The following is a 130,171-nucleotide window of genomic DNA, read 5'->3' on the forward strand; positions in this document are numbered from 1 at the left end:
CAATAAGCAAGAAAATCAGAAGCTTCTTTAGACGTCGGGGAGCAAACCACATTACAGCTGATTACCCCCCAGGCATGCATAATAGAGCATCTCATTCTGGGCGATGTCGCCCCACGGTTGCATATGAATAATAGACAAGAGGCTGTTACTATGGTGGTGATTGTCGAGATCGCCTTACGTTACATTGGCTACGAGCCCAGAGCACACAACGAGTAAGAAATTCTGGAGCAGAGAGGGGAGAAAAAAGAGAGCAGAGATCAATTAATAATCCCATTATACAGAAGCCTCTGTTGTCTCATGGGCACGTGACTTATCCACGTGCCACAGCAAACAGCCTCTGCGTTAAAACCTTTCCGACAGAGCATTTACCCGCCAAATCAAAACGCGCCGTTTGCTTTTCTTTCCACGCATGCGCGCGCGCGCGTGTGTGTGTATACAGCTTTGCTTAGTCTCCTTCGTTCCCGGCATTCTTTTCGCGCTGCTACATTCTCCGTTCGTAGCTCGCGTTCTGTTTCCTTAACCCCTCGCGCGCCGCTCCCTGCTTCGACCTTCCATTTTTATTTTCCCCCACTATTCCTTGCGCGCTCGTACTTTCTCCGTTCCGCCCCGCCCCCTTCCTTTACTGAGGAAGGCGAGAGTTGGGGGGCGGTTGGACCGCCATTTTGTTCCTCGGGCGAGTGGAAGCCGCACGCAGCGTCCATTAGTTCACTTAGGAGCTGCCCGGGGGATTTTGCGAGGGAAGAGAACGGGGGAGGTAAGCGGGTGGGTAGGAGGGTTAAGAAATAGGCATATCTACATATCGGACCCTGCTTCTTTGCTCCCCCCGCTACTTCCGGGGACCGTTTTAACACGCCATGTCTGGAGAAGCTCCCGCCGGCGACCAGGTGAGCGACCACAGGGCCTTCCGAGTTCCATGAAGCAATTGGCGGGGAATGCCTTCTCGAGAAGGGGTGTGACTGGGCTCGGCTGACAGGCGTCTGAGGCTTTGGGAAGTGAAAATGGCGGTTTCTAGAATAATGAGGAATAGGCCTTATTAACGTGCGCGTCTTTGTGTTGGGGGAGTCTGTACCTCTTTCTTCCGTTTTCGCCCCCGCTCATCTCAGTTTATAAATGGTGTGTGGATCTGCTATATGCGCTTTACTTTCTGTTCCACGATCCTAGTTGCTTTAAGTATTTCCAGTCGGCATATTCTCCAATGAATTACATAGACACCACCCCGCTGACTTTTTCTCTCCTGCAAGTTGTTCTTGAGTAACTCGATGGTCACTTCGATTTAATTCAAGGAAGTTTACCATAAATACCTATAGAACATGCACGCTTAGTGACTTGGTTTAATCAGAGGCTGAAGTAAAATGTCTCTTTTTAAATATTATAAGAAATTAGGGAAACAGATGTGTGCTAAACTCAAAAAATAAAGCAACCTAGAGGTTATACATTATGTTTTCGTAAAAATATAGTAAGAGATTTGAAAAATGTTTCAAAATGTAAATTCTGAGCCTTGTGTACTAAGTTTTGTTTAATAAAATTGAGGTGGATATTTTTAGAAATTGATGTTACAGCGTTGCTAATAAATGCATTAATGTTACATAAATGTGTCCTTTTTTAAAGTATGTTCTGTATAGGGATGTACATATAAGGAAATTATACGTAAAAGCTATTAGGGTTCAAACTCATTGGACTCCTGATGACAATTAGTTTTTATATACATCCCTCAGTTGCTTTCAAAGCTACCTATTAAAAATGTAGCTTCTGTTTTTGAAATATTTTTTACTTAATTGTAGGCAGATTAGATGTGCAAATTTAAATATCACTCTTTTAAAATCAACATTTTATGTTACCACTACCAAAGCAACAACCCAATTTCCCACAAGAGAAGCTGTGTAAGGACTTTATTTAAACATACCACAGCAAACCAGAAAAGAAAATGGAGCACTTATACAACACATTCCAACAAAATAGATACACACAAAACTTTATCAAAAAGTCTGACCGCCAATCCAATACATAAACTCTAAAAAGAATTAAACTGCCATATATCAAGAATATCTCAGAAATTAACAGACTACTACAACCATATGGAATCAGGGTATCACACAAGCCAACTAAAGTCGTACAAAACATCCTACGCAAACCAAAAGATCCAGCAACCCCAGAAGAAAAACGAGTCATCTACAATATAGATTGTAAGAACTGCAACAACCACTATGTAGGACAAATGGGGAGAAGACTGGCAGAACACATCCATGAATACCAACCAACTGGCTGTCAGATGATGAACATTTTATAATTTTGCAACATATAGGCAGATTTAACCATAGTTTCAGTTGGGAAAATGTGACAAACATAGACCAGACCAAGTCCAAAAATGCCAGGTAATTTCTAGAAGCCTGGCACTCTTGACAAATCAGCCATCAAATAGACATAGACATTAACAACATCTATAGGCTATGCAAAAGACACAATCAATCAGCCCAAGAGAACAAAAAACCTCCAGCACCTCTCCATCAGTAGTCAGCATCCAGATCAGCATAGGTTAACTTCTAGGTTAACTTCAGCCCAACAATAAGTAAATCAGACCCCAGTCAAGAAATAGCCAAAGAGCCATCAGTACACAGCCAAATCAAAGAATCTCTTAAGACCATCCCTACAGATAGGCAAGTCACCAGAATATAAACTGACAGCAAACAGCACTCCTTTACTAGCACTGATGATGTTATCTAGTTAGGGTAATGAAAAGTCTGCAAGAAAACAAGCAAGCTCAGAGGACCAGGTGCTTCTCATTTCAATCCTGACCTACAGATATTTTCCTTTATTCAAACATTTTACAGTTTCTGTGGAAACAATGTTAGGGATGGCCACCTCTATCCGGATGCTTTGTATAATTAGTTTTGAAAGACTTACATATTTAAAAAGACATTGTAAAAGCATATTTGCTTTCTCAGATTTCTGGGAGATGGATGGATAGATAGATAGCTTTTTGTTTTGTTTGTTTTAGGAAAAAGATATAGAGTGGGGGAGGGCATACTCTACCATACATAGCAAACAATATACAACCTGATTTCTGATTTTTTTTCTGTTTGAAGTTAGATTCTTTGATCTATATGCAAAAAAAAAACCCAGAGTACTAGATAGATATAGCATGTTTTATTTCAGTTTTAGGGGTAGATCCTCTGGGTGGCAGACTTGCACTGTATTCTAAAAGGAATGGTCATGTTGTTCTAGTCCAACTTCTTGTTTTCCACTGGAGCCAGTTAGATGTCTTCAGAAGTTCACAGCAGAGCCTAATGTTCTAGCAACTGATATTTACTGATATTCTTCCCTCACTTTTACTAGTTACTAAAACATCAGCATTCAGAATAATTTAGGAAATTATTTTTAGGGTACTATTTTTGCATCTAGTTTGAAACTATTAAAGCCAATATCTGCTGCCCTTCTTGCTGCGGAATATTATGTGTAAGTTTGGCCTGATTCTTCCAGCAACACAATAATTTGAGATGTCATGTTATGCAGACAGTTTTAAGCTGCAGTTGCTTCATTCATTGCATATTGAAGAAGATCTAGGCATCTAAGGAACAAAGGACTCAACAATTGGGTCAAATAATGCTTTGAATATTTTCCTAACAGAAGTACATACAGTTGGATATACAGAAACAGATTACTTAGCCTTATGCTTATTTCAGTTTAGAGATGATATTACCAAAACCAGGAGATTTTTTAAAATATTGTGAAAATAATCCATTTTATAATCCATTCGAGTTCTTTTCTCCTGAGAGAGGTTCTTAGCTTCTCTCCATTATACATATGTGTGTGCATCCATTTGTAGGATGGGCAGAAAACATAGTGAAAGGTAAAAAGCTAAAGTAGTGTTTCTCAATGTTGGCCACTTTAAGATGCTAGCTGGGGAATTCTGTGAATTGTCCATGCTTCTGCTATGATTGAGCTATTTTAGAGTAAATTATAATGGATAAAAAGGGAGTTTTAATAGGAATTTCTTTTGTATCCATGAATATGGAAACAACATTACAGACATCATCTTCATATTTAATTCTGTAGTCCAGTCATTTTTTAAAGAAAGTCATTTAATGTATTTAAATGTATTTTGAACAAAACAGCAATTTATTAACTACATCTATCTACTGCTGGAGAAGTATTAGTATTGTATTCCTGGCTTCACATAATATGTGATTGAATGAACAACTGAGAAACGTGGAAATTATATATCTACTTAATTAGCTTAATTGTTTAATGACTAAACTTTCTTAATATGTATTTGTTTATCACTTACCATGGTAAGTTTAATAATGGCTAATTTTTTACATAGTATTTATAAAAAGTTAAATGTGTCATTGAAATAGTCACAATTTCTGGTTAGTATAAACCAAAACACTTAAAATCAAGCAGAAATTATTGTTGCTTCAGATTTTTAAGAGATACATTGCTCCATGATACAGTTCTTTAAACTAGTCAGAATGGTTTAGTACAATGATGGCTAACCTTTTTGTCGTCATGTGCCAAAAGTGTGTGCGTGACAGTGCACATGTGCACCTGCACCCATAACACACACACACACGTGTGCCCCCTCCCTGAGCATGTGTATGCGACCCCCCGCAGTGGCCATTTTGGGCCTAGTAGACCTGCAGCCTCCTGGGAGCAAAAACGGGCTGTGGAGGTGTGTGAGGCGTGCCCCATGTGCAACCCTGCAGACGTGCAACAAATCCCATACATGTGCACACATTTTTCGTATGTGCTCTGCGTATGCACGGCAGAGACCCAAAAATCAGCTGGCTGGCGGGAGGCTCATGCGCAGTGGAGCTGAGTTTGGCAACAGCTTGCATGCCTGCAGAGAGGGCTACGTATGCCACTTGTGTGTGTGCCATAGGTTCGCTATCACAGGTTTAGTGCACAGTTTCTTAAACTATTCTTACTCTTAAGAATAGTATAGAAAATATTGGAATTGGTTCAAAGATCCAAGAGAAAATTTTAAATATTTTTTTGGTTCTATTCTATTGCAAAAGAAATGGGAATTTTTGTAGCTCTGGGTTGAAATGAGGAGTCCTTGGGGTTTTCTGTGTTTAGTTGTCTTCTTGTAAACATTCCATTACCCAAACTAGGTAACATCATCAGTGCTAGTAAGAAATACTACTCTCAATTTATATTCTAGTGGCTTGCCTGTCAAAATTGATGGGAGTGGTCTTGAAGGTTCTTTTGTTGGCCTGTTTCCTGTTAGTTGTTTGGCATTCCTTGATTGGGGATTAGCAGTGATGGCAAACTAGAAACACATGTGTACCGAAAAACCACCCATACCAATCAAGTGCTCCACAACCAAAACAACCCAATCTCCTACAAGAGAAGCTGTGCAAGAATATTATTTAGAAGAGTACGAACACACTGCAGTAACCCTGAAAAGCAGAAAAAGGAAACAGCATCTATACAATATCTTTCAACAAAATGGATACCCACACTTCATCAAAAAGTTTCTGACCCAATATACTACAGCCAGCACAAGCTATAAAAAGAATAACACTGCCATCCATCAAAAATATCTCAGAAACCACTGAATATTACAACTACACAGAATCAGCATAAAACACAAGTCAACTTAACACCCTAAGTAAACTAAAAAATCCAGCAACTCCAGAAGAAAAAAAACAAGTCTTCTACAACACACAATGTAATGACTGCAATAGTCACGATGTAGGACAAACAGAAGACCGGCCAAATGCATCCATGAGCACCAACTAGCCATCAGAAGACATGATGAAAGCTCTTTACTTTCACAGAATATAGATAGATTTAACCACAATTTCAATTGGAAACTCTGACCATGCTAGACCAAGCCAAGTCCAAAAATGCATTTCAAAATGCAAGTCCAAAAAGGTATTTCTAGAAGACTGGCACTCTGACAAATTAGCCATCAATGACACACACACACAAACTACATAAAAGTAGTCCTTGACTTGCAACCACAATTGAGCCCAGAATTAATGTTACTAAGTGAGATTTGCCCCATTTTATGACTTTTCTTGTCACATTTGTTAAGTGAATCACTGCAGTTGTTAACACACTTGTTAAATGAATCTGGCTTTCCCATTCACTTTGCTTGTCAGAAGGTCGCAAAAGGCGATCACATGACCTAACCATCATAAATATGAGTCAGTTTCCAAGTGTCTGAATTATGATTTCATGATAGTGGCAACAATCATAAGTGTGAAAATTGTCATAACTCACTTTTTTCAGTGTTGCTGTAACTTCAAACAGTACCTAAAACCGTGATTGTGAATCTATGGCACGCGTGCCACAGGTGGCACGCAGAACCATTTGTCAGGGCATGTGACTTGATTCCTTGTCAGCTGGCCAGCTCACTTCGACCTTCTTTTGAGGCCGTTTTTCACCTCCGGAGGTGAATGGACTTCCGGTTTGCTTCTAGGGTCGGTTTTTGCCCTCCAGAGCCTTCAGGGAAGCCTCCTGAAGGCTCCGGAGCTCAAAAATTGGCCCTATGGGGAACCCAGTTTGGGAATGGTGAGTTCCGGTTTGTGCATAGGTCTGTTTTTCCCCCTCCAGAGACTTCAGAAAAGCCTCCTGAAGGCTTGGGAGGTTGAAAATTGGTCCTACAGACAAACCAGAACTCATCATTCCTGAATTTCCAGGTTCCCTGTAGGTCCGTTTTGTGCCCTCCTGAAGCTTCAGGGAAGCACCTGAGGCCTCTGGAGGGCGTGCGGGACTGGGAGGCTGTTTTTGCCCTCCCCAGGCTCCTAGAAAGCCCCTCGAGCCTGGGGAAGGCGAAAAAAACGTGGCAAAAGGGAGGGGTCAGTGATCCCGCGCATGCACTCACACTGGGGGGGGCAGCGCATATCATGGGTGTGGCACACCTGTGCTCCCCCCCCGCTTTTGGCCGTGACCCGTCAAAACCGCGGAGGACAAAATCGCGCTCGACTAAAGCGCACATTTGACGTCATCAGAGCACGACGAAAAAAATTAAAAATTGAAATAAAATTAAAATTAAAGCAAGCCGATTCACATAAAGTTAAGGGTTAGGTTAAGGGTTGGGGTTAGGTTTAGAGCGTTAGGGTTACGTTTAGCGTTAGGGTTACGTTTAGCGTTAGGGTTAGCGTTAGGTTAAGGGTTACGTTTAGGGTTAGATTTAGGGTTAGGTTAAGGGTTAGGTTTGGGGGGGTTAGGGTAAGGTTTTCGCTTTATTTTTACATTTTTCGATCACAGCGCGATATTTTCATCGCGCTGCGATGACGTCAAATGCGCGCTTTCGTCGAGCGCGATTTTGTCCTCTGCAGTTTTGTGGTGGAACCGCTTTTGGCATGGCAGGAACTGCCAAACAAGCTAACAGCCAACCAAAGACTCTCCAAGACCACTTCCACCAACACTGATAGGGCAATCCATTAGAATATAAACTGAGAGCAAACCCCACTCCTTACTAGCACTGATCTGTTACCTAGTTTGAGTAATGAATCCTTGCAAACAAACAAGCCCAGAGCACCAAGGACCCCTCAAGAAACCTTTCTTTCATGAATGAAAAGGAATGGCAGATTTGTCCTCAGGTATCAAATTGAAACAACTAGGGAAATAATTTTAGATGAAATTCATAGAAAATGTAAGATTTTTAACATATTTTTGTGAAAATGTAATTCAGTATAATAAGACCATATATTAAATTAGATCAAACACTGACTAAGATTTTCAGGGACTCCAGACCAGAAAAAGGATGAAATTATCATTTATAAGTTTTGTACATTTCATTAAGGTTTCTAATAATATATCAAAAGAATTGTTTATTTTTTGACTCCTTTTGTAGTTTTTATTAAAATATGGGGCTTAATATGTAAACAAATATTACATATTGTAACCTAGTTGATACTGAATTGAAAATACACATTCCAAAAGACAGTTTATATAGGCATCCAAACTGTTCAGTGACCTTTCTTGTATTGCCCATATTTTTTCATGGACATATATGTTTCAGTTCTGTACCAATTAAAATATCTATTTGCATACAGTACAGTAACATGTTATTTGAGAATTAGATGCTTTTACAGTTTTAATTATATATGCTCATAAATCTTGTCAGTCCCAAGCCCAAATAAGACCGTGAAATCCATTTGAGTCCAATCCTTTATTTGCTTAGAACTAATAGAATCTAGCCAAGTTCAAGCTAGATGTAATCTGAAAGATTCTGTTTGCCCCTTCCCCATCCACTTTGGACTACACCGTCTCTTAATCTGGACCTCTCAAAATAATGTTCTGTGTCGCCAAAGCTCCCTCCTCACATTGTTCCTCCAAATGCGCATTGGAGGATTGACTTGAAGCATATTAAAGAGGAACTGAAGTCTTCTTGACTGTATGTTCTTTCAGCCATCTTGCAGTTTTTGTTGTCCTAATTCTGTTTTGTTGACCTACAGAATATGATTTCTCCAATTTTTCAGGTAATATACTGTTGGAGGAGAAGCACATCATTCACCAACCAATATTGTTCCATAATTTGATAGACACAATATAATTAATCTAAAGCTTCAATTTATGCTTGACTTGAAATAAATCATGTTGAAATTATAATTCTGAGTAAATTTGTATGAAATTATTGCATCCTGTTATAGCAATCAAAGCTGGAATTCTAATCTACAAGAGTTTTAGAACTGTAGTTTGTCTAGAAGAAATGTTCAAAAGCCTAGCTATTCCTGAGTTTTACTAGGATTAGGCTTTGCTATATCACAAACCTTGTAATCAGTGCTATTCTTAGACTGTAATGTTGAAATAAATCAAGCTTGACTATAATCAGAATCTGTTTTATGATGCTTTTTAGGAGATATCTTTAAAAGATGATTGATTTACTGAAATCAAATACTATGCTTAATAGCTAAAATAGACTAACGTGAAAATTACTTTAATATTCAAATGAAATATAAAATATTACTATAAAATTTAATATATAACTTTGTCAGAATAGTTATTTTAGTTCAGGATATTGTTTTGATTTTCAAATGCAGAATTTTTTTAAATAATAACATGATTATACTTTGTTAGCTCATATCAAGTGAGTTACTTGGTAGATTAGATTTTAGTAGTTATCATTGCTGGAAAAAATAGTCAATGTCTATAATTGCCTATCAGCACTTCTAGCTTTCTGAAAGGGGAGGAAGATGGAAATGCTGTATAACAAGAGAGGAAAATCTATGCACATGGATTAATAATATGGTACACGGTGGATGATAGACTGTACTCTAAAAAAAATTGGTAGAGTGGTGTTCTTTCAGGTCTGTCAGCAGCTTTTTGATTCTATCAACCATGGTAACCTTCTAGACTCTAATAGTTTCAGTGCATCCTGTTGTCCATCCTCCAAAGAGTGGTAGTATTGTACTTACAGTTTCTGGAGTCTAGACCAGTGGTAGTCAACCTAGTCCCTACCGCCCACTAGTGGGCGTTCTAACTTTCATGGTGAGGGGTAGGGGTTTGCTGTAACTCTGCTTTATAAATTTTATAAAATAAAGTTACTTCCCTACTTTATAAATCACCATTACTGTGGAACCGGTGGGCGGTTGGAAAATTTGTACTACTAACAGAGATACAAAGGTGGGCGGTAGGTATAAAAAGGTTGACTACCCCTGGTCGAGACCATTGACAAAAGGATTCCCACAGAATTCCATTCTTTATTCCATTGAACATTGGCATAAAACTTTTTAGGGAAGATATGCTAATGATACTCAGGAAGCAATTGATATTGAAACTTCTTAATTTGGGTTAAATGGGAAAGAGAAGTTAAAAGTTAAATCAAAACAAAATAGAAAATTAGATTTAGTGATGGATATTCTATATTAATTGATTTAAACCCCTGAAACAGTTTTGCAGCCTAATATATTCCTTGGTCTTCAGTTGTCACTAATTTTATAAAACACATTTCTATGATTGTGGCTAACCTTTAGAAATGTTTGGTATTTTCAATTAGTGCAAAACAAAGCAACTAACTTTGTTTTAACTGCTATCTCTCTCCTCCTCTTTCTCTCCTTTCCATCCCAGGCAAGGACTGGAATTTTGTTCATGTAACTGGGGCTGGAATTTTGGACACAAGTCATAAGTTATTTAATTCAGCACTGTTGTAATTTCAAACTGTTACTGATTAAATGGCTATAAGTGGAGGACTACCAGTATCGTCAATTTCATAATTGGTTCATGTACTTCCAGTTACCATTTCAAGTGCAAAATAATCTCTACCATCTTGGTTACATTTTTTGTAGGCTATATGTGGTTATTAGCAGCAGGCTTGGCGTGAAGAATTAGCCTATGAATAAGAGACATTCTTCTAGATCAATGATGGTGAACCTTTTTCTCCTTGGGTGCCAAAGGCACACGCGTGTATGCGTGTCCACCTGATAATTTAATCCCCCGCGCACCTACATGCACATGCACATGTGACACACACCCTTGCTGCCCCGTGCATGCACACATGGCTTTCTTGGAGCCTGGGGAGGGCGAAACAGCTTCCCCCACCCCCCGAGGCTGGAAATGGCTTGTTTTCTGACTTTTGGTGGGCCCAGTAGGTCCGTTTTCTGGCCCTCCCCAGGTTCCAGAGCCTTTCTAGGAGCCTGGGGAAGGCAAAAAACTGCCCAACACACAAACCGGAAGTTCGGGAACAGACTTCTGGGTTGGCCATTAGGCCATTTTCTCCCTCCGGAGGCTTCAGGAAGCTTCCCTAAAGCCTCCGAAGGACGAAAAACAGCCCAAAGCGCAAACCAGAAGTCCATTCCCAAACTTCTGGTTTGCGTGTTGGATGGTTTTTCATGAGAAAAAAGGCTTCCGGATAGTGAAAAACGGCCTCAAATCAGCTGGCCAATGCCCGTGCCATATATTTGCCATCATGGTTCTAGATGAAGATTTTGATAGAAGTCTCCCCTTTGCTTTGCCACATACTTTTTCCCCGTTTGGCACACTATTTGCCCTTATGTACCATGTTTTATATTTATACTTGATATGAATGGGTCTTTAGCAGGAGGTCTCAAACCAGGCATTCCACATATGCTTTGTATTCAGATTCCTTTGTGCCTGTGAGAAGCATTTAGATACATTCCCTCAACTTTGCCAAACTAGAATGAATATTCTAAATTGATAGCTCTCCATTGTTTTCTTTTGTTTTTCATAATGAACATTTTCCAAATTAAAAACCCAGTTAACCTTTCCTATCTAGCATTAGCTTGCAGAGTTTACAGACAGCCCATTATTGCATATTCACAGTTCATTAGTTCCTTAAAGATCATCTCCTAATTGCTCACATGTATACAAATTCATGTATACACACTTTATTATTGTGTGGACCTACAGATTTTCTAATTCTTTCTCCTTGGTTCCTGTATTTCTTATCAAGTTAGTTTCCCTGTAGTTTCTTTTTTCATTCTCGATCATTCTGACTCCTAACTCCTATTTTTTCTTTTATGCTAGGTAACTTTTAGGTCCCCATGACTTTTGAGAAGTTTAATGTACTTAAATAAAATTAATTGCATTTATCTTAAGTTGGTTCAACTGTTAGAGACTACACAGATAAGTTTTCCTCAGGTGAATCTATACTCTGCCTGATCCTTAAGCTATCTTACATTTTCAAGTCTTTCTTTTCTCAAAATTGCATTTTCTTTCTGCTCTTCATTAATGGCCAAAAGGCAAGAGACCTATTTTAATTTGACATCTTAATAGCTGTATAGGTAGTCCTCAACTTATGACTGGTTTGCTTAGCAACCAGTGAAAGTTATGATGGACCTACCCGGGGACTACTTGTCATCTGGTTTCAAAGTCACAACTGTTGAGGGGGCTCTGATCATGTGACCAAACCTCAGGTGTTTGGAACCAGTCTGCATTTACTAATGTTTGCAGTGTTTCGTGGTCAAGTGACCATGCTTTACAATGGTTTTACAGTTTTACAATGGTTTTCAATAAAACTGCACCTGTAGCAAAACATTTATTACTACCTGGTTTGCTTAATGACTGGATAAAAAATATTAAAATTGGGTCGGACATATGACCAACCTATTTATGATAGTCATGACTTAAGATGGTAATGGGAAAACTTCATTATCGTAAATTGAAGAATACCTCTACGTTTTCTTGCTTTTTAAGTAACTAGATAAGATAATCAGTATGATACAAATTACATATTCTACCATATTTGATATAGCAAATTCTAAGTTTATAGGAATTTTAAATTTCTTTCTGCTGTTTCAAGAAATGGAGAAGACCTATACATAATTGAATGAAATGTTTGTATCAGCATGAAGAGCAGGCTACTTAAAATTCCTTGAAATGGAATTGCACCCTTCCTTCCTTCTTTGTTTTGCCTTTAATTTGAAGCTCACCCTAACATACTTACTCATTCTATTAAGAAGTGGGCTTCACATAATTTTACCACTGGTTCACCACACACTGAAAATGCTTTGCTTGCGTGCGCAACTTGCCCACATGCGTGCAGCTTAGAAAACATTGCTAAATAGGATGGCGTAGCGCCAGGTTGCCATTACTGGTTCACCCGAACTAGCTGAATACCACCACTGATTCCATTGGATGGAAGGTTGGGGAAAGGGAGAGGCAGAGACAGTATCCTTTTCAGTAGAAGAACAGGGCAGAGAAAATAACACTTTTATAAAGGAAACTGATGGTAAATTCTGTAAAGTATTGAGGAGATCCATCCCAAACAGAACAACATCCACTTGCATTCACATTAGCTTTAAGTCCTGCGCTTAACAGCTAAAACTGGCTTCTTGTTGTTACTTAACATTGAATCACCTTGGATTATGGTTATGTTGGTTAGAATAGTTATAATGATTTATGTAGAACATGATAACATTTCTGTTCTGTGGCCTTTTATATTTCATGTGCAAAGAAACTTCAGCTAAGTGTGAACTATACTGTGGTATAGTAGAAAATTGGTATTCAACTATTTTCTTCTAGATTCAGCAAATATGATGAAAAACATAGTTGTTAGGCCTATAAAATTATGCTTGGGTATATTATCTGAAGTATTGCATTTTTCAGGGTTTTTTTCAATTTCTGAAATACAGTATTTTTCAGACTATAAGACACACCTTTTTGTCTCTCAAACGTGGGTAAAAATGTCTATGCATCTTATAGACCAAATATTGCCAAAGGCCTGCCCACCTGCTAGCCATTTTTTGCCTCTGCACACCCCATTTTCAGGCCTTTTTTCGGCTTGTTTTCGGGGCTTTTTTGCCCCGTTTTTGAGGCCTTTTTTGGCCTGTTTTTAAATCTTTTTTGACCTTTTTTTAAATGGTCCAAAAACAGCCTCTAAAACGGCCTGAAAAATGCCTAGGAAAGGCCAAAAAAGTCTTGAAAATGGGCTGAAAAAAGCCTTGAAAATGGGCTGAAAAAGCCTCTATAATGGGTAGAAAAAAGGGCGGAAAATGCAGCGCGCAGAGGCCAAAACCCTTTTTTTTTTACTCTTCTAAATTTAGGTGTGTCTTATAGTCAGGTGCGTTTATACCACTAGTTAATATACCACTAGTTAATTATAACTAGGATTATATAAATATGAAAGTTACAGATTGTGGGTAGCATTGGATTTATCATGTTATTTGTTGGCTCTTAACTTTCTGCTCTATGTTTTCTAGGCTGCTGAATATGTCCCAGAAAAAGTAAAGAAAGCTGAAAAGAAACTAGAAGAGAATCCATATGACCTTGACGCTTGGAGCATTCTCATTCGAGAGGCACAGGTTTAGTGAAATAGGATTACATTTCCTTATCAGTGGGTCCACTCACAATGCTTGGTTCTCAAGTAAATGTGAATACATTTTACATCATAAATATTGTAAATATTATTGGTTTTTAATTTTTAGAATCAACCTATAGACAAAGCACGGAAGACCTATGAACGCCTTGTTGCCCAGTTCCCCAGTTCTGGCAGATTCTGGAAACTGTACATTGAAGCTGAGGTTAATATTTTCATATTTTTTTCTTAATCATATAAGAATTTAAGTAGGGTTGAAAAATGATTTCTTAGGTGCATACACAAATTCAGGTAAAAGAGGAGCTGAACATTTCATAATTTATGTAAAATAGGAGAAAAGGGTAATTAAAGTGAATCCAAATATTTGGGTCTATATGATCTGGTGATTGTTGCATTGTGGACTTGCAACAACATTAAAACAGTTTCAATGGTATTGGAGTGCTTTAGCCTTTTATTTACTTGTCGTGTCAATTTATTGCCTCCTGTGTCATTTATTTAGAGCTCCTTTTTGTGCATGTAAGTTAACAAATGGTTTTATGACCTTTTGGGCTCTAATAGTATTTCCGAACCTGATTTTAATAGCTGAAAATATTTTTTCTGGGGTGGGGGGATGGATATGCAGGCAATTTTTATTTGACAAACAATGACATATGTGCAGATTTATCCAGAACCAAGTGTACATACATCAAGAAATTCCATAATCAGAGCAGGCAAGCATTTTATCCTGTTTTGTTAAAAGCCTAGAAAGACTTAAGTTTTCTGGGAAAAAAAATTTTTTTTTAATTCTTTCTTTGGATTTTTAGGCCTTTCACTCGTGTGCAAAGATTACATTTATAAAACAGGTTTCTAAAAATTGTAGATAATAGCTTTTCTGTAGAATAACATTACATAACTTTATGTAGTCAGGATTGAAGATCTTCTGCATTATGTCATATATGGCATAAAATGAATAGGTTACTATAAGATTTTTTTAAAAAAATGAGCAGAATATAGAGTACAGGATATACATTTATGTTAAATGCCTTTCAGAGATTACATAAAAAACTATGGTTGACATTGTTGGAATAAGTATATAACTTACATTCAAATATAGAAATACTCTCTTACATGTTATGCTTTGAAGGGATACATACCCCCACCCACTCAGCAACATATATGTCATTCCAATTAAGGCAATACTTTGTGATTAACATGCACTGATGTTAAAATGTCTTTTTAGGACAGTTTTATATTTATGATAAGCTGTCCATCCAGGAATATTTAACCTAAATGCATATAATTGTGGTATCCAGCATTTTTGTTCATTTTTGTTGGATACTATCCTATATTTTTTTTCATTTGTGCATATACATATGTATGTTTATCACAAGTTTAGATAAAAAAACATGCTGTCAGACTGACACACGCTAGTTCTTCTGTTTGTTTTTAGGAGACCTGAAGAGCTGCTTACTTTTTGGTGGAGGTCTCAATGGAGCATGATGTAGTACAGGGGTGTCAAACTCACGTCGTCATGTGACATATCGTGACTTTTCCCCTTTGCTAAACCGGGCATGGGGATGGCTAGTGTGTGATGCATCTGGCCTGGCGGACATGAGTTTGACAGCCCTGATGTAGTAGATTTAAATCTTGATTACAATAGTACATTTGTCTTCTTAATATTGTTTTTTTTCCTTAGTGGAAATATTGGGACATCTGTACAAGTAAGCAGCTAAACTAAATCAACATTATATGCCTTTCTTTTTCCCATTAATAACATTAATACATTCTTGGGAATTTTATATAATAAGCAGGCTTATTATGATAGCCTACTCCAGTGCCTTGAAATTAATTTGGTATTAGAAATTAAGATAAAGATTTTTGCCTGAGCATTTTTCCTCTATGCTAAGAAAAAGTTGATTTGCTTTTAATGTAAATTAGATTTTTTTAAAAAAGAATCAGATATTGATAACTTTAATTAAAGTTATGAGTAAATGATGAATAGGTTGTAATAAAAATAGAACCTTTTAGTAGTTTATCTTCATCCTAATACAGCATTTGAGCAAAGTCCAGAATCCAAATACTGTCTATCATGGTCATCATACTGCCAGCTCTCCTGATCGTATTCTGTGATGCAAAAAATATATCCCAACTCATTACAAAGCAGCACTTACAACATATGAAGGGGAAGTTGGGTTTTCTCCCTCCTATTTCCATGCTTATAAGCAAATTCTTTGTACACAAACATGTCTGTACATCTCAGGTTCTCAGCCAGTTAGGATACATATAGGGCAAATTACCAATCCATAATTGAGTTTATATTTTATATCTTCCTTGCCTAATTTAAGGCTTGCCAGATTTGTGGAACTGAAACTAAAAATTATTGACCAACTAAAAGTTGTCTATGCTGGCTAGAAATTTTTTGAGCTATAGTCCTGCACATTTTGAATGAGAGGATATGTATTTCTTTCTACAATTGGAAATAGAATTAATACAAACTGTAAAGTCTTTATGTATAATCTAGATTTTTGTCTTTATAATTATTATATGTCACCAAGTAGTTTATTGAGTTTGCTGAACTCTTAAGCATAGCAGAAACATTTTTTTCCTTTGCTGCAGATTTCTTGAATTTTACACATAGTAACTTAAAAACCTCATTTGACACATTGAAATCTTTGTTGCTTTTAATAAATGCTTTAAACAATTATTATTTGGAAACGGTTTTGAGTTATCAGGACTCTTAAAAATGGGGGAGGGGGACCAATGCAGCAGATTGCAAGAAATAATATTTCAAAGTGATATTTAAGGAAGAATAATTTTGCAAATAAGACCTGAATTCCAATTGTAGACCAGTTCTTGTAACATAATGATAATAATAACAATAACAATAATAATAATAATAATAATAATAATAATTCTTTATTGTCAGTGCACAACATATGTACAATGAGATTGGTTCTAGTTTTAAACTGCTTCCATGATACGTGTGAAATATTTTTGCACACCAATCCTTAATAATTACTATACCTTTCCACTTATAAAAAGACAGATGATGTCAGTTGGAACAAAACTTCTGTAAATGATAGAAAAAGTGATGCCGTCACTATTTTTGTTACACTGGGCAGAACATCAATTCTTCCTTAACAGCTATTATACCTTTATTGCAATATTGCATTCAGTGATCAGATGCTGTACTTGAAAAGTTCATTTCCTTCATGCTGAATACCATATTCTTAGTAATTTTTCCTTTATTTGTGCAATTAAAAAAACTAGATTATGTGTTATAAGTTCCCTAATGTTCATTGGCATCTTGTCAAGGAAGGAATGGAATTATGACATTTTTGTTTGTTTCTTCTTTTCCACCCATACCTATAATACCAAATGTGTGTGGATATGTTGAAAGAGAAAGACTTGCTTCACTGAAAGAAAATGAATGAAATAATGTTCTTGGAATTCTCTTCTGTTCTGTACAACTCATTTCCAGGAGTTTCTTACTTGTATATAATCTTAAAATATTCTAGACATTAAGTTTTGAAGAGATAACTCTTACATTTATAAGCTGTATCATTTAACTCCATCCCTAACAGCTTAATTCTATCCCTAGCTTTAAACAAAGTTATTACTTGGTGAGATTTGAGGACATGAACAAGAATAGCTTGTGAGTACTTTGGATAAAGTTTTGTATTAAGAGACTAAACCTTGTTGGGAATGTCAGTAAGAGAAATGCATGTGTAAGTTACTAATATTGGTAAAGGTTATTTATGTGAATAAGAAACAACAGTGTTATATTTTGCTTGAATATCTTTTTGCCCAAGTGAATACAATCCAAATAGAAGCAACAATAATTGAAGTAATAATGACAGAGGTCATAATTACAGCCAATGGGGAAGTTTATTATACAGTGTTACCTTGGTACTTGTTGGTAATTTGATCTGGAAGAATACTAAAACTGATGGGTACTGAGAAAACTGTGTGGCTCGCTATTTTCGCCAGAAGAAATAGCAAATCATGAGGCAGCTGACATCAGCAAGTTCTTCCTTGCACGTTGACTATTGGGAAACAGACAAGTGCCAGGACACGATTTCTGCTTCAAAATACGTTGAATACCGAAATCGATGAGTTTTGAAGCAGTCAAAAGTAGAGGTATGACTGTATTAAGTATTTCTAATAGAAAATGGAAAACCCCTTTTTTCTCTATATTATATAAAATTGCATTTTGATTAGGATATATCATGAACACCATGAGCCCTCCATGCCAATATACACCCATTATAAATAAGAAATTTCTGAGCATGTCTAAAATAATCTGCACTGTACAAGCAACTGTTTGTACCAAATCACACAGTCCAGTACTTTAAATACTCTCTGGTAGTAAGCCTTGGGTTTAAGACAGAGGCTTTTCTACCCTTACTTGGAGATACCAAAAATTGAATCATACATGTTTTGCATATGAAGGAGATTCTTGCCTATATGATAGCATGTGGTAATAAAATAGGTGATAGATAGGTGATATAATAAGAGAGATTATTTTAGCTCTTGCTAAACAATGTTAATCATAAAAAGAATAGGGATTAAAATATCTTGTCTTTCAGAATATCACTTCTTCGGTTTTAGTTTATGCTGTCTTCAAAAATATTTTGCATTGTATCCATAGAGATTGATATTTTTAAGTTTCTTATATTTGTCTGTCCAAAAATACTATCTTGACTCGTTTTAAATTATAGTTGTTCAAGGAACAAATTAATATCATTGCAAAATCAGTCTATCTTCCTCTCTTTTTCATCTTCTTAATCATCTATGCTGGCTAGGAAGACTGCATGGTGAGCTAATTCTCATTCATATTACGGAAAAGCAGTAGACCCAAAAGCAGTAGACTCTTTCCAGCACAAGGGGGAGAATCACTTACTGATATATTTTTATTTGTTTGTAGAAATGAATAAAGCAATACAGATTATAATGGGAATAAACACACACATTATCAACACGTTTTTGTGAACTAGGCTAAATCATTTTATTGCCTGCTCTGAAGAAAGGAATAAATGGGGGGGGGTCAGGTGTGGGAAGACCGCTTGCTATTTTGCGTTTTTGGGTTGGTAATCCATATGTTGTCTAAAATAAGTGTGCCTTTTGTTTTGGAGATGCTGACTATATTAGAAGTGACAGATTACATTTGGAGTTCCTGAATAAAGCTTTGTTGAATCAGGCTCTTACTTGGCTTAGGGAAATTAAAGAAACTGGTATTTTCTTTTTTCTTTAACATCTGTGAACACAACTTCATAAAGCAATCAAATATTCTTCGATAAATTTCAAAATCTTCAACATTCTTTGCTCCATTTTTTTTGCATTGGTTTATTTTTTTATGCAAACTGCATACACTCGGCTGTTGCCCATGTGATTGGCATTTGGAATAGATTGAAGAATTTATCCCACCTATAAAGGGTTTTAAATGGTAAATTCTGTTCATTTTTATAATTTTTGCAGAACATGAGAAAGGATCTAATTATATAAACCTATTTTTAGAGACCAACAAGCATTTATATATATTCTGATCTAAAACTTAAGCTTTAAACTAAGAAAATGTAGGGGGGGTTGTACTTAGTAATTATTAGAGCAGCAATAGGGAAATCTAACTAAATTATAAGAATGTGCAAATAATTTTCAGTTTCAGATTAATTTTAGTTGCACTATTTTTATATCTGAAAATGAGAATTTTTGATAAATTGAACAGACCTATTAACAAATAGTAACATAATTTTATTTAAGTGTAATAACTAAAAATGAACTCTTAAAAAGTGCTGCTTACACATTATACACAAATCACAATACTTTCAGCTTAAAGGAATATACTGAGCATTTCGTGTATCTCCTTGGGACACATGGATGGATGGACTTTCTTTTACTTTCTCTTGTCATATTGTTTCACTTGTGGTAAGTTTAATTGAAATTACTCAACCAGAAGATTTGTTCTGGAAGATTTCTTACCTACCTCACAGGGTTGTTGTGAGGCTTAGTTAAATGTTTCAGCTACTTTATTAATTATAATTTTTTTCATTTATTTGTGGGATGTATTTCCTAAGGGCAATAATATGCTAAATTGCAAATGCTATTTGTTTGGCTTAATTTTTTAGAATGGATAGTTGAATGATTATGGTGAAATGCTAAACATACATGCTAAACATATTAGGTAAAATTACTTATATTTGGCAAACAAGTTTCAGTAAATATTCCAGGTTTTTTTTTCCCTTCTCCCCCCCCTCCCCAGTCTAGGAAGAAATTGGTTAAATCTGAAACCTATGTTTTATTTACTAAATTGAGTTTGATATTATATAACATTTTGGTTAAACCTTTACAGCTGAACATGTTATCTTCTGAACTTTGTAGATTTGTGAAAATGAAAGACTTTTTGATTCATTCACAAAACAAAATTATGATTTCATAAACACACACACACACAAATACACACACACAAAATCAGTCAAAAGTATGTAATGGCAATAAAATGAATCAAATTACTTAGATGAATATTTAGTTAAAATCTTGACATTCTCTCATAACTCGTACAATTATATTTAAGTTGAAATAAACTTTCAGTTTTTCATTCCACATTTGTTAAATATAATCTGCCTTCTATAAGTATCAACTTTTGTTGAAGAAAATGATTTTATACTCTAGAGATTTAAATCTGATTACCTATCAGTTTCAAACTAGTAATTCAGATTTTAATACCATTTACACTTGAGAATATCAGTAACCAACATTTAGATTAAATTGAATATCGGCATATATTGGCAGATAATTTCACAGTGAAGGGTAGGCACTAGTCCTAAAATTTAGGACTTTGAAGTTATTTTTATTTTTTCTTATTTTTCCTTAATCTCTTTTCATATGAAAATATTAAGAAAAAGTGTGAAAAATACATGATTTAGATTTGTTGTAAAATATTTTCCCACTGCTACAAGTCCTATGAACTTGTAGCATTAATATGCTCTGTAAATTATATTTGCCTTTTTTAAATTGTATGGATTCTCTGTACAAAGTAATTTACTTTTCTCAGATCTTTGAAGTATTCCTTCCCTAAAAATTATCTTTTAAAAATTGCACTTGTCCATTTTTTCTCTATTTGTTAATAAACATTACATTTTGTCTGTTGTAGTTTTGCATCAGAAATCAAATCTGATTTGGTTTGTAATTGGCCCAGGTTTTTAAATTGCTTATTTGCTTTATGACAACATGCAGATTTTTTTACTTCTAAAACCTACATTACAAATTAATTTGTCATATGATTTAGGATTATTTAATGTAATCTAATATTTGAGGTAATATTTTCTTCATAAAAATGAAAAATATAGAAGTAGAAATAATTACATTTTTTTTAAAAAATCAGTTTTATATCATGAAAATGTGATCACAATATTTTTTAATATGTCATTTTTTTAAATTAACAATAAATTAACAAATTTGTTTCTAAAAAGCAGTCATACCATTGACCTTGAAAAAAATGAATTCTGAATTACAGAACTGTTAGATTATCTGGGTCTTCGTTTTCACATATTATCCTGATTCTGTTTTGGGATTGTTGGCTCCTCTGTAGCAACTCTTATTTAAATTATTCAAATATTTAGTTTGTCTATCTAAAGGAGACTATTACATCTAAATATATTTCAGATTTCTAAAGTAGGTATTAGAATATTTTAATTGCTAAATGTAAAATAACCCATCATAAAGTAATAATGCCATCGTGTATATATTTCTTTATTGTTTGCAAAAGAATTCCTATTGCATAAAACAGTTTTATGTAAGAAAGTTCAGAGCAATATGCAAGTTGGAGCCACATGTTCAGTGATAGAAAATGGATATTAAATTATTTCTTTTATATTCTCAGAACTATACAACCCACTTCACAGCCTAAATTATTTATATGTAGTAAATTTGCCAAATACATAATTTTTAAAATATTTTAATTTAGCAGTTCTGGTATATAGTCTGCTTATGTAATTTATCATTTTCTGTATATACTCTGCTTCAAGGAACTGCAAATGTTTAAGTCCTTGCCAATGGTTAGCTTTGTCTTCTGAATATTTATTCAGCATTTACACATTACAAAAATAGAATGTTCAAAAATGGACAGATTAAAGAATCAGAATGATAAATGTAGTGATGTTAGAAAGTTCTGTAATGTTCAAGTATAGATTAGTAATCCTAGAAAATATACTGTAATAGCATTTCATTATCATAAAAAACAATTTTTAAGAAATGAAGCTTTTCAAATCCTGTGATGGAATTGTGCTACTTTTAAAAAGAATCAGTTTGTACATTTCAGTTTCAGTTTTACTTTTAAGAATTGGAGTTGCCAACAATATTTTTTTTAAAAATGACAACCAACAGATTTAATTACTGAAATGTGAAGTCCTTAAAACAGGAAAGCTTCAACTGTTTTGAATATGAAAATATTTTTTAAAAATGCCTTTTATATGTATTCTTAGTGCATGAAATTAAGATAAAATAAAGCAATGATTGAGTGATTTCTAAAAATTGACTACCTTTACTAATGCTTAAATTACAGAATAATATCAGAAGATTCTCTCTCTTTCATTTACAAAGCAAATTTTAAGCTTTGTGAAATCTTCACGCTCTAGATTTTACCTGTTCAGATCAAATCTGGTCTTACTGTAGAATAAAGAATAAATAAATAATAAAGGCTAAAGAAAAAATAAAGAATTATTGCAGAATAATAAATTATATTTTGGAAATCAATGGTGGAAGAACATTTATATTGAATTAAATATAAACTGATGAGTTGGATACTTGAGGTTTTAACGGTGCAAATTGAAAAGGCATTTTGAGTCATGGTCAAAAATACAAAATGGCCAAGGCATAGAAAAATTATTTCCTGCATAGCAGCTGATAGCTGCCCTTATTTATGTAATGCAGATTGTCTCCATTTAAAGAGTTAATTTTGTCCCTTGGTTTCAGTATATTGTAATCCTCAATATATATTGCAGTTTTGATACTATTAATTACCTATAACTATGATATGCTAAAAGGCTCATCATAGTTGTATGAATTTCATAGCATCTAGTTTTCCATCAACGGAAACAAAATGCTGATCAAAATCATTCTGATTTAGCAAGAAAGTTATTGCACTTTACATTCAATATGTAGACTCGACCATTGTGTATGATTAATAATACATTCTGTTTCCTGTCCTGTTTTTGGCAATATACATATTTTATCCCAAAATTTTCATCTCGGCAATTTGTTTTAGTGTTACAGAAATTATGGTTCCTTTAAATAAGCCTTATTTAATTGTATTAATTATACATAGTGTTATGAATGTGATTGTTTTTCCCCTCAAAGAATAAAGAGACATTAAAAAGAGTACTTATTCTTTTGTATCTACTGTACCTAAATTATTTTACGGTAGTTTGATCATCTCAGCATGAAATAGGTCTCAGTAATATGAAATCCTGCATTTTCACAAATACCTTCCATTTGTTAATGCATATTCCGCCATTTGTTAGTTAAGCTTTCTTAGAAAACCCCTACAATTAATATTCTACATACATAAATACACACGTATGTATGTATGTAGAATATTAATTCTATGTATAGCTTATGGGTTCAAAGAAACAGAAGAAAAATTTATGCAGGGCCGTAAAGGTAGTCCTCGACTTATGACTACAACTGATCCCAAATTTATGTTGTTTAAGTGAGACGGTTGTTGAGTGATTTTTGCCCCATTTAACTTTCTTGCCACAGTTAAGTGAATCACTAATTACTAATTAAATTAGTAACAGAGTGACTCTGGTTTTCTATTAGGTTTGCTTGTCAGAAGGCCGCAAAAGGTGATTATATGACACTAGGACACTGCAACTGTCATAAATATGAACCCGTTGCCAAGTGTCTGAATTTTGATTGCATAACCAGGGGGATCCTGCAGTGATCATAAGTGTGAAAAACAGTCAGAAGTCAGTTTTTCCAGTACCATTGTAACTGCAACCGGTCAGTAAACAAATAATTGTAAATTGAGGATTATCTTTAGTACACTGAACGTATGCAATATATTTTCACTGAAGGTGGAAAGTTTTTGCAAATATGAGACATCTAGTCCAATGGAGTAATATCTGCCTAGTTAAAAGAACAAGGTCATTGGTATTCTCACCTGTACAGTTAAAAAAAGTTATTGGAATATGAGAACATTTCCTTTACAGGAAGGCAGTGTATTGTGTATTTCAGGTAGTTTTCTAGGGAAGAATTGTGTGTGTGTGTGTGTGTGTGTGAATATTTTCCTGATAACTTGGATTTTTTATACATCTGCAAGTGAACATTCTATTCAAGACAAATGACAACACCTTCAGCCTGATTATATACATTTTGTACTTTTAATATAAACTGTTCTCAATCTGGTCTCTATTCTTATCCCTAAATACCATTTTACATTTGTGATCACATGATCCTTTCCAGAAAGGAACATGAAATTTCACAATGATCTACGATCTAATGTTCTATCTTTACAACACAGTACTTGACAGGTTGATTTCTTCAGTATAGCATTGGAATGTTATAAAGTACCTTTATGATATATGTTTGAAATATGGCTATAATTAGGAATACTTTATTTCTTGAAATGTGTGAATAGAATCTTGCAAATTCTTCATAAATTATGCCTAAACATTTGCTATTCATATTCTTCTGCCTACTCAAGTTTTTATTTTATATAGTTTTAGGTAGTGATGTGCAACTTGAGGTTTTGAAGTAAAGTCAAAACAGTATAGGTTTTCTGCATAGATTTGTTTCTTAGCAGACTTGAAGCAGAATGTTAGAATCAAGCAGAGCAAAACAACTTTTATATACTACACTCAACCCCAAATAAAAGTATTTCTAAGTAGAATAGAGGGTGATAATTACTAGAAAATAAAATGGTTCTTAGTTCCTTTCTGTAACAGTGGAATCCAGTGGAAAGAGGTTGAATCTCAATGTGATTTTCCTTCATGCTTCATGCCTTTCCCCATGCCCTTTGAAAGTTGTGACTGTATTCCAGTTTCTTTTTTACCCAACATTCCTTTACACTTTCAATTTTAAACTTGCACCAAGTGTTTGCCTCTTTTAGATTCTTAAATTACTGTCTGGACTCAACTATGACCAATATCCTATGTGTCAGGAATTTATCTTGTTCCTATTTAGGTATTTAAAATTACTTCAACTTGCATGCATGTAGACTTGTATTGCTAGGAAGGCCCAATTATGTAATCTATTCACCTAGGCTTTAACAAGATCATTTTGTTTAAAGCTGGTGGGTACAGGATTATCCAAATTATATGGGCCATTATATCTAGCATCACTATAGCATTTTGCCTACAGTGTTTTCAAACTAAGCTTCCAGGCTTAAAATACTGTTGCAGTTCTGAACAGAAACATAAGAATGTATACATCTACTATTTCAAATAAGTTATGCCAAGGTTGTTGTTCCATTTTATCCCCATCTCTTCATTTTTGTCAGGTGTTTCTCAATATATTACCGATCCCCAGTTTTGTAATCAACATTGTGAAACTATTCTGTTTAGGGGGCATGGATAAACATTCTACTTGCTTCATCCTTGTAAAATACAACAGATCAGATTTTCCTCTTTACTATGTGTTAACATTCTGTTCTTAAAAGTTGGATAGTAGCAGTGTCAATGGGATTGAAAGGACCAACTAAACCTCTTCACTTCCTGAGGCTCAAAGGAGACCATTCTAATTCTGTTAATGTTCCTGGAAGGAGCTTGGATGAATTAAAGATGGAAGTAAAAGGAAAAGTGCTATAATTGCATCCATTAAACCCTCCTCCCCGAAATGTATAAAACTGCCAGAGAGTGACTACAAATAGCCATTTTGCTTCCATATAATGGAGGAGTGGATAGTTTGTTGTGTGGGCAAATATTAATATAGAATATCTTTGAATGTTAAATTTGGTAAATATGCTGTACATTTATTACATACATTTTCCAATAAATGAGAATGAAAAGCATTTTTGTTAAAAGATTTATAATTAAAACCAGAGTTTCTCAAGGTTTGAAAGCATACACTTTATATATCAAACAATATGATGCTGTTCTTTTAATATTCATTAAATAGTTAAATATGATAGGATTTGCTGTATGGTAGAAAATGTATTAATGAAATCTGGAGTAAATTCAAGGTTTTGGAGAAACCATATTCAATGCCAGCGATTCTTCCGAGTTTCTTGAAAAAGAGATGATTAGTTATTTAAATGCCTTTAATACTCTATATATTAGTAAGTTGTTCATTAGTTATTTATTTCAATTTGATTTTCAGTGTTAATATATGAGTATTTTATTTGTATGAACATGTCTAAATAATTTATATGAAAATGCAGACTAGATATTAGATACAGTTTTTACAACAGTAATTTTACAGTGTTATTTATAAGTTAACTATAGTGTTTTTGAAGCAGTTAATATAACTAATCTTTTCCTGATTAAATTAATTGATAAAGACAACCAAATAGAATTGGATTTTTGTTTTGACTTCTGCCACCTGCATTGGTGTTATATGGAATAATATGGCAAAGCTTTAACTATCCCATATTATTTCTACATTGTAGATATAATAGTATTTTACTTTTTGAAATCTTACTATAGGCATTTATTTGCTAAATAGAAACATGAACAAAGATGACATATACGAAATCATATAGATTTAAAGCATCAAGCCCCAATATGTAAAGAATTTTTATACACCACTTCTGTTTTATATTGCACTAATAAATAAGATTATTTTTTCTAGCACATAGATGCAATGATGCATAGCCAGATTTCATAGCATGCACTTGTAATATTTTATATACTGTATTTTTTGGAGTATAAGATGCATCGGAGTATAAGACGCACCAAGGTTTTGAAGAGGCAATTTTTTTTAAAAAAAAAAAAGTAGGTAGGGAGATAGAGAGAGAGAAATACAATAGGTAACTAGAGAGAGAGAGAGATTAGGTAAGTAGGGAGAGAGAGAGAGAGAGAGAGAGAGAGAGAAATACAGTAGGGAGGGAGGGAGTAGGTAGGTAGGTAGAGAGAGAGAGAGAGAGAAATGCAGGAGGGAGAGAGTAGGTAGGTAGGTAGATGTTTCCAGGTGTATTTATCCATGTGCTGGAGAAGGAAATCGCTGACAACCTACAGCACCTGTTTCTGCTGGCACAGCACTTGATCAATGTAATTCACTCAATCACTAACTAAGGAGCTTTCCGAAAGGGGGAAAAAGTTTTTGCACTCTGCAAACCTCCCCAAAACGGCCTGTTTTTTTTTTCAAATAAAAGGCATGAATAGCCTTGGTGGGGGGGGCTTGCAGAGTGTTCCTAAGGGATGGGGTGGGAGGCAAAAAAGAGCAAAAAACAGCCCGTTTTTCACAAAATGGGCCTGTTTTTTGTCAAAGAAATTGCATCCATAGCCTTATGGAGGCTTATAGAGTGTTGCTGGGGGGGGGCACACTTTTTGCTCATTTCTGCCCTCCCCAGCCCCCAGGAGTTCTCTGAAAACCTCCAAAAGGCTAGGCATGGCCATTTTGGTGAAGAGGGCGGCGCTTCGGGAGGCAAAAAAAATGCTGTATTTGATATATAAGACACACCCAGATTTTCCGCCTCTTTTTTGAGGAAAAAAGGTGCGTCTTATACTCCGCAAAATATGGTATTTTCTGAAAATCAAATGGACTGGCTCAGATTACCCCCAAAAGTTTTATAAGCATGCACACAAGCTGTCACACTCCTGATGTGACTTTTAGTGTTATTTTACTACCTCTACTTTGACATAATAATTTTTGTTCAAATCCTAGTCTTATGACGTGTCAAACTCAATTTCATAAAGGGCTGCAACAGGGTTGTGTTTGATCTGAGGGGAGTAGGGTGGATGTAGTCAGGGTGGGCGTGGCCAGCTCGACATAACTCATGTCAGCTCCTGTGATTTCCTGAGCACTCTGCCAGCAAAAACAGCATTTCCGAGCTCCATTTTCACTAGCAGGAGCACCGCAGGCCGGTCCTTTGCTATTTCCAGGTCAGTGCTCACAGGCCAGATGCAAGGACTCTGCGGGCCTTGAGTTTGACACCGCTGCCTTTGGATATTTATCCATGTTTATGTAAATGTCCTAAAAGTTTTCCGGTATGACTAAAGGTGGTGGTAGTACTGAATTTGGGGGTGCTGGGAAGAAAGTGTGAAGTAATAGGCCTTTCACATGGAAAAGAAATATTCTGCCAGGATATTCTATAAGAGAATAAGATACTATGTACTGTAATCCCTTTATCTCATCTCCATATATAGTAACCGATACACTTCACATTAAAAAAGGTAAATAATACCAAGCTGATAAACATGAATTAGAGTCAAGAGGTAATGTAAATCCATACACAAGTGAGCTAAAGCCAACTTACAAACTTACTTTTTTTTCCAGAAATGGTCTTGAGGTTTCAGACAATTTCCTTGCCATCAAGTTTAGACTATTGTTATGCTATCTATTCCAAATACCAGTATAAAACTTTTCTGCTCAAAAAATGTTTAGTTTTACTTTCATTCTGTTTATAATAAAATTATATTGTATCCAATGGCATGTGTGAAAGTAATAACATTTCAATCTCATATTCTGCAATGCACAATATTTGAATTTCACATGAATATGAAAAAAGATAGTATATGTTGTAAATGTAACAATTTTGTCCATTTTTTTACAAAATTTCAATCTTAATTTTCTTTAGTTATTTTAATATGCAGAATTAGTTTTGTGAAAATGTGTAGAACATAAATTATTTCATTCTTTGTGGCTTTATCTTTGAATTAATATTTTAATCAGCCCAAATATCATTTGATTAACATTTTCTATATTAAATTTCAGCTTATATTTTTGTCTATTAAACATTTCCAAACAGATTTTTTTTAGCTAATATATTCTGTGTAACTACTGTAGCAATAAGGCTTTTCCATACTTTTGGGAGATACATACATTACTGTACCTTCAACATCTGTGGTTACAGCATACATGTAAGTCTTGTTATTTTCTGAAAAGCAAGTCTCCATTTCAAATTAAAGACTGGTTTGAAAATCACAGTTGAAAATTATCTGTCATGCAACAAGCAAGCTGCTGTTCAAGAAGCACAAGTTTTTATTTTACTTCATTACATTTCTGCAGTTCCATTCAGGATATATTGCTTTCCTGAACAAATACTACTCTGACTGCAAAGGATGATTGTGTGTGGGAGAAAAACATGTTTTTTTTAAAAAAAATGAGCTTCTACTCTAGTCATGTAAGAAAAATAATTGGTTTTTATTCATATGTAAATTGAATTTGAATTACATTTATTGCTGTGTGAAAATAATAAAGGCTAAAGGAAACAGAAAAAAAATATTCTACCAAATAATACATAAATTACTTGTTGAAATTAATTTTGAAAAATGATACAAATTATTTTAAGGAGAGGAATATTTTGGTAAATTTACAGTGTCCTCAGTTTACAAATAAGACAAGATTAGATTTAATCATTTTATACTGTGACAGTTTAGGATTGGAGTAAATAAATAATAATAAATGATGTTAAATTAGTCTGTCTAGAGCAGGGGTAGTCAACCTTTTTATACCTACCGCCCACTTTTGTATCTCTGTTAGTAGTAAAATTTTCTAACCGCCCACCGGTTCCATATTAATGGTGATTTATAAAGTAGGGAAGTAACTTTACTTTATAAAATTTATAAAGCAGAGTTATAGCAAATCCCCCACCGCCCACCATGAAAGCTGGAACGCCCACTAGTGGGCAGTAGGGACCAGGTTGATTACCATTGGTCTAGAGGGTCATACCAATTGAATTGTGGATTAACAGTCACACTAATTTAGTATATTCTTGGCTATTTTTATGTCAAGATAACATGAGCATCTTATATATGAAAAGAGTTTTCTAAGCCTTATGTAGCCTAAAACACTTAAAACAGTGAAATGTGAGTAGTTTTTTACTTGGTATGTAAGTCCCACAAAAAGTAGAGAGGTAGGAACACTTAAAAATAGTGCTATAGATTGTGTATGTTATTTTCCTGCAACATTCCCTCATTTTGATTCAGTACTTAATGAACTATACTGAAATATATTATGTCTATTATGCCTTTTAGTATATTTATTTTGTTAGTATTAAAATGTAAATAATTTAAGTGCAAGTCTTTCCTGCACTGTTCATACAAGTCTATCTTATACATTTATAATATTCAAGGTAAATTTTTTTCGTATTACTATACACATATGCAGTCATAATTGTAAAATGCATTTTAAAATAGAAATGTAGCTGCTATGAAAAAAAAAACCCATTAATGTTTTTCAATTTAATATGAGCAGCAATTTTTACTGTGTCAAGACTTGGACTGATATCCCAAAAGTGCTTTTTCAGGAGAGTCGTTGAGGCCACCTGTAGGTTTATATATGCAGTATTTATTATTGCATATAAACCTCCACATGGCCTCAACAACTCTAAAATAATGCAAATGACCAGCTGTCTGCAAGGAGTATACATCCTTCCATTCCCCTCCTTCCAGTAAGAGCTGAAGAAGCTTGGATGAGAAGCGAAACTTCTAAGAAAAACAAGAAAATCCAGTTGCCTCTTGAAAATGCACTTTTGGGACAACTATGAGTTGGATGACTGAGAATCACCATAGACATTTAGCCTAATATGTAGTGTAAATATCATGCTGTTATACTAAAGATTTTAAATAAAATATTTAATTTGAATATGAGACTTATCCTCTTGGACATTGATTTTCAAAAGCCCCAGAGCCTTAAAATTCATAAATCCATAGTAGTCAGTTTAAAATCCCAGAAACACGGTTCATCATCAACATAAGTACAGACTAGAACATTAAAGAGAATGCTGTTGAAACATTTCATTTACACACATAAATACCATAAAATTATACCTTGTTTTCAAGAGTGAATAGTAGGCCAAACAAAATTCTGGAACAGATACAGATATTCAGAATCAATAAATGTTTTGTCTAATATATCTAAAATTATTATCTCTTTCTCTCCTTTGCTGCGTCTTCTATCATTCTAGATTAAGGATTTTTTTCATACTGTTTTTATACATCTTCATTTAAGTTGTTAGAAATGGGGACAATTTTCTTATTACTGTACATGAGTACTCTTGATTTACATACATTGGGCTCCTTGCATTTCATGAACTGTAACATATTGTCAAATCAAATTTAAATATTTGTGTGATAAATCTAAAATTTTTAAGTTCTCTCTCAATATTTTTTTAAAATTTGGGCACAATTTATGTATCAATATATCAAATTCCATCAATTTGATGGAAACACTTGAGTATAAGTTCTATTTTGCAAACTAAAATAAAAGAACAAACGTGTGAATAAAAGCTCCATAGCTTTTATATATACCTAATTCTATGTAATTCTACATTATAGAATTAACCAAACTTCAATGCTGTAAATAATTATTTGTTTTTAAATTTTTGATAATAAACATAATTCTCTCCCATATTTTAGTGTTTCTCAAAATTTGTTTGCAGCAATATTTGTGCTTTGGTGCCACACTAATTTAAATGTAGGAAATACAAAAGTAGTTATGACAAATTGTGACATGAGCATTGATTCTTCACATTTCAATCATTTAAAAAATATGGATGGTTCTTCCCATTTCAACTTCAATAGTAATTTTGCTCATGCAAAAGTATGACTTGTAATAAATGTGTTGTGTTGATGAATGGCAGTAGAATCATTTGCATATTACATTGATTTCAGGTATAGTATTTTCACTAACCTCTTTCATTTGCCATACACATTTGGCATTACTTGGGCAATTTAATAAGGGATCTCTCTGTTTATCATCCATATCCATTGTGAATATTTATCTTGTTTAGGCCAAGATTATTGTTCTAATTATAGTTCTTCTAAATTCTTTTTAAATTATCAGCTATTATCAATTATGTTCATAATTGTTTTTTTCTTTTGCTATACAAGATTAAGTGCTTTTTCTGCATTTATAGAAGAGGGATTGACAGGTTGTTTTTGATACAGTTTTTTTTAACACTGGGAGCAATTCAGCAGTAGAACTAACTAGGGAGGTGGTAAGCTTCCCTTCAGAAAGGACATTATGTCAGTATGAAAAAAATATTTTTAATTTAGATTCTTGAATTGAGTAGAAAGTTGGTCTTGGCCTAAATAACCCCTTCCTACTCTGTATTGTAGATAAAAATAAACCAACTATTGGAAACATATTTAGTGTTCTATTCCACTTCCTCTGTTCATTAGTCCTAATTCTTAAAAAAAAATATTACAGAACACTAGTTGGGAACCATAACTTTTTAAAATAATTTTTCATATCTGTTGTATGAGAGAAAGGTAAGAAGTTCATACGACAAAAAAGATAATATATAATATTTAATTCCCTTTCACAGCGTCATTGGAAGGAGAAAAGCCACCTTCTCCATTTCAGATTATTTTCTACTGCTAGTTTCAAAGAGAGCCTCCAAAGCTGAGCAGGTTCACCAAGAGTCAGGAGAGAGCATTTTCCCATTTCTCTTGAGAAACGTGCTGCAGACTATTGAATTGCTATTGCCTGACATCACCAATGGATAGCAACATTAGGCAGATGACCACTATTTCCACATATTGTAAAAATGTAGACTGTAGAACAGTACAAATTGGAAAGTGCATATTGGCAGTTACGTTGTAAAAGTAAAATACGATTATAATGAAACTTTATAGTGGCAGGATAACGAGTTTATACACAAACCTGATACCTTCCGTACATGCTACACAACTCAAGAAGCTTCAGTTATTTTTATTCTTCCTAACTAACAAAGTCCAGCGAACCTTTAGAGTATTGTTCAAGATACATATGATAATTGAGATACATGAATAGAGCACATCAAGTGTACTTTATACTTCTTTAGCAAGTCTGAACAAAGATGGAATAGTCATTTTCTATTAGTGGCTTGGAATAAATATTGAAAAAAATGTGGAAGATACTTCCCATTAAAGGAATTGGTCACTCTCTTTGACTATAGAAATGATCAAGTGCTGAGTAAGTTTTCTTCTGCAAGTTAGACTAACTTACTCTGCTACTTCTGAGTAAGTTTTCTTTTGGAGAGTAACTTCTGCAAATTCAATGTTTTTGAAAACAAAAATCTTTAAAACGCAGCTCTGAATTTTATTTATAGCCAATGTTAGAATGTTTGAAAATAGTATAATGAACTTTTCATGTAAAATGGTCTGATGTCAAAGATAATGACCATCACTTTCGGATAGTATCAGGGATAAATTTCCTATATTCAACCATTTATCCTAATTCTTACGAATAAACTTATTGCTGAGGATGGTCATTTCCTTGTTAACATTTCTGTCTTTCAAAATATAATTGTTATTTAGGTCTTTATTGCTCACTGAAATTCTACTTTTAAATGTATTTATAGATCAATTGTCCATGCAATATAGTTTATGACTTCACAGATAGTTTATAAAGTACTACTTCATTGTATTAGGTTAGAATTTATAGCAAGCAGATGGTTATATTTGAAAATGTATCTTGGAAAAAAGGTTGCGATGTTCAACATTGCAAAATAAAGAAAAGACAAAGAATATTAAAATGGTCTGCCTCAATAACATCTGTCAAAAATGAAAACCGTTAGGATAATTTAATTTTTGTTACAGCTACCTTCACTCTGCCCCTTCTTTCCAGAATCTCAAACTGTAGCAATGAGTATATTTTGTAACTATTCTGCTATAAAATAAATAACCCAAGAGAAAAACTCAAAAAATGTAGAAAGGAAACCTAACAACAGAAGGAGTAATGTATATTGTGTTTATAGTAATCTGGAGTACTATGCTATAACTGGAGAGATAACAGAAGTATGTTCTAAATAGATAAAAGAAGGAAAATAATTAAAAATAACCTGGGCAGGAGAGCATAGTCAAGCTTGTGAGTGGGTTAGGTCTAAATAATGCTAATATCTAACTGGGATCTACTTCTATAACATTTTAGTAATATGAAAAAACCAAAATGATGTGGAAGCTTTGAACATCCAGTTGCCCTTGTGTCATGCTAATTAAACTTGCCTCATGTTACTTGACTGTTTATAGTAATAATATATAATCACCTAGACGACTAGCTGTATTTTCCATATATTTTTCTAGTCCTGTTTCAAAATCATCCCAAATATACATACAATGGCTACAAACCCCATATTTTTACTCATATTGAAAATTCAGCATTTTAGTTCTATTGTAGGAATGGAAGAAAATATATTTCATATGATAGATTACTTACGATTATAACTGCTGAGTATCTTTCTGGTTTCTAGAAATCAACTTTACATCAGATAAGAATAGTTACAGAACAATAGTCTTACTGCCCCTCCAGATTTCCTAGGCTATAACAAATCATTATCTTTAATGTGCTCAAGTAGAAATCTGGTTTAGATATTAGACTCTTCTATAACATGCTACTGATTATTTCCTTTTAAGTCAGAAAGCAGGTAATGATATATGATTCTTGCTAATAGGTTACAAATCTATTAGAAGAGACTTACGTTGTGTTATAACTATCACTAAAATTAAACTATAAGAACTATTGCGGAATAAGGAAGAAAACTTGCTACTAAATTTACTAGTAATTCAATCTGAGTATTCAGGAATAGCACCCAAGTCTTTGGGTTAGAGCATCGTGGTTCCCATCCATAATAAGTGCTTAAATTCTCTTAGGTCAGGGGTGTCAAACTTCTGGGCCGGATGTGTCATACACTGGCCACGCCCACCCCTATTTTAATAAAGGGAAAAAGTCACAATACGTCACATAATGTGATGATGCAACGGTTTGTGTCCTAGTTTGTAAGAATTGTTTAGTATTTCAGTTCAATTACTTTAAACATAGTTGTTTACAGATACAAGCAGCATGCTCTTTCCATACATAAGCAACTTTAAGTTTTATCTGTATGCAGTTCCAAAATCATAAATACTGAAGAGGTTATAGACCTCATAGGAAGTATGTTCCTCGAATAACAAATAGTTGCAACTTGCTTGATTCTTCTTAAAGGAAATCTGTCAAAGCTTATTATCTTGTAATCAACACCCAAATTCGATCAATTCATGGTGATTAGAAAAAACTGATACATGGTGAAATAGAGTGTAGCCAAGAATCTATATGCAGAAAATGATAGATAACTATACATCATTTTCAACAAAAGGATTAATCTCCCATAATTGACTTCCATTATGGTTCAGAGCTTGATTTTGTACTGTCAAGCATAAGAACGACCATTTTATTCGTGATAAAAGAATAAAGATGCCAGCCATTAGATTAGTGTTGCTATTAAAGCATTCTCATTCCCATGTCTTTGTCATATATTAAAATAGATGGTTGTTTAACTGCAAAGAAGGCTTCAGATTTATTATTGTTACAAGAGGTTAAAATAATCTCATAGAATTGTCATAGTTTCATTAGTCTATTCATCACTCCAAACAACTAAGTTCATTGTACAGATGCAGTAACAATTAGTATTTAGTAACCATGCTTATAATAAGTTCTTTAAAGCATGTAGAACTTTGTAATCTTTGGTGTGATTTATTAAGAATAATCTTTTCTTAGTTAAAATTCAGCTTATTTTTATGGCTATAATTAGTTAATGGTGTGGAAGAGGCAGCAACTGTGATAATTGTCTTAAGACAATCTTATTTCATTAGTCCAGCAGACTCTTAGCTGAAGTTGGTTCATACCTCTCCAGTTTCTTTGTAATCTTATTTAGCTTCATGAGTGTCCAGAGACTGAATCCTAATAACATAAGAATCTTTTAATTAAATTCGTTAAACGTTATTTCAGGTGTAAGGTTTTCTTAGGTAGTAGCCAATAAGCAGGTGGGCAATCTAGAACATGTGTGAAGTAGTGGAAAAGCAGTGAGACATAGGATACAGTGGGTAAATTAATGATGGGGAAACTATGGGATGGGCCAATTAACTAATCATTAATAATCACAGCTTCCTTTCAGAATCCCCAAGTTATCTTTGTACATCAGGGAACAAGTTACCTAAGGGTATAGGTGTCTAGATTCCCTTTAGATCTGACTGGACAATGGCTTTGAATCCCCAGGACAATTATAGACACTTAGATTCTTTTATTTTGAAAGAGATAGAAATATCTTACTTATTGTTGGAAAATGCCCAGCAAGTAGGGAGACTTGAATTGTTGTGCAGCCATACGAGATCCAGGATTGATACCTCCCTCCCCCGATTCCATGGAATCTTTATCTGTTCTCAAGGCAAGGAGATTCCTGTATTATAGGTATCATAAGTATTGCAATAAAGTAATCAACTTTTAATGTGTTGATCTATTGCCTGGACCTTAGACCTGGTTCCAAGTAACAGCCACAATAAATCAGTAGTAAAGAATAATTTTGTATGTTTTACTATACAGGCTATTCTTGACTTAAGACCACAGCTGGGACACATTAGCCACTGTGGTCATTAAGTTAGGTATCATGTGGCCACACCGATTCAACAATCTTTTTTGCTACTGTCATTTCATTAAGCAAATCACCTGTGGCTGTGTGTTGAGACATCATAGAATAATGATTTGTAGCATGCTACTGGCTTTGCTTGAAGAAGTTGCATGTGGCAAGCTATAACATTACAGGACACTAACTTGTGAACTGGTTGCTAAGCAACTGGCTTACAATTACATGACCTTGGGTACAAATGCAAGGATTGGCCACATGCCAAGTTTTTTCAGTAGTGTCATAATTTCAAATAGTCACTAAATGATTGGCCATTAAGCAGAGAGTGTCTGTAGTCACTAGGCAAAATGTACCAAACTCTGAACTTATTGTTTAATTATTATATAATTAACAGTATATAGTTCTGGAAACTCAATATTTCTATTTAAGGTACTGACCAGGAAAGACTGAATTCCAGCCCTGTCATAGGCATGAAAAACTGTCTGGGTTACTTTGGGCCAGTCATACACACTCAGCCCAACTCACATCACAGAAAGAGAAAGAAGTATTATGTATAGTTGCTGCTTTATAAAAAAAATAATAAAGGGGAGATAAAACTAATAAAAATTATTTTCCAATTTGATTCTATTCAAAAATTCAATTTTGATCCAGATTTTCTGGATTAAGCATCTGATAAATATTTTAGCATATTTCTTAGAATAAGTGAGATACCATTCCCATAATATTAATGTTGCAAACATAGGTTTCCAGTAAAATTTAGTACTTTCTAAAGTAGAATAGAATAGCAATAGCCTTTAGACTTATATACCGCTTCACAGTGCTTTACATCCATCTCTAAGCAGTTTACAGAGTCAGCATATTGCCCCCAACAATCTAGGTCCTCATTTTACCCACCTCGGAAGACTGGAAGGCTGAGTCAATCTTGAGCCCGGTGAGATTCAAACTGTAAAATTGCAGCAGAGCTAACTTGCAGTACTGCATTCTAACCACTGCGCCACCATTGCTCCTTAGGAATAGGAGTTGGAAGGGAACTTGGTGGTCTTCCCGTTCAAACCCCCTGCTCAGGATTAAACAAATGATTGTCCACTTCCTCTCAGTGTTGGAGCATTCACATCTTCTGGAGGCAGGTTGTTCCACTGATTATGTGTTCTAACTGTTAGGAAATTTCTGCTTAGTTCTAGATTGCTTCTCTCATTGATTAATTTCCAGCCATTGCTTCTTGTCCTTCCCTCAGATGCTTTGGAGAATAGCTTGACTCCCTCTTCTTTTGTGGCAATCCCTTAGCTATTGGAACACTGCTATGTCACCCCTATTTCTGCTTTTCATTAAACTAGACATACCCAATTCCAATAACCATTCTTCATGTGTTTAGTATCTAGTCCCCTAATATCCTTGTTGCTCTTCTCTATACTCTTTCTAGAGTCTCAGCATCTTTTTAAATTGTGAACCAAAACTGGATGTAGTATTCCAAGTGTGGCCTTACCAAGGCATTATAAGGCACTTTATGTGTTCTTGATTCTATCCCTCTGTTAATGCAGCCTTAGAACTGTGTTGGCTTTTTTGGCACCCTACTTGAATACCTGTTTATACAAATGCCTATTACTTTATCTCAACTCAGTTATTTTGTTACAATTAACAAATATTGACCTGGAATCTCCTCCCCCAAAATATATACATACATACATACATACATACATACATACATATACACATACACATATATACATACATATACATATACATATACATATATATACATATATATATATATATATATATATATATATATATATATATATATATATATATATATATATATATATATATATATATAGGTCTCTAGTTGTTCGGGTTTTCTCCCGCGTAGAATTGGAGATGTCTTGGCGACGTTTCGACGAAGTCACATTCGTCATCTTCAGGCTGCTGCTGACTACTTCAGGTTTGGTGTTTCCAGGAGTAGTGTGGGATCTTGGCTGTTTTGTTCCTTATAACTGCTGGTAGGGGATTAAATTTTAACTGCCAGTAGGGGATTAAGTTTTAACTGCCAGTAGGGGATTAGAACTGATTGAATGGGGGCTTGGGCGTGTCTTGATTAGGTGGAAGTGTGTCATTATTTGGTGGAGGGGTGTTCTGTTCTGATTGTTTGGAGGGTTGTGTTTCCTGTGAGGGTAGGAGGGGTTTTGAAGAGGCTGATTGTGCTTTAGCAGTCTGGCTTCTGGTTCTGGGTCGTGCCTCCTCATCAGTTTGTGTTTTTGGTTGTTTTCTTTGTGGATGTTTTTTGGTAGTATTCTGTGTGGCTATTGTGAGTGTGGGCCTGGTCTCATTCTTCATGTTTGGGATTCGTTTGTTGATGAGGGCGGGTTTCCAAAGGGCTGGCAGGCGGGAGGTGTCGTCTCGCCTGTTCATGCTATGTGGGTGTTTTTCTATTTCGATTGCTTCCCTGATTATACGGTTGTTGAAGTGTTCGGCTTTGGCGATGGTTCTTGTCTTATTGAAGTCAATTTTATGTCCTGTGGCTTTGAGGTGTTGGATCAGGGAAGAAGTTGGTTCTTCTTTTTTGATTGCATTTTTGTGTTCTTCAATGCGTGCACTTATTCTTCTGTTGGTCTGTCCGATGTATGTGGCGGGGCAAGTAGTGCATGGGATTTCATATACTCCTTGGTTTTCTAATTCAATTTTGTCTTTGGGGTTTCTTAGGATGGTGGATATTTTCCGGTCTGTGCAGAATGCTGTCTTGATGTTGTGTTTGCGGAGGATTTTGCTGATTTTGTCTGTGGTGCCTTTTATGTATGGGAGGAGGGCTTTTCCATTTTCTTGTTCTCTGTCCTGGACTTTAGTGGGGGTTTCTTTTTGGATTAGGTTGGTGATCTTATTTCTTTGGAATCCATTGGATGTCAGTACGTTGGTGAGAGTGTGTAGTTCAGTTTTTAGGTGTTGTTCATCAGCTAGGCGTTTTGTTCTGGAGATGAGTGTCTTGGCTACGGAATTGATCTGGGCTGGGTGGTGGTGTGAGAGTGCGTGCAGATAGCGGTTAGTGTGTGTTTTCTTCTGGTAGATGGTGTGTCCTAGGCTCCCTAGGACACCAACCTAATCCAAAAAGAAACCCCCACTAAAGTCAAAACCCCTCCTACCCTCTTCAAAACCCCTCCTACCCTCACAGGAAACACAACCCTCCAAACAATCAGAACAGAACACCCCTCCACCAAATAATGACACACTTCCACCTAATCAAGACACGCCCAAGCCCCCATTCAATCAGTTCTAATCCCCTACTGGCAGTTAAAACTTAATCCCCTACTGGCAGTTAAAATTTAATCCCCTACCAGCAGTTATAAGGAACAAAACAGCCAAGATCCCACACTACTCCTGGAAACACCAAACCTGAAGTAGTCAGCAGCAGCCTGAAGATGACGAATGTGACTTCGTCGAAACGTCGCCAAGACATCTCCAATTCTACGCGGGAGAAAACCCGAACAACTAGAGACCTACATACTAACACCCGCGAAAACCTCAGAAAAATATATATATATATATTATATATATATATATATATATATATATATATATATATATATATATATATATATATATATATATATATATATATATATATATATATATATATGAGAAAGCTCAGTGATTGTTGAGGGATGGGGACGGGGGAGGCTGGCTATGTTTTCTCACTATCTGTAACAGAAAATAGAATTGTTTGCATGATGACAACAACAATTACTTGGGAGTGAAAAGGTTTTCCACTGGTACACAAATTGTGGACAATAAAGTTCCAGTAAAGGCATATAAAAATAGGTCTAGCAATTTATAACTTTTGACTTTAACTGGAGGGGGGGAGTTCAATACATGTAGTCCTTGCTTGAGAATTTGCTTTATGGCTGCTCAAAGTCACAATGGCCATAGAACAAGTGCTTTATAGGCTGTAAAACACCCCCAGCTATTATATATATGGTTGTGTCTCTACCTACTCCCTGATCGTCATATGACTTTATGTTGGGAGGTCAGTTTTATAATTTCTGGCAGCATTCCTCATCATATGCCATGATTCTTGATGGGGTTTTTTGCTGGTTTCTGGGCAGGAAGATTGCAAGTTTTATTTCCCCATTCTTTCATTTTTTTGCTGTGTTCAGATGAGCTCTTTGAGTATAAAACTACATGCTCTTCTGGCACATAGCAAGAAAAATAACAGAATATCCAGTGTTCAGATTTAAGCCCTATTTAGCAAATGGTAGAAAGCAAATAGTACTTGGCTAGTAGCCTATAGAAATGAATAATGGGATGCTAATAATGGGGTAACAACCTGCAGTTACTATTCTTAGTTAGCTGTTGTCTAGATACATGATATTAAGGAACAGCTTAATTACAAATACACATCTTACTACCCTTTTACTTCAGTAAATATGAATGCAGACACAGAATAATTTTAATATGAGTCACTAGTTAACAAAATAAAAACAAACATTTGATTTTCAAGATTAAAATAAAATAGAAATGATAAAGTGGTAAGGCCCTCAGAATCTTGTAATCAAAAGAACTTTGTTTTTAATAGTAATTTTATCAAAGATTATAATATCAATACTAAAAGTTAATACAAATTGAAAAAAGCAATAGAAAGAGTACAAAGTGCAAAAGTGGACAATGGAAGGAGAAATAGAAAAGAAAAGTAAAAAGTGACTTTCCATGTTCATCGCAATAAAATAGACAATTTTAGCAACTTATTACCTTTTCTTAAAACAAATGATATTCCCATATCCTGTCTTTTATCTATAAACAAAACCATTTCAATCCTGTTTTCCACAAAAGTCCACTGAGGGTTACCAAAGATAATACTATTTTAACTGATGAAATAAAATCAACTTCATATTCCTTCCTTTTACTTCTAAGATTCTTGATCTTTAGTTCTTTCTAGTAATGTCCTAGAATTTGACCCTCCCCCCATTTTTTCCCTTACCCTTGTCACTAAATTCTCCAAAGCTTCACAAAACTTATATCAATAAAGACATCAGCCAGTTTCTTTGATATGTTCAAAGTAACATCTTTTTCAATATCATTCTAGTAGAAATCCATTTTCAATTCACTTTCTTGTTCCTCATGCTTGTTCCTCTTCCATAGCATCTTTTAGACAGACTATATAAAAACAGACCATTTTAAAATCAGCTTCTTCATCCATTGTTCAGATATCCTTCAATATGTTAAATGTTGAAATATTTTGCTTCATTCTGTAATTATAAATCAAGTTTAAGTGTTCTTTTAATTGTACTCTTTAGTTCCCTCTAATGTCCAGTTTTAAAATTTTTATCTTACTGTTTCAAAACAAGCCATTTTCCCACATGAAGAATTCTTTTTAATTAATTCCAGAATCTTATTTCAAATATGATTAAATGGTTTCATCTGTAACATTCTAAAATCAAAATTTTAATAATCCTTTGTTATTTATTTTGAAACAATCTTGAACTTATTGTTAAAATGTATTTGCTTCACTATTCAAGGAAACTCACCCAATGCTGTCAAATGTGTAGATTTAAAAGTTCAAAAACTAGGAAGCTTTTAACCATAATTTCCCATTTTACTACTACTAATTTTCAAAAAATTCAATTATAATTTAAGATCCCTATTTTATTGTACTAAGGGAGTAATGAATTTTGACTGAACTGAATAGATTTTTTGAGGGGGGGGAGTAAGAATTTCTCAGTTGCTAATTCACAGGCATAATACATCCTTGTTTGAAATCATAGGAAAATGAAAGTAGAAAACAATCCATACTTCAAAAAAAAAAAAAACCCAACAAGCCTTATTTCCAATTTCTGAATACATTCATTGACATTCTAGATCAGGGGTCTCCAACCTCCAGGCTGTGGCCCACTACCAAGCCATGGCCTATTGGGAACCGAGCCACACGAGAGGCAGGCCAGCATGCTTGCGCATAAGCAGTTCAACTTGCACAAGCGGCAAGTCTGTGTGCATGTGCATGGAGTTAAACTTGTAGTCCGTCTGTCCCCCCCCCCCCCAAGTCAGGCCACCAATCTGCAAAGATTGGGGACAACTGTTTTAGATGATATAGGACATGTTGTCATGTGTTTTAATTACTATTTTACAAATCTGGGATGCAAAAATAGAGATGATAATTAGATGGTAGCAAAGAGATACAAAAAACCTAAGCTCTTTGGTGCCAACTAGTCAGATTCCAGTTTCTTTATCCTAAATGCCACTGAGATACTATTGGTTTCAATTTACATACCAAGCCATTATTTTCAATTTAAAAGGAACTGTGTGTATGTAAAAACCTGTTACTTTTATTGAATTATAAATTAATAACAATAAGACAACTAGTACTAGTAATATCAGGATTAAATATAATACATTTAATTTCATTTAAAATATCACTAACCTTTATCATTTACAAATTTTAGAATACAAATTAAAAAATCAAGAAGGAAAAAAAAATGACACAGGTAAAATTATGAAAAGAAATTTCTGATATCAAGGCATTATGCTTACACAATGAATTAAAAAACAATCAGTTTGGATCTATGTTTAAGGGAATTGTGCATTCTTCAATTAGTAAAAGCTTACAGATTACAAAACAATAGTATAATAAAAAAGGAAATATTCTATTAGAGTTCTTCACTTCTCTTGAAAGAATATTGATATACTTTAACACAATTAGCATTCAGTCAATGCCAGTCAATGCAAACAAAATATTCTTTGAGATGTTCTATCCATACATCATTTTTTACATGCAAACATTTTGAATTCAGAGCATTTTTATAATTTGATACCTAAAGATCTATTGGATTACAGTTCCCATAATTTCCCTGAAAACAGTGTGGCTTTCCAACATATTATGAGGGTAACCAATTGAGAAATTGCTGCTCAGATAATTTAGAGCAGGGCTGTCAAATTCATGGGCCAGATGTGTCATGTGCTGGCCACGCCCAACTTAGCAAAGGGGAAAAAAGTGATGACAACATGACAACACAAGTTTGACACCCCTGATTTAGAGCATGGGAGTCCAACCTTTTTGGCTTGCCTGGGCTGTGTTGAGTAAAGAAGAATTGTCCTGGGCCACATATAGAATATAATGTTAATATTTATATAAATCACATGATAATGTTAAACATTTACAACCTTGTGCAGCATCATTAGCTGCCCAGAGCAGCATACAGCCCATAGGCCATGGGTTGAGCATGTCTGATTTAGATAAGCAGGTAGTGTTTGCAGAGGAATGGAATTTCTTGATATTAAGTATTTTTTATATTTCTTTACATTGATGGATGAATGAATCTGTTCACCCTGGTGCATTTTCAGCTTTATAAACTTTTAAGTTTAAACATGTTTTATTTTTAAATGCCTGCAGATGATGTGGAGTAGTCTGCTGGTTTAAATGCTTATAGCAGATAATTATTTACCTTGTCATTGAAGCCTCAGCTGTAGAACATGAGGTTTGCATGCAGAAGGTCCCAGATATTCCAGCAGCTCCTTGCAACACTAAGAAATCCCTCTGCAATCCCAGAGAGTGATTGCAGGTAGTGCTTGGCTGAAAGAATCAGCAGTCTGCCTTGCCTTCCTACACTCTGAACCTTCCCCAGTGGCAGCATAATTATGGTTATTCCGTCACAGAGACTCCTTTCATTTCATTAGCTTCTGCTGTTTCACTTGTCTTTTTAGACATTTAATATTCACTCCTGTGAAGCCCAATATAGTTTAAAGATACTGGAAGTGGTGCTACTTTTAAGTTTCTTCCTCATGGCTTAGTCTTTAATGATAACAATGCTGCCTAGGGGAAAAATGCACAAATACCTAGGTTTTCACATTCATTTGCAATGATGCAACCTCCTGAAGTATTTGCATTAATTTCTTCACTACTTGGTTCATACTAGAACTAATATTGCAAAACTCCAAGATGTATCATTCATAGGGCATCCTACTATTAAATTCCAGTGATTTCCAAAACCCTGTTACTTTCAGTTTGAACTGAAACCTCCCCCCCTCCCACTTCCCAAGGCCTCTATTTTTAATCTTAATTTTAACTTTGAAATCAAATACTGTATGGAGAGTTATCAGCTATATTTTATCAATACATTGAAACAAGTTACTGAAGTTTATATTCCCAAAAATATTTAAGCCTTTTAAGTATTACATGGCAGAGACATATCCAATATTTATTTCATTTGTGTGTTAGATTAATGTTGTAACTCAGCAGCTTTTGGGGGGGCAGGGAGGGGAATAGCTGTTTCGATATCCTGAAACACTGAAGGGATCTCAGTTTCATGAAGTTTTATATGATAATTATTATTAATGAACATCAAAAGCTGCTTTGGCATCTGTAGTATCAGCTATAATGAACATCTTAATCAACTATTAGAAAGTCACTAAATAGTTATAAAACAACATATATTTGTTCTTAAATCTGTGTTAGAATTTAAACTAATAAAGGATTACTGTCTTCTATGCTAGGTATCTGAATATAAACTGTTACCGACTGTGAAACGAGTTCTAAATTGCCTTCCATATTAATATGTTTAATCAATAATATTAATTATTAAGTAACATTAATATTACTTACGCTTGATTATCAGGAGGATAACACATTCTTGAGCAAATCTTAATGTGACTGAAATATATCACAGTATATATTTTCTCACAATATATCCTCATCTACTGAAAATAATAGTACTTTTTTCAAAACCCTTCATTAACTTGTCAATTATTTTGCAATTTAATTTTTTTTTAAAAAGCAAAGTCTATTCCAACTAATAAATAGTTTTTTCATATTTGATGAAAGGCTGACCTAATTATTTGAGGGTTTTGTTTTGTTTTTCAGATAAAAGCAAAAAATTATGACAAAGTAGAAAAGGTAAGCTTCTATATATGCATTAATTTTAAAAAAATCAGACTAGTAAAAAATTAGAATATGTATTTTCTCTAGTGTGATAATGAGTTATGTGCCTACCTTGAGCTAAGAAGTCTTAACTTTTGAGGGATCATGAATGAAATATTCCATGTGGCTGTTGGTTAAGCAAAATGATTATAAGTGTTTAAGATATTCATAGGTATTTAGCATTGTGATATGGTATAGATATAATGAGACCCTCAGAAATGAGTGGGTTGTCATTAAATGTGTTGGTCCTTGTATGTATTAGAATCAGTTCTTCTACACGTTATATATGATTTCCATACATAATGCAAACAAAACATGCTTGTTTGACCAAAGATTATGTAAATCATTCCAACTACATACATGTTCCTGTTCTCACAAATGATCCTTCTGTATCAAAGTTGTTATCTTTGAAGCTCACATTCTAGTATGAACCACAGCTATACTTTTTGCCTTATGGGACTTCTGGAACAACCTACTAAATAATCAAGATAATTATGAAAACATTTTTCACCATGTGTTATTAACATGAAGAGCCCAATGGATTGGGAAGAAGAAATGATGGTTGATACATAAAAGCAGTAGACAATAGAGCTTAGAGTGGCCTCTACAGTTGCTTATATCAATTTGTGTAGAATAGTAACTGTTAGAAAGAGTTTGATGAACTGATTAAGGTCTCAGACCAGGGTGACTTTGGATCAATTACTGTCTCTCAGCCCTGGTGGCAGTAACGAAGTATTTCCAAAATCTGGCCAAGAAAATTAAAGAGACTTGTCCAGGTAGTTGGCTGGATCAACACTGGCTCAAATGTTTTTTTTTTTTTAAGTAACTGCTACAGCCATGCTGACAACTATCATGTGAGAGTACAATAGAAGAAGCTTTTCCCCTCAAACATCAAAACAACCATCAGGTGCTTGGGGCTGCTTCAAAATATGCATGTTCACTCACTTGGCTTCATGTATTTTCTATGCATGTTGAAAGCAGTTGCCCAAGTTGGAAAAATGTCTGTCTTAACAATTCATAAAAATATGCTTTATATATGTTTTCTAGTTAACATGCAAGCAAAACAAGATTGGACATAGTTTATAGTATTTTAACATCAGATAATGCCAAGGAAATAGGCTACACTGGAAAGTTTAAAAAAGAAATCACAAAAGAGGGCAGTGGCAAATAGCTTTTTTGTTGTTCACAGGAAAACTACAATGTGCTTAGTCTATTATGTTCATTGCTCATAATAAATATAAAGATTAACATAAATACAACATGCTTTAAAATATTAAACCTGTTACCTATATAAAGTTAAAATACCATGAGATGTGCATCAAACCTTACCTGGCAGAGAAATAAAATCAGATAGGCTCCAGTTAGAGTGGGCTTATCATGCATTCGACTTATCAGTCTTTCTGCAAATATCTGTTTTTCATCAGTTTTTAAAATTTAATTGGACAAGTGAAAGTGTACATTTAAATATAAGAGGGTGTATAGCAGTGATGGCGAACATTTTTCAACTTGGATGCCAAAAGCTTGTGTGTGTGTGTGCTATAGTGCACACACGCATGCCCACACCCATAATGTAATGCCCCCCATGCCATGCCCCCTGAGCATGCATGCATGACCCGCCCTGTGCATGTGCACATGGCTTTCTTGGAGCCTGGAGGGGTGAAAATGGCCTTCCATGCCTCCCCCCCCCCCCCCGGTAAGACAGAAATGGCCTGTTTTCCGACTCCCGGTAGGGCCAGTAGGTCCATTTTTCGCCCTCCCAGGCTCCAATGACTTTCTTGGATTGTTCCTGAACTTCTGGTTTGGGTGTTGGGCGGTTTTTGAGGGAAGCCTCAGGAGAGCAAAAAATGGTCAAAATTAGCTGGCCAGCATGCGCATGCACGCTGGAGCTGACAGGGCAATGCCTCATGTGCCCTCAGAAATGGTTTCGTGTGCCACCTGTGGTACACATGCCATAGGTTCGCCGTCACGGATATATAGCATTGAAAAGGCCCTACATATCTACTTCATCTAAAATCTTACAATTTAGAGGGGAATATGAATTAGGCTTGCAAAGACAGAAGAATTTTGAATTGAGCCTAGAAAATGATTGGGAATAGTGAACCTGATAAAATATTTGTTTTGACCTTCATATTACCCAAGACTTGCTGGACAAGACAAGAATCTTTATTGTGGGTAATGATCTCTCCATAAAACACATTGCACACTTATAGATAATACTGATTAGCCAATTAGCAAAATTGATAAAACAGAAGTTACTCATCTTACTTAAATAGACTCATTTGAAAAAGTTAAAAAAGGAAATGTTTTAAATATAATTGACCAATTTAACCAGAATATTTAATTAGGTTAACAGCTTGTGAGTTTTGGCATAAAATGGACAATGTCATAAAACATGGTGGTTTCAATGCCTCTTTCACTACAAAGTTTGGAATTCAATGTGATGCCTTTGTATCTCTCCTCAAAAACTACTTAAGAGCCTTAAACTATGCCACAATTGATTTGGGGACAGTACTTTGGTTTAGACACCTTGTTGATGAGACATACATGGATCACTTAGAAAAATGTCTTCAATAAATATGCAGCTGTGCTCTAAATTAATATCAAGTTCCTGGCCCTCCTTCAAAGATATCCTTATATTCCACCACAGTCATCTGAGTAACAAAGTATGTATGTTCTGTGAAGTCCCACTGATGCTTTAAGGTGCATAAAGTGCCAGTCAAATTTCCATTAAGAAAATCAGAACATATAAAGCTCCAGTATTGAATACTGTCAATCTTTTCTTTCAAATTGCTGCAGTTTACAGCTGTATTATTTTAACACTGGTTAAAAATAACCGAGACCGAATGTAATTCATGAAACTTTGCCCAAGAAATGTAGAGGATAATCATTGTATTTTGTTCAAAATTGAGGAAGTTTGTTCAAATTTGCAAAACAAAAATCTACTGTGACCTGCTGATGGACCCCCATTTCTTTTTTCTCTCAATATAATATAGTTGTTTCAACGATGCCTTATGAAAGTCTTACACATTGACTTGTGGAAGTGCTACCTTTCATATGTGCGAGAAACAAAAGGGAAGCTACCCAGTTATAAGTAAGTTGATATGGTATATTGGCTACTTCTTATAGGCCTAAGATTTAAAGGAAGAAATAGATAACTCTGCCAAGGTCAATTCTTCACATGGACATACCAGGGCACAAATTGCTGACTCAGCGCTGTAGGAGGATTGCTTAGAGTGTATTGGTGTTACACTGCTGATCCAGGACTGGTACTTCCCTCTTCCATCTGTTTCTCACCTCCTGCTTTTACTTTTTAGTTTATGTAGAAGCAGCAATAATTTTGGAACTACTACCCTATTGCTCAGTGGTGTCTCTGGTATAAGGATACAACAAAGTTAATTTTCTTGATCAGTAGTTTAAACTGCGGCATCATTATGTCTGTGAGCATCTAGGCTCACTCCAAACTACTCTGAATTTTTTTCAAGCTTTCTGCTCCTTGGAGAATCAAATGTCCAGACAGCCATCAGTTTAAAGCAGTTTGGAATTAACCTGAAAGTTGTTTGAAGTGTAATCATTCTCATTGTTACTTTTAAAATCTTATTTCACCTTACTTTGCAGAACAGATAGTCTGTTGGTTACTGCTTTGTTTAATACTGTTCACAGTTAAATCAATGATGAAAAAAATAGCTTTGTAATCAGTTCTTACTTTTATGACCTTCCTAGATCTGTAAAGCAAAGAAAAGGTGAAATAAGATCGGAAGCATAGTCACAAATTCACTTAGCAATTGTTTGCTTAATAACTGAGTTGTCTGTCTCAATTGTAGTCCCTGAACAAGGACTACCAGTATTTTCAATTATATGATTGTACAGTAATGTAATCCCAGAGTAAGGATGCCAATAAAGAGCAAAATGTCTTAATATTATTAAAGCTGCTTTATTTCAGCTCTTTCTAAACCCTATGTTATTTCTCAAATCTCAATCTGCTTTTTAAAAATCCTTTTAAAATGCAACAAGTAGGTTCCTTGATCAGGGAATTCTCTCCAAAATGTAGATCCTCTTGAAGCATGTCAGACTGTGCCCTATGAAAAATTTGGCATAGTATTTTTATGTATGATAACCTGCTTGTTTAAAGTAATAAAACATAATAATTTGTTTTCATGCAAATTTAATTCCATATTTTCTTTGTATTTTTTACAGAGAAAAAATGGCTCAAGCATATGATTTTGCTCTAGATAAAATTGGCATGGAAATAATGTCATATCAGGTAGGTTTCTATATATATTTTTGGAAATATTTTTTGTTAAATACTGAACGGTTATGACAAACTAAACTTTGATTGCTTTTTATATAGATCTGGGTAGATTACATCAATTTTTTGAAAGGCGTGTAAGTACAATATTTTTTCTTTTATGTTAATTAATGCAATGTTGATATTCATACAGGTTGCAAAGTGTATTTGCTGACATATTACTGTCTCGCCTCACTATTTAGTGAAGCAGTAGGGTCCTACGCAGAAAACCAGAGGATAACAGCTGTCCGCAGGGTTTATCAGCGAGGCTGTGTGAACCCTATGATCAACATTGAACAACTGTGGCGAGATTATAACAAGTATGAAGAGGTAAATGAAAAGATGCTAGCATTCCAATTTGAGTGACTCTAACACAACTATTTTCTTCCTCTGCAGTGGGAGCTTTTTCTGATAAGGCAAGGTGAATAGACTATTGCCTCATACTGTTCAAAATTAAAATCAGTCTTTTGCATTTAAGACCAGCCATTTATATTCCTTTCCCCCTTTGTTGCTTTGCTTATCATCTCAAATCATAAACAGTCTATAGAATTTGAAAACTAACACATTATTTGGTAAAGCTTGAGTTAACTTCAGAAAGAAAGAAAATAATTTGTAAGAAAGTCAGTCCTAACACATTGAAATCTCAGGGATCCTTGTTTGACTATGGATTTTTGTACCTGATCTCAATGATGCAGAATTTACATATGGAGAACATTGGTTTGCAGATACAGTTTTGATCCTTTTGGCCACAAGGTATATATTCTGTGATAATCCTAGCTCAAGAATAGCTAATGAATCTTTTGGGGAACAACCTTTTTCACAACATAAACAGGTAGATTTAAATTTTTTTATAACATTCAAATCTGAATTTGATTGACTTCTAATGCTTCTTCAAAGTTTATTGAACTTAAGCATTTATTATTTGTCTGCCTTAATCACAGTGAATTCAGAATTACTTCTGAAATTAGTTTTCTGAGTCCTTATAAGAATTAACTTATAAGAATTAACTGATGTTCCCAAGCCTTTATTATCTTTATTAAAAGTTGAAAGAAGTTGATGGAGTTAACATGAATTGTTTATGTACCAGTTATAACAATATGAATACCTTATCTTGACAATCAGTGGCTGGTTATTTAAAAAACTGTGAAGCTATTTTTTTTTCATCTAAAAAAAAGAAACCTCCCTTCCTCTCTCTCCCTTCCTTCCTTTTACAAGAAACCTGGTCTAGTCAAATTTTTTGAAAATTTTCTTTAATTATGTATATTTCTGGTCATGCTTCTTTTAAATTCTCATAGTTATGCTGTATATGCTATACATCATGGTGGACTAGTGATGAAGACACTTTCCTCCCACTTGGAAGCTTGAGCATTCAGTCTTAGGTAGCAGCAGATATTTCTCCCCCAGGTGCAAAGAAAAAATATTTGCTGTGAAGTAAACGCTCAGCTCCATCCATTTGCCCTGACACTACCCAAAATTAAGGGATTAGAAGGTCGTAAAAAGGGAGCTGTGTGTATACCATGTATATCTTGTTTAGTAAAATACATAAGAGGACGTCTCAGTGAATCTCAGTGAATAAATACAGGTTTTCAGAGTTTAACAGCTTTTTCTCTTTTTCCAGGGAATCAATATCCACTTAGCCAAAAAAATGATTGAAGATCGTAGTAGAGATTATATGAATGCTAGACGTGTTGCTAAGGTACAGATGATGGTGGATTTTTGTTTTCCTTTTTATGAATTTCCTTTTATGATGAAAAACTGAACTGCAATATGTGTCCAATAGAACAATATTCAAATATTAAAAACAAAACATATTATTGAATTATTTGCCTTGTTTTAACTATTGTAATAACTACCTCTCTTTTAGGAGTACGAGACTGTGATGAAAGGTCTGGACCGTAATGCTCCCTCTGTCCCACCACAAAATACTCCACAAGAAGCACAGCAGGTAGACATGTGGAAAAAATACATTCAGTGGGAAAAGAGTAACCCTCTGCGTACGGAAGACCAAACTCTCATTACAAAGAGAGGTAGCTTCATTTATTTATTTATTTTGCTTTTCAGATACTTTGATAGAGTCTAGATTCTAAATCTAGAGTGCTGTGTTGTGTGCTAAATCTTGTTTTACTGCCCAGATCACTTCAATGATGGGATTGCAAAGCATTGCAAACAGAATCTGATAATTTTTGAATAGAAAAATAAATCTACCTATGCTTAGATTATAGGATACAAGAATGATTCCTTTGTGTGATAAATATCTGATGTTTATATGAAGCTTGGGTCACCAACAGTTTTAAATGTTAAAAAAAAACTACTGAAAATACGAAACAAGTACGTTTGTGAGAATGCCCTCAAATTTACAGACTTATTGGGGAACAATAAGATGTAATTTTTCAATCAAACAATGCCAAATTGGTTAGTGAGGAGCTTGAAGAAACATTATGATTTAAATAAGTAATGATTTGTTTTGCAAAATGCCAAATAAATATTGTCTCTCTGTTTTCTCCTAGTGATGTTTGCATATGAACAATGCCTCTTAGTATTGGGTCATCATCCTGATATCTGGTACGAAGCTGCACAATATCTTGAACAATCCAGCAAGCTGCTAGCTGAGAAAGGAGTAAGAAAAAATGTTGAAATATCTGCATGTGCACTACTGACATAGATAACACATTGTTTCGTGTTATCTGTGTGTTTTATTACACATTGTTATTTAGTATTAACACTGTTAATTATTTTAAAATTGATTTGCTGTTCTTATACAAAGACCAATTTGACTTAATATGTTAATCCAGGCTTAAATAATTGAAGAATTGTATGGAAACAAAAGTAACCAATATTGTGAATTTATTATAGATAGTCCTCTGATTACAATGGCAATTGAAAGACCCATCACTAAATGATGCGGTCCTAAAGGGTGATGTCACATGACCACATCACTTAGTAAGACTGCAATCTCGGCAGTCTCAGTTGCTATTGTAATCCCAGACCCATGCAAGTTGTTAAGCGAGAGCAGGCAGGAATCCCAGGAAAGAGGGCCAGTGGGTACTCTAGTGCTGCAGGGTAGGTCCACGGGGGGGGGGGGGGGGGGGGGCAGAGAGTTCTACAGGTAAATGCTCCAATGCTTTGGTGGGAGACTGTAGATCATGGGCAGGTACTTGAATACCATGTGGGGATGTCATGGGCAATAATTCCAGAGCATGGGTGAACAAAAACACAGTGGGAGTAATTTTCAACTACCTTCTGGCTTTGCTATTAACTTTGCTTGAAATTATTACCATATGACTGTGGCTGTCACATTGTTGTAATCATGAGCTGGCCACTGCACATCTGAATTTTAATCACGTGATTGCAGGAGTGTTGCAGTGGCCAGAACTTGAAAAACCAGTTGTAAGTTTGTTCAGCACCATCGTAACTTTAAACAGATGCTAAACAAATGGTTGTAGCCTAAGGACTACTTGTAGGCCATAAAAGTTTGCAGTCAATATATATATAAAATGAACTCCATATCCAATTAGAAACTAATCAAGTTTGCTTGTTTTTGATATGCAATCCAATTAAGTTTACAATGCCAGTATAATTTTTTCAGTGAGCATGGTTTAAATGGCTGAAAATTGTTTTCTGACTATATTTTGTAATTATTGTGCCTGACAAATTCTTTTCATTATTTTATTTTAGGATATGAACAATGCTAAACTTTTCAGTGATGAAGCAGCAAATATTTATGAAAGAGCAATCAGCACTTTATTAAAAAAGAATATGCTTCTTTATTTTGCCTATGCAGATTATGAAGAGGTGAATCAAAACATTTCTTTATTCTCTCAAACTTTAATGAAGTCCTCCCCTATGTTTAGAGATTGTAATCTCCATAAAAATACAGTCAAACTATTATGCTAATAGTTTGATCCCACTTTGGACCTAAATTAATGAAATATTTTTTTTAATTTGTGCAGAGTCGTATGAAATATGAGAAAGTACACAGCATATATAATAGACTCTTGGCTATTGAAGACATTGATCCCACTTTGGTATGTTTGATCTCTAGTACTTAAATTTTCAAATAATTGCAGTTTGACCAACTTTGATTCTCTTAGCTTAGCTCTCTCAGTGGCATTTTTTAAAACCGTTTTTTTGCTTATTTTGTATCCCCAAATTTATATAAATCATATGTTACTTCAGGTTTTTTGTCATTGTGGTAAAGATTATATTCCTGTGCTTAAAATTATGGAAATATGAAAAATATTACACATTGTTTCAACATGTGTTTAAAGAGTGTAGCAAGTGAAATCGCTGTTAACAATAATTTCGTATGCATTAACAGTGTTAGGGTCATCAAGAATGCTAGAATATCCTAGCAAAAAAAGCCAAAAAACAAAATAAATGTTTCATAATATCTAGATCTTCTTTTATCTTTTATTGATTTTATTTTATCTCTGATGTGAGCCGCCCAGAGTTGTTGAAAATCAACTAACATCCAAGTTTAATTTGTTATTGTTGTTATTTAACTTGTGATGATACATACATAGGTATCAAAGTAAGGTGAAAAACCATATTCAAAAATAAGTTCTAGTATTACAAACTTTTTCAGCTGTTTAAGGATTTGTTTATTTATTGAAACAATTTTATCTGGCTGTTTAATTCATTAAATATGAAGCCGAGCAACCAAAATAGGATTAAAAAGTAAAACAAGATAACTAATAAGTATAAAACTATCACAACATGATATAAGACATTGTAATTGATAACTAGTATCTTAATTTGCACTCAGAAGCCAATAGAAGGCCAGTGTAGTTCATAAAGCAGTGATATTACATGGATGCATTAAGGTATACCCATAACTATTCATACCACTGCATTCTGTAGAAATTATAGTATTTGGATGGTCTTGATGGGAAGTCCCTTGTACAGCTAAAGTCAGCAACTCAAGTAACAGGTAACTATGGCATGAGTGACAGTGACTCCAGATCCAGGAATGAGTGCAACTAATGCACAAGATGGGGTTGTTCAAAGGCTCTTTTACCCACAGTTGCAACCTGCTCTTCAAGCGGGAGCTGCAAGTCCAATGTGGGCCTCCAAATTCTGCACTGAATATCAGAATAGCAGGGTTGGAAGGGAATTTGGAGGTGTTCTAATCCAACCCCCTGGACAAGCAGGAAACCCTATATCATTTCAGACAAATGGTTGTCCAACCGCTCCTTAAAAACCTCCAGTATTGGAGCAACCACAATGTTTGGAGTTGTGAGACAACTAATTTTGTCTGGAAGAATGCAACCTCGCCTATAACTAAACATGGAAAGTCTATAGATGTAGGGGCAGGGGTGGAGGCATTAAAATCTACTGCCACTCTATCATGCTTAAATTGAGCTGAAGTTTGTTATTTTCCCATCCAGACCCTTTCCCCAGTCTACAGATACTTTGAAAGAACCTTGTTTGCATAATTTGATTGACCAATGATAGAATGGTAAAACTGTATATCACCAAAATACTGATGATACTTATACCCTTACTAACAGATGGCTTCATGCACTGGTTTCATGTTAAATAGAAGCAGAAAGAGGGTAGAGCTCTAAAGCAACCTGAAAAACAGAAATCTAGGGCTACATTTCTCTCCATCAAAACCAACTTATTTGGAGGAACAGAACCACACAGCACTGTGCCCTCACACCCAATCCCCTAAACCCATGATGGAGAACCTATGGCACATGTGCCAGAGGTGGCACACAGCGCCCTCTCTGTGGGCATGTGTGCTGTCGCGAGCTGCTTTTCTGGTTTCCGGTGCGTCAGTCTTTGCATGTACCAGAGCTCCGGAAACCTGGGTTTCTGGCACTCCGGCATGCACGAAGACCAGCTGGCCAGCATTCATGCATGTGCCAGAAACCCAAAGACCAGCTGGACAGCACACATATGTGCACCGCCCAGCTGGTCTTCTGGTTTCCAGTGTTCTGATGTGCATTCCGGTTTGGGCACTTGGTGCCAAAAAGGTTCACCATCACTGCCCTAAACCAATTCAGAAGGATACCATGATTGATGGTATTGAGGGCTAATGAAAGATCAGATATTGTAAGGGTGGAGGCATCACCCCCATCTTAATTCTGTTGTAGGTCAAGTACAATTAATGCTGTATCAGTGCTATAGCCCAGTCTGAAACGTGACAGAAAAGGGTCCAGATAATCTATTTCCTCCAGGTTCCTCTGGACCTGCAAGCCTACCACCTTCTCAAGGTTGGAGACAGGGTGAAAATCTTCCAGAGCTGTTGGATCCAAGGATAGTTTCTTGAGGATGGGGTGGACCACCACCACTTTAAGGGCGGCAGAACATCTCCTCCCTCAAGGATGACTTCACCTCTGCCTGGATCCAACCACAGGTTGTCTCCCAAGAGGCCTTAACCAGCCAGAAGGGACACGGATGTAAGTTACAGGAGGCCATAGATTCCTTGTCCACATCCTTGAGACCAACTGGCTTAAACCTTTCTCATATAACCATACATGACTGTGCGTCAAGCAATTTTAAAGTACCTGCATAACTGGAATCCAATTCAGAATGGATTTTAGTGATTTTATCTGCCTCAGGTATCTTTGTAGTTGTCCCTGCAGATATTTCTCAGGCCCATCCCTACCCTAGGAGAGACTGGATCACCTTGAAGAGGACCTCTAGATGGCTACCTTCATCTAGAGACACAATAAGGGAAGAAAAATAATCACATTCCTGATTGGATTCATTCTTAATTTTGTTCCAGAGATATTCTAGATATTTCTGGTGCTGTTTTATTTCCAGAGCCTTCTGAAAACCAGGGACATTTTCTGGGATCCATAAGCAGAAAAAGTTTACATAGATACAGCCCAATCTAGAGGTGTTGTTTGACCCCTTCATTCAAGGTAGCAACTATGGCTTCACAGTGACCATGAAGTTCCAACCTGCTTCTGATCCCATACCCAGGAGAGGGAGGTTGAAGTCTTTCAATATAAGTCTGGGAAACTCTACTGCCAATCCAGTTATGACACTGAGCAGCTCAGAAAGTTAAAGGGGTCCAGTAGCAGCAATTCCAATTGACCACCAGAGTCCAATTTGATCAGTAAGGTCTCTTGAGAGCTGTCAGGATCTTTCAAGTGACAATAGCAACCCTGCTGCCCTGTCTTAGAATCATGGCTGGTGCTACAATTGAAACCCAGATGGGCACATTTTTGAGAGGGGAATTCCCCTTTCAACCAGGCTTTGGTAATAGATACCGGATTTCAGTAAATCATGCATGCTATCATTATTATTAAATCTGATCAGAATTATGAGATTATACATTATCTATTATGAAAAGACAGATGGTTGATTTATTCCACCTCATTTTCCACATCTAAGCAAACCTAAACAATTCATTGGCAAAATTCACAGCCCTAAAAGTTGCTGGCAATTTGGATAGCAGCTGGAGAAGCAGAAAAGCAAAGTGGCTTATAATTTCAACTCTAGGGCCAGTCACTTGAGCAATATGGTAGTGGAGATTTTTGATCAATGAATTGTATATCAGTTATTTGCTATGTGGGGCTCGGTTTGACCCCCAAAGAATTTGAGAAGCAATATGAGTTTAGACAATTACGTGTTGTTATGTTTTCAATGTTTAAGAACTAAAACATATTAAATATATATGCTACCTTGAATTTCAAAATATAAAGAGGTTTAAATGTGCAACAAAGCCACATTCGTAATAAAGTATAGATCTCTTTATACTGCACTGCAGCTAAAAGATTATCCATTCCTCAGGTTTATATTCAGTACATGAAATTTGCAAGGCGAGCAGAAGGTATAAAATCAGGCCGAATGATATTTAAGAAAGCACGAGAAGATGCCCGCACCCGCCACCATGTTTATGTTACAGCTGCTCTGATGGAATATTATTGCAGCAAGGTAATTCTTCATAGTGAGTGAAATTATTATATCAGTTTTTTAGATGGTTCATTTTTTACTTTACTAATAATGTTTTTAAATTCACAGGACAAGTCAGTGGCTTTTAAGATTTTTGAACTAGGCTTGAAGAAATATGGGGACATTCCAGAATATGTCTTGGCATATATTGATTATCTTTCTCATTTGAATGGTAAGTTCCAGGAATTCAGAGAAGTCATTAAATTGGAGATTATAATTCCCTGTGTCTTTCCCATTAGTATATTAATATTCATTTATTCTATTTCTTTAACCGCCCTAAATGCCATGAAAATTTTAAGAGAGCATTTTTGTATTAACAAAATGAACGTTTTCCCCAAAATTGAGCACCTAACTTGTAAATATTGGGGAATTGATAATTGTGCAGGCATTCTCGCATAATTAATTGGTAAAAAAAACCTGGACTTTTCAATTTCAGGGTTTCTTTGTTTTTCAAAAAGTTGATTTCATCAGGATGTGGGCCCAGAAGGGTTATTATACACAATCTGATTTGAAGAGAGTGTAGACAAAGGCTAGGACGTTGTAACGTATTTTCGTAATATGCGTGCAGATCCAAGCAGTGCGGCTTTTTGCATTTGACTGATGGTGATTTTGTCAATTTTTAACTGTTTTAAATGTAATTCCAGTGCTTTTGGAATAGCACCCAGTGTGCCAATTACCACTGGAATTACCACTGCTGGTTTGTGCCATAGTCGTTGAATTTCAATTTTTAAGTCTGGTATTTTGCGATTTTTTCATGTTCCTTCTCGGCGACCCTGCTATCACCTGGTATTGCGATGTCTATGATTGTGACCTTATTTTTCTCAACCAGTGTGATGTCTGGTATATTATGCGCCAGTATTTTGTCTGTTTGTATACGGAAATCCCACAAGATCTTGACCATCTGATTTTCGGTGACTTTTTCAGGCTGATGTTCCCACCAGTTTGTTGCTGTTTTAATATTATAATTTTTGCACTAGTCGGTTTGCACTAGTGCTTTGTTCTGCCAACTCTCCATTCTTGATTTTATCACTTCTTTTCTATATTCTTGTTTCGTCTGTTGGGCCTTCAGTAGATTTTTGTTCTTTACTTCGATTAATAGATGTTCTTGACTTTCTTTTAAATAATCAGCCAGTGCATGTTTTTCTTCTTCAACTGTTTGCTTCACTTGTAATAATCCTCTGCCACCTGATTTTCGGGGCAGATATAGTATTATTATTATTATTATTATTATTATTATTATACAATTGTATCACAGCGGCCAGTTGTTTCGCCGGATTTGGCATTGGTTACTAGTCGGGCCCCACCCAGGGGCCTAGGACGTCGTAACGTATTTTCGCAATATGCGTGCAGATCCAAGCAGTGCGGCTTTTTGCATTTGACTGATGGTGATTTTTGTCAATTTTTAACTGTTTTAAATGTAATTCCAGTGCTTTTGGAATAGCACCCAGTGTGCCAATTACCACTGGAATTACCACTGCTGGTTTGTGCCATAGTCGTTGAATTTCGATTTTTAAGTCCTGGTATCTTGTGATTTTTTCATGTTCCTTCTCGGCGACCCTGCTATCACCTGGTATTGCGATGTCTATGATTGTGACCTTATTTTTCTCAACCAGTGTGATGTCTGGTGTATTATGCGCCAGTATTTTGTCGGTTTGTATACGGAAATCCCACAAGATCTTCACCATCTGATTTTCGGTGACTTTTTCAGGCTGATGTTCCCACCAGTTTGTTGCTGTTTTAATATTATAATTTTTGCACAAATTCCAATGGATCATTTGTGCTACTGAATTGTGCCGCAATTTATAATCAGTCTGCGTGATTTTTTTACAGCAGCTGAGTATGTGATCAACAGTTTCGTCAGCTTCTTTGCAAAGTCTGCATTTGGCATCATCAGAGGATTTTTCGATTTTGGCCTTAATGGCATTTGTGCGGATAGCTTGTTCTTGCGCAGCCAGGATTAGTGACTCTGTTTCTTTCTTTAATGTACCTGTTTTTAACCATAACCAAGTTTGTTCACTGTCCACTTTATCTTTTATTTTTTCCAGAAATTGACCATGCAGTGCTTTGTTCTGCCAACTCTCCATTCTTGATTTTATCACATCTTTTCTGTATTCTTGTTTTGTCTGTTGGGCCTTCAGTAGATTTTTGTTCTTTACTTCGATTAATAGATGTTCTTGAGTGTCTTTTAAATAATCAGCCAGTGCATGTTTTTCTTCTTCAACTGTTTGCTTCACTTGTAATAATCCTCTGCCACCTGATTTTCGGGGCAGATATAGTCTATCAGTATCACCACGTGGATGTAAACTGTAGTGTATTGTCATTAGTTTCCTGGTTTTTCGGTCCAAAAGGTCCAAATCAGTTTGTGTCCAGTTAACTATGCCAGCTGTGTATCTTATAACTGGTATTGCCCAGGTATTTATGGCCTTGATTGTATTTCCACCATTCAATTTAGATTTTAAAATTTTCCTAACTCTGTTGGTGTACTCTCGCCTGACAATAGTTTTTACTTCTCCATGCTTGATGTTATCCAACTGCAGAATGCCTAAGTATTTGTAGGCTTCATTTTCTTTGCATTTAATTAGTTGGCCATTGGGCATTTCAATTCCCTCAGATGCAGTGATTTTGCCCCTTTTTATGGATACAGTGGCGCATTTTTCCATGCCAAACTGCATTGAAATATCGGTGCTGAATACTCGGACTGTATTTGTCAATGATTGGATTTCTATTTCTGACTTTCCATAGAGTTTCAAATCATCCATATATAGTAAATGCGAATTTTTTTCAGCTTTTTTGGCTGTTTGGTAGCCTAATTTCATTTTTTTTAAGATTACTGATAGTGGGATCATTGCGATGATGAAGAGAAGAGGTGAAAGTGAATCACCCTGGAAAATTCCTCGCTTGATATTAACCATTCCGTAGCTCTCATTCCCTACTGCCAACTCAGTTCTCCATTGTTTCATTGCCTTTTCAGTAAAGGATGTAATATTTTTGCTAATGCCAGTTGTTTCTAAGCATTTTATGATCCAACTATGTGGCAGTGAGTCAAATGCCTTTTTGTAATCAATCCAGACCATATTCAAGTTCGTTTTTATGTTCTTACAATTTTCTAATATCATTTTATCAATTAGAAGCTGATCTTTTGTGCCCCTGCTCCTTCTTTTGTTGCCTTTTTGCTCTACTGGCAAGATGTTGTTTGTTTCCAAATAATCCATCATGTTATCTGCAATAATGCCTGTGAGTAATTTGAAGGTTGTTGGTAAGCATGTTATTGGTCTATAGTTTTCAGGTGTTGTTCCTTTAGTTGGATCTTTCTGAATCAAGTATGTTTTTCCAGTTGTCAACCATTCATCAATTTGGCCCTTTTGTAAAATTTCATTCAGTTGCCTGGCCAATATTGCATGTAAACTGGTCAGATATTTGAGCCAGAAACCATGTAATTGGTCCTTTCCAGGTGATGTCCAATTCTTTACCTTTTTAACTCAATTTTTGATCATCTCAGTTGTTATTTCTAATACTTGCATTTGTTTGTTGCCAATGCTTTTCTCAAAGTCATGTATCCACTTTGCTTCCTTGTTGTAGTCCTTTGCATTTTCCCACAATTCTTTCCAGAATTCAACTGTGGCCTGCTTTTCTGGTTTTTCACTTTTGGTGTCACCATTCACATTAAGACTTTGATAAAAACGCCGTTGGTCTGATCGAAATTGCTGATTTTGTTTATATTGGATGATTCGTGCCTCATATCTTTCAATTTTTCTAGCTGTTGCTGTTATCTGCTGTTTTACAATCTCTACAGCTTCATTGATGTTTCTTGTATCCAATCTATATCTTCTGATTAGCCGATCTATGATTTTGTTGTTTTTAAGCCATTGCTCATGCATGTTCTTTAAGTTACTAGCATCTGCCCTTAATTTTTTGATTTTTTGTTCTAGAGGGATTTTCCACTTTGGCTTTGATGCTTTTTCTGTTGTGTGACTAGGTACTTTAATTTTAATGCCTAGTTCATTAGTGACTATTACAGCTGCGCTGTACATTAACTGGTTTGTTTCCAAGATGGATCCTGGTTCAATTGTTGAAAACACTGCATTAACCATTTTCATGATAGGGGCCAAAATTTTCTTAGGCACAGTTTTTAGTGATGGTAAACGTTGCCTTTCCTCATTAAGCAGAAAATGCTCCATGATCTTATCCTTCAATTCTTTTTGTTTTTGAGTTAGTTCATCAGTTGGTTCAGTGATAACTGGTTCTAGTGGTGGTGATGTTATTTCCTCCCTGAGAGCTTCTTCTGGGAGTTCTACTATAGTGTCTTTAGTTGTGTCTTGAATATCAGTTATTTCCGCTTGTGATATTGTTTTTTGGGTTTTGCAATTTGCCTGAATTTCCTCATGTTCAACTTCACTAAACACTTTATTCCGTATAATAAATCGCCTTTGATCTGCTAGTCGTTGTTCACTAACATTTGAATCTGGATATTGTTGTTTCCATAATTCATACATTCGCTTTAAATATCCTCTTTTTTCTGGCTCTGAGTTGTAGTAACAGGCCATTATGGCACGGTTTTCATCTGCACTATATTTTTGTCGTTTTGTTGGCTGGTCCACTTGTAGCCCACTTGTCGACGGATGTCCAGGGACCCCAACATCCGCCGCGGCCCTTGTTAACCCGCGCGATGACCGATGCGGTATGGAATTCTTATTTGTTTTTTTCACCATATTGTATGGGTTGGCGGGGGGTTTTTTACGGGCCCAGATGCCAACCTGATCCCAACCTTCCTCCTTTCTCATCCGGGCTTGGGACCGGCAACGGCGGAGTTTTTTTTTTTTTAATTATTATTATTATTATTATTATTATTATTATTATTGTACAATTGTATCACAGCGGCCAGTTGTTTCGCCGGATTTGGCATTGGTTACTAGTCGGGCCCCACCCAGGGGCCTAGGACGTCGTAACGTATTTTCGTAATATGCGTGCAGATCCAAGCAGTGCGGCTTTTTGCATTTGACTGATGGTGATTTTGTCAATTTTTAACTGTTTTAAATGTAATTCCAGTGCTTTTGGAATAGCACCCAGTGTGCCAATTACCACTGGAATTACCACTGCTGGTTTGTGCCATAGTCGTTGAATTTCGATTTTTAAGTCCTGGTATCTTGCGATTTTTTCATGTTCCTTCTCGGCGACCCTGCTATCACCTGGTATTGCGATGTCTATGATTGTGACCTTATTTTTCTCAACCAGTGTGATGTCTGGTGTATTATCCGCCAGTATTTTGTCGGTTTGTATACGGAAATCCCACAAGATCTTGACCATCTGATTTTCGGTGACTTTTTCAGGCTGATGTTCCCACCAGTTTGTTGCTGTTTTAATATTATAATTTTTGCACAAATTCCAATGGATGATTTGTGCTACTGAATTGTGCCGCAATTTATAATCAGTCTGCGCGATTTTTTTACAGCAGCTGAGTATGTGATCAACAGTTTCATCAGCTTCTTTGCAAAGTCTGCATTTGGCATCATCAGAGGATTTTTCGATTTTGGCCTTAATGGCATTTGTGCGGATAGCTTGTTCTTGCGCAGCCAGGATTAGTGACTCTGTTTCTTTCTTTAATGTACCTGTTGTTAGCCATAACCAAGTTTGTTCACTGTCCACTTTATCTTTTATTTTTTCCAGAAATTGGCCATGCAGTGCTTTGTTCTGCCAACTCTCCATTCTTGATTTTATCACATCTTTTCTGTATTCTTGTTTCGTCTGTTGGGCCTTCAGTAGATTTTTGTTCTTTACTTCGATTAATAGATGTTCTTGACTTTCTTTTAAATAATCAGCCAGTGCATGTTTTTCTTCTTCAACTGTTTGCTTCACTTGTAATAATCCTCTGCCACCTGATTTTCGGGGCATTATTATTATTATAATTATGATTATTATTATTATTATTATTATTATTATTAATTATATACTTTATTCATTAAACATGAAACTCAGTCAACTGAACATTCAAAAATGCATCATGGTATTTATGATGCATTTTTCAATGTTCAGTTGACTTAGTTTCATGTTTAATGAATAAAGTATGTTGTTTTGTTGTTGTTAATCTTTAATCTTAATAATTGTTATTGTTATTATTGTTATTATCTTATGTACCCTGCTGTTATCAACAATTGTAAATTGAGTTTTAAATTCTTTTAATATTTGGATTGTTTCAGTGTGATATAGTACCTTTAATTGTAATGCATATGTAATTAAAAGTTAAGTTTATGTAGCTTCGTTTTAGCCTTAAGCCCCTTTTGTTAAGCTTTAATGTAGGAAAGGCAGCCATTAGCATTTTGTTCCGTTCATGTGGAATAGATAGAGATTTTCAAAGAATTGAAGTTATTTTCTTATCATTTCTTTTAAATTTTTTTAAAGGGTATGGGATGAAAAGGTTTTAGATTGAAATAATAGAAAATGTGATAAGTTACTGAAATTGTCTTAAATTAAATTTTTGCCTTGTGTTTTTCCTTTTTCTTCTTTTACAGATTTTTTTCTGCACTTTTTTTCTGCACTTTTTTCTTTTTTTGGTATTTTTCTTAGTTTGTTTCAGTATTCCAAGTATTTCAACCTTGTATTTTAAACTTACAATTATTCTTTAAAAAGTTCTGTTTTTAAAAATCATACAAATATTTACATGTTTTAATTTTTGCTTTTAAACTCTGTTTTAAATAGAGGATAATAATACAAGAGTCCTGTTTGAACGCGTGTTGACCTCGGGGAGCCTGCCACCAGAAAAATCTGGGTAAGCTTTACCTAAGCTCCTTCCTACAAGTGATCTCTTTTGTTGTACTTATAAATAAAGAGAGAGCTACTAAGAGAAGCAAAATATGTAGCACATTCTGTGGGCATGCATTTTATGGATTCCCCCAAATGTTTTGATATGATCTGGCATGCCTTGGTACTTTTACCTGCATGCATCAGAAATGAGTTTACTGTAAATCACTCAATCATTTAGACAGTGAGATCAGCAGCATATAAATCTAATTAATACATATATACATGAATGAATAGTTCCATCTACCTGCCAGCTTTGTACCTACATTTTTCTCCATCTCATCTGTGTTTATTCATCGAAAACTACAGTAATGAGTTTACTGTGAAAGTCACTTGTACAGTGACATGAGTGGTGTATTTGATTAATACAAACATACATAAATGAATGACCTCCTTTCTGGTTTTCACCGTACATTCTTTCCCAACTCATCTGTGATTACTCGCTGAAAAATATTCCGTTTAACAAGTGATTTCCACTTGGACCCTACTTTTTGGAGCCAAAATGCTGGGGAGTTATGTACATTTGTGGATTACATTTGTCTAAATTTAATAAATAACTATTTTGTCTGTCATTTTGCTCCTAAATGTAGTGAATTGTACAATCTATGCATGCAGCTCATTTTGTTTCCATTTTACTTGTAAGAGCTCTTCCACCATCGCTCCTCTTTATACATAAGCTGACTGGTTGCCATTCAACCTGGATCAATATTAATCAGTATAGAATCATTTCTTGACTTTCACTCCTTACTAGAGCAGCTTATAGACTAGACTCAGTTGTCAGTTTTTCTGGATCTAAAATAAACATTTTCTAGAAAAAGGAGGCAACTAAAATTAACCTGTGGGCAATTGCTGTGACTTTTGGTTATAAGAAAAAAAAAAGACTGGTATTTGTATACAATACATTTAACATTAGACTAGAATAGTTTCTCATGCAAAGACAGAGTTGATTAGTAGCAAGCCACCAACACATAAAAAAATTTTTTTATTAAACTTGTAGCAGTGAGTCTTGCAATAAATTGGATTTGAAACATGCTGGTTATTGAACAGTTGCAAAAGACATCGGTATTATTTTAGAAAGTGTAATTAGAATATGCTTAAATAAACATGTTTTCTATATTTTGATTTTTCTGTCTCATTGGGCATATGAATTAATTGTTATTGGGTTATTTGTTTTCTTCGGTATTTTCTTATACAGAGAAATATGGGCTCGGTTTTTAGCTTTTGAAAGCAATATTGGTGACTTGGCTAGCATATTAAAAGTTGAGAAACGAAGATTTACAGCTTTCAAGGAAGAATATGAGGGCAAAGAAACAGCTTTGCTGGTAGACAGGTATAAATTCATGGATCTGTACCCTTGTTCTGCCAGTGAACTCAAAGCTCTTGGTTATAAGGTAAATTAACAGAGAATGTTACATTATGTCCATTGCACACTTTCATCATTTAAATATTTTTTTAAATTTATTTAGTCACATGGATTCATTAACACTTTTCTTTTAATGCAATTTCCAGGATGTCTCTCGTGCAAAGCTATCAAACATAATTCCAGATCCTGTAGTGGCACCTTCAATAGTACCTGTGCTAAAAGATGAAGCAGACAGAAAGCCAGAATATCCAAAACCAGATACTCAGCAAATGATTCCATTTCAACCAAGACATTTAGCACGTAAGATTTTGACTAAATTTGACTAAATTTTGTCAAGATAAAAAGGGAAATTCTCTGCTACATTCTGACTACTTGATTTTAAAAATGTTTTCCTAATTCATCCTTACACATTTATTCTGTACTGCATGGTTTGAGTTATTTGATCTCAAATTTTTATTGATTGCATGATGTCTTGTAAGATTCATCTCCAAAATAAATAAAACTCCAATCAAGCATTTTTACTTTTGCTATAAAACCGTTCAGTTATTTTTGTGTTGTTATATTCCAGCTCCAGGTTTACATCCAGTTCCTGGGGGGGTCTTTCCTGTTCCACCTGCTGCTGTAGTTCTAATGAAACTTCTCCCACCTCCTGTGTGTTTTCAGGTTAGTTGTAATATAATGAAATCTCAATGAAGACTTTGGTAGTTTACTGTCTCATTTCATTAATATTGCATTTATTGAACTATAATGCTTTTATGTCAATATTCCTATTAAATGACTAATCTTTTTGTGTGTGTGCAGGGTCCATTTGTGCAAGTGGATGAACTCATGGAGATTGTCAGAAGATGCAAACTTCCAGATTGTAAGTTGTTTTTCCTCTGGTCCCCATTTTGGAAGTGTCTGGTGGTAGTACATTATCACCTGTACTGTCCCAGTTCCATATCAGAGTATTTGTTTCCAGCTCAGATCTCAGATAACTGCTTTCTTAGCCAATGAGTTCAGGGCTGGTAATATAATGAAATTTTGCTAGATTGCCCTAGACTGTTCTTAGAGAAAGTGAATTGATCTGTGTTTGGGAAACGGGAAACTATAGATTTGGTTATGGTGATCCCCAGTAAGGTCGTTTCACTGGGTCAGTGGCTGGCTGGATAAAAGGTATTATATAAACAGGGTCATCCTTAACTTTAGGGAATGGCCATTTGAGCAAAAATATTAAGACAGTATTCTATCCCTTTCTCTGTAATTACTAATGAATGTACTTTATATCTCTAAATATAAATTATGTGTATGTTCACAACTATTGAGCAAACCCTTTTTCACAAAATGAACTCTTTTCTTCCCTCTTCCAAAGCTGTGGATGAAGCTGTACGGATTATTACGGGAGGCTTGCCTGACCTTTCAATGGAAGGGAACGGACCTTTGGAAAATAATGCCCTTCTCAATAAATCTGTCAAAAGACCAAACGAAGATTCAGATGATGACGAGGAAAAAGGATCAGTGGTTCCTCCTATTCATGACATTTACAGAGCACGACAACAGAAACGAATCCGATGAGGCATGTCGCAAATTCAGTTGTGAAAATAAAGGACTTGTAATATGTTGTCTTTCAACAAATCAAATGTTTAAAAAGAATTGAAAGTTTCTAACATGCATCTTGCAACTGAGGTTGTTTTGTTACTGTGGTGCCTCTTTTTTACCAGCTGTTTTTTCATCAGAAAAGGAAAAAGGCAGATGAACTGGCAAATCTTGAGTTCTGGCAACAACTACACATTGGGACACAGACCACGCAAAATGTGTTTGCCATGTGTTTGGTTGGTCTTCAGATGTATCCTCACACACCACTTGAATTCTTGTGGGGATTTTGACAGTTTTATTTTTAAAAACTGGAAAGCTTATAATGGGAAAATATTTTAAATTCACATTTTTGAAAAACAAACTGTTCTCATTTTGCTCATGTAGTGTCTGTCCTGCCTTATTCTTCATTTTAATTTATGGCAGAATGAATGGAAGCTGTTTTGTAGTTTAAAATAGAAAAAATATTCCTTTCAAATAAAGGATCTCCTTAAAGTTACGTCTCATTAATTTTTTTCTGATACAAAAATTGTCTGATTTCAAAATCACTAATAATCCTAAATACTGAAATGAAATTGTTTGGTTTTGCTGGTGTTTACTTTTCCTTAGATAATTGTATATTGAAGTTTGTCTTTAGGATTATTTTTCTAAACATCATTTTCCCTAGACTTCAAGTGTGATAAACTGATATGAAATAAACTTTAAAGAGAAATGAAATTTGTAATCCAAAGATGCAATTATTGTATAACAGTATTGAAAATTAGGTAGTTGTCCAGAGCATGAAAATTAATTCACAAAAGTATTTAGAAAAGGTCTAATAATTCAAATAATATAATTTATAGAAATAAAATTATTCCATATAAATATAGAAATAGAAAATGGTTTGTGATCCTTTTGAACTGAAGAGTTCCCATTTTCATTGACACTTAAATTAATGCTAGTCAGAAAATACTCAGGCATACAATAGTAATCATTGATAATTTATGGGAGATACAACTGGCTTTTCTCTCAGTCAAAAGATTAACATTATTTGTTGTTATGTAAATAATATAACCAGAAAATATTTCTGGTTTTTTTTAGATTACAAAATAAAATGCTAATTACTGTGATAACTACAGATAGCATTTTCTCAGCATACAAGCTAAATTCAAGATAAGGGACCAGATTTTAATTTGTCACTTGCCTATTAATCTTTAATTGTATGGAAGGTATGAAATCACTTAGTATTTCTATATCAATACAACTAATTTCTGATCTACTATTTTGCCCTTTCTTGGTACTTTTAAATCACTCCAGAGAAAGTTTACATTTCAAGTTGAAATCTGCAAAATGCAAATTTGATTACAAATTTCATATAAAAATGACTCACTCTTTATTGTTTGTACTATGATAATTTTAATATATAAGTACTGTGGTCCTTAAAGAAGATAGATAACATTGTCTAATCCATGCGTTGTTGAGATTTTGAGAAGAATAAGATTTTGTAACTTAGCATCAGATTCCACTTCATCTGCTCCTTGCAAGAAACACAAACTTTGGTCTCTGGAGAGACGCTGAAAGAATCTGAGCTTTGGACTTTCCTATACTATTTGTCATCAACAAAATCGGGAAAAAGGAGCTGGTTTGGGTGGTCTGAGAGAGCATACATAGAAGTATTTATTACGTAAGTCTATTAAGTAATAGACTTCAAACTTCCAGGAATCTTATCGCACCAAAGGTCCATTCAAACACCAGGCACAAGGTACACCCTTGTGAACGGATTTGCCAAACCTGAATTGAATTTCAGTTCTTCAGGACTCTTGGCCATTCCTGTTCCTCTTTGTCACTTCTTTACAATGCGGGAGTCATTTTAGAAAACCTTGATTCCTAAATAGTTTATAGAGTTTATAGAGTTTATTGGGATTTATAGGCCGCCCTTTTCCCTGAGGGGACTCAGGGCGGCTTACAACCACAAGGGAGGGGGGTGCAGTGTCAAAAAACAAAACAAAATGTGAACAAAGAAAAATAGTAAAAACACAACTTTCGTTCAGCAATCAAACACTCGGGCGGGTGAATTGGGAACCTATCCCCAGGCCTGCTGGGAGAGCCAGATCTTGAGGGCTGCGCGGAAGGTCTGGATGGTGGTGAGGGTACGGATCTCAACGGGGAGATCGTTCCACAGGGTCGGAGCTGCAACAGAAAAGGCTCTCCTCCGTGTGGTCGCCAGTCGGCATTGACTGGCAGATGGGATTCGGAGGAGGCCCAGTCTGTGCGATCTAATTGGTCGTAGGGAGGTAATCGGCAGAAGGCGGTCTCTCAGGTACCCAGATCCACTACCATGGAGTGCTTTAAAGGTGGTCATCAGTACCCTGAAGTGCACCCGGAGACCAACAGGTAGCCAGTGCAGCTCGCGGAGGACGGGTGTAACGTGGGCGAACCGCGGTGCGCCCACTATCACTCGCGCGGCTGCATTCTGGACTAGCTGTAGTCGCCGGATGCACTTCAAGGGCAACCCCATGTAGAGCCCATTGCAGTATTCCAGCCTAGAGATCACAAGGGCTCGAGTGACTGTTGTGAGAGCCTCCCGATCTAGGTAGGGCCGCAACTGGCGGACCAGGCGAACCTGGGCAAATGCCCCCCTGGTCACAGCTGACAGCTGGTGGTCAAAAGTCAGCTGTGGGTCCAGGAGGACTCCTAAGTTGCGGACCCTATCTGAGGGGTATAAAATTTGACCCCCCAGCCTAAGCGTTGGTACATTAGCCAAATTATTGGGAGGGAAGCACAACAGCCACTCGGTCTTGTCCGGGTTGAGTACCAGTTTGTTAGCGCTCATCCAGTTCTTAACGGCCTCAAGACCCTGGTTCATCACGTCCACCGCTTCATTGAGTTGGCACGGGGCGGACAGATACAGTTGCGTATCGTCCGCATATTGGTGGTATTTTATCCCGTGCCTCCGAATGATCTCGCCCAGCGGTTTCATGTATATGTTAAATAGTAGGGGGGATAAGACCGAACCCTGCGGCACCCCACATGTTAGGGGCCTCAGGGACGATCTCTGCCCCCCGACCAACACCGACTGCGACCTGTCCGAGAGGTAGGAGGAGAATCACTGCAGAACAGTGCCTCCCACTCCCACCTCCCGCAGTCGTCGCAGAAGGATACCATGGTCGATGGTATCGAAAGCCGCTGAGAGATCAAGGAGAACCAGGATGGACGCATAGCCTCCATCTCTGGCCCTCCAGAGATCATCGGTCAATGCGACCAAAGCGGTTTCTGTGCTGTAACCAGGTCTGAAGCCAGACTGGAAGGGGTCAAGATAACTAGCTTCCTCCAAGGCCCGTTGAAGCTGGAAGGCCACCACCTTCTCAACAACCTTCCCGATAAAGGGGAGGTTGGAGACAGGACGAAAGTTGTTTAAAATGGCTGGATCCAAAGATGGTTTCTTCAGGAGGGGTCTCACCACCGCCGTTTTAAGTACGGCGGGGAAGTGCCCCTCCCAAAGGGAGGCGGTCACGACCGCCTGGATCCAGCCATGTGTCACCTCCCTGCTGTTGGCAACCAGCCAGGAGGGACACGGGTCCAGAATGCAGGTGGAGGCACTTACAGCTCGAATGGCCTTGTCCACATCCCCAGAGGCAACATCCTGGAACTCAACCCAGAGGTTATTTGCCAAGTAGTCCTCTTGTGTCTCGGCTGGATCTACTGCGGTGGAGTCCAAGTCCGATCGAAACCGAGCTATTTTGTCCGCCAAGAATTGAGCATAGTCCTCAGCCCTACCCTGCAAGGGGTCTCCCGCATCCCTCCTATTAAGGAGGGAGCGGGTTATCCTAAACAGGGCGGCTGGGCGTGACTCGGCGGACGCAACCAAGGCAGAGATGTATGATCTTTTGGCAGTTCTTAATGCCCTAACGTAGTCCTTGGTGCAGGTGGTCAGAAGTGCTCGGTTCGCCTCGGACTTATCGGACCTCCACAGGTGCTCTAGGCATCTCCTCCGGCGTTTCTTCTCCCGGAGCTCCTCGGTAAACCAAGGAGGCCTCCGGGATCCACTGACCCGGAGGGGCCGTAGTGGCGCAATCCGATCAAGAGACTCCGACGCCGCCGAATGCCAGGCGGCAACCAGAGTCTCCGCCGAACTGTGGGCGAGAGTATCAGGAATAACCCCAAGCTCCGTCTGGAACCTCAACGGGTCCATAAGTCGCCTGGGGCGGAACCACCTGGTCGGTTCCTCCTCCCTACGGTGGGGGTTTGGCCTCCGGAAGTCAAGCCTCAGTAGGCAGTGGTCTGACCACGACAGGGGTATGATCTCATTACCCCTCAGACCAAGATCACACATCCACTGCTCCGAGAGGAATACGAGGTCGAGCATGTGACCCGCTGCATGGGTTGGGCCCCGAATTACCTGGGTCAAGCCCATGGCTGTCATGGAAGCCATGAACTCCTGCGCCCCATCAGAGCGTTCACCGAGCGATGGCAAATTGAAGTCCCCCAGAACTATAAGCCTGGGGAACTCAACTGCCAGCTCGGCTACTGACTCGAGGAGCGAGGGGAGGGATGCCGCAACGCAGTTGGGAGGCAGGTACGTTAGCAGCAAACCCACTTGACCCTTGAGGTCCAACTTTATCAGCAGGGACTCACACCCGACAAGCTCCGGAGCAGGGACCCTACGAGGTAACAAAGACTCCCGGATAACAATAGCCACACCGCCACCCCTTCCCTGGGCTCTCGGCTGATGAAGCACCTGAAATCCCTCTGGGCACATCTCTACAAGGGGGACTCCTCCTTCTGTGCCCAGCCAGGTTTCAGTAATACATGCCAGGTCTGCCCTCTCGTCAACAATTAAGTCCCGGACGAGGGGAGCTTTGTGAACAACAGACCTGGCATTTAGCGACAACAGCCTGAGACCAGGGTCCTGACTGCTCGCGCCATCTGGTCTTGGAGTGGGACTCATAGGGCCGGAAGGAGGGATCTCTGTGATGTAGCGAACCCTCCTTCCCCGGTAATGGCTTGCCCTAAAGTCCCCACCATATCTGCCCCTCCCTGTTATGACCGCAATGCTCCGACCCTCTCCCGTGGCCATAGTCCCCCCGACCACCCCGGTGACCCCCGCAAATCCCGGCAGGTCCTCCGAGTCAATCATACCCAAACTCTCACACAAGCAGTCCTCACGAGTGGTTAAAAAAACACAGATTACAACAATAACAATAATAAAAGTGAGGTCATTCACACCATCCCAGACAATCTCATGCACTCAACATACCAATTTAAAAATTAAAATTTAAAATTTAAAAGTTGCGCCAGTTGGCAAGTCCGTACTAAGCTTGTGATAGTCCAAGGCGTCCTAGTTGCCTATTTTAATGCAGAATTTTTCTTCTAGAGCTTAGTGTGGGGATAAAAATTCTAAAGGAAACAATGAAGCAAAACCCAAACCTAAAGCAAGCATTTGTGAAATAAACAAATGTTTGACAATGGTGAAATAGAACAGCAAAAATGGGATAAATTATTGGAAACTACAACATAAATACATGCATCAAAATTATTAATTTATTACAGATGAATTACCATGTCGCATTAGAGATACACACACAGCATAGATGACAGCAACACTGAGGAAAAACATCAGGCTTGGAATAAATATTAACAATTCAAAAATTCCCATAAACACATAATGTTCATATCAGACAATTCTGATAAAATGCTAAAGTTCCACCAGAAGGGTTTTTTTCAATTGCTTTCTATCTTAAAGCAATAAAGTTGGTGGATGGATAAATTTAAATATCAGATAATACTTAAAAATCTGAAGACTAACTGATCTTAATGAAAAAGATTTAAAGTAAGGGCTAATTTTCCAGAATTGGTGAGACTGAACGATTAGATTTGGTTTTACCATTTCGGGCTATTCTTTTAATGTTAGAAATACTAGTTTTAAACTACTTGTTTACATAAAACAAACACATTTGGACTCCTATTTTTGCTTATTAAAATTTGGAGGCATCAAATTTCAAATGGAAGGCATTTGCAGGAGCATTCTTTAAATAAAAATCCTTCGCAAAGTGTTCAATGATATATAATGAATACTGTATATACTCGAGTATAAGCCTAGTTTTTCAGCCCACTTTTTGGGCTGAAAAAAGCCGCCTCGGCTTATACTCGAGTCAGTGAAAAATTTGCCCGAAATGGAGAAAAAGGGGCGGGGCCATGCCGCTGGGTGACACTCGTGAATGGCCCAGTGCCCCTGTGAGTTTCCCCTCCGTGTCAGTTTGCCACGCAGCGCGCACCGCACCATCCCCCCTCCTCACGTTCTAATGTAATGCAGGGCTGTCTTACGATTCCCCTTCCTCCCCCTCCTGCCGCTCTGCAACAATGTCCCACCTCCTCCTTGTTATGGCAAGCAGCCACATAGCGATGTCCCACCTCCTCTGGTACAGTGATCCAATGATAGGAATCACTGTGCCGTGTGTCATAGGAGGCGGGACATCGCTCCCGCGGCTGCACGGGACATCATCATCACAGCGGGACATCAGCATCATGAGGTGAGTGAAGTATTTCATTGAATACACCGCTAGTTTACTGTTTTTCTTTGAAATAAATATTCAAAAACATTATTGGTATCTATTTTTATTTTTGAAATTTACCGGTAGCTGCTGCATTTCCCACCCTAGGCTTATACTCGAGTCAATAACTTTTCCAGTTTTTTGTGGTAAAATTAGGTGCCTCGGCTTATATTCGGGTCGGCCTATACTCGAGTATATACGGTACATTGTTGAAGTAATAATAAATAAAAAAATTCTAAATCCATTCTAAAACAACTGGCTAATTGTGCAACCGGATATAATAATAACATTTATATGCCAACCACCTCCAAGCATCTCTGAAACTCACAACAATGAACAAAGAATTACAAAAAAGTCAATAAAGCAATCTAATAAAAAACAATTGGTTTGGTTATACTGCATCAGACCAATTATTGTTGCATTTAGAATATGATCAAACATTTTTAAGTAATTCTAATCATTAAAGGGAGTATTTAAGTGAAAAAACAGATCTTTTGCTCTTTGCCAACAAAGCTCAGTCATATTTCACAGATGGCCACTAAACATTTGGATCCCATATTGCATCTCTCCAACTAAAGCTTCTCTGCATTATTATTCCTGTTTTTGAATATAACTTTCACTCTAACACATAACACTCTTTAGTTCAGCTACCTTAATTAATACAATAAATAAATAGAATTTCTTTTATTAAACTTGACACAGGAAAGCAATCCACTAGTAATTCTGCTTTAGAACCCGTTATTTTGTCAAAAACCCAGATTGTTTCATGTTTATGAATCCGTGAAATTAGTTTTTAAGGCAGCCAAGCAAATTTCAATAAATTTATTGGAATATAATTGTATAAGAGAAGAACTATCTTAACTATCTGTAATATATGAATCATATAACCATAAACCTTTATGTTTATGTAACATAAATCAATAAATGTTTTACATCCAACTGAGCAAGAGATATGCATACATAAAAACATCCTTTTCCCCCTCTGGATTGAGCAGTGTTAGATCTAAGCATGTGAAATTCTGTCCTGCAGGCCTAACAGGGAAGGTGAGCCAGGATTCATTTCTGTCAACTACCATCTAGATCAGGGGTGTCAAACTCAAGGCCTAGAACAGGCCTGTTGTGCCTCTGCCAGCAAAAACAGCTTGGGAGGGCTGCAGGCATTTTTGATGGCAGAGGATTGCAGGCGGCCATTGCAGCAAAAAATGGAGCTCAGGAGCCCATTTTCACTGGCAGAGTGCTCGTGCCTCCACAGGCACCCCCATCACAAGCCACGTCGAGCTGGCTATGCCCACTCTAGCCAGGCCCACCTTGGTCCAAGTCAAACACAACCCTAATGCGGGCCTCAATGAAATCGAGTTTGACATCCCTGACCAAGATAGATGAGCACACTAATGCCAATATTTGCAACTAAAATTGCAATTGAACTGGAAGTTTCATATTTTCACTGGTAAGGAGGATACAAGCTAGGACTTTAATCTGTATTTTCTTTTAATCCCAAACTTTTGTGTAAATGATATTCAGTAACATTCAGTGGAATTATCTTCCTCAACTGCTTCAGTTTATAAAGGTTTGCTTGTCTTTAGTAGCATTTTATACTTCATTAATAGAAAACTAAGAAACTAGGAAATTATTTAATTGTTCTCTGAGGTTATCATTTTTATTTCTTTCTTAATGTTTAAAACTTCATCACATTTTCTCATTATATCTAGTGAAAAATTCTTATTCAAGGTCTTATATTTATTGCAAAGAAAATCTACACTAATAGAAAACTAAGAAACCGCTCTTTTCAAAAGAGTTCTCACAAGTCAAAAACACTTCCTTGAGTCTACAGAACCGCATTCTTATGAATAGGGAAATAAAGAATTGGAACTCTACAAAAATATATGATTTTGACCGAGTATCTGCAGGTACAGAAACAAATGCTATAGAAAACCATGGCTCGCAGAAACACAAGAGTCTTGACTTGCAGAATATATATAAAGTGCTTTAACTACCAATATTCAAATGCTGAATATGTGGAAATGTAAGTTGCAGATTTTAGAATAGGCTTTAAGAACTATATGTATGTGTACGTATGTATGTGTATGTATGTATGTAAATAATACACACACACACACACACACACATATTTGAACCTGTTAGCATATACTTGAGTTATGCAAACAGGATGCTTTTTATAATTATCCTTATATATTGCCAATGGCCATTATAAGTTATATTATAATATTATTATTATATTATAAGTTATATACCAAGCCAAAATGTGTATATTTTAACATAATAATCACTGTTATTAAATTATTTGGAAACGTGTTTGGAAAGCTATTTCTTTAAACATTTTTTCAATAGGTGAAAGGTAACCACAATAAGCCAGCGATAATATCCAAGCATAGATTCACAATTTTTTTCCATGTATGATTCTGCTTTGACAGAATACAGCAAATCACTTGATTCCTAAATTTATCTGTAATCCTAAACTACTGTCTGAAAGGAACAAGTGGAATGAGGTGATGCAAGCCAACCATGCTTGGGACTTCTGTAAAAAGTCCAATTGGAGTATATGATCAGCACGATTCTTGAGATACTGCATTTTACCCTAAATGCATGAATATATCTGCCCCAGGTAATGTTTTAAAGAGAAGTCTCTGAATAGCTGTGGGCTGTTGTAGGGAGAGGTGACCCAGAACAGTGTAGAGCATGGCATGACTGATTGTAGGGATCCTAAATGAACAACTAGTCTCTAGAAGAATCTTTCGTTTTCCAGCCCTACAATTTTGACAAAAAAAGAGTAAAAGCAGACTAAAACAGCCTTCTGGCCCTACACTGAAGCCCTATTGTTGAGGGACTGCATACAAGTGGACCTGGCATTTTTCAATTTTCTTCACAGCTAAGAAAACTCTTTATTCATTATTTTGCTGAGAATTTCATCATAATAAGGACTGAAAACCAGCTTGTTGTAGTCAACAAGGCGAATATACTTGATAGCAATCTCCTCCAGCTCTCTCTGAATAGGCCCCAATCCACCAATCACAGGAGGTGGTGATTTCTGATGACAAGCAAGGTAATTCTCTAAAAACAACTGGATCCTTGAATCTTGAGAAAAGAAGAGAGTTAATAACACAACTTAAGAGGTCTTAATTTATCTTGTCAATTTATCTAGAGTCAAACTAAACTTATGTGTCAAATAAATTAAAGGATTCTGCTGCTTTCTGATTCAAGAAACCTATGCCAATAATAAATACTAGAAGTTCCTTCAGCAGAATTGCCTTTTTACTCCAAGTATTCTGGTTGCATCTAAATATATAAAATACAAGGGAGCCATATCCTGTTTTTTATATATCTGTAATTATCCCAGGATAAAATCCTTAATCTTTTAAAATCATTTAGTTTGTTCACTTAGCTAAAAGAAATTGCTTATTGCTATAAAAGACATGGCCTATCACAAATATTATCTCAAATAATTTCCACTTTTTTATAACATTAACATATGGCATGTTCTCAAATATGAATATGAACTTGCAGACAACTATAAACTCTGAACAAAACTTATTTCATCTATAATGCATACCTATCAGTTTGCATACAGCATTATCAGGATTGGCAAGAGCCTGGATTTGTCCTTTAAGCACAATCACTTTTTCAGATGTAAATGGTGTGAAGCCATGCTGGGAAAGGCAACTGTTAACTTCAGCACAAATCTTTTCACTTATGACAGCCAAAGTTTCATCCAAGTTGAAGGAACTAGAGACAAAGGTTGGAAGAATTAAAGAATGATAAAAAGCTTCCTTATATTAGAATAGCTCACATGACACTTTAAAACTGATTTATGTATCAGCAAAATAATAATCCTTGCCCCAAATTAAAAAGCTCTAAGAAGTCCTGAAGAAGAAAAATGGCATTAATGGAAACTATACCATAATTTTTCTGCCTTATAAATATAGAGGTAGTCCTCGACTTACAACAGTTCATTTAGTGACCGTTCAAAGTTACAACAGCACTGTGATTTAGCCATATTCACTTAAGAACGTAGTTATTAACTTACCAACTGCAGTGTGGTTAACAAAGGTGGCAAGAAAGGTCATAAAATGGTGCAAAACCGACTTAACAAATGTCTCGCTTAACAACAGAAATTTTAGGCTCAATTGCAGTTGTAAGTCGAGGATTATCTGTAATAGGAAATTAAATTCATAAAGAAATGACAATGACAGAAAGTAGCATTTCCTATTCACATTAGGAATTAATTATGAGAGGGGTGGGTGGCGGAATTAAAACCTGTATTTTTTCAAAATAGGTTAGCTGGCTGGCTAGGAATACAGAATCTGTAGGCTCAATAGACCAACTTGGGTAATGCTGAGGTCAACTGATTTTAAGCAGATTTCTTATTCCAAGTTAAGAAAAATCTACCAAGCAAATAATATTCCCAATAATTTTAAGGCTTTTTACTATAAACAGAAGCTGGGGGAAACACCTGAATCCTTTCAAATAGGTAGGTCTAAGCTCGAAGTTTCACGTCAATAGCATTCAGCATTAATTAATTGAGGACCCAGACTGTGGGGGTGATATGCTGACTCTGTAAACCGCTTAGAGAGGGCTGAAAGCCCTATGAAGCGGTATATAAGTCTAACTGCTATTGCTATTGCTATTAAACCATCACAGACCAAAACCTGCAAGGTACTCACGGAAGGTGTAGCCCTGTCAGCAATACTTGGATAGCCATTTTGAGTTCGTTTGTAAAAGCTGGCAAATCAGAAAGAGCTGTGCCTGATGCATTGAATGTGACCAGAAGAATAGCACCAATTAGAATAAGCTGGTCCAAATCCAGCTGCATTTCCTGGAAACGGCTTTGGTCCATTAAGACAGTCTGCAAAAACATTTTCAGCACAGAAAATGGACTAAGTTTGGAATATAAAGAATGAAAAGGTGTGGTAAGAAAGAAATCTCATAGCCTAATGTAAGTGGGCTTATTCAAAGTTCTTAATATAGTTAATTTCCAAACTATTCTAGGTGCATCAATCTTTTTGATCTCAAGCCACAGTATACATGCATGGATTCCTTTTCAAAAACCTTAATCAACTTATAACTGGCTGAAATTAAACCTTTAGTAAATACAACACTTTCAGATAAGTAAAAAAGAAGTAAAAAGTAAGAGGAAAAGCAAATGTAAAATTATACAAGACCAATGGATCAAATGTTGTATAATTCCTTCTGATCAACTACTATTCTATCTCAGTTCAAGATACACTTCTCTATAATGTCCCATTGAGCTTCTTCAATTAAAAATCATGAGAAAGTTGAACCCTGCCCAGTTCATAGTACTATAAAAGGTACTGGATTCCACCACCTATCTCGAGGTTGTAAATCTGCTGTAGTTAAAATCATTCCAAGCAAAGTTCATACCAATGAACAGAATGTTCCAGTTTTTAATTAGCTGATTTTTAAACTACAGTATGGGAAGGAAACCAACATAGATTAAAAAACCATAAATCAAGACATGCCATGTGTATTAAAATATATCAATCAGAATTGGTTGGTCATTCAAACATAATTTATTTACAGCAATTTCTGTGACTGATACAACTCATAAATTATGGGTTTAACTTTAAAATCCTAACTTGGGACCACAACCTTTGACTTATATAAGATAAACCATATTCTAAGAACTGACTCATGCAGTAAGCATTGTATTTGGTTACATGCATATGCCTAAAACAAAGTGTCATTTTGGTAATAGCTCAAAACTGAGCTGAACTGAAGAAGCTTCCTGAATGACAAGCGAAATGTCTTCAAGGAAAAAAAGTCCAGTTGCTCTTGAAATAGCACCTTTGGGACAACTCAAAATTAAATTCTCTTCTCATTTGTCCCAATGTTGAGATCCTTATCAGTGCTGCTTTGAACTGTTCAAGTATTACAAAACAGCTTCTCAAATAGTCAGTAAGCTTACTGATATTGGTATTAAATTGTCTCAGTTTTGTGAAGGTATAGCCTCTTTCTCAAACTCCAAGAAACACAATGATAAAAAGGCAATTAGTTCTCTATGAAAATAAAGGATCCAGGATCAATGTTATCTATATGTCATTTCACAGGTTTGTTCTCTAATGAGTACTAATAATTATTTTTCCATGAGGATACATTTATTTATTAGATACATATGGTGACTTATTTTTTCAGTTAAAAAATACTTTTATTACAGATTTTAGAGCGATAAAAGATACAAATTAAAAGGAAAGAGAAAAACCACAAGAAAAAGAAGCATAAAAAGAACTCCCAAGTGACTTCCCTCCCTCTTCAATGCAAGTATAGTATAACCTCTTTGTTTCCTCTTACCTAACAAATATAAAACTCTTCACCCCATAAGCTATATCTTAACAATAGTCAAGTCAAATATGTAATGACTTCTTCAATCCAGTTATCAGCAAAAGATCCAAACAAAGCTCTAAAATTATAATTAACATATATAAAACTCAGCATTCCACATATCAACTCTTAAGTATAACACAATTTAATTTAAAAGGCTTTCAATGATCCCGATATCCAAATGCAAACAAACTAAAAAAGAAACTTCAAGTTTAATATGATGAAGATAAACCATTTTTCCTTTGCAAAAGACAAGTTCTACTACACATTCTAAATAGCAAATAGTGACTAGAAATAGCAAATTATTCTGTTCAATATATGTTCCATATCTCCACTCTAACTCATAAGCACATCCATATTTTCACAAACGTATAATTCCAGAGTAATATATAATTCCAGAGTAATATAAAAGACTAAAATTTAACATAAAGTCAAATAATTTCTCCCTTGAAAGAAAAAGTTCTCCAAACTTCCTTATTTTGAAAAAGTAAAAGTAAAAAACAATTAAATGCAAAATCAGTTTAATTATATTATGTAAAGTAATTATAGGAGAAAAGACTTTTAATCATAGTAATGTATGTCCAGAATCATTTGATAGTGAAATAGGTGGCTATAAATTTAATAAATACAAAAATTAAAATTAAAATGTAAGTGAAGAGAAGACAACCTCTCTTGACAACCTCTTGTGAGTATTTGTACTCTCCTCCACAGGAGAGTTTCTGAGGATTTTATTCTGCTAGTAATAGCTGACTCTTGGGCTTATCTCTGTTTGACCCAATGACCTTGAAACGTTTCCATGATTGTATGTCTAGCATGACATCACAGAATGCAGTTATCTTCCCACTGAAGTGATACCTATTTATCTGCTTGCACTTGCATGCTTTGGAATTGCTAGGTTGGCAGAGCTGGGGCAAGAAAAGGAGCTCGCCCCGTCACATGGCACTCAGATCTTGAACCTTTCCTGTCAATAAACACAGCATCTTAACCACTGAGCCATCACACCATCTCTCCATAGCTACCTAAAAATAAAATAGAAAGCTCCAAAGAAATGGGGCTTTCTATGCCTCCTCTAAGAGCCTAGAGGTAAATACTCCTTCCCCATCAATACCCACTAACATCTAGGATGTTTTCTTTCCTTGCATTAAACTCTTCAGTGCCTTAACAGGAGGGATTAAGAACAAGAGTGATCTAAAATCTGTCCTAGGATTTTACACAGTAGTTATTATCTAGATTTCAGAAATTGCAGATATAGTTACTTCTGGAAAAGGCTTCTGCAGATGATTCCACTTGAGTAGTTGGATATATGCATGATTTTGTACAGCAACAGGACTCAGTGCCGGAATTCTACTGGCAGAGGCAGCATCATTATTACTAGCACAGTCAACTTTGGATTGTAGATCAATCATGGCTTCTTGCAGCCATTCAGTCACAAAATCTAAGGAATCTATTTTAAAGAGAGAGAGAGAATTTTTCTTTAATTCAGTCGTTACTCCACCAATGTATTTATTCATTTAAAATAAACCTATACTGCCTTTCGAGAGTGATTTCTGCAACTAAATACTCATCATGTGTCTGAGAACTTTCTCCAATAGCTCATACCTCAAATCCAGTTATTAGACACAGCCCCATAGAAGGAAACAGGAAGGGCTAAAATCAGGTCCACAAGTGGAAGGGATCATATAGTGAAGTTATCATAAAATTGACAGGTGCCACCATTTCTTCTGCCCGTTTATCATTATCATAACTAAAACATTTAAATAATTATGGCTACCATTATTGTACATTTTCCCCAGGACATTTACAATCGTTCAACACAAAAGATAAATTCTACTTTGGGGAATAGCTGCCAGATTTACATAGCAAAGGCCATGAAATCCAGTGTATTTTTTCTATAACATATAAAAATGTGGGAAACGGCACTGACTATGCAGGCATTTGGTGGTAGTTTTTAATTTGTTTTGACTTGCATCATTTTGGGTGGGGTGTGCGAAACAGGAATTGGAGGCATATATGGAGTTTTTTATTTGATATTCTTTTGATTACTGAACAGTTAAGTAAGTTGTTAAAAATGAAACTGGATATTCATTCTGAATCTATTTCATAATTTCCGTTTTAACAATATAAGTGTATCATTTAGTAAAGGAAGGCAAGAAAAATCATACTTGGCTGTTTTTCATACAGTTCCTGAAATTTCTTTCTTTCATATTCTACTGACTGCTGCATTAAATGTGGCCTAATGCTAGTGACAGCAAAATTAGCCATGTCCATTTTCATCAAATCCAACACAGAGAAAATTGCTCTGCAAAAAATAAAGACACATTAAACTTTTCAAAATTTAATCATACTTTTAAAAGATGAAGCAAGTCTTGAACAGTCAAGAAAATTAACTAAGTCAAAAGGAAATGAAGAATTACTCTTCTTTCAAGGGAAGCTTATGGAAATAATGAAGTATTATCCAATAGGAGTTACAACGGAATAATGCTTTATATATTATCCTTATTACAAAGCTCACTAGAAGTTCTGATCTGAAAATCCCATAATACGGAGTTATATGGCTTTCAGCCTTTGTATTTGGAAATTACTGAGTGAGATTTGAATTACATCTAAGAGACACTAAATTGAGAAAGCTTCATTATTTTGCAAATTATCTTTAAATTGCAATCTTATATCTATTCTCTGGGGAGAAATTTCCATTGAATCAATTTGGATTGATTTCCGAAGAAAGGCAAATAGCATGATTTTATCCATACTTATTCTGAGAACTGTAGCTCGGTTCCTACTGATAACATATGCCCACCTCAGAGCAATACCACTTCTGAATGCCAGGGAAGAAGATCTGCCTTGATGAAATGCTATCCATCAGACAATTCCTTCTACACAGAAAAAAGGCATGTGATGCAAAATCCCAAGCTAGTAGGGCTCCCCCCAACATATGGGGCTTTTTTTCTGGAAGGAATCCACATTTATAGTCATACGAGCCTTTAAATAAGAGAACTCAATGAGACTGGGAAAGAAAGAGAGGTATTTCAGAACATTACTGACAATCAGAGATAAACATTGCACTCCTGAGCTTATCTGGAAAAGGACACTTATCCCTTAGGGAACACATTCTGGGGGGGAAAGGTTCAAACAATTCACAAAGAGCCCGCTATTACGAATTCATTCATAAATGAAGGCATGGGTTTTATTTAGTTTGCAAGGTTCTGCATCATAATCTCCAATTTCTTTACTTTAAACCTGATTAACAAAACTGTGTGAATCTTTACAGGTAATCCTCAACTTACAACAAAAATTGAGCTCAAAATTTATGTTGCTAAATGAGACATTTAGTGAATTTTGCCCCATTTTACGACCGTTCTTCACACATTTGTTCAGCGAATCACTGCAATTGTTAAGATAGTAACATGGTTGTAAAGTAAATCTGGCTTTCCTATTGACTTTGCTTCTCAGAAGGTTGCAAAAGGAGGATCATATGACACTACGGCACTGCGACTGTCATATGAACCAGTTGCCAAGCATCTGAATTTTGATCATATGACCACTGAGATGCTGCAACTGTCATAAGTGTGAAAAACGGTCATGTTACTTTTTTCAGTGTTGTTGTAACTTCAAATGTTCGCTATGAACTATTGTTAAGTTGAGGACTTCCTGTACTTATTTAGGATCTGCTATAAGGGGCTTGAACTTTCACCTTAAAGAACTGGAAATACACCTCACTGCAAAACATTACAAGAATTATTTTTAGCCAAAGAATAATCTTCCTTTATTATTCCAAATTTTCTTCATTCTTAAGATAACGTCCCCAATAAAAAGCAAAGAAAATATATTCAAGTAGTCCAGGTAGCATTTAATGCCTATTAAAATAATGCAGCTGTTTAAGCCATTTTGAAGTGAAGGCTTATTCCTTTTTTTTTCTTTCCCCCCACTAGCACCTGAACAGGGGAACAATTTCACGAATGTCTTTCAACTTCTGGATTTCTTCATCTCTCGATGGAGCGCAGAGTGTCCCCATCATTCCAATGATGAATTCTGCCAGCTTAGAAATGTCAAGGGCATCATTCTCAGCCTCCTGCTTTATCAGCTCCAGATCAAGAGCTTCAGTAATCTGATTCCTTAATCGAGTATGGCCAGGCAGCAAAAAAGACAAGAGAGTCTGAAAGAAAGTAATATCCTTTTTATTAGCTCCTAGTCCTAATTACACTGGTGTCATCACCATTCAAAAATAAAAACCAGTACAGTACAACATTATGTTACTATGAATTAGTGGTCATATAAAAATGTAAGGTCAAATGATTTTAGGTTTTCAGAGTTTCATTTATTGAAATTGGACATTTCTCCAACTGCATTCAAGATGCAATTGATTATAGATTTGTGCTCCATTTTTCTTTTAAAGACTCTTGAACAGCTTGATTGGGAAAAATTGAAAAAAAGCAAATAAAAGTTAAGCAATTCTCTTTCTGTATGCCCTATGTTTTTTGCAATACTATTCTCTCACAATATCATGCTACAAAGAAGCAATTGGATAGAATTTTAATATAGTAGATAAAGGCTTATCTAAAAGGTTATAGCCATTATACAGCCAAATTGAAAAATCTTGTTCAGTCAAGTGGCAGCCTAGAATGACCAGCGTAATGACTCAGTAGTGTCAGGTCATAAACCAGATAATTGGAAAATAAAAAGTCCTAGTACATTCATTTTAGAGCGATAAATGGCAGATCTTAAAGGAGTGAGAAGAGAGCAAAGCAACAAAAGCTATTTCAAAACTACAAATAAAGGATTTGCATCGCCCATCCATGTTTCCAAAGCCCAAGAAAACAAATAGATCATGGTTTTAAGACAGTAAAAACTTTCTTTAATGGATCAAACCAGAATTCATCTATCTCAGCATACTATCTTCCAGCGTTCCAAAAACTGCATCTGAATATCAAAATGGAACACAAAGGCCCAATTTTACATATTCATTGGGTAATCCATGTAAAATAGTCCATTGTTTTAGAATATTTTAGTACTTTAAGAAACTAGCAACAATGTAAATGGGATTATTTGGAAGATAACACATACAAATTGTCCTTGCTTAATGTTCAGCAACCATTTGAAGTTCCAATGGCACTAAATGAAGGGACCTATGACTAATCCTCAAAGTTCTGTCGGTCACATTGCCTCCATAGTCACATGCACAAAATTGGGACTTTTTATATTTATGACCACCTCCTGCTGCCACTGCTGTCCCACCCTGGCTGACTAGCTATTCAAAAAACTGTGGAGATTACTAGTTGTACAACTAAAACTGTATATTGCTGCTACTTCAATTATTTTTAAATAATTAGATTTGCAGATAGACAAGAAACATTCAAATGACAATAAATACTTTCTATCTTACCTCTTTAACTTCTCCTACAAGTTTAATTGCGTGATCATATGATGGGGGTTTTTCCTTTAACTGTGCTTCCAAGCAATCCCAAAAAGCTTTGTGAACTATATCTCTTACTCTTTTTTCAAAACTGGTAAGCAAAATGAAAGTAAATAAACAAAAATATAACATTAATATAAAAATAATCAGCAAATGGGACTTAGAAGAAAAGCAACTCTAATGTGCAGTTAATTGAAAAACACATTATAAGAAAGGCATGGGTAAATATCTTGCCAACAAACACACAAAGATTATGTATTAAAGAGGGAATCACAATACAGAAGAAAAAGGCATTATAATTTCTTGCTAGGCTCAGTGACTATGATGGCAATAAGAGAAACTCAGCAGATTTTATTACATACACACTCACTCACTCACACACACACACAGTGTGCGTGCCCACTCAACCTCCCCGCCCACTTGTGCATGCGCGCCCGCCTCCCCCCATGCATGCACATGTGACCCCTCTTCAAGCTCTGGAGGCTTTCCTGAAGTCTGGGGAGGGTGAAAACAGCCTCCCCTGGCCCCCCGGAAGCCAGAAATGGATCGTTTTCAAACTTCCAGTTGGCCTTTTGGGGCCATCCCCCCCCCCCCCCGGCTTCAGGAAAGCTATGGGAAGCCACCAAATATGACTCAGCGTGCCATAGGTTCGCCATCATGGTCCTAGAGGGTCATGTCTTAATCCCATCATCCTGGAGCTGGAGGTTTTTTTGTCTTATAGATAGGATGGCTCAGTCCTTCCCAATGTGTACCAAAATATCTACTGGGGGCAGGGAGCTATTTCCTTTAAGATTTTTCTTTTTCTTTTAGAGGAAATATTTTATCCTACCTTTTTAAGATTTCCTCAAACATTTCATTCTTCTAGGAAGGGTGGGTGCTAACTTTCTGCACAATTGTAAGAATTTTTATTTTTCTACATTACATCATCCATGACAACTATTCTTCGTTCTGCAAAGCAATCAACACTTTGGCAAGATTTGCCTAATTTCCATTGTGTTTTAATAACTGTTACAACACTTATGTTGTTCATTTACTGTGTGCTTATGAAATACAGTGTGAATTTCATAAGTATTGTATTTTTGCAGTTGTATTTTTAAAAAGTGAATTTGCCCTAATGTATTATCTTTCAGTCTTAAAATCTCCATGAGTATTCTTCCATAAAAGAAAAATATTGTCTCTTTAAGACTGAGTCTAATGGACTGTAGAAGATTTAAAAAAAAAAAAAAAACCCTTCCATAGTATTGGTCTGAGCATGTTGGAAATGGATTTCTTAACTGCAGTAGTGACCTCACTTTTGAAGCTACTGGTCATTTTTCTTTTCTTTTAAGATTGTGAACTATAGCCCAACTCTAGAATTTTTTTCAACCCATAACAGGTCTCTTACCTGTTTTCTGGCAAGTCAGGCGGCTTAATCTGAAAACCTCTATTGAGAACAATCTCATGGGCCAAGGCCATGTTTGTAACACCTTTTGCTGTATCCATCAGTTCCTCCACTGACACAAACTGAGCAGGGCTAGCTGTGGACCAAGGAAATATGCTTCAGCAAAGTATAGCCTACTAGTTGAACATACAATCTGATCATTTCAATCAAGATATACAATACCTGAAGCTGTAATATAATCATGTATTATACATACATACCCATCATGCTATTCCCTTTCAAAATGAAGAATCTTTATTCAACATGGGGAAGATAACTAAGAAATGCTATGTGAAAAAATTCTTTTTTTAATTAACTGATATAGTTAATTTATCCCAATCTTGTTATGCCAACATCTTTCATACCTGTCAACACATTTCTGCTTTTGCAAATCATCCTAGATTTTAATTATTTCTACACAGTAATTCAGTCATTTATTCTTTAAATTTCTCACTACTCTAGTTTTAAAGGGTGTTATAAACTCCACATACAAACATGTTCTTGGTCTTCTTTTTTCTCTCATTCCACTCACTCTTTCTTCATGTATTTGTTGTGCAATTGGATCCTCATTCACTCTTTATATATGATCGAATTATTCCAGATCTGGCCTGCACATTGTTGCCAGGCATAAAGCCACTTGACAGTCCTCAAATTTTGCACATTTGCTCAATCGGAATTTTGACAAGAACCATCCTAAACATATGTACTTAGATTAGTAATGTTTATGTAAATCTTTTTTATGAGAAAACAATATAGGCATTCTTCCAATCTTCATGCACAGATACAACCTTCACATATGTTAATGAAACTGCATTGCCATTCATAAACAAAGCACATCCAAAGTTCAACATTTTATCAATTAAAGCAGCCGTACCAGCACCGCACAGTACTTAAATTATTTTTCATAACTTTCTTTGCTTGGAACCAACTTTTATAGTTTCTTTCAATTTCACTCTCTGACATATTGCTATCATTCCCATTCAAATCTCTAATTTTTTTCACTTTGCTTTCAACTCAAATTATTTTATCATTTTTCTTCTTAATATATTCATCCTACTGAAGGTTCCATCTTTAGCCTTTTTCACCTACTTCTAAAACAAGTGTCTTATTCATATCCAAATCACTTGACATTTTCTCAGCCTCTTTTATTTGTTGTTTTTTTCTGAACACTCTTTGGAACTATTTTTATGTGTGTGTAACCATAATGCACAAATATACATTCAGAAACGTTTTTTCAAACCTTGTTTTTAATATCATTCTCTTATTATCTAGCTATTTATTATTATGTGGCTACTTGTCTGTCTGCTTGCAGGCCTATCTGCCAAATTCCCCATGTTTCTATGGCACTCTGTCAAATAATTATTTTCATGCTGTTGTAAGCAGCTTGAATATCATCCTTTCTTTCTTTTTTATTTATCATTCATTCTATTGGGAAAATCATCTATTTTTTAATACAGAACTAATACTTTCTGTTCTTATAGTCATTTTATTTTCATTCTCATTTCTTTATTTCCCTATTTTCTCATGTCTATTTTCATCCCAAACCAATTCTCAATGTTACAAGATAACAATCTGTCTCATTCTAAGCCTCTTGTGAACTTCTCTCAATGCAATTCCTTAAGTTTTAAATTTTTACAGGTAGTGAATTGATGAGGCTGAAACCACATGGAAAGAAAAGATGGGCTCCATGAGCAATCACCCAACCACTACTTTATCAATATTTACCACACTTCATATTTATTTATATCCTACCTTTATAATTTTTACAAGTTAACTCAAAGCAGCAAACATGTCTAACACACCTTCCTCTTCCTATTTTCCTTACAACAATTCTGTGAGGTAAATTGGGCAGAAAGAGAATGACTTGCCTCAAGTCACCAGTACAAGGACTAATGGTGGATTACAAAACTAACAAATAAATTATAGACATCAATGCAAGTGAATATTTAAGTATAGTCTGAAATGTTTTATGTGTTAAACTTCCTAAGAACTGATCATGTTGTACCAATATTTTGGGTATTAAAAGGAAAATACAATCTAAGTACTGCATGCTAAGTATAAGGAAGTCTTTATAAAGAGCCGTGGTGGCATAGTGGTTGGAATGCAATATTGCAGGCTGACTCTGCCACTGCTAGGAGCTTGATCCTGACCAGCTCAAGGTTGACTCAGGCTTCCATCCTTCCAAGGTCAGTAAAATGAGGACCCAGATTGTTGGAGGAAATATACTGACATTGTAAACCACTCACAGAGTGTTGCAAAGCACTGTGAAGCGGTATATATGTCTAAGTGCTATTGCTATTAATACCAAGAAGCCTTTAATTACGATGTTGATATAGTTCTAACAGAATCCAATTCAAATTTTCCATACTCAATCCACAGAAGATTAACTTCACAACCTTTGAATGAAAAAAAAATCTGGGTTACCAACGAGTGGTTTTTCACTAATGAAACCTGGGTGTAAGTATATGTATGTACCATTTTTCATTTTTAAGAGAAAACATGGTCACAAAAAAATGAAGGTTTCCCCCAAAGGAAAGGAAATTGAAATGTTGGGTAAATAAATTGTGTTGTTGTTGTTGTTGTTGTTGTTGTTGTTATACAATTGTATCACAGTGGCCAGTTGTTTCGCCGGATTTGGCATTGGTTACTAGTCGGGCCCCACCCAGGGGCCTAGGACGTCGTAACGTATTTTCGTAATATGCGTGCAGATCCAAGCAGTGCGGCTTTTTGCATTTGACTGATGGTGATTTGTCAATTTTTTAACTGTTTTAAATGTCATTCCAGTGCTTTTGGAATAGCACCCAGTGTGCCAATTACCACTGGAATTACCACTGCTGGTTTGTGCCATAGTCGTTGAATTTCGATTTTAAAGTCCTGGTATTTTGCGATTTTTTCATGTTCCTTCTCGGCGACCCTGCTATCACCTGGTATTGCAATATCTATGATTGTTGTTGTTGTTGTTGTTGTTGTTGTTATTATTATTATTACATCTTTGGTGAGATTCACAGTCTTTGGGGCTGGTTGGTAGCTCAACAGCTCGAGTCCTAACCAAGGACCTAGGAACTGTTAAGGTAACGTCGGAGAATATAAGCTGTTCCAAGTAGGGTGGTTTTTTGTAGAATCAGAATGTTCAAGTGTCATAAATTTAAAATTTCCAAATAGCGAGGTAGCCCTTTGGGTATTGTTCCAAGGGCTCCAATTACAATAGGGACAACACGCGATTTCTTTTTCCACAGTCGCTCAACTTCAATTTGAAAGTTCCACTACTTTGTTATTTATTATTATTATTGTTGTTGATGTTGTTGTTGCACAGTCAGCCAGGTGTTTGAACTTAATTTGGCATTTTTATCAATGTATTGATTATCATTATTTTCATTATCATATCTATGCTTTGAATAAGAGTTAGTGGCAAATAGAGATTAAGGATAAATAATCATCTGTGCAGGATGTAACCGAAATGCAAATGCAAAATAGAATCAGTATTTATATCTTAATTCAGAAAATCTCCAAGATTGAAAGATAGGGCAGTTTTATGTTAGCCAAACATTAGGTTGCTAGTTAATTTAAAAAAAACACATTTATCAGGACATGATACAGTATCATAGCAAAGATTCTAATGTATACATAATACATATTAAATATGTGTTTACTTTAGTTAATTTGTGATCAAGACCAAAATATCAAACACAATATAGTCAGAAAACAAACAAACAAAAGGAAACATCTTCCCCAGGAAATTAATAATATCATCAGGCATCAAGGCAGAGATAAATCTGCATTAGAATGCTGCCAAAATTAATCTTAAAGCTGTCATATAACAATTATAATCAAACAATCATAGCAAACCCTGTACATTTCTGCAGGCATTTTTTTTTAATTCTAGCCAAACCAAGCAAGAAATTAGTAGGGGCAGAATTAATTCACAGCACTGTGGCTGATTAAATGGGCAGTGCAACACAATGTATATTGATCAACCTGCTTGAGGAAGGGCCCAGTGAACCTTGTGGTGGCATACTGTTGAATCTTCCCTCCAGGAAAGACATTTAATCTGGCTAATGAAATGATTTTTCTATAGAGAAATTAGGTAAAGAAAAAGTCCCACCATTGCAGTGAAGAGGCTTTGCTCCACTCTCTAGGCAGATTCAGGTAATTTTCTTGGAAAACACATTCATAGTGAGTTGTTTCTAAGATTTTGAGGTGTGGAAGATGTTCCATTTATCAGAAGAAGGCTACACAGATGTACAGAGCAGAAGGAAACTTGCAAAACAATTATTTTTCTTGTGATAAAAAGTATTTTATCGGAATAATTTTGCTTACTCTCAGATATGTTGCTTCTATTAGGACTTGGTGTGTTCTGTCGAATCTTCTTTCGGACACACTGTTCTGCATTTTCTACATGGTCGTGTTGATTATCCTGTGACACATCTGATTTTTCTTCAGTTACATTTGGTATGTTTGGATCCTGAGACATCCTTAATTTTGGCAGTTGAGAAAGATGGAATTAGACTTATCCATATAATTTTACCATTGCTGCCAAATTCTATACCAATAAACCATTATTCAATACAAATTTGCATCTACCACTACTGATGTAATCTAATTTTTAAAGGTGAGAAAAGTAGCATATTAAAATAACACTATAGCAGTTATAATAATCATAATTCAATTTCTTTTAAAAAATCAGCATATTTGATTCTGCAGGTTAATAATTACATGTATGGAGTGTACTCATTTAATAAACACTCACACACAAGTTGGTGTGTTTTGTTAGTGAACAACGAAATCATAGGCTTGTTTTCAGATGAAACTAACAACTATAGATAGATAGTGGGGGAAAAGAGCATTGCACAAAATCTTTGTGTTTGTTTATATTTTAATTCTATTTTTTTGTTTTGGAGTAGGGAACTTTAAATCCGATACCACCTTATTTTGAGATATTTGTAGTACCCAAGACACCAAGTGATAAAATAGGCAACATTAATCACTCAATGAACTTATGTCATACTGAAGTAATATTCTGTGAAGGAAATGTTCTGAAGATCAAAAAAACACAGAATTAACTTTGAAGTCAAATGGCAATATATTATTGGCTATGGACCAAACTGATTCCAATTAAACTGGAATAACATATTACGCAATAGCATCTCTCATCCCTGCAAGAGGAATTCTTGCCTAGGTCTTGTCTCAGACTTTTAATTAAATATTAATCAAGTTGTTCAAAACATAAATAATTACAATCTCTCTGAGTACACTGACTGCTAATGGAAGGACAAAATCCTTTTTGCAAGGCACCAATTTCTGAGCAGAGTATGAAGGACAGTGTTTTGTCATCTTTCTGCGCCCAGCACAGAATGAAACAAAACTTATCCCTTGTTGCATTTCCATGCTGACTAGAGGGACAGCAGCACCCTGCTTTGTGTATAAATTGCAAACTAAGAGATAAGATGCTAAGGGAAAAGGGATAGTCATATGACCAATCTGTTGTGCTTTGATTCCAAAAGAATATCTGACATGGCGGTACACATAACATAGAGACATACTGACCAGCAACATACAAGCAGATCTATATCTCTGCCAGCAGAGAAAAGCACATAAGTTGAGTTTATGGATGGTGAGCACCAAGCAGGCCAATGAAATACTATATTTTTCTCTACATTGTTTACTTCTTTTATTGTAAGCTGCCCCGAGTCACGTATGTGAAATGGGCAGCCATATAAATTGAATAAATAACATTTCCACCAATTTGTTGGATTTCTTATTTACAGTTACTGTTTAATTTTTTATTAAACTTCTAATCAAGAACGGATAGCCTATCAATCTTTTCTACTCTATAATGATGACTGAACTGAAATATCTACATTTGTACTTGCACATGGAGTTGTGAACATTTTAAGCTTAAAAGTTGCCTGTATGACATCAAAAGTATATTTAAATTTTTGGGCTTAACTATTGTCAATAGATATTGGAAAATGACACTTTACTTCATATCCTCAAAATACTGATGTTTCAAGATAATTGTTTCTCTGAATACGTATGAGCACATTTGTTATGTTTACAATATTAGAGTCCCTTATAGCTATAGGTAAAGACAGAACAATCAGAACAATCATGCTAACTCACTGCAGATCATGGCACAATGCAGCAAATGAAAAGGAGTAAGTAGCAAAATGTAGTCCCTTAAACATCCTAACCATGACAGAGGTACAGAACTATTTTCAGAACAAAGACTGGTCTAGAACAACTCACCATGGCCAACTCGCCACTGTCATTTTGCCACAGCCAACATTACACATTCCATGTTTATCAGCACAGAATGTGTCACTTTCCAAACTTTAACACAGAGTGTTAATAATATCATTATTATTAATAATTATGGTCTGTTGTTCCATCTGAAAATGAAATCTGAACCCATGTTTTAAGGCATAAGTTTAGTTCTAATTTTCTTCTGAGAAGCTTATATTTTTACACTAAGGAAGTCCCTTATCCTAAACAGACAATAAGAAAAAAATCTCTTGCAAAATAAGGTTAGACTTTTAACAAACTACACATATATGGTGATATACAAATACTAAGAAGCAGTATGGTGCAGTGTTTTAAAAACTGGAGGTTAAAAATAATCTAGCTCTAAAATATTTGTCCTATTTTAGTTCATTGTTTCAAAGATAAATTAGTCTTGACAAAAGAAAGTCTTTTATAATCCAGAAATCAACATCCCTGTAGCAAGCAGGCATAAATCATGTGAATTATTACTTCATAGAATCTTCTACAGATAGCGGTCAACTGTATCAGTGGTGGGATTCACTTGCCTTCACTACCGGTTCGCAAATGTGAGCGTGCTCATGCACGTTCACACTTTACTCGCACGCACCACTTTCTGTGCATATGCACCGCCTTCTGCTCATGCACAGGTCATGCATTACGTCAGGGCGGGTGGACGGAGCCTCCAGTCACCGCCGCTACAAGTTCACTCAAACCAGTAAGAACCTCTGAACTGTATCATGAACAAAATATTAAAATTGATAAGGTTTGTTATTAATAAAATAAAATTTAATTTAAAAAGGTCTTTATTTCTATAATTGGTATCTGAATAAAAGTCAGATTACTGAAATCAATTTTCTATATCACTCCAGATCTCTGTTTGCCTTATAAATGAACACTTACTTTTCACTTTGATGTCCTTGTAATAAGTTATATTAATATGTATAGGGAGGGAAACCCACGAAAACAAGATGATAATTTCAAGCCAGCAAAACCAAGCAGGATCAAGACTTCTGTAAAACAGACATACTGAAATTATACTTTTAAAAAAGACAAGCAAAGATCGAAGCTGAAAGTATTAATAACAACTGTTTCTCACAAATATAGAATGCTAGTTTTATTATGATAAAGTTTTTAAGAAGAAATCGGATAACCATTTGTCTGAGATGGGATAAGGTCTCCTGCTTGAGCAGGGTGTTGGACTAGAAACCTCCAAGGTCCCATCCAACTCTGTTATTCTGTTCTGTTATCAAAACTGATTATACAAACCTGATTTGGGGGATTTTACAATATGCAAGAAACAGATTCAAAATCATCTTACCTAATTATAAAACAATGTTTCCACAAAATTTGGCTTAACACTCCTATCCAAAAGAAGTCAAATTCTTGAGATTGTTTGTTGCTAAACAGATCTGAAAGAATATTTATAAATACTCTTATATCAAATTACAATAATCAACATACCAACCACAATCAATTTTTCATTTGAAATCAGATTTAATCTCATGGAAATGTCAAAAAATAATTATGTCAGCCATAATTACATGATTTAACCCCACCTCTTTGCTGACTACACATATAATATGGTATGTATAAAAAGGGGTAGGGTTTATAGCTGCCAATGAATTGACTTTTAAAAAATTAAACTTTCAATAAATTTTAGTGTTTTCCTCCTTTCCTCAACATTATTCCCTGCACACACCAAGCCTTAATCTATGTCACAACAACACATATACTGTATATCAGTCTTCAGAACCTTTCTCAGTGACAGTCACACAAAACTATGAAAATACCTTTCCTCAGGGTTGCCGATGCTGGTTTTCCACTTTCTATCTGGGTTTATAGCTTTTTATTTTAATATTAATATTTAATGAAATCTAAGTTATTTTATACATTACATTGAATTATATTGTATGCATTAAATTGGTAAAAGTAACTTAAACTGTTATCAGTTTTTTGTTATTGTTTGTGTGAAATCTGGGTTTGAGGGTGAAATCTTGATTGGTATAGGAAACCTCGCTGGCAATGGGTAAATTAATAAGTAAAAATAATTCAGTTTATTCACATTTATAGTGTTTGCTCTTATTTGGTTTTTTTTTGTGTAGGAGATTGTTTTGTTTTTTTTAAGAAACTCGATTATCAGCCCCTCATTTCTTATTTGTTCTTTCACAAGCCCAGGAACTAAGGTACACAAGAACTGAAGATAAAGAAGCAACATTTGAAATCTTTCCATTTTTGTATCCAAGGATGCCCAACTTTTACCTATTCCAGGTAAAATTCCTCCTCCTCTGTTCCAGAGTATTGAATCATCCCAAATAGTGGGCAGCTGTAGAAAAGGAGCAGGAAAACTTCCACTGCTGTCTAAACACATACCCTTAACATTAATACAGCAGCACTTAAAAGAGTAAAACTTCATTTGAGTATCTGGGAAAAGGCCCTACCGAATTCAACCACAGTAAGTCTGTACAGTAGCTGTAGTTCCAATTTGTTTGTAAAATAAATCCAAGTAATATGCGTGCTACCCTTTATTTAGCATTTCCAAACAGGAAGGCCAGGTCCTACTCAGGCATAACTGTACCTTTTTGCAGTTAAATAAAATTCCCCCCATCTTCTCCAGTTAAGGCCGGTTATTCCAACTCACAGTTATTTTTCTCCAATAAAGGAGAATAATTGTAGCTCAGGATTGAAATCAGGGGTCCTTGGTGCTCTCTGAGTTTGCTGGTTTTCTTGCAGATGTTTCATTACCCCATCAGTAAACAGCCCAACCATAGAATCTCTAAGACACCCTCACACACATACAGACAGGCAAGGCACCAGAATATAAACTGACAGAATATAAACTGACAGCAAAAGCGCTCCTTATACTAGCACTGAAAATGTTACCTCGTTAAGGGTAATGAAACGTCTCCAAGAAAACAAGCCCAGAGAGCACCAAGGACCCCTCAGTTATTTTTCTTCCAAGGCGGGGGGAGAGACCACCACCACCACCCCGCTGCAGCGACTGGCGAATTAAATCGTTCTTCTCGCCGTCTCTGCTGCAGGGACAGGATGGTTTATTTAGGGTATCGTTTGACTCCCGGCCTCGAAGGGACTTAACACCCTGGCTAAGCCTGAATCTGACGCTGCTCGCGGATAGCGAGGCCTTTCCCTTTCCCAAACCAACACGCCCCCCGCCTCCTATAGCTACAGCTACCAGCCCATTTAGTGCCGAGGGGGAGAGGGAGAGGACCTTCTCTTCCGCCCCCGCCCGTCTGCTTGCTTGCTTACCTGCGCGGGAGGCGTCAACTTTTCGCCCCCGCTTGCGACCAGCTCCCAAACGAGGCGGGACGGAGAGCGGAAAGCAGAGGCAGGGCGGGGCGCCAGCAGCGCAGTACCAACAGCAGCCACACGGGAGGCCAAGACGCCGAGCTTCTTCGCGCTTCTCCTCACGGCCAATCGGGGGTCTGCAGCGGGACGGAAGGGGCTGTCAGTCCGCCGCAGAGCGCAGCCATGTTAGCGCCCCGCCGAGGCGAAAGAGTTTGTGCATGCACGCGTGCGTGCACTCCTGATGAATAGCGAGAGGCGGCTAAAAGATGCCAGTGCGCGGGCGGCGTTGTTTTCGGACGGGGCAAAGAGAGGAGGTCTTTCTCTGCAGAGGTCTCGGGAGGAAATCCCACCGGGTCTCCCCCGGAGCCCTTTCCAGCAGCCCCGGGCTCAGCATCCAGTTCCTCTTCCTCCTCCCCAACATGCATGTGTCTTTCTCTGGGCGGGGAGATGCGCCTTGCAAGCAAAATGACAAGTCCGCCTCCCCCAAACCCCGAGAACTGGAGCGTAGCATCTTTATGAACACACCCCTCCCTTTTTAAAAAAAAAATTAAGCCACTGGTTATTTTTTTTCAGCCCAGTGTTTTTGATTTTTAAATTGGGAGAAGAGAAAACATGGGGAAAATACTGCTAATAATGATGCATTAATAGTAATTATTTTACAAAGCACCAGAAGGTAAGACAAGAAACAGTGGATGGAAATTAATCAAGGAGACAAGCAATCTGAAATTAAGGAGAAACTTCCTAACGGTGCTAACAATCAACAAGTGGGACAACTTTCCTTCAGAAGTTGTGGGTGCTTCATCATTGGAGGTTTTTAAGAAGAGACTGCACAGCCACCTATCTGAAATGGTAGGGTCTCCTGCTTGAGCAGGGGGTTGGACTAGAAGACCTCCAAAGTCCCTTCCAGCTCTATTCTGATTTATTGATCATAAAGGCATTGCTGATTCTTTTAATGATCCTGTGAAGCAGGTTATTGGTAAATGCTAAGAAGAGATGAATAAATATAAAACACATGCAAACAAACACAGTATAGTAGAATGTAAAGGAACTTTACAGTGCTGAATGTTCTTCTGTAGATGCTGGCTAGTATTTCTGCAAGCAATTTCAAAGCAGTAATGGAAAAAATACATTTTATCTTTGTAAAGTACAAGTAGTCTTCCATTTACATTTGTTTAATGACTGCAAAGTTACAATGGCACTGAAAAAAGTGGCTTATGACCAGTTCTCACACTTCTGACTGTTGGAATATCTCCAGTCACATGATCAAACTGAGTTTGGCAACCAGCATGTATTTACAATGATTGTAGCCTCCGTGTCCTGGGGTTGTGGTTTGCAACCTTGCTAGGGAGCACCTGACAAGCAAAGCCAATGGAGGAAGCCAGATTTGCTTAATGATCATGATTCCCTTAACTGTAGTTATATGCTTAACAATGAAGACAAAAAAGATCATGAAATGGGATGTGACTTACTTAACAGCTGCCTTGCTTAGCCATGGAAATTTGAGGCTCAATTGTGCTCATAGGTTGAAGACTTCCTGTACTTACAAACAAGCATAGTACTATAAGGAAAAAGAGGCAATCACAGTACTCCAGTCCTCAAGGCAAGCCACAAGAGGTTCACTTCTCTGATCTGTGCAGCAGCAAGAAGGTAGGCGAGGTGATTGTACTAGCTGCAAAGTCACCAGATCTTGTTTGGTCATGTGTGACCATGTAGATCTCATAAATTTCCCATTGTAACCATGGGCAACTTTCCAGTCCCAAAGACAGGTCATAGGACAAAAATTGCTGTTAATATGAGGCTAAATGAGGTTATGCAGAAGATAGAACTGGAGGGGACCTTGGAGGTCTTCTAGTTCAATCCCCCCCCAACAAGCAGGAGACCCTATACCATTCTGGACAAATGGCTGTCTAATGTCTCCAGTAATGGAGCACTCACAAGTTCTGAAGGCAATCTGATCCACAGGTTAACTGTTCTCATTATACGGCACTAGGTTGCCCAGGCAACTTAACAAGCTGCATAGGGCAAGAATTCTTAGAACAGGCCAATTAATGAAACTTCATTAAAGAGGACGTTTACTGCATGTTTTTGGGCTAATGACTCACAATTTATTTTTCATGGAAGAGAATTATACATCCCAAACATATTGGTGGAAAGGTATTTATTCATGAACAGAGACTATTTTTTAAATGAAATGCATAAAGAACAGGTTAAATAAATAAAAACAAAACCATATACATGCCTAAAGGAGGTAAAGGTGAAAGTTTCCCTCACACATATATATGTGCTAGTCATTCCCAACTCTAGGGGGTGGTGCTCATTTCTGTTTCAAAGCCAAAGAGCCAGTGCTGTCTGAAGACATCTCCGTGATCATGTGGCCATCATAACTAAATGCCGAAGGCGCACAGAATGCTGTTACCTTCCCACGAAAGTAGTCCCTACTTTTCTATTTGCATTTTTTATGTGCTTTCGAACTGCTAGGTTGTCAGAAGCTGGGACAAGTAACGGAAGCTCACCCCGTTACCCGGCACTAGGGATTCGAACTGCTGAACCTCTGATCAAAAAGCACAGCATCTTAGTCACTGAGCCACCCTATACATCAGTGGGTTTCAAATTTTTTTAGAACCTATTATGTAGGTGTGGTCTGTTTTATGGGAGTGGCTTGGCAGACATGTGATCGGGTGGGAGTGGCTTGGCAGACATGTGACCGGGTGGGAGTGGCCACCTTGGAAAATGTGGTGAAACTCACTTAACAACGCTCTTGCTTAGCAACCAAAATTTTGGGCTCAATTGTGATCATCAGTTCTCTTTCTCTTTCTTTTCTTCATTCCTTCCTTCCTTTCTTTTTTTCCCTTCTTTCTTTCTTATGTCTCTCTCTCTCCCTTTCTTTCTTTCTTTCTTTCTTCACTGTTGGACAAACCCATGTGACTGCGCTCCCTTCTCTTTCACAGCTGCCTCATTTCCAGTGGAGGGGGGGACCCATGCAGAGGAAGATGTAAGGTTTGGCAAAACGCTTAAGCCAAAAATGAATCAAAATGAAGACTTAAACGGAGGTTTGAAAAATAGAGAAAACAGACTTTATTCTTTGATCCAAGTTAAAAGTTCTGGGTAAGAAGTTCCAAACCCATGCACGAGAGACATGGGAGGAAAGTTCCACAAACAATCAATGATTCTGTGTCCTTATAGCCAAAAAAATCTTTGTTCTTTGTATTTTAATTATTCTAAATTACTCTAGTCATATAATCTAACATTATTGTAAAACTTCATCATATATCCTAACTTAGATTTACATCCTTCCTGCAGTGTTTATGTTCTGTTATCTTTTTCCCTTCTCTATTTGCTTAATTGCCCATTTGTCCCCTTATTAGCAGCAGAAAAGGTGTGAGGATTTCTCTGGTATTTGAGATAGAGCATAGTTCCGTGCTGATTCCTGGAGCAGGCAGGGTGGCATATGAAGGATTCAGATCTTATCACAGGAAGAATGCAATTGATTGCAGGTATATATTTTTACAGATGCTTAGAAGGAAAATACTTTCACAGCAGTATAACATATCCATATACTATAACAGAACAGATATCTAGAATAACAAGTTTCTACTTTAATGTGATAATACTTACTTGTATTATGGCTAACCTTTTCCTTGCCGAAAGTATGCGCGCACGCGGACACCAACACTCCCGCATGCCAGCACCCATAATGCAATGTGCGGCATGAATCTTTCCCCATGCGCATGCGCACACCTACTACACCTGCTTCTTCCCCCTCCCCTCTTTTGGTCCAATCTTTGCCGGCACAAATGGCCTGCTTTTACAGAGACGGCAGCAGCTCCCCCTCCTAGCAATTTCACATTCCAGGCAGCATCCGTCCAGCCAGCCATGCCAGCCGGCAGGACCGCGGTGGAGCGAGCCGCCCAGACTGCTGCTGGCATGCCGCCTTTACAGAAATGCTCTGCTCTGCCCACGTAGCCCGCCCCTCTCGGGGACCGCAAGCTTGCTTGCCCTTCAATGAAAAAAGCAGCGTCCCAAGAAACGGTGCGGTGGCTTGCAATCTCAGAGCAGCTTGAGCCCAGCTCGACCGTGTCCTCACCACACGCACAGTACCACACCATGCACCCTACTTTGCAAATTCAGCCCCGAAAATCCCTTAAATTTGCCATGCTGGACGCTGCCCAGTGAGGCTGGCAGGAGGAGGAAGAGCCCACCGGTCGCGTCTGCCTCCCTCCCTACTCCCCGTGCACCCGAGCAACTCTTCCGTCTGCAGCTATTGCTGCTGCTGCTATTCTGGAGCTTCGCTTCCCTCCGCCCCCCTTCCACAAACCACTTCAGACTCACTTCAAATTAGGCAGAGGGAGAGGGATGGTAAAGAAGGGGTGGCGGCCGTTCGCACAAGGATTCCTAATCCTTCCTTTTCTCTGTCCGGCATTCTTCCTGCGCAGCTCTGCTGCCCCAGAAGGGAAGCTGCAGCGGCAGGGGGAAAGGCAAGAGTGACTGGCTGGCTCGGGCGCTCAAGGGAGCAAGGCAGCATTTGCTGCCTGGGCGGCCAGCTGCCCCTCCCGTTGCTCCTTCCCCTAGCCATGTTGGACTTTGAAGAGTTCGAGTGGCAGCTGAATGAAAACAAACAGCGTAACAAAGTGTGGTTGTGGGCAAGCAACTCCAACGTGGCTAGAGGAAGGAGCAGCGGGATGGAAGCAGTGAAGGAGCGATGGTTGTTGTCCCCCCTCCCTGCTTTCCAGAAAACACCCCCCACTTCTTGCTCTTCCCTGGACCTGCATCGCCAGACGGCCGGCTCAACTTCAGGCAGCTTCCCATTCCATTGCAGGAGGGGTAGCCAGATGGGGGGGCTCTCTCAGCCGCTGCCGGGTGAGGATAACTCTCTAAAAAGCCGGCTTGCCTCTTTTTCCCACCCCCGAGTGGGAATCGCCGAGAAAGGGGCCCGGAAAGTGGCTGCGCTTGGCTGCAGGAGCGTTTGCAAGCTGCCTGAAGTTGGCGATGCGCGCGGGGGGGGGGGGGGGCTTTTTCTGGAAAGTTGTGCACCCTGTGCCCTATTACTGACGAGCTCAAGTAACTGCATTCATGCGTGAGCCCACACACGCGTATACATCCACATTGCCCTTTAAGGCAGAGGAGATGGGCAAGAAAAGCTGATCGTGGCCCGTCTTAATGACCAAAGTCACTTGAAAGAAGCCAGTGGAGATCCCGCCTGCTTCCATTTTTCAAGCCAAAGGCACTTAGGAGGCACATGCACACCCAGGAAAGGAAAAGGTCGGGTGGAAAAAGGCCAGGTGGAAAAAGGCGTGAAGGAGCTATCTCCGTTGTCGTCCCCGCTTTCCAGAAAACAATCTCTTTCGACGGGAACACCGCACCCACAACCGTCCTGAATGCGCGCTCTCCCCCCTCCCCCCACGCATGAGCTGCGACCTTGTTCTAGCTAGGGAGAACGCAGGTGGACAACCTGAGGCGAGTCAGGACTTCAAAATGCTAACAGTTTAATGCTAACAGGTTGCCAAACGTAGCACTTCGCAATACACACGTCTCAGCTAACTGGCAACAGCTGAGCCCTGTTTGACAGCTGTTAATATATATGCCAGCTGTCAAACAGGTAACCAATCAGGAGCGAGGACAACGCCCCCTAGTCAACGGACCAGAGGGAAAACTATAGAACGTAGCACTCCTTCACACCTAGAATGCGCATGCGTAATTTCCCAAGTAGGCAGGGCGGTGCCAGATCCGCACCTCAGTGTGCTTTCGACAGCTGTAGTAGGTAGTTGGCTCATCGGAGCTTCTGGATTAACCAGAGATTGTGCCATCTTGTTTTCCGACAACGCCTTCGACACCTTGGAATTCGGCAACGCTGGAATGTCACTGGGAAGAGCAGGTAAGGCCATGGTTTGATTTCCTATGGTAGCGTTGAACGTCTCGGGGGAAGAAGAGCGAGATTGTAAATTCTGTTCGCTAGTCTCTGCTGGGGTCATATGCAAGCTTAGCTGGTGCGGTTGCTGCGCCACCATATTTGGGGTAACTTGCCTAGACCTTAATTGATTTATATGGCATTTCCAAACTCTTCCATCCTCTATCTCTACTATGTAAGAGCACGGCCCTATGATTTGTTTAACTATGCCCGGCAACCATAGGGGATGGCCAGTATAATTTCTGGCATAGACTGGTGCTTCCAAAGTGAACCCTCTAAGCTGGCTATGAGAGGCCATGGGCCTTTCAGGGACATACTCTGGGTGGAGATAGTCCAAAGTGGTTCTTATTTGTCTACTCAGCCGAGATTTTGTTGGTCGTAGTGCATGGGGTGGCATGCTGTCACAATAAGTATTTATCAATGTCCTGCTGCCAGTTTATGGGGCCAAACCTCGCTAAAGCCTCCTTGGTTGTGTGGATTGCTCGTTCTGCCAGGCCATTCGCCGCGGGGTTGAAAGGGGCCATTAGGGAGGCTGTAAATTAAGGTCCATTATCAGACACAATCAAGTCAGGCAACCCATGGGTAGCAAACAACTGCCTTAATACTCAGATAACGGCCAGGGCTGTGACCGTAGGCATTAAACTTACTTTGGCCCACTTTGAAAATGCATCGACAATTACAAGGAATGTCTGGCCTTTAAAGGGACCAGCGAGGTCCATATGTACCAAGGACCAAGGAGCCCTTGCCTGTTCCCAGTTTTGGATCGGGGCCCTGGGACACGCTGGCAGGGACTCTTGGCAAAGGAGAGCAACCAGAAACCCACTGTGCAATGTCCTGGTCCATGCCAGGCCACCAGGCATAGCTTCAGCCCAGGGATTTAATCCTGACTATGCCTGGATGGCCCTCGTATAACATGGTTAGTACAGACTCTCAAAGGGAGGCCGGAATGACCACCCTGCTGCCCCATAGGAGGCACCCTTGTTGAAATGAAAGTTCATTTTGACGAAGTGCAAATGGGTGTAATTCGGTGCTGAGCGACCCTTCTGCCATCCTCTCGTTGTCACCCCAATACCTTAGATAGCAGTTTGTCCCAGGCAGTATGTTTAGCTACATCAGTCGCGGTGATTGGCAGTTGCATGTCATCAATCAGCAAAACTGTGGAGGCTGGTGCTGGGTCCTCAACTGCGATGGGCAACGGACATCTGCTCAAATCATTGGCATGGCAAATATGTTTTCCTGGCTTGTAATGTAATGTATAGTTATATGCTGCCAGGAAAACAGTCCATCTGGTGAAACGTGGAGACAGAATTTGAGGCATTTGTCTGTCCCCAGCAATGGTGCCTAATAATGGTTTGTGGCCAGTCACTAAATGGAAGTGGCAGCCGTAAAGATAGGCGTGAAAACGTTTCACTCCTGGCACTATAGCTAATGCTTCACAATCGAGTTGGCTATAATTCCTTTCTGGTGAGGACAGAGTGCGAGAGAAAAATGCAACTGGAGCTTCTAGTCCTGATGGCAGTCTGTGGCTCAGGACTACACCAACCCCATAAGGGGAAGCATCACATGCCAAACTAAAGGTAGAGACTCATCATATTGCAGGAGGATGCTGTTAGAAGCGAGATTTTTTACAGCTTGAAAATCCGCGGCTTTCTGCTTTCCCCACGCCCATTTTGCTGATCGATCTAGTCAATGGTGTAGGGGCTCTACCAGCGGTGCCCTATGCAGCAGGAAAATGTTATAAAAATGTAAGAGCCCTAGAAAAGCTTGTAGTTCAGCTTTGGTGGACGGCATCAGAGCTTGTTGTATAGCTTGCACTTTGTCAAGGGTAGGATGGATTCCCTTTGCGTCTACTAAAAATCCCAGAAATTGGACCTGAGGCACCGCGATCTGGCATTTGGTTGTCTTTAACTTCAAGCCGACGTCTCTTAACCAGCAAAGTATGGTATGGAGGTGGGACAGTAGGCCGGCTAGGGACCTTGCTGATACCAGGACGTCGTCGAAATAAGGGACGACGCCTGGTATGCCCTGCAATAACCTCTCCATTAGATTTTGAAAAAGTCCAGGAGCCACACTGACTCCAAACTGGAGTCGGTGGCACTTGAACGCACTCTTATGCATGACAATAGTCTGGGCCTCAGCAGTTGCCTCAGCTACAGGCAACTGCTGATAAGTCTGTGCTGGGTCCAATTTAGCAAAAATGGTGCCCTGCCCCAGAGAATGCAGCAAATGCTGCACCACGGGGACAGGGTATGCGCACTGTTGCAACGCCCTGTTCAAAGTGCACTTAAAACCAGTGCATATACACACAGACCCATCACTCTTAATTGGGGTCACAATAGGCGTTTCCCAACGGGCGTTATCAATAGGTTCTAGTATTCCTTGAGCCAGTAACTTATCTATTTCTGTGTCAACCTTAGGTTTTAATGTGAAAGGCACTCTGTGCGGCTTAAGATGCCGTGGAGGAACCTGGGAATCTAGATTAAACGAAATTGGGTTGCCAGTATACTTACCTAACCCTTCCCCAAAAACTTCTGGAAACTCTTTAGTCAACATATTCAGATATGGATAACATTGGATCTGGTCAATTCCAGTCACCCTCAACTCCAGGGCTTCAAACCACTCCAACCCTAATAAGCAATAGCAGTAGACTTATATACCGCTTCATAGGGCTTTCAGCCCTCTCTAAGCGGTTTACAGAGAGTCAGCATATTGCCCCCAACAATCTGGGTCCTCATTTTACCCACCTCGGAAGGATGGAAGGCTGAGTCAACCCTGAGCCGGTGAGATTTGAACTGCTGAACTGCTGATCTAGCAGTAGCCTGCAGTGCTGCATTTAACCACTGCGCCACCTTGGCTCTAAGCTTGGTCATGGTCCTTTTAACTATAATTAAAGATAACTTTCTGCAAAATTGTTTAAACTGCACCCTACAAAAATATTTGCCTAAAACCGGAATGGGATTCCCCTGGAAATCCCTTAGGTTTAACAGGCATGGTCTCAACCTTGTCTGGACCAAATTAGGCATGAGGTTTTTAGCAGTCTTCCAAGAAACTATGGAGACAGCGGATCCTGTGTCCACTTCCATAGGGCATTGCCTCTCCAATTTGAATTATAAAAAAATTTCACCTGGGACTATAGGTAATCTGGTAAACTTCAGCCTCCTCCCTCATTGACAAAGAAACAGGATTCTCTTTTCCTGAGAGTAGACTCCCTAGGGAATTTGGAGGGCTTTCTGTAATATTGGCAAGGGTTGGGTGAGGTGCCCTCTAAAGCACTAGGGCAAGGAGCAGCTGCCCTGCAGACCTTAGCTAAATGGCCGCGTTTCCCACAACAGAGGCAGATTGTGTTTTTAAAACAGCATTTCGCTTTATGGTGTTTACCTCCGCACCCAGGGCAATTATTGGTGGCAATTGAGGGCTTACCCTGCCGACCTCTGGCCTGCTCTGTCTTCAACCGGTAGACCTCATCATCCTCAGTAACCGACTCTTCAAGGTTGACATCTTCATAATGCACATCAAGCGGTTTTGTGCATTCTTGCCACGTGAATATGAAAATAAATTTCCAATCTTCTCCTCGTTGTCCTTTTAAACTCCTACATTACAAAACTTTTATCACCATAAATACTTAAATTCTTAGAGATTTATTCCTCTGCTTTCATTTGTGTCTGTGGAGCTTTGTCAAGCCAGGAGGCAGATCCAGCTGAGTAGAGTTTTTAACTTATCTTTCCTTCCACTGAAAACACATCATTTAAAGTTATCTCTCCTCCTGTTTATCATTAGACAAGGGGAATAACAGACTATTCTTTAATTACTGTTTTTCAAGCAAGACTTTTCTACCTCCACTCAGAGCTCCTTGTAATTAAAACTTTCTTTTAAAATCGAAGGTATTCCTTTCATTCCGTCCTTCTCCCCACCTAACTTCTCTTATATGACAAAAAGAGGTATAAAACTCAAGTCTGACAGAAAAGGGCTGATCTCCATGTGCCACAGGGCTAGGAGACAACTTTGTCAAATCTCCCCCCTCCCCTCCCCCTTTTATAATTTCACTTCACTGACAAATGACTAAAGAGAAGTGTTTGAGTTTAGGATTCCAGAGTGAGCTAATACAGGATGTCTTTGGTTATTGGGGGGGAGGTGGGGGGGAAGAAAAGAAAGCAGCCTCCTAACCACCCACCCTCCCCTGCTGCGGGTTTTCCGATGACCTAGAGATCATTGGGAGAACAACTGTATTCCCCAGGGGTTTTAAGGAGGAAGGCATTGCGGGGGGGGGGGGAGTGACTCGCTATTTCGCTGTATCTCCTTCTGTCTCCTCTTTACATCGATCTATTTAAATCACCTTCGGTATTGGGGGGACGAACAACACAGAAAGTATTGCCATTTCAGTGACACTTTGTGGCAAGGACACGCGTTAGTTGCGCCCTTTCCTGGCTTCTGTGTGCAAAGAGGCCAGCCTCAAAACGACTCTGAAAGCGGCAACAGCAGCCACTTCCCTCTTCCAACTGCACCCCCCACTCCAGGAAAGTGGCTGTTCTTGGTTGCCTTTCAAAATGCTGAGAGGCCAGCAGAGCCTTCCAGTCAAGTCTTCCCAATGCTTCAGTAGAAAGGAAAGCAACTTCAGAGCTACCGCTGGCGTCGGGCCGGCAAAGGCTTCCCACTGACCTCTCCCCCTCTCCGATTTCCTGATAGATCGAATTCAGCAACATCTCCACCCCCCACGTCTCCCTGCCTCCCCCTCGCACGTCACCTCCGCTCTGTTCTCCTGCAAACCTCATGCTTTTTTTTGCCTTTAGGAATAAGAATATTTAAAAGGCTTTTTAAAAATTTGGTAAAAAAAAAAAGATGATGCAGGTTCCACAAGAGTGAATCTCGATGCACGGCTACGTTTTTTATTCCTCCAAATAATAGTCGCAAGTCTGCCTTCTAACTTCAGTCCACGCTCTGCAATTACCTTTCTCCCCCCCGCCCCCAAATCTGCAGAAACGGGGGGGGGGAATCGGTCATTATCATTAGCAATCTCTCCCACGCCTGGCCTCATCTTCGGAGGTAAGGGGCGGGGAAGAGCAGATCTCCTGGGGATACAAATATTCCCCAAGTGGCCAGCACCCGCTTCCCCAACTAGAAAACGGGAGAGGAGTAAAATAACGATACGCTTTGGAAACGTGGATCTCCAACACCAGGTCCACGCCTGGAGGTTTCAGGGCTTCCCTCCAGGCCACCTGCACAGCCAGCAGCCGCATCCACGGGCTCCGTTGGAAAAGGCGGGCAGTGGGAAAGAGACGGCGGGGGAGCATGTATGCTCGCCCGCCCATTTCCCAAACCACGTTCTCCAGCAGCCTCTGGCAAAGTGTCTTCCCCGCTCCGCTCGGGCCGAAAGCAAATAAAGCAAATAAAATATAAAATGCTGGTTTACCTTTCTCTGCTGCTTCTCCCAGGCTGGATCCAAGAAGAGATCCCTGTCCCAGTCTTCCTCCTGCCCACTTGGGCTTCAGGCACCAAAGACGCCGGGCGAGATTGCGCAGGTGCCCACTGCCCTGCCTGGCTCCCGCACGGAGGGTTAGAGAGAAGCGGTGGCCGGAATGAGGTCCATTGCGGTCCCCGGCCCTTCCCCAGAGGATCCCGGACACGGAGGAACCCTCCTTTGACCCTGTTGTTTCTGAGGGGTGCAGAGCCCTGGGGGAGCCTGGCGGGGCGGGCGAGTCCTCCTGTGGGGAGGAGGAAGCTGGAACTGGTTCTAAATGGCACAGTAGATTTGTGGAACATCTTCTATAGAACCGGTTAGAACCGGCAGGAACCCACTCCTGCTATACATGCATAAGTTAAAACAATAAAATAACAAAATAGAGATAAGCAATGAGGAACTAACTGACATTAGAAAAATACCATTTTAGTCTCCTTAAACAGTGGCTGACCAATCCATACTGATCAGGTTATCACCATTGACCTTTTTATTACATTCAAATGGGGGAAAAAACTATAGGTTTTTAAAAGAAGCTTCTGTGGAAATATCTGCTAGTAAAAACTGTACTTAGACTCAGTCCATTGTCTGCACTTAGCAAGAATTAGGTGCAGTAATATAGGTAGCATAGTAGTCAATATAATTAGGTTATTGCTTTGATGGCTACATTTGAACAGTTGCAGTGGTGGTGTAGGCCTGTGGTGCTCCTCAGTGTTGTTCCCCTTGGCTCTAATAAGGAGAAAGTGGAAATGTTTTTCTAGCTCTTATTTATAGCTATTATCTAAGAGTTAACCTTCAGGGAGGAAGACATTCAAGTTCAAATCTGGTACTCTACCTGCATAATACGATGCAGCTAGGATACAGTGATAAAAATTGCACCTTTTCTTTGCACTAATGTTTTTATCACTATGACAGTTTTAAGTTAATAGAATTAAATATTCAACCCCCATGCTTCACTGCCAAGAATATCTTGGAAATGCAATATGGAAGATATGTTCTTTTACATTAATGGTAGCAAAGCGCAAAATGGTTTGGAAGCAGAATATTTTACTGATTATGATTGAGGCAAAGGAAGGAAGGCAAGGTATCTCTTCTAAAAGTGCCATTGTGGATGACGACATAGTCTAATAGTCATATATGAGAAACTCTGATTCTTGACATATTGTATAAAATCACATATTCCTCCCTTTGTCTATCACACTGCCTTCTTATCCTATTTCAGTGAAAATTGCTGATTGTGGGCCATCTCAAATAGTAAATGCTTACATATAGGGGAAGGAGGAATACATGAACCTCCTTGATTATTCATTTATACCAACATAAACTTTCCTCAGATAGACACCTAAATCACCACTGGCCACTGCATGGCATTGTTATGATGCTACCATCCAAGTATGTCTTATTACTATTAAATTTATATGCCACTTATCTCACAGTTCAAGACAAGATCATATCGCACACCACACATCAGAATGGCTAAGGCTCAGTGATACAACATATACTTTATATTTAGAAAATGTAATGTAATGTAACCTGGAATGCATCACTTTTTCTGATGAGATAGAAATATTTGGGGCAACAGAATTGTAGTAGAACTCTATTTGCCAGTGTAAAAGTATCACAAACACAATTGACAAAGCATATATGTGCAAACTTTATATTCAGGATATGTCTTTTTAAAAGTATTTCAGATCTGAAGAAAGTATGGAATTGATGTTATTAGAAGTCACAGTACTCACTTGAAGCTTGAGGACATGTAGCAAAATTAAAACAGACTTTAGAAAATTAACAGGTCAATGAAGAACAGTTGTAGGTCTAGTAACTACTTTAATGAAAAGAAAGACTACAAGTGACATGATAGCAGTGTTCCAATATTTGAGGGGCTGCCACAAGAAAGAGAGGATCAGTGTATTCTCCAGAGCATCTGAAGAAAGGACAAAAAGCAACCATAACCCTAACTAATCAAGGAAATAACCAACCAAGAAGGAAGGTGAAATTTCCTGACAATTAGAACAATAACTTCCAACTCTGTTTTTCTGTTTTTTGTTTCTCTAGGCAGCAATGACTTGTGGGCAACTCAAAAGAAAAGGTGGGGAATGCCTGTAGTCTATCAATCCCTGAAGTTGATGGTTTGCCTGCCATAAAGACAACATAATGGACAACATTTCTGTTCTAAGTCAAAACTACACATTCATTAATAGAAAAGTACAGGTATATTGCAATGATTGTAACTGGGTGAGAAAAAAATGGCTTAATAATTTTTGGTGGTTTAATATTCTTATACGTTTTTTAGTGATGATGAATGTGGGTTTGAAATAGTGATATCCGGAGGGAGTGGGGAGTAGTAGGCCATTTGTTCCTCATACTTCATTTAACATTTTTGGCAACTGTTTAGAAAGGGTGTCTTTCCCTGAGATTGGAGAAAGAGGACATACAACCAGGAAAATATAGTTTTATGGTTATGACAACAAGTGTAAGATGTTATACTACAAAATCACATATTTCTTTTTGAATCCAGATCACTTCCCAATTCAAATGGTTATTGACATTTCATATTCTTTTTGGAAGCAGGTGTTTGTATATTTTAGGCAAGCAACATCTGCCCGTGGTTCTCTCATTTTAATATACTACTATGAACAAATAGACCTGTCAATTTTCTTCCTTTGGAGATGCTTTGGAGTAATTGGCATATACTTTCAATATGGTACAGAAATATCCAAAACACAAATGGAACAAGTGAAGGATTAAGCTAGAATATCAATCTGTGGTTTCCTCATCCAGTTTAATTCAAAAGTAGGAAAAGAACAAAATACGCACCTTGATTGCTTATTTTTACCACTCTTCTGAGTTTCAAATGTCTTCCTTCATGCAACATATTTGAAAGCAATCTTCTAAACCAGGGGTGTCAAACTTGCATCATCATGGCGTTGTCATGTGACTTAGTGACTTATCATGACTTTTTTTCCCTTCGCTAAACTGGGCATGGGTGTGTCCAGCATGTGACACATCTGGCCCACAAGTTTGACAGCCCTGTTCTAAACCTATAATGCTGAGTACTAGCCCTTAGCATTGTTTCAAAACAGATATATCCTGCCAGAGATATCATAATGAAGTACACTGAAGCTAATGAGAACTCAGAAAATGAGACATGTATTTTCAAATTAAAATCTGATTTATTAATACAGGATACCAGTGGGCTAAGTATTTTGATGTCAATTGCTACTGAATAAGTATTTTTAATTTAGAGGCATTATGTTATGAGATAATAACAATAGCACTTAGACTTATATATCGCTTCACAGTGCTTTACAGCCCTAAGTGGTTTACAGAGTCAGCATATTGCCCGAAACAATCTGCCTCCTCGTTTTACCAGCTTCAGAAGGATGGAAGGCTGAGACAACCTTGAATTGCCAAACTGCTGGCAATCAGAATCAGAGATTTAGCCTGCATTGTAACCACTGTGCCACCATGGCTTATTTAGAATATAAAGACATTTGAGCATAGACGTTTCCTGGAATGAGGCAACTTTCACAGCATATATTGGAAACTTTTACTTGTACTTGGCTTAACTTCCTTTTATTCAACATTAATCTTCCCACACTGATACAGTTGTTTTCTCCATGTAAGGGCAGGACTACTTCCCTAGCACCAAGGGTGATTTACAACTACTCTTTAATTAGAGAAGGAACCTAAAGGCTTTGTTTGCCACAGTGAAACAGATTTCTGGTATAGATTTGTCTATGTATTGCATAGATTATGATCATATTTTAAAAATTATTTATGGTATTCATTCCAGACTTTCATCTGCAGTTTCAGGGTTATAAACAAAGAAAATTATAAAGGTTCAGCAGTTGTTTTAATGTGTTATAAATGGCTTTTCTTTCAGTCATTTGGCTTTCTAATACAAGGAATGACTGCTTATTTTGAGCTGGTGTGTTGTGTGTCACCGGTCAACCACTCACCTGACCATTTCTGCCATGGGCGCCAATTGTACTTCAGCATGCTACTGGAACATATCAAATGACAATAAATTGGATACACTGCCAGAAGCAAAATACATGGCTGGGTGTCATGTGACTGTAACAAGAACATGCACTAGAACTAAAACCATCAGCAATTCAATTATATTTCTTTTCTCTGAACTGCATTCTACTCAAAGGGCTTATGTTCACAAAGGAGGCCAAAAGATATTTGCTTTCAGCTTTTGATGATGTATTTCCTACTCATTTAGGAGAAATACTATTTTCTCACTATTTAGCATATGAATCAATACACTTTATTGTTTTTAAATAGCAGTTTTGCAGGTGGATTCCACCCCTATTTACCAACACTTTTAAGTACAATATAAAACCATTTTATAGAGATACACAGTACAGATTTTTAGAAGTCAAGTCTACCGTTACACACAGGAACATCTCTCTCACCAAAATACTGCAAAAAGATAGTTGGATTACTAGTATAGAATTGATCTAGCAGCTTCTTCCGTTCCTTGGCAGAGAGACTGGAATCTTCATCAATAGTTTTTAGTAAAGACACCAATTCCTCTTCTGTAGTTTTTTTGGCAATGAAATGATACTCACATTCATCAAGCCTCTGGCAAAAAGTATATCCTGGAACAAGAATAAAATTCATTATTAAAAATATCATAGACATTTGAGGTATTTAAAATGGTTTTTTAAATGTTTTCACAATATCCCCCTAATTACAATTAATAGAGTGATCCTGGAGATAAAGGCTTAAATGTACTTTAGTCTCAAAGTTGCCCAACTAGTCCCAACTCTCTCTTCATGAAGTTTAGGACATTTAGTATTAGAAAATTGTAAGCTTTGAGGTATTCAGTACTTCTTCTGAATAGGTTTGCACAGCCATATTTACTTACTTTTAATGTCACTCTTCCTGCCAAAGAGCAGATTTTTTCTAGACTGGCTTATTTAGCAGCTTTATTTTTATAGTGGACTATACCCAGAGCAGTTCACACTAAAGTTTATTAACATGACTGAAGCTTATGAAAATAAAATTTACCAATATTCAGACTGGAATCTGTGCCCCTCTGTATAGCCAGAAGCTTATCACTGACCATTTTATGTAGCGTCCCTGAAATCTTGAACAAAATAAAATAATGTTAATTATTAAGAATGGAATAGATTACGCATAATAGTGTGGAGAAAATGACTTGTGGATGCCTACCTTTAAAACATCTTTCTGATAGTCCACTAGAAATAAAATCAAAAGATCTGTTTTTCCTTTAGATAATGTTTTATTATTGATTATGGCTTTGGAGAACATTCTTTTCACAATCATCCTGTTTTCACTCTATAAACCGAGAAGGTGGGGGAGGGAGGAAGCAAAAGGATTAATAGTTTGCACTGATAGATCCACCTTATTTCCTATAGCTATAATTAGAGCATATATTCAGTTTTCAAATGCATGCCTTTTAATCTTAGTAAATTCACCATTTTGTAAAAGGGCAGTCAACCATAGTTATACAAGTGCAAGCAATTTTAAACATTATGCAAATGAGGTTGATTTATTTATTACTTCCCATGGTCTCCCTTCCAGTGCTAAACCAGGTCAGCTAGCTTATTGTGATACTTTCCTGGGGTAATATTAGACATTCATAATCATAGTGTAGAAATACATGCTGAAGTCACCTTCTCACTTCACCGTTCCTCTTCTCAGGAGGAATGATGCTGCCATATATAGCTGTGGTCTTTTCCTATATACAGTGGCACCTCAGTAGTTGATTCCTTAAAAACTCATTGAATTTGGTACTCAATGCATTTTGATGTGAAAATGTTGTCCCAGTACTCAGTGTTTGTTTAGTACTTGACATACTGTGATAAAAAGAAGGGGATGCCAGCAAAGAACAGACAAGAAGTCAGGCATGCTGAGAAGGTCGCTGCAAAAGGAGGGGGTGGCCACCAAAGGTGGACAGGAAGTCGGCCATGCTGGGAATGTGGCTGACATAGGAAAAGGGACACACAGAAAGTTATTTCTGTCTGAAACAAAGGGTCACATGGTAAGCCATGTAATTTGTTTGGGACTCGTCCTTTTTAGTACTCCTTGCATCTCCCAGAATCAATTAACAACATCTACTGAGGTACCACTGTAGTCTTCAGCTGCTAAGCATTTTAATTTCAAATAATTGGTAAATAAATAACTGTAAATCGGGGACTCCCTGTGTATATACAAGGATCTTGGAAGGATCCACTGTCTAACACAGGATTCAGGAACCTGAGAGTAGTAATTTAGCACATTTGAAGGTCCACAAGTTTTCTATCCACATCCCCCTGTCACCAAAGAGCATAAAGAGGCTTCACACATGAACTACTTGCCTCACTTTGTAGCTTAAGTTCAGAATTCTGAGCTATCACGGCCATGAAGTAAAGCAGTTTCCTGAATTCCTCTCTTGCATGGCTATCCAATAATTTTAAATAGAGCTGAATGGCTTCCAAAGCCTGATCAGTTTTTCCATTAACTGGAAGGAAAACCAAACCAATTGTTACATTTTTATTTAAATACTGATTGACAAACATATGCATGGTTTGCAATTTCTGTCTTATTATAAACTATATAATAAATTTAAATTGATTTAATTAATATTCTTTTTTTTTCATGGTCTGCACCAGAACTTACTTCAAATTTCTTACTAAAATAATATGCTTAATGAGATCATAAATATTTCAGAAAATGGTCCCTTTATCAAACCTCACAGCTTCTTGTTTTAATTAAAATCCTAGTTATTTGTTATCTATAAATAATAACACCACTACTATTGCCAATATGACATGCTGGCAGAATGAATCTGCTGGCAAATTCCTATCACATTGTTAAAGATTTTCAATGTTTATTATGGAAGTTTCCCCTTACAAGGAGTACATGAGCTATCCACATATTGACTATATTGTCTGCTTTGCTTTAGAAATTAGAAATTTTATTGATTAACATACATAAAGGTCCTGGTTAAATCTTACATGGAAATACATGATTCTATAGGCATAAAAATAGCTTTAGTTAGGATCATAGTGGTATCATGGCATTCACACTCCTGAGTTGGAGATGGTTGCTTTTACAGGGTTTTACTGCTGTTATTAAGTGAAGAGGTGTTAAATGTGATGGTTCAGCAAATCCTTATTTCCTCATTGACTTTGCTTGTTGAAAGCCAGTTGTAAAGGTCACAAAGATCACGTGACCCCAGGACTCTGCAGCCATTGTAAATACATGCCAGTTGCCAAGAGCTCGAATTTTGATCACGCAACTGAGAGGAATGCTGACACAGTCATAAGTATGAGGATCCATTGTAAGTCACTTTTTTCAGTTCCATTCTGACTTCAAACAATTGCTAAATAAATAGCTGTAAATCGGGGGCTACCTGTATATATACAAATGTCACTGATCTTCTGCATGTTACTGAGGGCTCTACAATAATATAGATAAAGCTAAAAGTTACATCCCAAAGGTACTTTTCACTGTTAACCAAAGAAGCTTCTTGGATGAGAAGCCAAATGTTTTCAAAGAAAAAAAAACCAAGAAGAAAGTCCAGTTACCTTTTGAAAAGCACCTTTGGGACAACCATGACCAGAATGACTGAAAATCTCCATAGACATATGGATTACACCACTACATTGGTAGAAGAATGTGTCCTGCAATGCTGCACATTGAAAAAACTGGTATATATTCACTACTTATAACTGGCCCTCACATAGAGTGGATTTCACACTGTGATAATTGATCATTGTTGTTTGCTTTTGGCTCAGCTGTTACATCTGGCACTGGAGTTCCTAAATCATAGATTAGGACTCAGCATATTATGTAATATGGCCACCGAAGTTTACTTTAAAAAAGTATGGTAAACCAAAGCATGGTTTAGTGCAATATGTGTATATGAAGCAAGATACAATTGATTTATTGAAACCGAATAGATATATTTTAAATGCACATCTGATCTTTTACCCTATCTTATTTTTTTTTATTTGTAACTCAAAGTGGCAAGCATATTTAATACTCCACCCTGCTCCTATTTCACTGCAACAACAACAACTAGCGTGGTGAGTTGGGCTGAGGGGGAATGACTGGCCCAAGATCGCCCAGTCAGTTCTCATGCCTAAAATATGAACAACCTCCTGAATTCCAGCCTGGTGCCTTGTCCAGTACTAGAGAAAACTGGCTGACATCTTTACTTCCATCACATTGTAGGCTATTAAAAAAAAAAGTAACAGCCTGTATTTAGGACTCTCCCATTTCCTGTAATAAGTAAAGCTTTGTGCATTCTCCCTCTTTTCACAATCGAAGCAGTATGCTGGGGATCCCATGGATACTTGCTTTTCTCTGGATGGCCCCGTTTCACCAACTCAGGGCAATCTTGCTTAATGAGAACAGGGGGAATGCATGACAAATTTGTATGGCAAAGCACTTTGCTTTTTACAATGTGTGTTAAATCCATTCACTTACCTAGCAACTCAGCAATTCCCAGGTGGATTTCAGGCACATGGCTTAGCAATGGTTCCTTTTTTTGGCTGTAGTACCTCCCAATAGTATCAAACAACAACAGTTTCCCCACCTGCACTTGATCAGGCCGATTAGGTAAACTGCGGCTTACTTCAACCACCATCGCATCTGGGAGATACTCCAAACAATCAATTGCTGCAGACAGCCATTCATCTGCCCTAGAAAAAAGATAATGCTTACAATGTTCTATTGACTATAGTACCGGCTCTACGGCAGATAACATTTTGTTGTGAATAAGTCCCACTGGAAGTCAAGAGAACATGTTAGGGGCAAAGGAAAAATGATGAAAGGATCTCTGCTTAAAGAAGATAAAACACCCACTGAGCATGGCACATTTGGGCAGAGATTACCACACAGAGAATAATATATAGCAATAGCAGTAGACTTATATACCGCTTCATAGGCCTTTCAGGCCTCTCTAAGCGGTTTACAGAGAGTCAGCATATTGCCCCCAACAATCTGGGTCCTCATTTTACCCACCTCGGAAGGATGGAAGGCTGAGTCAACCCTGAGCCGGTGAGATTTGAACCGCTGACCTGCTGATCTAGCAGTAGCCTGCAGTGCTGCATTTAACCACTGCGCCACCTTGGCGAGAAGGAGGAGAACCCATCCCAAAAATCAGGAGTGAGCAACTTGTACCTTACATGCAACCCACAGGATTTCTGCAATATGTGGAGGCAGGACAGAGAGACCAATATGTTCAGATTTCTATACTGGCAGAAAGAGTCAGGGGACAAAATGGGTGCCTGGACCCTAATGTTTTCATCACTCATCACTCAAACACATCTCCCAATCAGTAGACTTTCCTATTGGTGGACTTTCTAAAAGGGGCAATTATAACTCTCTTAAGACTCTCATTTAGTCCCATTTCCCCCAGAGGCCATAAAAGGCCTTTGTTATGCCCCTTTGAAACTCCCCAAAATTAAAAATGTGGCCTCAAATCACAAAAAGTTGGCCATGTCTACTCTATACTTAAACCTCTTCCTTCACTGCTTGCAAAAAATTATATTTTTAGGAAGAGAAATAAAGTTTGCTGATAAATCTTTTTTTTTTTTGCCTTCCTATTTATACAGATATATACATAAATACTTACTGCGCATCACCAAAAGCTTTCAGAATTTCTCGGTCAAGATAGTTGTTTGTGATGCTATGTTCAGGTTCCTGCTTTGTTTGTGGAAATTGGGATCCAATCTTGTGGTATTTAAGTAAAGAATCAAGCAATGGAAGATCTATTAGCTGCAGGAGACGGGCAATAGTTTGCTCTCCCCAAACTTCATTAATCACTAGGAAAAATGAAGAAAAAACCACATAGTGAGAGTGTTAACAAACATATAATGATCAAGAAGTGTAATCCAACATTGCAGTCTTTGCTTGTGACCAACTCTTCTTCTGCAGAGAACATTAAAATAATTTATTCCTCCTGCTTTACTATCATCCACAAGAGTGCTTCAGAAAAAAAGAAGATAACCAATAGAGATTTATGCAGCAAACAGTAAGGACTTCAATGTATCCAAAATGCTTTACATTCTTTCCCGTTTGAATTGCCAGAGATCTTTACTAGATGGGAAAACCAATCACATAAATCATGTTAATAAGGATGCATAAAAGAAAGAAACCCTTGTTAAAATTTTTCCAGCTAGAACAATGACACCCTTAACTTGAAGTACTAAACAAAGAACTTGTTTGGGGTTTCCTACATTTTTTTTTTGAGCAATCTGCAAATCCAAACACAAAAAACCGACAGAACTAGCTACTAAGTTAGTATCAGATTTTGTTTTTGTTCAAGAAGTAGATTGAAAGAACATGGCAGCCACATGTTACAATCATCTTGTTTAAACCAGCTATGGCTTGAGAAGAATGGACTATTTGTAGTGCTGGTCTCTAAGTGGTTTGCTAACTGAGCCATAAGTCAGGCACAAAGTAGGAGACAAGGCCACAGTAGTAAATTCCTTGCTCCTTCAAAAACATATATCTCTAGTTTAAAAAAGAAAAACAAAAAGGGAAAGCAGCAGCAAGTGCTAGAGAAGGAGACCTGAATGTCTTTAGCATGAATGAAAATCTTTGGTTTTGTTGGGGAGCTGAGGCTACAACTACAACTCTGCCTTTCCCATCTCTAGCATGAACATACAGTTTTATGCACCCTCTGAATTGTTTCCAGATTACATCAAGAGCTGCAGGTTGTTCACTAGTGATCTAGGCTATCATTATTCTCAGGTACACCTGTTTTTTTCTAATGTGTTATAGATTCATACTATCTAAGATAACCATGATGTGAGATCATATCACAGGAGAGACATCAGAGTTGTCAGGCTTATGAGAAAATTAGCAGCTGTGAAGAATTCAAGGAAATACCCCACACAACATGTTCTTTTGGTTGGAGCTCTGCATTTTATATTGGACATGGAAGAGAGATTAATTTTGTATTTGTCTCCAATTTGAGAACTGGAAAAGCTTTGCTGGAGATAGTTTGATGTCTATCCCCCTTACCTTGACGAGACAAATGTGAGGATGGATGTACTTGAGGAGAATTAACAGGTTTTAGACTCAGGTTTTCTAAGAGATCCTCCAAACTTTCTGATCTCACTGATGATGTATCAAGTAATAATCTTTTTTCCTGTCTGTAATTTAAAAAAAAAGGAATGGAAGAGCCAAGTATCAGTACTGATAGTAATATTTAGATCTTGTTTCTATACACAAATGCCAAACCTCTGGACTATAACTCCAATGGAGACATACATAAATGCTTCCCTTAAAAAATACTTTGGTCATAGTTGCATTTTTTGAATTCCATTCAATCATGTCCAATTCTTGGAGATGCCTAGATATGTCCTTGCCGTATTCTGGTGTCTTAACCACAAGACCAAACTGGCTCTCTTATGTTTCATTATCCATAGCGGTCATTCTGATCACTAACAAATTCATTTTCCAAGAATAAATTGTTAATAAGAGTCTATAATTATTGCCAACATTTATATTATGCAAAGTAGTTTGCAAGCTTCCTCACTTTTAAGCATCATGTCTCTTAAGTAGTTACCGTAGTTATTTTCAATATATAGATGGACAACTGAAATTAAAACAATTTGACTAAAGATACTTAGTGGTTGTGATAGACTTCGTTTAATGGTACAATATCCAAATCCAGTACCACCTGCCAATGCTCATAAACTAGCTTGCTTATATCAATTTGCAATCTTCGCTTACTTTGCTAAGTCAGGTAGCTTTATGTTATTAATGTTTAATGCCATTGTAGTCAGCCAAAGAGATTCCTGGGAAACACTTTTATGGGTGTCTCTTCTTTCTGAATTCAGATTAGTGGCTCCAAAGCGCTGGTCTTTTTTGGGCTACCTCTCCAGCTATGAAGCACACTTCATAGAAACACTTCAATGGTCCTTATGTTGTTACTTTTAGGCACATTACAAGATGCAATTTTTAAATATACATTTCCCCCATCTAGGATTCTCTAGATTAGGGGTGGGCAACTATGACCCCTTTACAACCTGTGGCTGGCCCAGGAATTCTGGGAGTCGAAGTCCACAGGTTTTAAAGGAACCATAGTTGCTCACCCTCACTCTAGGTGTTCCACAAAACAGCTCTTTTAATTCCAACATATCCATGCTTGCTTTGCTATGAGATTTGCATATAACCAGGAGGGCATAGAAGTTAGGAAGTTGCAGCCAACCAGAAAAAAAATGTAAGTTCCTCTCTAATTTTTCAATATTTCACCTTGAGCATTCTCGCACAGACCTTTGCTGTACAAAATGGCCATGTTGTCTCCCGCAGAGGCTCTCCGCTTGATTCCTTGCATTGGAGAATCTGTAGAGGCTGCAGCTGCTATCCTCGAACACAGATCGCTTGTCTTTTCCAAAGACCTTGGTGGGAATAGCCTCAAACACCTTGTAGTCCATCAAAGCCTGGCACACGCGCACAACTTTACTCCGATTAATATCTGTGTCACCAAAATATTTGTTTTGGAGAAGATGGGCGTAGACAACATCCACTGCATTGGAGCCAATAAAACAGTCATTGTAACATTTCAGATTCTGACGTCGTTTTTTCACTTCAACTTGGGTCTGAAGTGCGTGGATAATGCTGCTCCATACATAAGTGGCTCCAAATGGCCTCTGGGCCAAGCTGAAGCCTTATAAAGCAATACAGAAGATGAGTTAGCAGATGCATTTCCTCTCTCAAAAGTATAATTAATGTACAGGTAGTCCTCAACCTATGACCATAATTAAGATCAAAATTTATGTTGCTAAGTGAAAATTTTTGTTAAGTGAATTTGTTATGCCATTTTATGACTTTTCTTGCTACTTTTTATTAAGTGAATCACTGCAGTTGTTAAATTAGTAACCAGGTCGTGAAGTGAATCTGGGTTCTCCATTGACTGCTTGTCAGACTGTCGCAATGGGGATCATATGACCCCGGGATGCTGCAACTGTCATAAATGAGAGTCAGTTGTCAAGCATCTGAATGTGAAGCATGTGACTATTGGGATGCTGCAATGGTCCATAAGTGTGAAAAATGGTCCTAATTCACTATTTTCAGTGCCGTTGCAACTTCAGTCACTAAATGAAGTGTTGTAAATCGAGAACTACTTGTATCGCTTACGGTATTTTAAAAAAATCCTTTCCAAATGGGATTACCAAATAAATTATTCATCTGAAGCTTTTCTCTCTCACTTGAGGTGGCATTAGTTAAAAATCAACCTCTTTTAGTGCCATTGGAGCACAAGAGATTTTGATTGGCTTACTAAAGCCCATACTCCAAAAATGGGCTGAGCTATGGACTATTCTGAGGAGGGGGCTTATGTGTTTTGAGAGATGAAATTAATACCTGATGTGCTTATAACAAACTAAATTTGGCTCTTCAAGTCTTCCAATGACATGTAGGCTACAGGCCACCAGAGGAGAGGAGAGAGAAAGAGAAAAAGAGGCTGGTGATTTGCTTGCAATTGCTAGATAAACTTTCTTGCACTTTCATTCGACTGGATAGCATTGAATTCTACATAGTAATATTCCTCTCTCCTTCTAGAGCAGAGGTGTCAAATTGGATTTCTTCAAGGGCCAAATCAGCACTGTAGTTGTCCTCTGCGGGCCAGCTCGGGGGTGGGGGGGAGATGGGACAGATGGCAGACGGGACGGATGCCTCCTGCAGCAGTCTACTGGCCAAAATTCTGTCGGATAAAACCGTGCCCAGCCCCCCTGCACCCCATTTTTTCTGGCAGAGGCCCCTCTGGCTGGTCATTTTCTATTTCCAGGCTGTTTCCCTGAGCCAGATCTAAGTAGCCTGGGGGCTGGATGCAGGCCACAGGCCTTGAGTTTGACATCCCTGCTTCAGAGCTTGCTACACTTCAGCTTCCCATGTCACTTATTCGTGTCATCTTGGCTGGGACCATTATGTCTTTCTACGGTTAACTCAATTCTGCAAAACTTAAAATATGCAGACACCTGTTTGGAGTAGACTAATACCAGTTTTCACAATCCCCAGTCAACATGGGTTATTGAACCAATGTCTAACCATTCATCAGAAACTACGCTGCAGATGTTGAGACCACTATGAGTATTCAGGAAAAACAAGCCATATATTGTCATTGGTGTTTCTTTTGTTTAAAAGTATGCAAAAATACTATTGTATTGTAGGAAAATTGAATAAAAGGCAATGCATAAGGATATAACAGATAACCTAGTGCCATATAGGGATGCTGTTTTGATTGAAGACCTTTAGCAACAAAAAATACAGGTTCTTTTCAAGATTAAAATTATTGTAACACATTTTCCTCCCAAAATGTTTATTACAATTATTATTTATAGCTTATAGTTATCATCCACATTAAAACAAATTCCTCTGACATGTGTAACATGGGCACATCACTTTAGTTGTTAATAGGAACTGTCAGCTTGTAATAATTATGAGTAAGGTACTACTCTAAGTGCTTCTAAGAAATATTCTATTCATCTGACATATTGACAATTAGGAACAGGGTTGTTCTCTAGGCTAAGGCCAAGCAGGCATGGGCCCAGATTGAAAAGAGTTCTGAAAAACACAATAAAAAGTGGAAGTCATATGACAGCAATGGATGCTGACTTAATTAAAATTACAATGCAAAATGGGTGAAAATGTCCAAGGAAAAAAATGCCCAGGGTAATAATCATGGCTACAAAGCTAAAAAAAATTAAAGGGGGGGGGACACATGAGAGAATGCATTTTTGCCATTCCTAACATCATCAGAGGATGAGCCAAACCACAAGGGGCAGCAGAATATGACTTTGCCTAGGGTGCCAAAGTGGCTGGAGTCAGATCTGGGGAGGATGGAAACCTCACCTTGAAACCTCTAAATAGCACCTTTCAAATATACTCTTATCAGGTCAATCACAGTAACATACCTAGAGGCATCCTGCTTAAACAAATGGAACTAGTTTGTGTGTGCATGTGTCTTGGTTTGCCAATTGTTCAAAATTTAACCCTGGACTGCCACAGAAACAGGGTACATAGAGATAAGCCTGGAAAGACAGATTGCAAAACCTATTCTGAAGGCCTTATGTAAATGTGGCCTGGAGCAATGGGAAAGAAGAGAGAAGAAAGGGAGGCACTGTTGCAAAATTTATTATTGGTATAACTACTAATGTTGGTTAGCAATATTTCAGTCAGGAGAGTTTCCTAGTTTGCTATCCCCAAAGTGGGAAGAAATTACCCCACTTCCTAAAACTTCCCCAAAGATCCTAAGGCAAAGGTAGAGCTTTTCAAGCTTAACATAAACAATCATTTATTGATGCCTTTTATAAAGAGGGAGTACAGTAACAACCCTTAGCAACCATTCGTAACTTTTTATGGGAAAGGGAGAAACTGACAAGCCCAGAGCCCCTTCTGTTAAGGCAGAAGGGCCGCGGGAAGTACCAGATAATCTCCGTTTGCAAAATGCCTTTTCTCCTTAAATTAAGGGCGGGGGGGGGGGGAGGAACCGCGAATCCAAGACAATAAAGGAAACCCTGCGCAAAGGTAGCAGGGCTGTGAAGTAGGTTAGAGGGAGTCCGCGTAAGCACACTTCCTCCCCAGCCGGGACAAGCGCTGCATGTTGTACTACCACCTCGCCCAAAGCAGCGGAGGGGATGGAGAAGTGCTGAGCCCTTCTCCCACAATCCAACTCCAAGTCACCCGGAATAGACAGAGGGCCGGGTCGGTCCTTTCTCCCCATCAGACAAGAGAGGGAAAGAAACCGCAAAAGGAAGGGTATCAGAGCAACGACCAATTCGGGTGCGAGAGGGCAGGGAACCACACCACCGGGACCGGGATCCATCTCTTCAGAGCAACAGGGCAGAGAAGCGTACCAACGCCCAAAGTCTCCTGCTTGAGCCGGGGGTTGGACTAGATGACTTATAAGGTCCCTTCCAACTCTGTTAATCTGTTAAAAAGTCCTCTCCCGTCCTTATTTACTATCAAGCGCGGGAGCAAAACAAGTGAATTCTTCCTTCCCTGCAGCACCACCAGCTTTAAAGAATCCGTCCCGACCGGTCGAGTTTCCTTAGTCTTTTCCTTTCGCCTCATCGTGACACTCTGCCCAGCAGCTTTACTCTTCTCTGTTAAAAAACCAACAACAACCACCCAAATCTTGGCTTCCCTGCCCTCCCTCTGGAACATACCCGGGGAATCCAGTCTTACCTGGGGGTCTATTGGCGGGGCTATACACCGCGCAGAGATTCAAAGCTGCCGCCTTCTCCTTCACCGTAGCCATCAGCGCAGCTGCTTTCGCCAAACGCGCCTCCGCGAATGATATAAACGCTCGCCGCCTCCTAGTGGTCTCTTCGCCGGGGTAAGTGGGCCTTTATATGCGCAGGACGCTGCTATTGGTGCAAATTAGTTCTCTGGGGGCGGTGTTTGGGAAATACGCTTGTAATCTAAATAGAGGTCGCCAGAGGAGAGGGGAATGTCTCCTCGGACGAAGAAGCTGAGGTATATAAAGAGCCGCTCTTACTCCCTGTTGTAAAGTCCGGGACCTCGGAGGATTTTCTTTTACTGTTTTGTTATAATAGAATAATGGCATTGGATACTTCGGAAAGTTCTTCTCAACGTGTGTACATTTAATTGATTTTGAGGGGTCCTTCCGTGCAACAGAAATATTCTGCACTTCACCACCAGTCTTCTAAAATCCTAGCTAGAAAGACAAGAATTGTGATCGGGTTGTATGAGTAAGAATAATCTACAAGCAGCGATAGCATCTGACTTTCCAACAGCATGCATATATACATGTTTACTTGGGTTCCAGCATAAATAAGGGTGACTAAAAATGTAACTTTTTTACATGTATAATTAGATATCTGAAGTAAGCCTTATTAAGTACAACATACAACAACCGTGAGCCTCACCACTGGCCCCACTGGATGGAGCTGCTGGATGTGGGCTATAGATTTATTGCTTGAGACAAACTATTGAGATAATGCTGCCCCTATCTATAAATAGTGTTGAGAACTGGAATTCAGCAGAAAATTCAGATCAATAAAGCTGTTGACTATTTTCCAGGAGCTCCTGAAAAAAAGTACACACTGTCATGTAGTACAGATATAATTCTGTCATTCGGGATTCTCATATTAAATTTATTGGTATATGGCAACAGCATTATTATACATGGTACTTGGCTCATCGAGGAACAAATTACAAAATGAACTAGGAACAAAATTGTTCAGTGTATCAGAATGTGAAGAACTACAGAGAGAACAGCAAATGTGTAAACACTGCACTCCTTGTTTTATTTCATTAGATGCAAAACAGATGCACAAATCTTGGCATAATTTATCAAAAGTCGCTCCCATTAATGGAACTTGTGTTACTCATGGCAATAAGGATTATTGATTCCAATAGTTTTATTCTATGCATGAATGAATCTAGATCCAATTCATTGGGGATTACTCTAAAGTAAATGCATAAAGGTTTGGTGCCCAAATAAAATTAATTTTATCCTATTGCATTTTCCCCACATTGATTTGTATGAGTTGGTATATTTTCTCTATTAAAAATCAGATTCAGTGCTTCCTGTATTTTGGGACTTTTTAATAAATAAACCTGATTGATCCTGGAAGTGTGCATCCTATTTGTAGCATTAAGTTAGCCTAAGGGAGAGAAAATAAGGAAGTTGGGAAGGAGGAGTATCAAAATATAAAAATATTAAGGCTGTAGTCCTCACAAGGCTTCTAAAGAGTAAAGTTCATTACATTCAGTGCCACACTAGAAGAAACTAAATTTTATGTTATTAACAATTTGGGATACCCAGATTTTTGGAAATGGTAAGAATGAGACATAGGAGCAGATCAACGCACTAGTGTGACTATTTGAAAAATACCCATGTTGTATAAATTTATAAGAGAAATTTGTATCACTCTGTAAAGTGTAATGCTGAAGTCTAATTCTATCCAAGTTCATTATCTGCAATTTCAAAATGTAATACATTTATATAATAATTATATTTCAACAATATATTAAATTTGATTTGATTTTGATTTTTTATTAATATTTATAGGCCGCCCTTTTCCCTGAGGGGACTCAGGGCGGCTTACAATTCATGGGAGGGGAAGTGCAAGACAAAACATAAGACAATACGTGAGTAAAAAAAATAAAACAATAAAACACAACTTTCATTCAGCATTCGGGTGGGGCGGATTAGAATCTTTATCCCCAGGCCTGACGGGATAGCCAGATCTTGAGGGCTGTGCGGAAGGTCTGGACGGTGGTGAGGGTGCGAATCTCCACGGGGAGATCGTTCCAAAGGGTCGGAGCTGCTACTGAGAAGGCTCTCCTCCGCGTAAATGATGTAGTTTCATGTATTCTTCCTAGTGTTATTCCTGTGCTATAGCAGGGTCTGCTTAAAACTCACTTTTTACAACTCTCTATCCCTTAATTAGGTGTAGGACGACTGGATGGACCTGAGTATTTGGTTCCACCACAAATGCGCGCACAACAAAAGCGCGCCTGACTAAACCGTGGTGTCTAAAGGGCGGTGACAAAACCGTGCGACGAATGAGCGACTAATTAGCCCTAAAGCGCGCCGACAAAAGCGTGCCGACAGAAGCGCGCTGTAACGTAACCCTAAACCTAACCCTAAACCTAACCCTAAACCTAACCCTAAACCTAACCCTAAACCTAACCCTAAACCTAACCCTAAACCTAACCCTAAACCTAACTGTAAATCTTACCTTAAATTAAATCGCGCTTCTGTCGGCGCGCTGTTGTCGGCGCGCTGTTGTCAGCGCGCTTTTGACATCGCGGTTTTAGCGCCGTGGTGTTGTTGGCGCGCTTATGATGTTCGCGCTTTTGACGGGTCACGGAGTATTTATTGGCCGGATACCTTCCTGACACTATGTGGAGTTTGCAACAGATATTTTTTTCTTATGCCTTAGGAAAGAAATATATACTGCTACCTAGGATTGAACTCTTTTCTGAGTGGGAGGTGAGCACCTTCACAACTAGGCCACCATGCCGCTCAAATTATGTATGTATGTATGTATGTATGTATGTATGTATGTATGTATGTATATATATATAGATAGATCTATACTAGTCTCCCTTTATTTATTTATCAGCACAAATACTACACACACACGCACATATAAAATAAATTATCAGCACAAATACATCACAAATGTAACAAAGGCAACAGTAAAAATATTGGGTTTCTGTCTGGATGGTCTCTTATGATGAGCTGATGGACAGAAAATGGAAGCAGTGAACTTCCTCCCATATTTGGGCATACCTGGGGTTGTGACTTTAAATATAGATAGATAGATAGATAGATAGATAGATAGATAGATAGATAGATAGATAGATAGATGATAGATAGATAGATAGATAAATAGATAGATGATAGATAGATGATGGACGGATGGATGGACGGATGGATGGATGGATGGATGGATGGATGATAGATAGATATATGAAGCTACAATATTTACTACTATCTCTATCTAAAACTAAGCATTGGATACTGATAGCATTATTGAATTACGGATAGTGTTCCCTTTAAAATCAATCTTTTCAAAATAACAACACTTTAATATGATAATCATTCAACTATGCTCCAAATGCTGATGCAGAAAGAAGTTGATGAGTTTTATTTAATTATGGTATTAGATTTGTGTTCTGCCCATAATCTAGAAGTGACTCTATAATCAGGTCCAATTTGAAATTGACAGAACATGCCAGTGATATGTGCTGCTTGTGATTGGAGATTGGAATGTCAACATTGGAAACACGAAAGAAGAAAATATAATTGGATTGTATGGTTTAAGAAATCAAAAGCAGGAGATCAACTTACCCATTTCTGCCACTCCACTGATTTCTTCATAGTTCATCTTCATTGTCTTCCAGGAACCAAAATAATGTCTCTGTGCATGGACATCACTAGAAGGAGTGCATAGAATTCAAACTGACTATATTATTGCTAAAAGGAAGTGCACAATTAAAGTGCCAAAGACATAGCTAGGTGCAGAGAATAGAACAAATCTCAAGTTCCAAGTTAACGTAAAGAAGAAAGCCAATCAGTTCCCATGATATGAACTTGAGCATATATCCACCATTTTAAAGGAGTACATCAGGAATCACTCTAAAATCTGGACGTCTTTGATAGAAAACCAAAGGAATTGTGGTATGAACAAAGAAGTTAAAAGTGAAAAGAGACTGCCCAAAATAAAGGAAGAGAAGAAAGCAAAGTAGTTAGAACTAACCATGGAAATTGCTGAGAAGAGAAGTTAAAGCCATGAAAGATAGAAACATCAGACAGGAGTGGAACAGAATTTCAGAGAGCTACTAGAAGACAAAAAACAGTATTGTAACATCTGCAAAGACATTGAAGATGGAAACACTAAGTAAAGTCTTTCAATAGATATCTGAACTCAAGAGAAGGTTCCAACCACAAATTGGTATGATGAAGAACACCAATGGACAGATAGTAATTGATTCCAAGGATATCAAAGATGGAAGGAGTATATTAAAATACTGTATGGTAGAGATGTTAACATCCAAGGTATGTTAAAAAATATTCCCTTTTTACAAGAGCCTCTAATACTGGACAACGATGTTAGATCACTACCACAGTCACTACCAAATTGTAAGGGTACGGAATACTCTTACAACTGGTAAAATACCCATATGGTAAAAAAATAAATCAATCAAGGTTCTATCTAAATTATGGCAGTAAATCAGGAGGACACAATGGCCAACAGATTGGAAGAGATCAGTCTATATTCCAATACCAAAAAAGGGGATTTAACAAAATGTACAACTATCACACAATATCCTTAATTTCACATGCTATCAAATTAATGCTTAAAATTATCCAACGATTAGAGCCCTACATAGAAAAAGAGACGTTAGATATTCAAACTGATGTTAGAAAAGGCTGAGGATCATTAAAGATTACTACTGATGCAAGATGGATAATTGAAAAAGCCAAAGAATACTAAAAAGAAACCAGTATGTGCTTCATTGGCTATTGAAAGATCTTTGATTGTGTTGATTATGTCAAATTATGGAGGGTGTTTAGAAAAATGGTAATCTGAGAACATCTCATTGTCCACATGAGAAACCACATTATGGACTGAGCAGGATGAAATAAACTAACTTCAGTTTGACAAAGGAGTGAGATAATGGAGTAAATCAATGTGGTCACTAAGAGTTGAACCAACTTGATGGCACACAATCAAGATCAAACAAGTTTTCCGCATGTTTGAATACTTTGTATGCATCCTGTACGTTATACATAATTCTGTGTTTAACTATCAGTAGTAATGACATAAAACAATAATAGGAAGACTTTTCAATATAGAAATACTACTAATGGTTGGATCTTATTGCTTTAACCTTGCTGAAATAACAGTCTTTATTACAAACACTTCATAAATGGTCTGAGTTTTAACGGTTTGTCTTCTGCTTTTTATTTCATCATACGAATAACAGCTTCACTCAAAATTAAAGCATTCTGAAGATTTTCCTCCTTTCTTTGGAGAAATCCAGCCATAGGCCCCTATTATATGGGTTGCCTCAAGGCTTCCTCTCCTCATACTTAACATCTATATAAAGCCATTGAGAGAGGTCATCCACCAGCATAGTGTTTGATACCATCAGTATGCTGATGATACCCAATTATACATCTCTACCCCACACAGGGCACGTGGTGCCATTCAGATGCTGGCTCAATGCCTGGAGGCTATAAGGGTCTGAATGGGGAGAAACTCAACCCTAGTAAATGCAATGGTTGTATTTTTTAAGCCTGCCTGGGTCAGGAACATTGACATCTCTGATTCTATAGATAGGGAACTGCTCTCCTCTTCAACCCTGGTGCACAATTTGGGGGTCTTCTTGGACTCACTGGTCCTGCTGGAAGAGGAGGTGGCAGTCATGGTTAAGGGAGGTCTTTGCATAAAACCACCAATTTTGTCCATTCCTGGACTGGAAGGACTTGCGTGGTCATCTGGGCTTCAGTCACATTCCACTTGGATTGCTGCAATGTACTCTACAAAGGGCTGCCCTGGAAGACCACCTGTAAGCTGCAGCTGGTATAGAATGCAGCAAGTTGGGTATCCTGTGGTTCATCTGAGCAGCACCATTGCTGTGCAAGCTGAGCAGCTTTCTAGTTGCTGAGTGCAATTCAAGATGCTACGTGACATGACACTGGCAGGCTTGTGGAAACATGTCTCTCTGAGGATATCTGCCCATCCTAGGATGAATGCACTTGCTTAAAATATTGCCATTTAATAGGACCTTAAAGATGTGCCTTTTCAGTGGCCACCCCAGTCGTTTGAAGAAACTTCCCAATGGAGATCAGAGGGTCCCCTACCCTTTTAGACTTCCAGAGAGAGGAATACCTGGCTCTTCCCTCAAGCATTGGGCTAGGAGTTTAGCTGTGAGGTTGTTTGGTTCTGTCATTGGAGGGAAGGGTATGTTTTTAACTATGGGTTGTTCATGTGTTGTTGGTCAGTTGGCTAGAGTCCCTGCATGAGACCATATAAATCTTGAAAATAACTGGACCATCATATAGCAAGGGT

General features: G+C 37.4%; 3 protein-coding genes across 5 annotated transcripts; 1 reads left to right on the forward strand and 2 right to left on the reverse strand.

Moving 5' to 3' along the window:
- The first annotated feature begins 466 nt into the window (after positions 1–466).
- On the forward strand, positions 467–67,140 carry CSTF3 (cleavage stimulation factor subunit 3). Its single transcript, XM_032224080.1, has 21 exons — positions 467–884; positions 13,614–13,715; positions 13,839–13,934; positions 45,022–45,054; positions 48,072–48,169; positions 49,273–49,339; positions 49,427–49,461; positions 49,567–49,693; positions 50,982–51,059; positions 51,228–51,390; positions 51,871–51,980; positions 53,039–53,155; positions 53,314–53,388; positions 57,110–57,253; positions 57,341–57,443; positions 63,965–64,034; positions 65,262–65,457; positions 65,576–65,729; positions 65,998–66,092; positions 66,231–66,291; positions 66,781–67,140. The coding sequence occupies exons 1-21, from the start codon at positions 855–857 to the stop codon at positions 66,981–66,983; spliced, it is 2,157 nt and encodes a 718-aa protein (XP_032079971.1). The 5' UTR covers positions 467–854; the 3' UTR covers positions 66,984–67,140.
- Positions 67,141–74,696: 7,556 nt separating this feature from the next.
- TCP11L1 (t-complex 11 like 1) lies at positions 74,697–96,325 on the reverse strand. 3 transcript variants are annotated; one of them, XM_032224093.1, is made up of 11 exons: positions 96,241–96,325; positions 93,877–93,986; positions 91,033–91,187; positions 86,680–86,812; positions 85,266–85,386; positions 83,818–84,038; positions 82,048–82,184; positions 81,142–81,329; positions 78,211–78,392; positions 77,100–77,272; positions 74,697–76,624 (listed from the first exon to the last, which is right to left on the reverse strand). In XM_032224093.1, exons 3-11 carry the CDS (start codon positions 91,184–91,186, stop codon positions 76,419–76,421), a joined length of 1,515 nt encoding a protein of 504 aa, XP_032079984.1. In that variant the 5' UTR covers position 91,187; positions 93,877–93,986; positions 96,241–96,325; the 3' UTR covers positions 74,697–76,418. The 3 variants fall into 3 exon arrangements, with proteins under 3 accessions (XP_032079984.1, XP_032079993.1, XP_032080001.1); XM_032224102.1 differs by lacking the exon at positions 91,033–91,187; XM_032224110.1 differs by lacking the exons at positions 74,697–76,624; positions 77,100–77,272 and adding an exon at positions 77,658–77,697.
- A 14,512-nt stretch (positions 96,326–110,837) lies between these two features.
- Positions 110,838–123,918, reverse strand: DEPDC7 (DEP domain containing 7). The gene is made up of 9 exons (XM_032209874.1): positions 123,801–123,918; positions 119,889–120,282; positions 118,632–118,762; positions 117,238–117,427; positions 116,088–116,302; positions 113,972–114,114; positions 112,824–112,949; positions 112,659–112,737; positions 110,838–112,246 (listed from the first exon to the last, which is right to left on the reverse strand). The coding sequence occupies exons 1-9, from the start codon at positions 123,871–123,873 to the stop codon at positions 112,017–112,019; spliced, it is 1,581 nt and encodes a 526-aa protein (XP_032065765.1). The 5' UTR covers positions 123,874–123,918; the 3' UTR covers positions 110,838–112,016.
- Between the last annotated feature and the right edge of the window lie 6,253 nt (positions 123,919–130,171).

Source organism: Thamnophis elegans, chromosome 1, assembly GCF_009769535.1.
Source record: "Thamnophis elegans isolate rThaEle1 chromosome 1, rThaEle1.pri, whole genome shotgun sequence".
NCBI classification, from domain to species: domain Eukaryota; kingdom Metazoa; phylum Chordata; class Lepidosauria; order Squamata; family Colubridae; genus Thamnophis; species Thamnophis elegans.

Bases quoted from the DNA above. Each gene is read 5' to 3' on its own strand.
- CSTF3 (XM_032224080.1), top strand. From the start codon at position 855: ATGTCTGGAGAAGCTCCCGCCGGCGACCAG. The intron at 13,935-45,021 runs GTTAATATTTTC...TTTGTTTTTCAG, and splicing joins AACTGTACATTGAAGCTGAG to ATAAAAGCAAAAAATTATGA. The intron at 48,170-49,272 runs GTAAGTTGATAT...TATTTTTTACAG, and splicing joins GGGAAGCTACCCAGTTATAA to AGAAAAAATGGCTCAAGCAT.
- DEPDC7 (XM_032209874.1), bottom strand. From the start codon at position 123,873: ATGGCTACGGTGAAGGAGAAGGCGGCAGCTTTGAATCTCTGCGCGGTG. The intron at 116,303-117,237 runs GTAAGTATTTAT...TCTTTTTTCTAG, and splicing joins AAAGCTTTTGGTGATGCGCA to GGCAGATGAATGGCTGTCTG. The intron at 112,738-112,823 runs GTAGGCATCCAC...ATTTTGTTCAAG, and splicing joins ATCAGAAAGATGTTTTAAAG to ATTTCAGGGACGCTACATAA.
- TCP11L1 (XM_032224093.1), bottom strand. From the start codon at position 91,186: ATGTCTCAGGATCCAAACATACCAAATGTAACTGAAGAAAAATCAGAT. The intron at 78,393-81,141 runs GTAACTATATCT...ATGTTTTTGCAG, and splicing joins TGCAGAAGCCTTTTCCAGAA to ACTGTCTTAATGGACCAAAG. The intron at 76,625-77,099 runs GTATGCATTATA...TCTTTTCTCAAG, and splicing joins TGCTGTATGCAAACTGATAG to ATTCAAGGATCCAGTTGTTT.